This window comes from Eubalaena glacialis, chromosome 9 (genome assembly GCF_028564815.1).
Source record: "Eubalaena glacialis isolate mEubGla1 chromosome 9, mEubGla1.1.hap2.+ XY, whole genome shotgun sequence".
NCBI classification, from domain to species: Eukaryota; Metazoa; Chordata; class Mammalia; order Artiodactyla; family Balaenidae; genus Eubalaena; species Eubalaena glacialis.
In genome coordinates, this window is record NC_083724.1 from 30,756,497 (window position 1) to 30,900,675 (window position 144,179).

Consider the following 144,179-nt stretch of genomic DNA (forward strand, 5'->3'; position numbering starts at 1 on the left):
TTTGAGACTTGTGGTTTCAGCTTCCACATGTAAAGAATTTGGAAGTAATTGTACCCATCTTCACAACAAGAAAACATGCTCGGGAGAACTGAATTGAATTAGCTACAATATAGAAATTAGACAGAAAAATAGCTTGAGATTAAACTGAAACATTCAGTTACATAATATTATGGAAATAAGTGACAGATTTAAAAAATGACTTTTTATGTAGGTTTCAGGATTCGTATACTGTTTTTGAAAAAGGATATGGCATGACACCTGTGCCTTTTCAGAAAAAAAGTTTCTGGGAACTAGGAATCCATTGTAGAGTCTTGGCAAATGTTAGATACTTAAATGTTTGTTAATGCGATAGAAGAATGAAAGCCAGAGGTGCTAAGGGGATCTTATGTTGCTATGCCTTTTATCCTTTTTTTCAAATTTTTTCATGAGGAAGTTGATGATACTAGATAGATGGTAATGTCTTTTTTTTTTAAAGAGTTTTCTGGACTTAATCTTTTTTTTTTTTAACATCTTTATTGGAGTATAATTGCTTTACAATGGTGTGTTAGTTTCTGCTTTATAACAAAGTGAATCAGCTACATATAGAGGGAGGAGATATGGGGTAAATGTCTTTGACCTGGAGATGAAAGCATAAAAACACTCTATCTCATTTATTCAAAGATGAACATTTTTTTCCACATTTTATTATCCCAACTTGAGATTTGTCTTATAATCAGTACCAGCTTAAACTCATGGTTTGTCAATCAGCAATATGATGTTCATTTCATTTCCTATGCGTGTGGTCAAAGTTGGAGCTGTCATTTAAACTATTTTATATGTTGAGATATATATGTCTCAACATGTAAATAAGAGTATCTCTCTCTCTACATATATATATATAAAATGTGTGTGTGTGTGTGTGTGTGTGTATATATATATATATGCATAGATACAGGAGAGGGCGAGAGAGATTCACTGTTGTTTAAAATATCTTCAAGGGACTTCCCTGGTGGCCCAATGGTTAAGAATCTGCCTGCCAATGCAGGGGACACGGGTTCGATCCCTGATCTGGAAAGATCCCACATGCCCAGTAGCAACTAAGCCTGTGTGTCACAACTACTGAGCCTGCACTCTAGAGCCCGCGAGCCTCAACTACTGAAGCCCACGTGCCTAGAGCTGGTGCTCCGCAACAAAGAGAAGCCACCGCAATGAGAAGCCCGCGCACCGCAGCGAAGAGTAGCCCTTGCTCGCCACAACTAGAGAAAGCCTGTGTGCAGCAATGAAGACCCAACACAGCCAAAAATAAATAAAATTTAAAAATAAATAAATAAAATATCTTCAAAAACATTATAAACATTCAGCATTTAAACAAAGTAATTTGCATTTAGAAAAACAAAACTAGAGCAGCACAATAAATGATAAAAATCAGTGTGTAAAAGAATACAGAGTGTTTTTACAACAGGAATAAAATAGAAAGTTGAAGTGACATGGGTACTTTCTTTCACAGTTTAATTAACAATACTTTTGATGTATGAAATATTGGTAAATATTTTAATGGCATGTTAAATTCAATGAAATACAGAAATTAGATATAAATCCATGTTTAGAATATAATAATTTCCTCAGATGGTGATAACCTCTCTGACCTTCAGTTTGTCATCTGCTAAAAAAAACATAATAGCATTTCATTGACAGTATTTTTATAAGAGTTTGTGGGATGGTATATAGGAATATGCTTTGTAAATGTCTAGTTACTTGGCGGGTGTAATGAATTATTTCCTGTAATTAAAGCATAAGATAAGATTATCAGAATTAGAAATAAAAATTTAATGAGTATGGAAACATGACATTTTACCAGCTAGAAACCTCTTGAAATTGTCATTCAAGGAATTAATGAAAACAGTGTAGAGCTGAGGCTGTATAATAGGTAATTCAATGGAATACAGAATACAACCCATAAGGAGAACATAAAATATGTAATATATGATCAAAGAGGTATCATTAAATAATGATGGAAGTAGTATCTGTGAAAGTACTGGGATAAACTGTTTCTCCATTTTTAAAGAATAAATTTAAATTGATTTAAAATTATTTACTGAAATAAATTTAAATAAAGAATAAGTTTAAATATATCAAACCTCCACTTAAAATTTCCCAATCATTTACAATATTTTTCTTAAATTTAAAACGCAGGAACATTAGATGAAATCATCGAATATAAAATTTTGGGAAGCAGAAATGATGTTTCTTAGAGAATTAAATATATTTTCCTCTCTTTACTAACATTTCATTCTCTTGTTTCAAAGTTAGATACAAAAGTATACAAATGTAGAATTGTATGAGAATGCCACCACCACCAACAGACATTGCTGTTTTATTTCTGGTGAATATGTTTTCCAGAGTTCTTAGAATACATATATACTTATTTTAAACATAAATAATATCAAACCCTGTTTTTTTAATCCTGCTTTTTGCATGCATCACGATTTTCTGTCCATCAACACAATAAAAAATATTCATGACAATTATGGATGGCTTTACAATATTCAATCATATGAATGGAATATAATTTATGTAAACATTATGCAATTGTGAACATTTAACTTATTTCTAACTTTAGCACATTATGAAGAGTGATTCAATATACGTTCTATTGCATAATATTTGGATAATAGGAATAAAATACTACAAATTAAGTCTTGATTTACAGCCCTAATTGTTGTCATTATTTACATGTCTAACTGCATTATGTGAGGATAACTCTGATCCCACACTCAACCAGTATGAAAAAATTCAGATTTTTAATTTGAAAGTATTGTGGATAAATCGAAGATAGGTTATTCTTATTTTAATTTCCATTTTAATCATTAATAGACCTAGATGTTATATTTTATTGAACATTTCTATATTTTATTTTATGAATGGACACTTGCCATCTGAAAACTATTGTGCAATACCTAGAAAATCCCAAATTCTAACCATATATCTCTAAGATGGTATATAATAGTATATGACTCATAAGGATGTCGAGGCAAATGAATGAGTTTTTGTATATAAAGTAGTTGGGATAGAGTCTGGCATATAATAAATGTACATCAAACATTATCTATGATTACTTTTATAGTTATTTTTAATAAGAGTACTATTACTAATATTGACAGAATAATATTAATATAGAGTAACTATCATGATATAATACTAATTTAAAAATGTATAACAATATATATGATTCCATGTATTCATTAACCTGCAACTCTATGTAAATAATACATGGTTGCATGTCTTATTTTTGTTATAAGTATGTTACTTTCCTGCAGCAACTATCTATTAATTGTCTCATATATAGAAAATATTATTTTAAGAAGATAAGTATAGGAGAAGTCCCAATTTCCATGTAAATCCTGTCAGATATACCTGAGTATATTTAAGTAGCTAATGCAGAGATCCTCATGTGGGTTTGTTTCCATATGGGCTCACTAGATCATCCTTGGAGAGAACTGAAAAAAGATGACGACATTGGTAAGCATGGTTTCATAGCAAAGCCTCAGTCCTCTGCAGAGAGAGGTAATTCTGACAAAGTTGTGTACGTAATAAGATTTGACCCCTGAGAAACTCATGTACCCTGGGGGAAAAAAGGTTTGCAAGAAGAGAATGAAGGAGATATTGTCGAACAAATGATTCTGCACCTGTGCTTGTGTGTGTCATTGAGTACTAAAGGTAGCAGTCATCAGGGAGGACAGTTAATCTATCACACTAATCTATCACCCTTATAACTCAGATGTCAGTTTGGGGAAGAGAGTTCAGTCCCAGAGGGTGGCTATCTGGAGGCACCTGCATAGGCAAAGTACCTCTCTCTCTCTCTGCATAGAGAGAGTGACAAAGTACCCCTCACAGGCACCATGAGACATTTAGAATATAATTCAAAGAAAAGGCAAAGCAGGAAAGGAAATATGTATGGTGAACACACCTGAAATAAAATTTGAGGACTCCAAGGAACAATTACAACGTTAACTGCAGTGCATTTGAAGGTATTTCCCTAATGCTAGAGGCAAGAACCAGCTAGATGAATCTATTTTTGTAATCAGTAGATTTCATCACAAGCAAGCAAATTCTGGAAAATCTTTGAAAAACAAATTGAGTCTGGTGATATGAATCAAACTTCAAGTGTTAATGTGTGGATAAAGTGAGAATAAAAACGCTGTCCTCCCCACTTTAATAAGGCAAGAAACCTATAATCAGAGTCAAGAATCAGTGAAGACCAGAAATGGAGCCACAGGATAATGCATAAGAAACAAAAATGATAGATGCAGGATATCACTCATCACCTGACAATCAATGAAGAATAAATTGTCATCTGTGTCAAAAGACTGCTTTTATTGATTAACCAACCCTTGTCAGCATGTTGAATTATGGATAATGTCAGTCACTGCTGTTCTTTTGCCAGACTGCCTGCCCTCCTGGTTCCAAGGGATGTCAGAGAAAACAACTTACTTCCCTTTACACAGTGATGGACAGGGTACAGAAACTGCAAAGCCTAACAGGCATGGGTGGCACCACTGGGGCCTGGGAATAGCATGCTGTGTAATCCCATCTAGCAACATGTAGCTAAAATGAAAAAGCATTATACCTTGCACATGCTTAAGAGACATAGAAGAACATTTATTGCAATTTTAAAAGTAATGGGTTTGTTCATGTCCCTGATCTCATGGAGGCAAACCTAAGAACAAATAATTCTTTACTTATTTTTCCTCAACAAATCTAATCTTACTACACCTTTGTTGTCTTCATCATATAAAATCATATAAAATATCACTTATAATCTAAACACCAGTTTTCTCTTTTACATATTTTTTTCTGATTTTATCAGTTAGACACAATCTAACATCATTTTCCAAAGAGTTAACAAATCATTCAAACAGTTTGCCTCTGTTTTCATAATTGCATATTTACTTACTATATAACATAATGTTTTAGAAGACCTACACACATACATAAGCAAATAAAAAACACACACTCCCTAATACAGGCATATACACACATATATGCATAATTTTCTATTTCAGTTCTATTCTCTATCTGACCAGTATAGTCCAGGTTTCACATTTTGAACTATTAGAAATCTGTGTTGTATTTAACTGTTTAGCAGTATGAACCTTATCCCTCAACACCTTTTAAAAAATGTTTTGACATTTTTTTGTGTATCGTCTTAATATCATCAATTCCAAAGTTTTTTAAAAAAATTTCTCTTGGAATTACATTTTTTATGTGTTTATATCATATTTATAATTTTAATTGATGCTATATCCTTCTTAATCAAGAACAGGCTTCTTTATTCAATTTTTTTATTCTCTTCACTACTTCAAGAATATATCAATAACTATACTGTAATGTATGCATAGATATTTTATATTTTTCTTGTCATTATGAATGGGGTCTTATTTTTCTATTTCAGTCTCTTAGGGGGCACTGCAAATATATAAGAAGTTTTTAAGTTTTTCTATATTTACTTATTAAGTAATTAAATGATGTCTCACACTCTAAATGACTTTTTTCCCTGCTTATTTTCTTACATTTCCTAGGTAATCATGTTATGTGCAAAACTTGTAATTTATCTTTAGTCATAAATTCAGACTTCTAATATAAGGAGTACATTAGCTAGAACTACCAATGTCTATAATTATTTATTGAATAATGATCAACATTAAATTATAGTATGTGGAGGGGTAAAATTTTTCCTAAACTTAATGTAAGTTTCTCTAGTGCGGTGTAGACTTATTTTTACTATGTACAATTATACTTATGCAGTTATTATGAATACACACATAACATCAGGGATAGATGCTAAAATTATTTATTACTCTAAGTATTTGTTTCACTTAGTATGTATTTTATTAATGTTCTATAATAGGTATTCCTTTTTTTAAAATTAATTTAGTTTTGTCTGGGTTGGGTCTTCATTGCTGCGTGCGGGCTTTCTCTAGTTGTGGCAAGCGGGAGCTACTCTTCATTGCAGTGTGCGGGCTTCTCATTATGGTGGCTTCTCTTTGTTGTGGAGCACGGGCTCTAGGAACACGGGCTTCAGTAGTTGTGTTGCATGGGCTCAGTAGTTGTAGCTCGTGGGCTCTAGAGCGCAGGCTCAGTAGTTGTGGCGCATGGGCTTAGTTGCTCCATGGCATGTGGGATCTTCCCGGACCAGGGCTCCAACCCGTGTCCTGTGCATTGGCAGGCAGATTCTTAACCACTGTGCCACCAGGGAAGTCCCGGTATTCCTTTTAATAACTCTTATCTGTTTTAATGAATGGTGATGAATTCCTCTTCACTATAATCTCATCTTTTCAGAAAATTTTTGTGTTTCACCCTGCTCTTCTGAAACTCAAAGATTAGGTTTAAGGGATTAGTAGTCTGAGGCCATAAGAAGAGAGGGAGGATGGCGTGAAAGGAAGTACTTAAGGGTAACCCCTGTGAAGAACCTGAGCTCTGCTCTCCTACTGTGATATTTTAAATAAGTTGCTTATGTATTTACATCTCCCAGAGGGGGTGTATTTTTACTTCAGGGAGGTGGATATGCCTGAGTGTCATATTGTACACCCCTAATCATGTGTGCAATTCAAGGGCTTAGGCTTCTTCTGAGAAAAAAATTGGCCCTAGTTGTTTACATCTGTCATTGCACCTCTTTCTTCCCAGCAGTCACATATTTCTTACTAATTCTAAAGAGGGAAAAAAATGAAGATATGCTGAAACTGCAGTTTCTAAGCTCTTATTTGGCTGAAGTGTTATTTAGCATAGTGATGTTTTTTCACTTCTGTCAGTTACATTTGCATGTATAATATGAATTGCCAGCTTTATCATATTATGACCATAGATGTGAGCAGTTATCTATATACCTTTATGGGTTTAGTGAATTTTACTTCAGAGGGAGCATAGAAATGTTATAAGCTTATATAACTTAAATAACCACCTGGACAGAAGCATTTTGTCTTTGCAGTACAGTGTTTCCTTCTAATTTTTTAAAAATTTGCATACCATTTGAAGGCATCATTCCATCTTCATCACAGCCCTTGTAGTTTCTGTTTCTTTATGCAAGATCATTTCACACATCTACTTTACCTGTTTAGTCACAGAGTTCATGGGGATTTATCACATCTGTTCTAGATATTATTTTTATTTACTCCTTCATTTGTTCTGATGGAAGTCATATTGTTAAAGAATGGCACCATTGTATTCCTGTCAGTTTTTCCTTTGGTCCCTAAATATTCACTACGTATAGTTTGTGCTCTTAACTGTTTAAAGATTTATGTTCAATTGATGTTCAGTATGCTTTAGATATTTTATCAAAATGGCCTTATTTCCATTGTGTATTGGTTTTTCTTGAATTGTACTGTTACCTATTAATATTTGAAATACTGAATTGATTTTAATTATATATTTCAAAATTTTTATAGTAAAACCTTCTGAGTTATTTAGTTAAGGCTTGTTTTTATAGACTATATTTTTGTTTAGGTTTTTACTTAAAACTTAAATATCTTAACTATTTAATATGGAAATCGGTTGCTATGTCTGATGCAGTGGTTCTACAGTGTTAGTCTTTTAAGTTCCCCCAGGGATGTTTAGCAGGTACACTTCCAGTCTTGAATTCTTAAATGGAGTTTTTCTTTATTTTCTTTTATTATTTTTTCTTCCTGGTTTATCTGTCTTGTTTTCTTAGCTCTTGATACCTGTTTCACAGAGTTTATGATTTTTTTTTGTTTTGAGAATATAAAACTGTCTAAGCATTTGAATTGTAGGAGAATTTTTTTAAAATATCAAACTATGCTTTTTGCATAATGGAGGTTTGTTGCAGCATTGTTTGTAATAGCAAATTACTTTAAACAATGGATAAGGCTTTCAATAGGGCTGGCGTAAATAAGTTATGAGGACCCAATTTAGTGGACTGTTATGCATATGATGGAAGAATGAACTATGTGCTAATATAAAAAAATACTTAATATATTATTAAAGAAGAGAAGCCATGTTCACAAGAATGAACAGACTATTCCTACATATGTAATAAATTGATATTCATGTCACTTAAAAATGGGAGGATATACATAATAAATATTAATGATTATATAACAAAAAAGAAAATGGGGTTCAAATGAAACATACATTTCATTTAAATCTCCTTTATTTGGTTAGGGAGATATTATGAGCATATATATTGAAAGTAAATACCTATATTTTAAAAATACAGGTATTGTATAATATATACAATGTGTATGTCTTATATAGTATAAAATATATAATATATAATAACATATTTCTTGTATATTTTTTGGAATCTATGCATAAGCTGAATTTTTGTTTGCCTTTTTCAAATTATAACTTTAGGTTAAATATGGTCTAATATTTGATGCAAATTAAATGTATTGCATCTCTAAAGTCCACTGAACTCTGTAAATGCATGCTACTAAAAACTCTCTAGTAATAACTGGTAGCTTTTAGAATTTTATATTGATATTATCAGTCCATATGTCCAGAAACCCAACAAGTACGCAGTTGGAGGCACTGTAACCATGCACAACCACAGAGTTATGAATATAATCGTGTTGGATTGTTTTATATATGTATATATTTTAAGCATTCAGTGTTCACCTTTATTTATTTCTCTGTTCCTCACATTAATATAATCCCATTTTAAAAAATTAAAACATTGAAACATATGAAAGTAAGGCTTTGCTGCTGGGATAAGATCTTGTCCATGATTTAGTATTTAGAAGCATTCCCAATCCTCTCTAAAAATAGGAATAGCAGCTGCTATAGCAAAAAGAACAGAATAAACACAATGACTTCTAGTAAACTAGAGAACAAAGTATCGAGAACATTCAGTACCTTCACTACCTACAGAATCTGCAACACCTGTGAGCACATGCTGGCTGTGCTGAAATAGTGAAAGGAGGAAAAAAGACAGAAATAGTAATAAGTATTTGCCTGGAAGGAGAGTGGAAGCCACCACTAGGAGACAAAGGAAGCCTGTGAGACTAGGAGAGGGCTACAAAGGCTCCAATTTGTTTTTGAGATCAAAATGACTAGTGGGAACCACTAAATTTGAGGGTTATGGGGCAGCACAGCCTAAGCTGTCAGAATGTCAGGAGTAAAATAAAAATAATCTTTAAAAGAAGATCTTTCTTCCAGAATATGGAGATGAATCCAAAGGGTGAAACTGCTGAGATTAGCATTCAAATTGAGCAGGGCTGGCCCAGGGTAAAGAAACGGTTCAAATAGAGCTTACGGAACAGGGTCAGTAGAGAGCAGATGAGAGAACTCTTATTTGAAACTTGTTTACTGTGTGTGCATGTATTTATCCACATGGTATGTATACAGACCAATTAACTTCACAAGCTGAAAATATCTGTTGTTGAGGGCCGAATTGTGTCCCTCACAAATTCATGTGATGAAGTCCTAATGCCAGTACCTCAGAATGAGACTATATTTGGAGATATGGTCTTTAAAGAAGTAATTAAGTTAAAATGAGGTAATTAAGGTGGATGCTAATCATGTATCACTGGTATTCTCATAAAAGGAGGACACAAGTACAGAGTGAAAACCATATAAAGCCACAGGGAGGAAAAGATGGTCATCTGCGAGCCAAAGAGAGAGGCCTCACACCAAACCAACACTGCTGACACCTTGATCTTGAACTTCTAGCCTCCAGAATATGAGAAAAAAATTTTCCATTGTTAAATTCACCTAATTTGTGGTATTTGTTACAGAAACCCTAGCAAATACACCTGTGTAACTGGCACTGAGATTATAAACAAAAACAATAGAATGTTAAATCCTTCAAGGCCAGACATGGTAGATAACAGAGATGTTTTGAACCTTTTTATTGGAGTGTGTGTGTGTGTGTGTGTGTGTGTGTGTGTGTGTGTACACAGAGAGAGAGAAATACCAATTTCATTGATGTATGTCAATGTGATGTCAATTCATTACGATATGTTAAATATTCTATTGTGTATGTTTGCCTGTGTGCATGTATATGTGTCTTGCAAAACAATTCAGACTTGAATTATTTGGTGTCAAAAAGAAAATTGTGGTAGAATATGTCATTAAACATGTATATAGAAAGTCATGGAATAATGTACTCTAATATATTCAAGGGATTTTATATTTAGTGATTTACTGAAAAAAAAAACATTTAGAGATTAGAAAATCAGAAAAATTTAAAAATATTCAGTATTGTGATCTTTCCAAAAGTTTGGGGAAAATGCTCTTTATTCCTACTGATTATCCATTACTCCATAATTTACTTGATTTTTATCATATGTAAGTTTTAGAAATATCATACAAAGTTAAATGAAAATAAATGCTTGCAATGCAAACTAAGTAATTGAGAAAGTTTTGAGATGCTTGGTAATATGAAACTTCAAAATAAAAAACTTCAAATCATAATAATTGCTATAAAATACATATTTAATTTTTCTGATATAGGCAAATATAGTTGATTTTATTTAAGATTTTGTATTCAACACCATTGATAAATTATTTATGAATTTTCATAATTTAGTTATAGATTTCTTAGATAGTTCTAGTTATGATTGGAAAATTTAATATTGTAAAGATATCTGTTTCCTCCAAGTTGATTTATACTTTCAATGTAATTCCAATCATATGTCACAGGTTCTGTTGATATTGGCCAACTGATTCTAAACTTTGTATTAAAATGCAAAATGCCATGAAGAGCCAAGGTAACCATAAGGAAAAAAAAGCTGTAGGATTTATACCAACAGATATCAAGACATTATCCAGCAACCAACATTAGGACAGTGTGATTTTTGTGCAAGTATAGACAAATGGAGAAATGGTGTAAACTAAAGAATCCAGAAATATACCTACTATTATATTGATCCTTAATTTTTGACACAGTTGCCAATGCAATTCAATGGGAAATAAAACAACTTGTCCTGAAGTAGTGCTAATTCACTTTGGAATTCATACTGGAAAATAATGCATCTGAATATCTAACATCATATACAAAAATCAGTTCCAAGTGGATTGCATATTTACATGTGAAAACTATAGCAAAAACACATTTTTGACTAAGAGTAGGAAAAAATCTCTTCAAGATAAAAAATATTTCAAAAAGAAGAAAATATGAATAATTTGGACCATGTTAAAGTTAAGAAAATCAAAACATATCATTAAGAGGGCAAATATCCAAACTACATAGTGGGAGAAAATGTTTGAAATATATAATTGACAAAGACTCATATCAGGAATGTATCATGTTTTTAAGTCAGTGAATAAATGAGACAATATAATTGGAAAAAGGGCAAAAGACTTTATAGTCACTTCCCAAAAGAAGATATACAGATGTCAAACAGCTGAAATGATCAACATTAATAATTATAAATAAAATGTACTGTAAAATGAGATATCAGTACATTCCTGTCATAATGAATAAAATGAAAATATTTTCTGATTTTATGTCCTCCCTGTATTTCTATTATATATCCATGACTCTTGCCATGTGATTTTTGCCAGACTTCACATTAAAGTAGGAAAAGTATTGCCTAACTCTGGGCAATTGATATTTTTTTATTTAGTCTTTTTTTAATTGAAGTATAGTTGACTTACAGTGTTGTGTTAGTTTGAGATGTACAGCAAAGTAGTTACATAGTTCCTTCTGTTATACAGTAGGTCCTTGTTGTTGATCTGTTTTATACATTGAAGTGTGTATCTGTTAATCCCAGACTCCTAATTTATCCCTCCCCACCTTTCTCCTTTGGTAACCGTAAATTTGTTTTCAATATCTGTGAGTCTGTTTCTGTTTTATAAATTATTTCATTTGTATCATTTTTTTTAGATTTCACATATAAGAGATATTGTTTGACATTTTTCTTTCTCTGTCTGATTTACTTCACTTAGTATGATAATCTCTAGGTCCATCCATGTTGCTGCAAATGGCACATTATTTCATTCTTTTATTATGGCCAAGTGATAGTCCATTGTATATACACCACATATTCTTTATCCATTCATCTGTCAATGGACATTTAGGTTGCTTCCTTGTCTTGGACATAGTAAATAGTGCTGCTATGAACAATGGGGTGCATGTATCTTTTTAAATTAGAGTTTTCATCTTTTCGCGATGTATGCCCAGGAGTGGGATTGCTGGATCATATGGTAACTCTGTTTTTAGGTTTTGAAGGAACCTCCATACTGTTCTCCATAGTGGCTGCACCAATTTACATTCCCACCAATAGTGTAGGAGGGTTCCCTTTTCTCCACAACCTGTCTAGCATTTATTATTTGTAGACTTTTTAATGATGGCTATTCTGACCTGTGTGTGGTGAGACTTAGTATTGAGCATCTTTTCATGTGCCTGTTGGCAATCTGTATGTCTTTTTCAGAGAATTGTCTATTTAGGTCTTATGCCCACTTTTTGATAGGGTTGTTTGTTTTTTGATATTGAGCTGTATGAGCTGTTTGTATATTTTGAAAATTGACCCCTTGCCAGTCGCATCATTTGCAGATATTTTCTCCCATTCTGTAGTTTGTCTTTTTGTTTTGTTTATGGTTTCTTTTGTTGTGCAAAAGCTTTTAAGTTTAACTGGGTCCCATTTCTTTATTTTTGCTTTTGTTCCCATTACTCCAGGAGATGGCTCCAAAAAAATATTTCTGCAATTTACATCAAAGAGTGTTCCGCCTATGTTTTCCTCTAGGAGTTTTCTAGTATCCAGTGTTACATTTAGGTCTTTATTTGATTTGAGTTTATTTTTGTGTGTGGTGTTAGAGAATGTTCTAATTTCGTTCTTTTACATGTAGCTGTCCAGTTTTCCCAGCACCATTTATTGAAGAGACTGTCTTTTCTCCATTGTGTATTCTTGCCACCTTCGTCATAGATTAATTGACCATGAGTGTGTGGGTTTAGTTTTGGGCTTTTTGTTCTGTTCCATTGATCTATGTGTCTGTTTTTGTGCCACTACTATAGTGTTTTGATTACTGTAACTTTGTAGTATAGTCTGAGGTCAGGTAGCCTAATTCCTCCAGCTCCATTCTTCTTTCTCAAGATTGTTTTGCCTATTCGGGGCCTTTTGTGTTTCTGTGCAAGTTTTAAAATTATTTGTTCTAGTTTTATGAAAAATGCCAGTGGTAATTTGGTAGGGATTGCATTCAATCTGTAGATTGCCTTGGGTAGTATGGTCATTTTAACAATATTGATTCTTCAAATGCAAGAACATGGTATATCTTTCCATTTGTTTCTGTGGTCTTCAGTGTCTTTCATCAGCATCTTATAGTTTTTGGAGAACAGGTCTTTTGCCTCCTTAGAAATGTTTATTCCTAAGTATTTGGTGTGATGATAAATGGGATGGTTTCTTTAATTTCTCTTTCTGATATTTCATTGTTAGTGTATAGAAATGCAACAGATTTCTGTATATTAATTTTGTGTCCTGCGACTTTACTGAATTCATTGATGATCTCTAATAGTTTTCTGGTGGTGTCTTTAGGATTTTGTAGTATCATGTCATCTGCAAACAGTGACAGTTTTACTTCTTCCTTTCCAATTTGAATTCCTTTTATTTCTTTCTCTTCTCTGATTGCTGTGGCTAGGACTTCCAAAACTATATTGAATACAAGTGGTAAGAGTGGGAATCCTTGTCTTGTTCCTGATCTTAAAGGGAATACTTTCAGCTTTTTACCAATGTGTGTGATGTTAGCTGTAAGTGTGTCATGTATGGCCTTTATTGTATTGAAGTGTGTTTCCTCTGTGCCCACTTTCTGCAGAGTTTTATCATAAATGGATGTTGAATTTTATGAAAAGTTATTTCTCCATCTATTGAGATGATCATATGCTTTTTATACTTTAATTTTTTAATATGGTGTATCATATATATATATATATAGAGAGAGAGAGAGAGAGATTTATAGGTAATGAAAAATCCTTGTATCCTTGGGATAAATTCCACTTGATCATGGCATATGATCCTCTTAATATATTGTTGAACTTGGTTTGCTAGTATTTTGTTGAGGATTTTTGCATCTACATTCATCAGTGATATTGGCCTGTAATTTTCTTTCTTTGTGATATCTTTGTCTGGTTTTGGTATAAGGATAGTGGTGGCCTCATAGGATGAGATTGGAAGGGTTCCTTCCTCTGCAATTTTTTGGAATAGTTTCAGAAGGATAGGCATTAACTCTCTTTAGATTTTTGGTAGAATTCACCTGTGAAGCCATCTAGTCCTGAGCTTTTGTTAGTTGGGAGATTTTAAATTACTGATTCAATTTCAATACTGGTAGTTTGTCTGTTCATATTTTCTAATTCTTTCTCGTTTCTTCTAGGTTGTGCATCTTACTGGCATATTGTTGCTCACAGTAGTCTTTTATGGTCCTTTGTATTTCTGTTGTGTCAGTTGTAATTTCTCCTTTTTCATTTCTGATTTTATTGATTTGGGCCCTCTCCCCTTTTTCTTGATGAGTCTGGCTAAAGGTTTATCAACTTTATTTTTTCAAAAAATCAGCTTTTAGTTTCATTGATTTTTCTGTTGTTTTTTTCCATCTCTATTTTTTCTGCTCTGATCTTTATGATTTCTTTCCTTCTACCAACTTTGGATTGGGTTTGTTCTTTTTTCTCTGGTTGCTTTAGGTGTAAGGTTAGGTTGTTTATTTGAGATTTTTCTTGTTTCATGAGGTAAGCTTGTATCGCTATAAACTTCACTCTTAGAACTTCTTTTGCTGTTTCCCATAAGTTTTGGAGCTTTGTGTTTTTGTTCATTTCTAGGTACTTTTTTATTTCTTCAGTGATCCATTGGTTGTTAGTTGCATATTGTTTAGTCACATGTTTGTGTTTTTTGCAGGTTTTTTTCTTGTACTTGATTTCTAGTCTCATAACATTGTGATTGGAAAAGATGCTTGATATGATTTCAGTTTTCTTAAATTTACTAAGGCTTGTTTTGTGGTCTAGCATGTGATATGTCCTGGGGAATATTCCATGTGCGCTTGAAAAGAAGGTGTATTCTGCTGCTTTCGGATAGTATGCTCTATAAATTTAATTCCATATGATCTAATGTGTTATTTTAGACCTCTTTTTCCTTATTTAGTTTCTGTCTGGATGATCTCTCCATTGATATAAGTGTGGTGTCAAAGTCCCCTACTACTATTGTGTTGTTGTCAATTTCTCCTTTTATGTCTGTTAATATTTGCCCTATATATTGAGGTCCTCCTGTGTTGTCTGCATATATATTTACAATTGTTATACCTTCTCGGATTTATACCTGGATCATTATGTACATCTTTGTCTCTTGTAACAGTCTTTATTTTAAAGTCTATTTCATCTGATACAAATATTGCTACTGTGGCTTTCTCTTGATTTCCATTTGTGTGGAATACTTTTTTCCATCCTCTCACTTTCAGTCTGTATGTATCTCTAGATCTGAAAAGAGTCTCTTGTAGGCATCTTATATACAGGTCTTATTTATGTATCTATTCAGCTAGTCTATGTCTTTTGACTGGAGCATTTATTCCATTTACATTTAAGTTAATTATTGATATGTATCTTCTTACTGCCATTTTGTTAATTGTTTTGGATTTGTCTTTGTAGTTCTTTTTTCCCCCCTTTCTTCTTTTGTTCTCTTATGATTTTATGACTATCTTTAGTGTTATGTTTGGATTCCTTTTTCTTTTTTGTGTGTATATCTACAATAGATTTTTGGATTGTGGTTACCATGAGGTTTTTGTACAGTAGTCTATATATATGCATGATTGTTTTAAGTTGCTTATCTCTTAATTTCAAATGCATTTTAAAAACTATGCACTTATACTCTCCTCTCCTCACAATTACTGTATTTGATATCATATTTTACAGCTGCTTATTTTGTGTATTCCTTAACTGCTTATGGTGGATACAGATGATTTTACTAATTTTGTCTTTTATCCTCTCTACTAGCTTTATGTGTAGATGATTTCCTATGTTTGCTGTATGTTTGCATTTACCAGTGAATTTTTCATTCTGTAATTTTCGTATTTCTAATTGTGGCCTTTTCTTTTTTGCCTAGAGAAGTTCCTTTAACATTTGTTGTAAAGCTGGCTTGGTGGTGCTGAATTCTTTCAGCTTTTGCTTGTATGTAATGCTTTAGATTTCTCTTTCAAATCTGAATGAGTGCATTGCTGGGTATAGTATTCTTGGGTGTAGGTTTTTCCCTTTCATCACTTTAAATATATTGTGCCCCTCCCTTCCAGCCTGTAGAGTTTCTGCTAAAAAAAATCAGCTAATAGCCTTAAGGGAATTCCCTTGTATGCTATTTGTTGCTTTTAGTATTCTCTTTTTATCTTTGTCATTTTGATTGCAGTGTGTCCTGGTTTGTTCTTTGTGTTAATCCAGTATGCGAGTCTCTGCCTTTCTTGGACTTAGGTGACTGTTTCCTTTCCCAGGTTAGGGAAGTTTTCAGCTGTTATCTCTTCAAATATTTTCTCAGGCCCTTTCTTTTTCTCTCCTCCCTCTGGAATCACTATAATGTGAATATTAGTGTGTTTGATGTTGTCCTAGAGGTCTCTTAAACGGTCCTCATTTATTATCATTCTTTTTTTTCTTTTTTCTGTTCCGCAGCAGTGATTTCCACTACTGTGTTCCAGATCACTCATCTGTCCTTCTGAATCATTTAGTCTACTATTGATTCCCTCTAATGTATTTTTCATTTCAGTTATTATATGCTCCATCTCTGTTTGGTGGTTTTTTTTATTTTCTAAGTCTTTGTTAAAAACTTCTAACTTCTCACTCTGTGCATCCATTCTCCTCCCAAGTTCTTTGATCCTTTTTCAGATCATTACTCTGAACTCTTTCTCAGGTAGATTGCCTGTCTCCACTTCACTGAGTTCTTCTTCTCAGCTTTTACCTGTTTCTTCATCTGGAACATGTTTCTCTGCTACCTCATTTTGTCTACGTTTCTGTTTGTATTTTTATGTATGTGGTAGGTAGATACGTTTCTTGACCTTGGCGAAGTGGCCCTCCAAAGGAGACGTCCTATGCATCCCAACAATGTAACTCCTTCTTGTCACTCAAGCTCTATGCTCTAGTGGTTCCCCCTAAGAGGGCTGTGCAGGTCCTTCTTTTGTGGTAGGCGGACTACGTGGGTGGTCTGGTAGGCTTGGTTGACTCCTAGTCTGGTTGTTTGCCAGGGCTTGCTTTGTACACATGCTGCTTTTTAGTGGGGCCTGGTCAGGAGGTGGATGCTTGTGGAACGCTAGGTGGTCCCAGGGCAAGTGCTGGCTCACAGGTGGGCAGAGTCAGGATATTGAAGACACTAGGGCTGTTCCCACACATTGGCAGGTGAAGTCAAGTCCTGGGGTTAATGCCTGACTACAGGCATGCGGAGCTGTTTCCTGGAGTTTGGCTTCAGGGCCCAGGGATCCCAGAGCTCATTTCAGATTGTTGGCATTGGGGACCTGGTTCCTGACACAATTGGGCATTGAGTCCAGGGTGTTCTGAAGGTTGTGTTGGCCTGCTAGTGGGCAGGGCAAGGGCCCAGCTGGTCCCAGGGTAGGGTCTGACCTATGTTGGTGGACTTGTTCCACAGGCTACGGGATCATAGTTATCTTGCTTCTGGTGTCTGACCTCTGGTGGGTGAGGTTGGTCTGGAGGCTTGTGCAGGCTTCCTGGCAAGAGGAGACATTGCCTGCCCACTGGTGGGAGGAGCTGGGTCTTGGCCCTCTGGTGGGCAGGGCCATGTCTAGGGTGGGTCTAATGGTTGCTGTGGGCCTAGGAAGACTTTTGGCAACCTGTCTGCTGATGGGTGGGACTGTGTTCCCTCTCAGTTATTTGTTTGGCCTGAGGCGTCCCAACATGGGTGCCTACAGGCTGTTGGGTGGGGCCAGGTCTTGGTGGTAATGAGCCAAGATGTCAGCTGCCAGCAGCAGCAGTGTTCATGCAGCTGAATGTTCCCAAATATGTCTGAAAGCAGTATCCATGTCACCAGGGTTCGCTGCTGCCACCCTCTGCCTCTCCAGGAGACTCTGTAAGACCAGCAGTTATGTCTGGCCCATGCTCCTATCAAATGACTGCTTTTGCCCTGTGTCCTGGTGCACATGAGATTTTGTACATGCCCTTTAAGAGTGGAGTCTATTCCCCCCAGTCCTGTGAGACTACTGAAATTAAGCCCCACTGGTCTTCAAAGCCAAATGTTCTGGGGGCTTTACTTCCCTGTGCTAGACCCTCAGGCTGGGGAATCTGTTGTGGGGCTCCGAACTCTGACTTTTTTGGGGAGAACCTCTGTGATATAATTTTTCTCTAGTTTGTGGGTTGCCCACCCCCAGGGGTAATGGGATTTGATTATATTGCCAGTCTGCCCCTCCTACCCATCTTGTTGTGGTTCCTTATGTCTTTTGTTGTAGAAGATCTTTTCTGATAGGTTTCAGTCTTTTTCATTGATGGTTATTCTGCAGGCAGTTGCGATTTTGGAGTCCTCGTGAGAGGAGGTGAGCTCAGGGTCTTTCTACTCCACCATTTTGGCCACTTCAGGCAATTGATTTTTGACTTGCCCACGTGACTTGATTTTGCCAACAGAATGTGGGCAGAAGTAACGCTGTGCCAGTTCTGGGCAAGAGGCTTAAGAGGGTGCAAGGTTCCTTCTTGTTCCTTTTGTGGTCCTTTTAACTGTTACGAAAAGAACATGTCTTGGTCCAAGGACAATGAAAACATATGAAGCAAACCTCAGTCAGACCTTCAGCCTGAAGCAGAGCCTTACAGCTGATCCTGTGAGCAAGAAAAGTAGGCGTTAGTTATCATAAACCACTGAGAATATGCAGGAATATCTGTGTAACACAAGTTGGTGATGCTGGAAAGTATTGGGAACTCTCATTCTATGCTGGTGGGAGTTAAGTTCTAACAAGTTTAGAGACTATTTGCTGGTGATTGATAGGTAGGTAGGTAACTTGTTAGTATAAATTTATAGATTTAGGTATCCTATAAGTCAAAAAATCCACTTCTAGTGAGAGACCTAACAAAAATGTGCGCATATGTGTACCCAAATCCAGACTTTTAAAGGTTATTAACAGTACCTTTCTAATCAACAAAAACTTATAACAAACCAGATGTTCACCAATAGTAGATGGATAAAGAAATCATGATATATTCACTCAATGGGAAAATCTTTAGAAATAAAAATACTGCTTCACACAACGGCATGAATCTTAAACATAAAGTTAAGTTAAATAAGCCTAACACAATAGAGGCAATACTATGATACTATTTACATGAATTATAAAATCACCCAGTTTATTCTTCAGTGTTGAAGTAAAGATAGTGGTTACTTTTGAGGTAGGGGAAGTGTGTGGATTGGGGCAGGAAAGGGGCTTACGTGGAGCTCATAATCTATTTTTTCATTTGCATAGGGGTTACATGGATGTATTTACTGTGCAAAAGTTTGATGAGCTGAAAGCTTATGGGTTGTGCCTTTTTTGTATTTTTATGTTTGTAACTTTTTAATATTACTTCAGAAAAGTATAATAAAAAGAGAGAGATTTAGCCTTTGGAGTTCAAGTTAGACTGACTAGATTTTAAAAACACAGGTTTTATGACTGTCTTAAAATGGCTGAATGGTCAATTTTCAGATGATTTCCTTTAAATCAAAAGAGGTGTTTGGGGAATGCACACGTGCCTCCATGCTGTTTCTGTCACTAGCCAGAACTATACATAAGATATGGGATTGGATTAAAGAAAAGCCAGATTCAAGCTGAAAATCTTACATACAAAATTCTCAAACTTATGTGTGGTTTGAGTTGACAAATAAAGACTTAATTCAGTTCATTCTCTGCTGTCTCTCAGTTTCCATATCAAAAGTAAATCCCAGAGGTGATGGATGTGTTATTGACTCAGTGGGAAGCATCCTTTCACAGTGTATATATGTATCTAATCATCATGTTGTACTCTTTAAATATCTTACAATTTTATTTGCCCGTTGTGTCTGAATAAAGCTGAAAAACCAGGAGGATAACACATCTGGGATTTAAGAAATAAACCAATTTAGGGGAAAAAAAAAAAAAAACCCAGTAAATCCCAGAGATAGCAGTGACAACCTCTTTATAATGAGCCTGCCTCTTTTCTGTCGTGTGTGCTATTGCACATCATCTTAGACTCTGTGCTCTATTGTTACAAAGCAAATCATACCCTTATGAGTTGTAGCCATTCAGGACTTCAAGTGCTTCTGTCTACAACTCTACCTGAAATTCTACTCCAGACTTGGATCCATTGATTTGTGTAGCAGAATGGGGAACAAATCAGCCCAACATTGTTTCACTATCTCTTTTGCTCCTTGGGATAATCATTAGGCAATTTTTTCCCTCAATGAACCAAAACATGATAATATAACAGCAGTAATAGTTATGTGCTTACAGTAATTTTCCAACTACTTCTCATCCTTGCATTTTTAAACTTTCTTCCTCAATCAACCAAGAGTAATCCTTAGGACACCACATCTCAATTTCCAGGTTTTATTGCCTTCTCACTAGCAATAACAGAATACAAATACATCATACATATTATATTTAAAATTTTACTGTGTATTTTTAAAGTAGAATGTACATTTTCCTCCCAGATTTCTGGTAATTTGACTTAAAACTTAACAAAAAGGGAGAATTACTGATTCCATGGAAATCTGGTATAGTATTTTTCTTTTTTTCTCTTTTTCTTTACCTGACCCACAAAAGTTTTATCTCATTATCGATAATTCTTTATTTACTGACATAGGGGAAACTGGAACAACAAAACAATAAGCATCTGAAATCACTGGACAATCTCCCATACATTTTTACAATAAAATTATTTTAATTCTTATAGTATTCTCTTAGTAGTAATTACTTTATCCATCTTATACACATGGCAACTGAGGTTCTCAAAATGATATGGTGTATATCAAATGGTATTTATTTTGGAGAGAACTAATTGAATTCATTGTTCAGCTTCTGCATATATGATGTTTGTAAGTTAGAACAGATAGTTTAATGATTCTTATGTTCAGCTAAGTATACATTTGTATTTGTATTTGTTTTGACAATCAAACAGAATAGTATAAAAACACTAGCACACTGTAACACCTCAATAAATATTGGATACATTTCCCTCAACTTCAGAAGATTAATAATGTCCAGAAAGTGAAAAATCTTGTTAATGGCAAAACCGTATTTCAAACTCAAATCTGTCAGGCTCAAAAGCTTGTAATTTTTATTCCTTAGACAGAGGGATTTTATAGAATTATGGTAATACTGGAAAACAGCCAGATTTTCTACCAAGTGCTCTAGATGTGGTGACAAGATTTCATAAAATACTATGTTATTTCCACATGTTTTATGGCTGAGACTGTAAAAAGAAAAAAAAGTTGCCACAATTATCCAGTCAGACATAAAGTTTATATGTATTTAAACTGACTGTATATAATAAATTTGTTATTAAAATGACTAAAACTTCAACTGTTCAGTATATAAAATAGCAGTAAAGGCTAAAATAAACAATAGAAACACTGAATGCCAAATGCCACTCAAAATGTAAATGTAGTAATATATTAATATAATTAAAGATAAAATTGGTCTCTAATTTAATGCAATTTGATGACAAAAAGAAACAATAGATATATCAAGAAGAAAGATTCCCCAGTCTTGATTGTTACAGCACCAAATATGCCAGTTTTATTGTACTGAAAGTAAATCTTGACAAAATAGACAGTTTCCTGCCTATTTTCTCTTCTCCTCATTTAAAATAATTGTTAAGAATCACAAAGAGGGTGAAGATAAGGACAGCAAGCAACAATTCAAAATACTGTTAGGTTTTACTATGGAAAGAGACTCAGGATATCAGTTGAGTGAATATTTTCCAGTATGTTATCTAAAGACACCTGTGAGGTACCAGATTCATTTGGGTAAAACAAAAAATATATCCCAGGCATACTATTTTTAAAGTGTATACATATATTGTGATTATATACATCCAAACATTTGTTAATTGTACGACTCACACAACCATTAACTTTATGCACTTTCTCAAATGATGCGTGACAAAGTACAATTATCATCATGTAGAATAGTAAATATATTTTAATATTAAAACAGTAATCTAAGGTTCCACTTCCATTATGGCTGAGAGAATCTTATCAGATCAGTCCTCTGAAGGTAATAACCATAAATTCTAAAAAACAAAACATAAAACCTACTTGAAGTCACTGGAAAATGAACAAAAGCAGGCAGAAACTGGAGGAGAGTTGACAATTGAAAGGAAAAAAAACCAGCCTTGGTTGGTTTCAGGATTTTAGCCTAGTAAGTCCCTAGTTGTGCCATGTGGGACAGCTAAAATTCCAAAGAAAACCTGCAGTTTTAGTGGCTTGAAGACACAGAGGATAGAATTCAGGGAAACTAAAGCTGTTGAATATTGAGGCAGGAAATCCTAGAAAAAAGAGAGAGTACAAGAGTGAGGGAACCCAGATTCCTATGAATAAACTCTGTTTAAATATCCGCTGAAACCTGAGCCATGAATGCATGGGGCAAAATCCAAATTATCAAAAACTGAACAAAAATTTGAGCTGCCGCTCTCCACAAAGGAGATAGAGTTTGCAGTTTGCCTCTTCAGATTAACATAACAGAATCTATCATTTTTATATTACATGCAGGGATGTGTGCGTCCATATTTAGTCCTTATACCCATCAAATCCCAATAGTAAGGAATTATTCTCCACTAACAATGTGATCTCGTGTACAAATCCAATCTCTCCAGATATTTACATAGGTTCCCAGAGTAATTTGTCCACAGTTTCCCCATCCTCTAAACAGTTCTAGAATATTGGTCAACACTTGTCTTACTGCATGCAAGGAGGACATGAATCTGGAGGGGCAGGGACAGAATGCTATAGTCTGAACGTGTCTTCCCCCCACCCCCCAGATTCGTATGTTGAAACCTAATCTCCAATGTGATGATATTTGTAGGTGGGTCTTTGGGAGATGATTAGGTCATGAGGGCAGATCCCTCATGAATGGATTTAGTGCCCTTATAAAAGAGACCCCAGAAAGCTTCTGTACAGCAAAGAAAACCATCAAGAAAATGAAAAGGCAACCTATTGAATGGGAGAAAATATTTGCAAATCATATATCTGATGAGGGGTTAATATCCAAAATATATAAAGAACTCATACAACTCAATAACAGAAAAAACAATCAATTAAAAACTGAACAGAATATCTGAATAGACATTTTTCCAAAGAAGATAATACAGATGGCCAACAAATACATGACAAGATAATCTACGTTATTAATCCTCAGGGAAGTGAAAATCAAAACCACAATGAGATAACCCCTCACACCTTTTAGAATGACTATTATCAAGAAAACTAGAAATAGCAAGTGTTCGTGAGGATGTGGAGAAAAGGGAACCCTAGTGCACTGTTGGTGGGGCTGTAAATTAGTGTAGCCACTATAGAAAACGGTGTGGAGCTTCTTCAAAAAATTAAAAATAGAGCTACCATATGCTCCAGCAATTCCACTTCTGGGTGTCTATCCAAAGAAAACAAAAACACTAATTCAAAAAGATATATGCACCCCTATGTTCACTGTAGCACTATTTACAATAGTCAAGACAGGGAAAAAAACCTAAGTGTCCATGAATGGGTGAATGGATAAAGAAATTGTATATACATATATATAGCTATATATGTTATATATAGTTATATATGTAAACTAAGCTCATAGATACAGAGAACAGGTTTTTGGTTGGGAGAGACAAGAGGTGGGGTCTGTGAGAAATGGGTGAACTGTTTTTGGTGGTGTTATTTGTGTTTTTTTTTTTTTTTTTTTTTAGTTTAAATAAATTGAATACCAAAAAATTGCTCTAAATTGCAAAAGTAGCTAAAGACAGAGCTAATAGCTAAAACCAATTCTGTTTGACTCAAAAGCCTATGAAATTTATACCACAACAACTTTCAGGAAAAATAATTCTAAACATACTGTTTCATCATATGTTTACCCAAAGGAAATGATAAAAATCGTTTTTTTTTAAATTTAAAATTATATGTATGGTAAAAGAGAGTCATCATTTCCTGAAAATGTGGAGGGAATGTTTTAAATTTTTTCAATTTTAAAGTACAAGAAACGTTTTATGTCTGTACAGTTCTATTGATAAACTGGTTATATCAACCCAACATATAAGTGAGATTATCAGGGAACCTTAGCTGATCTTAGCATTTTCATTGAGGCACAGTCTACAGTTTAAAATGTTCAATAAAATGCTTTTATTACTGTGCAAGCTGTACATAAAATGTTGCATTTGAATATGAAAGGAACACTTTCTGTTTTCTAAAGAGGCTATCAACTAGATCAAGATGCATCACCATTATTGTTACCTCTTCCTGCAGTATCAATGAGGAAAACTAAATACTACTTTAAAAAATGAAAAAAATTAAATTTCCAGTTTATAAGCAGATTATAGACGAGGAAGTTTATAATCTAAGAGATGACTTGTTTAAAAATATTTTAAGAGCAACTCAATGAAAAACAGATGATGGTGCACTAAAGAAACTTCTGAGTTATATGAGATGAAGGTTGAATTTGACAGGTTCTAAAGATCATGCAGATCTTTGAGGGTTCATATATGAGGAATATGTTATCATATAGGGACTTGGGCTCTGGAGTCAGACAGACCTAACTTTAATTACTCTTCTTAATTGCTCTTTGTAACTCTGTGTATACAGTATTATATAAATTTTCTATGACTCAGGTGTCCTATTCGTCAAACGAGGATCATAAGAAATAGTGTGTATATATCATAGAACTGATGTAAAATTATATGAAACAATCCAGGTAAATATCTATTGGAGAGCTGGGCTTTTTGAAAACAAATTTTAGTTGTTGTGTGGAAGAAAAATGTGAGGATTAGAAAAGCAGTAGAATTCTTTATATTTTACATACTGAAAGTTACTAAGTCATTATTCATAGCATTGCCTCAGTTCTAATCAGTTTAAGCCTAAAGGCAATACTGGAGTTATATGAATTGATGCCATTTGGTAGAAAACATTTTTTCAAAAATGATTCACTGAATAGGCCCATGATATATCCATCAAAATTTTCAATTCTTCATTTGCCACAGTGAAGTAATTATACATTGTCAAGATTTTACTTGTTTATTTGGAAAATTGAGTAAGAGAAAACATTTAAAAAGAAAACATCATTTGTTCTTCTGTGCTAGACCCTTTACATAGTTTATTTCATTTAACCATTTTAATCTCTCAAGGTTAGCTATTCTAAGTCTCTTAGGTGAGAAACTTGATCTTATTAAAATAATTAGTAAATTAAAATAAATCACCATATTCTATAAAATTATTTTCATTTATACATCTTAATTTTGACTCCAGGAAGCTGCATTCATACATGCTTTGCTCAGTTTATACCTGTAATCAATATATAAGAGCCTTTGTTTTGAGGTAATAAATCACCATTTGATTTTTCATGACAGAAGACAAACATTTCCCAGGGTCCTGGATTTATCAACTCCTGTCCTTCCTGAAATCTTAACCAAAGTCTGACTATTCTATTTCTGTGTTCTTTGTTTTTTATTCTCTGAAACATAATCACATTGCTAGCACAGAAGAGTTATTAAAATCCACTGCTACTATGTAATTCAAATACTTCTACTTAATTTTGTGAAAACACTTAGAATTATTCCCCTTTAACTGTATTCTTATTGTTTGTTTACTTAGCTGAGGATGGACAGCTTCATGTCTTCTTTCTCTTCTATAGCATGCCATGGTGATAATGTACAGATTTCTCATAGAGACTTAATTTCTTATATACGGATACCCTAATGCAGCATAAGGAAACCTCATTGTCATTCTTCTTAGGAGGTAAAAAAAACAGAACAGAATCAGCAGGAAAACAACCATGTTCAGCAGATTGGTGCTTCTTGCATTGGGATTTTAAATTGAAGATGCTGAAATTAGGATGAATTAGGAAAAACAAAAAGTATTCTGGTTGGTTCATAGAAGTTCAGAAATATGATATTTAGTCCCATTACTTTAAGGAAATAATGTAGAGGAAAAGTAAGCCAAGTAAACAAAGAACACCACATACAGACTACAAGGTCTTACACAGTTACCATTTAAGACTTCATCTTGCCTATTGGCTTCCTGGCATTTTGCTTGGAATCACTTTGCATTTGGGTAAAATTAAAGTTTTTCTACTCTTAAGTCTTTCTAAAGAGAAAGATGGTATATCTTTCAATTTATGCTAAGGAAAAAAGAATTAAGGAAAAAAATAAAGAAAAATGATAAGGATGTACATAAATGAATGGGCAGTTATTCTTGAATAGAATTATAAATTAGTACAATTTTTCTGGAAGAAAATTTGGCAATATCTATCAAAGTGTTAAATTATCTTAGATCTTCAAACTTTACTTTTAGAAATATATTGTAGGGACTTCCCTGGTGGTGCAGTGATTAAGAATCCGCCTGCCAATGCAGGGGACATGGGTTCGAGCCCTGGTCCAGGAAGATCCCGCATGCCATGGAGCAAGTATGCCCATGTGCCACAACTACTGAGCCTGTGCTCTAGAGCCCGCGAGCCACAACTGCTGAGCCTGCATGCCACAACTACTGAAGCCTGCGTGCCTAGAGCCCGTGCTCTGCAACAAAGAGTAGCCCCCGCTCGCCACAACTAGAGAGAAAGCCCGCACGCAGCAATGAAGACCCAGTGCAGCCAAAAATAAGTAAATAAACAAAAATAAATATAATTAATTAATTAACTAAAAAAGAATGTATTTAAAAAAAAGAAATATATTGTAGCGTAATGATAAATAACAAGGGCAAATGTATATATTTATATTAATATGCTATATATTTATACATAGTAATATATATATACATATTCTTGTATAACAAAAGTAGTTATAATACATAAAATTACTGTGTGTTTACTAAACACAAGACACTGTGGGTTTTGCTTATTCTACTCATTAAATCCTGAGGGCATTGTTATTATAAGAACAACAACCACTAACACTAACACTGATGTTCCATGTAATGTGACTGCAGGGCCCGGCCTTTTAAAGAAATCACATACTGTAGTGGAAAACTAGAAGAAACATAGATTCTAAAAAATAGAAATTTAATTATATAAATAATAAATTAGACAAGTATATAATATAATACAAATAGCCATTTAAATGATATCAAGGAGACATATTCATGGCCCTGGAAAGAGTTCAAAATATACATAGTCATATATGTATTTTCCAACAAGATAGCTGTTATGAAACTATATGTGTAATTTCATTTCATGGTATGTATATGCATGGTATGTATATGCATGGTATGTGTATGTGCAGATATATGGAAATATATACATATGCATGAATTGTGTGTATATCTCAATGTATATATGTACATTCATATGCATACATACACAGACAAGTATACATATACTTGTTTCTATACATATTTGTATATGTACACATGTATGCATGTATATGTAGATGAATGTGTCTCCTGATATCTTTGTGTATGTATAATTATATATACAATAAAAGTGTGCATATGTATATTATATACACACATAGAGACATGCAAATATACACATATGTGTGCATATCTGAATGCATATCTGTGTACCCATGTGTGTATATATGTACACAAATGCATATATGTATATATGCACCTATGACTGTGCATGTGTGATATCTATAAATGAGCAGATATCTTTGTATGTATCTAATATGATTGTTATTAGAGGTATATCTATTTTTTATATATATATATTTTTTAATGCAGTATACATTTTATTACTTTGTACTAATACATTCTCATATTACAAAGGCAATATAGTGGAAGAATGTTTCTTTTGATATTTGAATAATCTGAAAGAACACAAACAGAATTATACATAAAAAAATACTCATTTTCATAACAACAACAACAAAAAAAGACAAGTTAAACAACGTGATTTCTAATAATGTCACAAACATTCATATATACATGTATGCTTACATATAGCTTACTTTAAAAACATTTGTAGGTCATTTTGTATCTGAAAGACTGAAAATTTTGCCAGATAATTTATGGATATATTTTCTAAGCTGGAGAGATAAGATGGTATTGACACTGGTATTGATGGTATTGATCAACCATCTCACTCAATCTTTTGAAAAGAGAAAAAATTTAATTTGAAATATAACCACAACAGTGCTGATTCACCAAAGTTGTACTTAAATATACATCATTTAATGCCGGCCTGTAGGCAAGGTATTGGTTTTTAAAAACTACTTTTTCTTTTGTCTGTTTTCCTAGCTAAATTTCTTACTATCATAATTTTATCTGTAAAAAATGACTATTTTTCTTCTCAATATTTTAATCTTAAAAATATCTTGTTCTATTTCATTTGCTAGGAACAAAGTAGAAATGTAAAATCAATGTCAAAATCCATAGTTTGTACTTGATTTTAATAGGATTGCTTTTAATGTTTCTTCAGTAATATAATGTATAATGTAGAGGTCTGTTGGATGATCTTATACTTTTCAGTTATGTGAAAAAATAGATATACCTGTTTGCATTAATTTGTTTGAGATAGATTATCTGTCAGTTGCAACAGCGTGAGTCAAACTAAACAGATACTCATTTTCTTTCCCTTAAATCTATCATAAAATTTACTGTTCCTTTGATTTCTGAGAAAACACACCAAGTATGTTAATCCTTTCTTCACAATTGCCAAACATGAATTTAAATTTAAAATGTGATGATTTTAACTGTTTGCAATTATTTATTATCACATCTTCTGTTATAAATTACTTTGCATCCTGCTTTTTCACCTTTAAATTATTATCCATTATCATTCCATATCATTAAAGAGACTTCACTCCTTGGCTACAAAACATGCTAATATATGCTAGTGGGATGTAATTTTTAAAGTCTCTTGTTTTCTGTTTTCATAGCTTTTTTTTTTTTGTGGTTTTGTGGAAGTCACACTGTATACCTCTAATTCAAGATGTCAAAGCTCCAAAAACACCTTCTCACTTATCAAATAACTTAAAAATAGAGGGTCAAATTTTTAACGTTTTTCCTAATATTACATAAATAGCTGGGTAGATGGATAGATACATAGAGAGATACATAGAGAGATGGATATTGGTACAGTTATAAATGTGCATAAGCATACCCCTCATATATATATATATATACACACACACACACACACACACACACACACGTATAACACACATGTATATATCTACACATGTATATGCACATATGTGTATGGATGCATGCATATATACTACATATGTGTGTATGCGTGCATGTATGTATGACATGGTTGTGTGGTAAAATAATTAAAGCAAAATCTCATGGTCATGCCAATATTTTTTAAACATCTGTGAATTCCTCTCAGATCAACCTCTTCAATCAAAATATTTATTTAGAATTTTTATTATATATACAAAGGATGAATTCATATATAGTTTTATCACATACTTATTTTTAAACATTTTTTTGGTTTTCTTTGTGTTTGAATATCAATGTATATTTAAACCTGACCTGATTTCCTGAAAATAAGTGAAATTATGGTAATTAAAGGGCCTACATTATAATGTTATTGTAAGAATTAAGTTAGTTAATATATGCAAATAATTAAGAATAGCGTTTGAGCAGAGCATTATTTAAACTCATGATTAGCCATTTCCATCATTATTATTATTCACACTTATTTTCCATTTTGTAAATAATCTATAATAGTTTATTATTTCATTCGTTTATTATTTCACTTAGGACACTGATATTTCAGTTAATATGTGAAATTGACCTGTAATTTATGTTTCTCCTAGATTGTTGGCATTTTACACACACAGGTACACTCATGTTTTATTAGCCTCAAATCATTGTTTTTGGAACATTTCTTCTTTTATGTATTTGTTGAAAAAGTGTGTATGTTTGGTGTTATCTATTTCATGAAAGTTTGGTGGAGCTTGTAAAACAGAGTGTAAGTTTTCTTTTGATAGAAGATTTGTATCTAAAAAATCAATTTATAATTATAGTATTATTCATACTTTCTATTTTTTTTTTGAGACAGTTTTGGTAAGTTGTATTTTCTAGGAATGTTTTCATTTCACCTAAATTTTCACGACTTGATAAAATTTTTACAGTTCTTGTTTTATAAGTTTAATTTCTAATGTAATTAGTTTGTAGATTTCCTTTTTATTCTCATCAGAGAATTATTTATTTGTCTGTTTTATAGGACTACTTTTTGTCTCCAAGTATTAACCTTATACTATATTTGTATCTTAGTGAATAGTCTAGTCTTTCTTAATATTTTCCTTTTATATTGTTTGGATAAGTATAATTTTAACAACTTTTAAGCTAAATGTGTATGCTTTTCAGTATTCCCTATCTTGTGATACAAGCATTTCATGGTATACTTTAAGTATTGCTTTAGATGTCTCCTATGAGTTTAAAGTTTAGTATTTTTATTATCATTCAGTTTGAAATATTATGATATATTTGGAGTTATTTTTTCAATTGTCCAATATATTTTTTATCTCCTTTTTCTTATTGGAGTATAGTTGATTTACAATGTTGTGTAAGTTTCTGTGTACAACAGAGTGAATCAGTTATACATGTACATATATTCATTCTTTTTTAGATTCTTTTCTCATATAGGTTATCACAGAACACTGAGTAGATTTCCTGTGCTATACAGTAGGTCCTTGTTGGTTGTCTATCCTATATATAGTAATGTGTGTGTGTTCATCCCAAGCTTCTGATTTATCCCTCCCTGCCACATTTCCCCTTTGATAACATGTTTGTTTTTGATATCTGTAAGTTTATTTCTGTTTTGTAAGTAAGTTCATTTGTTTCTTTTCTTTTTTAAAAAAATTAGTTTTCACATATGAGTGATATCATATGATATTTGTCTTTGACTTACTTCACTTAGTATGATATTCTCTAGGTCCATCCATATTGCTGCAAACAGCATTATTTCATTCTTTTTTATGGCTGAGTAATATTCCAATGTATATATATATATCCATTCCTCTGTCAATGAACATTTAGGTTGCTTCCATCTCTTGACTACTGTAAATAGTGTTGCAATGAAAATTGGGGTGCATATATCCTTTTGCATTATGGTTTTTGCTGGATATATGCCCAGGAATGGGGTTACTGGATCATATGGTAACTATTTTTAATTTTTTTTTAAGTAACCTCCATACTGTGCTCCATAGTGGTTGTACCAATTTACATTTCCACCAACAATGTAGGAGGGTTCCCTTTTCTTCACACCCTCTCCAGCATTTGTTTGTAGACTTTTTGATGATGACCATTCTGACTGGTGTGAGGTGACACCTTCTTGTAGTTTTGATTTGCATTTCTCTGATAATTACTGATGTTGAGCATCTTTTCATGTGCTTTTTGGCCATCTGTATGTCTTCTTTGGAGAAATGTCTATTTAGATCTTCTGCCCATTTTTTGATTGGGTTGTTTGTTTTTTTGACATAGAGCTGCATGAGCTGTTTTTATATTTTGGAGATTAATCCCTTGTTGGTCACTTCATTTGCAAATATCTTCTCCCATTCTGTGGGTAATCTTTTCCTTTTGTTTATGGTTTCCTTTGCTGTGCAGAAGCTTTTAAATTTACTTAGGTCCCATTTATTTATTTTTGTTTTTATTTTCATTACTCTAGAAGGTGGATCCAAAAGGATATCACTGAGATTTATGTCAAAGGTGTTCTACTCCTATATTTTCCTTTAGGAGTTTTGTAGTGTCCAGCCTTACATTTAGGTCTTTGATCCATTTTGAGTTTTTGTGTATGGTATTAGATTATTTTTGTTTATGGTGCTAGATCCTTTTTATCTTTTTTAAATTCCATTTTTATTTGTTTGTTTTCTCACTCTACTTGTTTCTTTATACAGATGTGGGTTATAATAAATATTCTAATCCAGTTTGTTTTTTTGTTTTTTTTAACAATAGTTACCCTTAATGTTATTTTCCAATTCTTAATGAAGTCTAAAGTAAATTGGTATCTTATTTGTCTCCTGAAAAATACAAGGGCTTTAAAACACATTGTCTCCTATTACTTCTCTCCTCACGTGACATGTCATTTTTGTGCTGTAGTTTAGTTATTTTTAATCACACAAATAAATTCTTATTATATAATTTATGATTTCACACAGACCACGTTTCAACTCTTCCTGTCATTGTCACCAGTTTCATTGTGTACCCTTCCACCTTTAGCTCAGATGTTTAGTCTGAGATTGTTTTAATTCTTCCAAAAAGTATTCTTTAAAAGTCCACTCTTTCAATAATTATCAATTTCAGATATTATAATATTGAATATCTTCTGTCTTCCATTTGCTCTATTCCTTTCTACCTAGAGTCTCATAAGATAATATGTAAAATATTCTCATCCTATCCTCCAAGTGTCTTGTAATCTTTTATATTCCTAATCATTTTGTATTTTATTATCAATTTTGTATAATATCTTTATTTCTCTCATGTCATTTACTTTGTTTTCAGCTTTATTCATCTTTCTAGTTACACACCCAATGAGTTTAATATGTATGTACTTATATATGTACATATATACATATATGTAATTAATGTTTTGCTAGTTCACTGGAGCACATAGTTTTTTGTAACTATTTCGTACATGACTGACATATTCAGGATTTGATTTACATACATATTTCAAATCATAGTTTTTAAGATGTTGTATCTGATAACTGGGGAATATTTCACACATACATTGTATATGTGGTTGCCAAACAGATTCACATGGGACATAGATTTTATTCAGCATCAGTGTTCACTTATGAATAAAAAAATGATACACACCAGGAATTGCAGTGTACACACTGCAATGAATTGCATCATCAGTTGCATCACCAGTATTGGTTTGGATCTTTGGTTGTATTCAACAGAAAGTGATGCTGAAAACATTAATATAAAAAGAAGAGATTTATTTGAAAAAATGTTGAATACTTAGTTTAGGATGGAATATCAATCAGTAAATAAGCTGAGTGAAAAATTTTTAAAAAGTTTAATTATGCTTTACCAGTAAGAGTCTAGCTAGGATGCTACAGAAGCTGCAGGACCTTGTCAGCATCTCTGGACATCACTGCTGAGTAAATTTTAGAGAGATTTTTAGAGACAAATCCTGTCACAGGAACATCTAGAAAGATTGCCTTTGAATCTGGAAACAAAGACATTTATTGCATACTTAGTATGCCCCAGACCCTCTGCTAAGTACTTTAACTGTATTATTTAATTTGTGCAAGGACTTCGAGATTGTATTATTTTCTTTTATTACATAAGGGAATTGAGGCTCATAGGATTTAAAAAAGTAATGGTCATACCTCTAACAAAAGTAAAATCCAGATTATGTACCTATATTCATCTGATTTTTTCCTCTGTGACTGCTAAATATTTCTTTTTTTCACTGTCAGTTTTTTAAAAACTGATGCCCTGTTAAGGAAGACCTTCTCAAAACAATTGATAGGACTTTGGCATAATGGACATAAGAAACAGTTAGAGACCAGATACCACTGCCTGACAATTTGAAACCCCTGGGATGCTTTTTTTTTTGTTTTTGCATCTTGAAAGCTCTGTGATCATAATCTTCTGTCTCATCCAACAACCTTGGTCTTTTATGCTACGTTAACTTTCTGATACTGTCCAGGTTTTCCATCTCACCAACATAGCGAGATAATTCAGGACTCATTCTTGTTCCGTTTAATGGGACAAGCCCAAAGAATATTTCTTGGAGTTCTGGAATGAAAAATTGATTGGATTTTTAAAAGTTGAAAAGGGAAGAGAAAACAGTTATAATTTTAAAAAGAGGAAAATAAAAAGTATTTCTAGAAACAAATAGAAATTTCTTTTGACTGGAGATTCAGAGTGTTCGAGAGGAGCTGTCACTAAAACTCTCAGAATCCCAGGAGCAAAGGGAAGAAGGAAACCAAGTAATGTGTAAAAAAAAATGTACATCTTTACAAGGAAGCTCAAAATATTGTTGAAAATAGCAAAAACTTAGAAACCATCTAAATTTCCCTTAATTGATGATTGGCTAAATCAGTGGTTTCCATCCAGTGATAATTTTGTCTCTGAAAAAACATTTGGCAATTTTTGGAAACATTTTTGATTGTCACATGTGCATTGGGGACAGCTACTGGCATTTAGTGGGGAGAGGTCAGTGATGCTACTGAGCATCCTATGGTGCACAGCACAGCCCCCACAACAAAAAATTTTCCAGCCCAGTATGCCAATAGTGCCAACAATGAGAAACCCTGAATTAAATCAATCGGAATACATGAATACTATGAATATCAAGGAACCATTTAAGAGAAGGGAGTAAACCCATGTACATACTGTCATGGAAAGATCCTCAAGCAATTATATATTTGAAAAATAAAAAACAAAACTAAATGTTTAGTATTATTCCTTCATTTAGACATTAAAAACCAAAAAAAAAGGGGCTTCCCTGGTGGCGCAGTGGTTGAGAGTCTGCCTGCCAATGCAGGGGACACGGGTTCGTGCCCTGGTCTGGGAAGATCCCACATGCCGTAGAGCGGCTAGGCCCGTGAGCCACAATTGCTGAGCCTGCGCGTCTGGAGCCTGTGCTCCGCAACAAGAGAGGCCGCGATAGTGAGAGGCCCGCGCACCGCGATGAAGAGTGGCCCCCGCTTGCCACAACTAGAGAAAGCCCTCGCACAGAGACGAAGACCCTACACAGCCATAAATAAATAAAAATTAAAAATTAAAAAAAAAAAAAAAAAAAAACCAAAAATAAGTATATATGCTTAGGTATATAATGATAACGGTAATGATATTGAACATTTACTAATTGTCTGTCACTGTCCTAAATGTTTTAAATGTATTCAGTTATTTAATCCTCACAGCAATCCTAACATATAGGTACTATTATTATCAACATTTTATATATGAAGGAGACACAAAAACGAAGGAAATTTGCTCAGTATGACACAACAATTCAGTAAAGAGTCTGGTGCATGAGTCCATACAATCTGGCTCCAGGGAGCATATATCTTCTATGCTTTACAATAATATTAATTTAAAAGACAAGAAAAAATGATTTTAAAAAGTCTACTAAATTCTGGGGAAACAAATCAGGGTGTGAAAAGCTTGGAAATAGATGCTCTTTTATTTTGCTCTCTATACTTAGATGCAGTGTTTAAATCTTTTCAAAAATATTTCTTAATTGTCTGTAAATTTTCAAAGAGTAAACAGGGATACCCAACATAGGACAAAGCAACTACACTAACTTAAAAAAAAAAAAAAAAAAAAGGGAAACTTAAGGTAATGTGTTGAAATGTTTCATAAAGCTCGATTAGGTAGCAATTGAATTTAAAAGGCCAGAAAGCTACATGTAAAAGAATGAAATTAGAACACTCCCTAACACCATACACAAAAATAAACTCAAAATGGATTAAAGACCTAAATGTAAGGCCAGACACTGTAAAACTCTTAGAGGAAAACATAGGCAGAACACTCTGTGACATAAATCACAGCAAGACCGTTTTTGACCCAACTCCTAGAGAAATGGAAATCAAAACAAAAATAAACAAATGGGACCTAATGAAACTTAAAAGCTTTCACACAGCAAAGGAAACCATAAACAAGGTGAAAAGACAACCCTCAGAATGGGAGAAAATATTTGCAAATGAAGCAACTGACAAAGGATTAATCTCCAAAATTTACAAGCAGCTCATGCAGCTCAATATCAAAAAAACAAACAACCCAATCCAAAAATGGGCAGAAGATCTAAATAGACATTTCTCCAAAGAAGATATACAGATTGCCAACACACACATGAAAGGATGCTCAACATCACTAATCATTAGAGAAATGCAAATCAAAACTACAATGAGGTATCACCTCACACCAGTCAGAATGGCCATCATCAAAAAATCTACAAACAATAAATGCTAGAGAGAGTGTGGAGAAAAGAGAACCCTCTTGCACTGTTGCTGGGAATGTAAATTGATACAGCCACTATGGAGAACAGTATGGAGGTTCCTTAAAAAACTAAAAATAGAACTACCATATGACCCAGCAATCCCACTACTGGGCATCTACCCTGAGAAAACCATAATTCAAAAAGAGTCATGTACCACAACGTTCATTGCAGCTCTATTTACAGTAGCCAGGACATGGAAGCAACCTAAGTGTCCATCAACAGATGAATGGATAAAGAAGATGTGGCACATATATACAATGGAATATTACTCAGCCATAAAAAGAAATGAAATTGAGTTATTTGTAGTGAGGTGGGTGGACCTAGAATCTGTCATACAGAGTGAAGTAAGTCAGAAAGAGAAAAACAAATACCGTATGCTAACACATATATATGGAATCTAAAAAAAAAAGTTCTGAAGAACCCAGGGGCAGGACAAGAATAAAGTCGCAGATGTAGAGAATGGACTTGAGGACATGGGGAGGGGGAAGGTTAAGCTGGGGCGAAGTGAGAGAGTGGCATGGACATATATACACTACCAAATGTAAAATAGATAGCTAGTGGAAAGCAACCGCATAGCACAGGGAGATCAGCTCGGTGCTTTGTGACCACCTAGAGGGGTGGGATAGGGAAGGTCGGAGGGAGATGCAAGAGGGAGGAGATATGGGGATATATGTATATGTATAGCTGATTCACTTTGTTATAAAGCAAAAACTAAGACACCATTGTAAAGTAATTATACTCTAATAAAGATGTTAAAATAATAATAATAATAATAAAAGGCCAGAAAGTTTCTCCACAGCCCCAGGAAGGAAGGGAGGAATGGAGGAAGGAAGGGAGAGGGGGAGAGAGAAAGAGAGGCAGACAGAAAGAAAGGGAGAGAGAGAAAGGAAGGAAGGGAGGGAAGGAGGGAGGGAGGAAGGAAGGAAGTAAAAAAGTAATATAGGAAGCAGTTTAGCTAAAATAACGATGATAACTGATAGTGCTGTAGAATAATTGTTGTTAAATAGCACAAAAGGATGTTACTTGATTCACCTGTTTTTTTTTCTTTTCCTGAGAGTTTTATATTTGACATTTCAATCTCACAAACGCATTAGAAGTAGCTTTTATAAGCTTTAATATATCATTTTCAGCCCTCGTATATCACTTTTTTTTCCTTGTGATCTCCTATCATGGAATTTTATTTTTAGCGTAGAAAGAAACTGAGTTTTCTAAGCTTATTCATGATAGCTTCAGTTTAGAATAATTTATATTCATTTTATTTCTCATTTTCATTTTTTTTATGTTGGCCACCAAACTCGTATTTACTTTATGCAGAATTTCTAAATAAATACATAAATTAATATTTAAATTAAGCCAGAATAATCTCAAATACATAGGAAGATACTTTATGATTAGAAAGTATGGAAGATGTCAACAATATGCTGACTTATTCACTAAGCAATTGGAAAGACATAAATGGATAAACAGAGTAGATCTATTATCAACCACCCAAATTCTCACATTGTGATACCATACCTAATTATCTTGAATTGGGAAACTATGGCTTGATTTTTGTCAGGTAGATATAATTCAGCAATTTTTCCAGAAGGTCAGAGGTCATCCTGCAGGTGGGAGTCTCTTCATTGCAGTTGATAGTATGCAACTTGATAAGAAACAACTTGTGATCAGCTTTTATTATGACATTGAGATAATAAAAAAATGGTACCAGATCTTTGGCACTTGCCTTCCTATTGATAATATTTTCCCTGACATTTGAGAGCATACTGAGTAGTGAGCTTTGGACAATGAAACATCTTATGACCCATGAGAAATTAAGACATCTTTTTGTGCATCTATGATTGTACCCTCAGACTTCTTGATGCATTTGTTACTGTTATTGTTGATATTGTTGCTGCTTTTTGTGAGATTTTTGATTTCATAATGCTAGTGGTCTTTTTTTTTTAATATTTTAATTTATTTTTGGCTGCTTTGGGTCTTCGTCGCTGCGTGCGGGCTTTCTCTAGTTGCGGCGAGCGGGGACTGCTCGTTGTTGTGGTGCACAGGCTTCTCATTGCGGTGGCGTCTCTTGTTGCAGAGCACAGGCTCTAGGCATGCGGGCTTCAGTAGTTGTGGCACTGGGCTAAGTAGTTGTGGCTCACGGTCTCTAGAGTGCAGGCTCAGTAGTTGTGGCACATGGGCCCAGTTGCTCCGTGGCATGTGGTACGCTCCCAGACCAGGGCTCAAACCCCGTGTCCCCTGCATTGGCAGGCAGACTCCTAACCATTGCACCACCAGGAAAGTCCCAGTGCTAGTGGTCTTATAGATAACTTGTTAAGTTATGCAGTCAAGAGTGGATTTTTGTGTTCTTTTGCTGTTCTTTATTCTTTCTATTTTCAATCATGAAATAGAATGTATTTCTTTAATAATGAAAAATATTAAAATAATATTTTAACATTATATGATTATGTAATGATAGTGAAAGAGTGCACAATTTGGATTTAAGGAAACTGAATCTGGCTCCGAGGCTTAGAGCAGTATCATTTTTTTAGTAAAGTTATTTAATTTCTCTGAGACTCAATTTCTTGATCCTCAGGGTAGAGACAATGATGCCTAAATACAAGTTTTGTTGAAAAATTAAAGGTACTATTTATTTCTGTCTAGTAAGTAAATGACATACAATAAATGTAGTTACCATTATGATGAAGATATTTCACATTAATTGACTGAAGTGTCAGATGTAAAACAGTCCTCAGAAAGTCTGAGTATCTCCCTTTCCCTATCATATATATAGAAAATGACCTCAGGCCCCTTTGGAAAAGGACCAGGGAAATATTTTATATTTATATATTGTAATCTTTAGAAAGATCTATTGCTACAAACTATTATAATAGACTCCCCTTTGTAGAGAGAGTTGAGTGCCCATATCCAATCGTATATTCTGTCCTCACAGACCAAAACTCTCAAGATCCACTCTCATACATGTTCCCCCTGGTTTTTACAATTCCTTTGGCACATAGGCTGAGGAGAGACCTGTTCTTGATAATCAACCTAGAGGCCATGAGTGTAATGAGAGCAGATCTTAAGGAGAATCAACTTTCTATGATGAGGTGTCTTCCTCAGGTGAGTTCATTGCATGGTTATCCTGGAGGTTTCTTTTCACAGGGCAGTCTGGAGGCACAGTATTCTTAGGTTCGTCTATCCAAATGTCCCCATCTGTTTCTCAGGACCCTACAGTTTTCTGAAATTGCTCTTATTTGCAGCTACGGCATCATTAAAATTAGAACTTAGTCATAATTTTGAATCTAGGCTTCCCTGTGTCTGCCAGTGTCTCTGTGAATTGCGTTCGTTGTTGGCCTCCCTGACCATATCATTATAGTTTTCAAGGTTATCAGTGGATTTAAAAGAAATAAGACTACCCCAGTCTAAAAATTACTATAATTTGCCAAGTACCATTTAATGTCATAGCCATCATACTTCTATTTCTAATGTTCCATCTACTTTATTCTAATAAACCAAAAAGGACGACTTTAGTAATTTGATATCACTGCCGTTGTCACAACTGCTGTTGATTCCTATTACCTCATACTTTCTACCAGCAGTGGGATCCTTAGTGCCATCAGACCAATTTGGAGCTCCAGAATCCCATCTTGATTTTTGTGCAACTCTCTTAATATAACCTCAAGAAACAAAGTATGAATCAGGAGGTTTGTATATTATTACTTTATTAGGGAGTATAATTCAATGAGTAGGTGTAAAGGACAAAAAAAGAAAAATGAGAAAGGCAGGAAAGCCTATGCAAGGTTACATTACAGTTGACTGCTGAGATGTCCAACTGACTAATTCCATCATGTCCTTCAAGAAACCATATAAACTCCATCACAGGGTAGTCCATTAGAGTAGGAGGGGGAAAGAATTTATCCACTGACTTCAGTCTCTAATTGATCAAATATTTCCCCATGAAGTTTTATGTCCTCCCCACTTTTGGTTGTACCAGGCTGATTTCAAACAGGGCTATATGGTGTCTTGTATCAAAGGAGAAAAAGCCCTGGGGCAGGAGTTGAGGGGCTCAGAACAGCCAGCTAAGAAGCCAGGATCGTTAAGGTTGTACCTGCAAGTATGAGAGACCAGGATTGTTTGTCATAAATGTTTCAGCCTGTAACTACAGCAGTAGAAGAGGCAAACATGGTTTCATGACTACAGAAAGAGTGCAAATCAGGAAAAAATAAAATGTGCAGATACGGGAATGAGGTACATGATTGAATATAACACAGAAATATATGATTAAGTATCCATCATCCAAATTCCCTCTAAGTCAGGTCATGATTTTTACATCATCCCTATTCCCATGTGGTAACTAGAGTCACATAGCCTCTGACAACAAAATATCAGTGATTGTTTTTTTCCACCCTGTATCTATTACCATCCCATTGAAATTAAAGCACTCAATCATTTAAACTGTAGCATTTCACATTATGACTAAAGTAATTTTCAAGGTTGCTGGTTGTCCACTCAAGCCCTGAGTGATTGATTTCTTTCCCCTTGTGTATTTTAAATAGAGGTTGCATAAGCTGAACACAAGCTAAATTCACTCAGTATTTTTAACTCCCCAAATATTTTGATTTTTCTTTCTACACTATTGCAAGGACATTTGAGGATCTCACAGTTTTTAGTGTGGGTCACCTTTGAGTGACCTTTGACCCACCTTTTAGTGTGGGTCACCTCTGTTTATGTACAAACTATTAGAATGAAGCAATCCATTATCCATAGAACTTTGAAAACTTGATGAGTGCAACTACAGTTATATTTCTCCAGCATTAATAGAGAACTCTCATATCTCACATGCACCTAGAGAACCTGCCTTATGTTTGTTTTGTTATCTTTTTCCTCCTTAGGACACACTTGGACCTGACTATTTATGGTTCTGAAGACAGTGTAGGGAAGCACAAGTGGAACTGTATTGTTTTTGCAACAAAATGACCTGAGGCAAGAAAATAGCAAAATTGTAAAGCAGGGATGAAAGTCTCAATGCACAAAAGAGAAGAGACTTCAGTGGACAGGCAAGGCTCAGTGTTGGATAGGGCATTAGGGAACTCAGGTTGTCCCGATGTCATCAGACATCCTCATTTCAATTCTCCTTACATAACTTTAGCTGACTTTTCCTTATAGCAACAGGTAAGGTTTTACATTCTTCTGAAATTACAATTTGGCAGTTCCTCTGATCAAATTTAAAGGTTTGTTCTTAGCTATTTTAGCCTTGCAGCTGAAAGAGATCAGGGAATTTAAGTATGTTTATAGAAAGCCCTTTAATTTCACCCTAGGTATTTGATCTGGTTGGTTATTTTATTTTCAATTCAGAGATACCCATACTTCCCTATGATCCTTGAATTATTCATATTCTTTATCCTAAATGATTACAACATAAATATATTTTCCTAAAGCTTTGACTTCTTTGGACATTTGATACTAGGTTATCATAGATAATCATTTAATTAGCCATTTCAGCATTATTTTACATGAACTGCCAGATTTCCATCAAAGACTTTGAATGTAACATTTACATCCTTATTCCTCCACTGAGTTTGACAATTAAATATGGATTGTCGTTCTTTCTGGAGGATTTGGTGTCTTTATGTATCGTTGGTTTTGATCTGAATCCTTGGTATGCAACAGAAAAGTGATGATGGAATCATTAAGAAAAAAAGGAGAAATGTATTTGAAAGACTATTGAATACTTAGATATAGAATGTCAGTCTTAGTCAATGAGTAAACAGAAAATAAAGATGCAATGATTATGTTTTATCAGTGAGTCTAGTTATGATGCTTCAGAAGCTGCAGGACCCTGTCAGCACCTGTGGACATCATTGTTGTTACATCATGAGTAAATTCTAGTTACCCCTTCACTTATTCCACATTCAAGGATGCAGTTAAGAGTATTTGATTGGCCATGTGTGGTTCGCATTTTTGAACTCTGGATGAGTAGTAACAGGTCTAGAAATCCTGCCCTCTTTTAGCTGCTATACTGAAAATGGACATATCTGCCTCCACTGAAGTTTGTAAGAAAATACAATGGGAAATTCTCTAACAGTAATACAAAGTTTTGCTTGCTGAGTAGAAAAACTAAAACAAAATAATAAGTGTTCATTAACATTTTTTTGCTAGGTAAATTTATAGCAAATAAAATATCAATTCTGTGTTTATGGACTATTAGGGCATATTTATAAACCAAAGCTTCAAAAATATATATCAATATGAAAAAGTGCTCTAAACAAGTATAACTTCTTCAACTCAGATATGGTATTATTTTCATTATATATTCTAAAAATAACAAGAATCTCCAAAATATATTCTAAGTGTAAAATATATACTTATGGTTGTATAATTAGTTGGCACAGTAAACCATAATTAGTGTATAATAAAATAGAAGAAGTCATAATCCCAAGAAACGTTTTATCAAGTAGACAACCTAAAAGTATACATAAAATACAAAAGCAGTATATGACTATACATGTATATCAGCTTTTAAAATTATTGTTATTGCTCTGTAAACAGCCATATTAAAAATGGAAAGCAATGCCTATTTTATATCAGACATACATTACATATTTACATATATACTTTCTTGTAATATTAAGCAAATGGTTTCCTACATAAAACTTTAGTAAGAAAAGGAATAATTTAAACTTGTAGAATACCTGGAGAGCTATAAATAATTCTGAGCGCAAAAATACCGTTTTAGAAAATATAATTATTCTTCATAAAATTAATAGTTGCTCATTAAAAGAATATCAAAAGTACACATAATTTAAAATGTCAAGCAAAATTAAAAATAACCTCACTAATCATTGATTAAAAGTTACTAGAATGCCAGAGTGTTTCTTGCCAGTAAGAGAAAGTGTACCTGCTGGAGTGGGTATGTGACAACCATGGAAAAGTGCTTCTCCGATCTCCTTCAAGAGAGCCTACTACAAGGTGCATAGTACACTAACAGTCCTTGCTTCCAGCCCTCTGGATTCACCACCACATTGGTGCACTGAGGCTATGCTTCCCTTGGGTTATTCCCAGAAAATGATTGGACCATTCTTGTAGGATGCATGACTGCTCTAACTGAAACTTGGATTTGAGGATACTCCACAGGCTTAGATGAAACATTTTTGTAACTCCATTTCAGTCTGAGAATCTTCCTGCCCAGTCATCCTTCCTTCCCCTTTCTTGTCACAGCTTCTAGACCTGCATCAGTCTAAAGGCTCTTCTTGCTATCCTTTTACCTCCCATTTGACATTCACAGGTATTTCCCCAATAAATCACTTACACATCTATTTCCATCATTGTGTCTGCTTTTTGGAGGAATCAAACTGATATGAAGTACTTTAGAGAGGATCTTTATCTTCCCAACAATCTTCATCACTCTTTCAAACAATTCCAATAAATTAACAGTAGAAATAAAAACAATATTCTCCCCATAAAAAAGAAAAAAAGTGATTCCGGTCAAGTTGCCTAGCCCTCTTGTCCAATCACACACCTTTCCTAATTCCTCATACAGTGAGATTCTGAAGTTGTAATTGCAAATAGACCATTATGTCTTTGTATTTACTTACTGCCCACTTAAGAAAAGCAGTAGAATCTCAAGAGAAGGATGACTATATACAATTTCAGTGAGAATAATCTACTGCATCGGTGAGTCAGGCTATGTTTGGTGGGAAAGTTATGAAGAATATTTTAATTTTCCTTCAGGTGGTCTCTTATCAGTAAAGAAAAGTCAGAGCACCCACTTTAAGATTCACTTTCGTTCTTTTCCACTGTTAAATGAGGTTTTTACCTAGTATGCCTAAGTTGTCCCCACCCCCACCCCCACCCATAGATAGTAGTCTAAGTGTTTGTAACTGGATCTTTCAACAATTGTTTCTGTTTACAACATACCACCAACTGGAGAGAATCCTGATATCTAAAACTCAAATACTCAAGTGGACCCCTTTCATAACGTTTCTATTTCTATCCCTTGAATCATCTGAGGGGCTACTGGTGTTGTCAGAGAGGCAGATTTAATTAGAAATTCTGGCAGCGACTTTTTGGAATTTGACTCTATATCGAGTATTCCTGTGATAAGAATGCACACCAAAACCTGAGAGCCCCTCATCCAAACCTTTGACTTTTATTGGCACAGAGGGTCAGCGGACTTCACTTAAATTCATGACAACTATCCTATCAGGTTTCATGTGAATTTTATTTCTCCTTACTTTTGATATATCTCAATTTTCCTTGAAATAACATGTCTTTTCTTTTGTAATTTTTATCTCCCATTCCCCTTCCCTCTCACCTTTTTGTTAACATACACTGAGTAATTCTCTTTCTCCTTTCTACACTAAGTATTACCCAGTGTTTACCAAAGAGATTATTTCAGCACACAGGTGACATCTGGCAATATCTTGAAATATTATTGGTTGTCACAACTTGGGGAGGGGATTTGCTGCTGGCTTCTAGTTAGTAGAGGTTCAAGATGCTGTTAAACATACTGAAATGCACAGGATAGCCCCCTTCCTTCCAAAAAGATAAATTATCTGGTACAAAATGTTAGTAGTGCTGAGGTTAAGAAACCCTGGTTTCCATATCTATGTCCAAACTACCTCGAAAAAAAAGGTTTCAATTAATTCTTTTAAAATTGGTATTAAGTGATAAGTTAATCAAAATTTAATTTAAAAGATTATTTGGTAATGTATAGATAGGCTACTATTCTAGAGCAAGGATTTTTCCTGCAAGTGTAAATTTTTCTACATCTTCACTTTTAACTCTAAGGACTTAGTTAAATTACTAATTCTCTGTGCCTCAGTTATCATTGGATTTATAATGATACCAGCCCTCAAAGTTACTATGAGAAGAATGTATAATGTGCATAAAGCATCTAGCATATCATATGATCTGTAGTGATCTGTAGTTAGTCATTGTCATGGTATGTTTTATTTCAATCATTATTATTGTTATATATGAATGTTCCTTTCAGCATACCATGTGAAAGGTATGCTAATGTGCTGAGGTTCAGAAGAAGTTTATCCTAATTGTATAGGTTGTTGGTCAATTGTGGTCATGTATTAAAAATGTCAGGGACTTCCCTGGTAGCGCAGTGGTTAAGAATCCACCTGCCAATGCAGGGGACACGGGTTCGAGCCCTGGTCCGGGAAGATCCCACATGCTGCGGAGCAACTAAGCCCGTGCGCCACAACTACTGAGCCTGCGCTCTAGAGCCCGCAAGCCACAACCACTGAGCCCGCGCGCCTAGAGCTTGTGCTCCCCAACAAGAGAAGCCACCGCAATGAGAAGCCAGCGCACTGCAACAAAGAGTAGCCCCCGCTCACTGCAACTAGAGAAAGCCGCGCACAGCAACGAAGACCCAATGCAGCCAAAAAATAAAATAAATAAATAAATTTATTTAAAAAAAAAAAAGTCAGTTTAATGTTCAGAGAATCTTATTAGACCAAGGTCTAGAACTTACTATCTGACAGATCTCTTGCTTTTTTATAGGATTTCATTAGCTTCATTTTCATAACAATTTATATTGTAAATATAAATTTTGAACATGGAGGCAGAGTGGCTTAATATCCCTTAACTGCAAAATGATGACAATAATATCTAGGTGGAATTTTTTTTCTATAATTTCTGATTAAGAGTTTCCAATACAATGGCAAACACATATATGAAAGAAAATAAATCAAGGAATATTATTTGAGATGGTGCAACTGAAGAAATTTAATAATAGAGAGTTTAAAAACTAGTTTTATAGCATTAGTTTTCAAGTTCCTAATTGGCCATTATTAAATCTTTGTAATTTCATCTACTATTATAACATTGTTCAGATATATTTGTCACTATACAGATATGATGATGCATCATAACCAAATGATAATTAACTTTTTCTAGACCTTTTAACTACAGATCTTACAGAGTTCTGCCAATATTTGTGGAGTAGTGGTGTGTGTGTGTGTGTGTGTGTGTGTGTCTGTGTGTCTGTCTTGTAGGAGGCAATTACTATTTCCTATCATTTATTTGGAAAATTATTAAGATAGAACAGAATATACCTCAAATTTTGTAGTGGACATAAGGTGTCTTGATATGCTAATAGCTATCCTATGAAACAACGAGCCACTGTCATATGTTTTGAGAAAATATTGGGATATTTGAAATTAAATGGGTTTGTTTAGTTTAGGAGTTCTCAGAATATTTATTGTATTAATGTGTGTGTGATAAATATCAAAAAGAGTTTTAGAGAATATATTTCTTGTCTCCACAAAGTTCTATCTCATCCCTTCATGTTATAAAGTATATTCAGGGTGCAATGTGCTCTGGCTGGTCTAAGTTGATCATGGCCATCTTCTCTTTCTTGTTTCAGGATCATAGAACTCAGTTAAGGAGTGTATGGCATTTCCTTCGGATAGGACTGCGTTTACCAATGGGCCTGTGATTCACCAAAATATAACAGTAAGTTTTCTGAGGTCTTTTGTGATATATTTTTTTTTCATTCTGATAGATCTCTAGGAAGAGACACTGTATTTTGTTTGTTTTTGAACATTGTTGTTCAGATATGTGAGACATTTCTTTGACTACTGGCCTGAGAATGAAGCTGAGAATTAGAGGAGGTTGAGGGGAGAGAAGTGAACCATAGTGAAGTGAACCAAAATTAATTATTTAGAATTAATTCAATCCCGAAACTTGTCTTTTCTTTGGACTTCCTAGTTATGTGTGATAATAAATTTCCCTATATTTAATTCTATTTGGTTTATGTTGACTGCTGAAAAAAAATTTTTACATTATGATGTAAAAGAGTTTTTGACGATTAAATAGTTTTGTTCAGAACACCAATTGATAGAACAAATTTTAGAAAATCTACCATGGAAAGAAAAGGATGGTTTTATCTGGCTTTAACTCCTTTATGATTAATTAGCAATTTACTTTGGCAGGTAATATAATCTATATATGCAATTCATGTTCCTATTTTATAAAATTATAATAAAACTCCCCATGTTAAAATGAAAATTGTTTAAGCATAAGTAAGATAATATGTGTATTGAACTTACCATAGTACTTGACAGATGGTAGGTACTCAGTAAATTTTGCCTATTGTTATTATTTTACCATGATTAGATATTACTTAATATAACGTAAGATAAAAATTAGGTTGATCAGGGCATGAATCAAAATTATCAAGACAGTTTTTGTGTCCTTTAAATAGTATCTTTGTTCCACTGTTTTGCTGAATGCTTAATATATGTTGTACCTCATTTAATTATTACAACAACCCATCTTACCAATAGGAAAGTGAGTTCCATTAAAATTTTTAGCTTTTCCAAGGTCAGAGATCATTGTTTATTTTTTTTCTATTATGTTAAGTTTTAAAAAGAAAGAAAAAAAGTTTGAGAAAGTTTTTCATATAGTGGATGACTAAGAAAACAGACAAATGCACTTAGTGACTCTGGATTACCTCCTAGATAAGAAAAACAAAATAATTTAAAGAACAATGTTGGGACAATTGAAGAAATTTGTGTACAGACTTTGTTAGATAAGCAGTTAGATGATGGCATCGTATCAATGTTAAATATCTTGATTTTGATAATTATATTGTGGTGGTATAATAGAGTCCTCATTCTTAGGAAATACATACTGAAGTACTAAGGAATAAGAGGGCACTATGTATCTGACATACTCAAATTGTTCAGGAAAATAAATAAATAAATAAAATAAAATTCACAACCATGTATTGGGAGGGAGACAAAGAAAGAGACAGAAAAGGGGAGAGAAAAACAGAGAGAGAGAGAGACATAGAAATAGAGGGAGAAAATGATCATGATAAAGCAAATGCGGAACATTTTAATTGATGAGTCTGAGCAAAGGATATATGAACTTGTGTACTGTTTTTCCAACTTTTCTCTAAGTCTAAAATTATATCACATAAATGATCATACACACACATACATGCACACACACATACTGATTTATTCTTGGTACCTGATTCTTATCTGTGTAATGAAGATATCAATGTCTTACTTTCTAGAGTTCTATGCAAATTGAATATAGTAATCTCTCTAAGCACATGTATAGAAATAGGAAATGTTTTACATTGTTATTTTACAATTAAACAAGGATTGAATATTTAAGTAACTTGCTGGAGAGGAGCGCATACTGCCAGAAATTAGTATGCTATATGTCAGAACACATATCTTTTGATCCCAAAACTAGTAACATTATTGTAAAATTTAATTTGAAATCAATATAACTGTAGAGAAAAATAGTGATATGACTATCTGAAAAGCTTAATTTAATTATTTTGTAACTTTCTTGCACATTTTATTTGATTTCTACCTGTTTGTGTAATTCCAAATAGAATTAGTAAATGATAACTTAGATTTCTAAATATTTTAAGCACATATTAGTTTACTGGAGTTCATTTCTAATCAATTTATTGAAGGTGCTGCTAGCATTATTTTACACTTTGCTTCAATTAATGGTTTTCATAAGAAAAAGAAACAAAAGAAAACAAAAATGAGAATCAGATAAAATTGAGCAACATAATCTAAAATTCTATGGAATATGTCATCATGATTCCAAAAGAAAAGTCTAATGAAGATAAATATTGCAGGTAGAATTGTCTATCATATATTTTGTAGGATAATTTTGTCCTAACTATAAAAATTCACTGCTGTAATTCACTAACATTCCATTAGCCTTTGAAGGAAAAATTATTTGAATCAGAGAAAAGTGATGAATATTAAATTTGTCAGTTTTGGTCCAAAAAAGAAAGAAATTAAGGAAAACTAAATCTATGATATCACATACAAGGTCAACCAAGTTGTAATTTACAGGTTTGATATAATTGAGACTTGAATATTCCTTACTTTGCAATTAGTTATTTATAAAAGTGAATTATCCATTGTATGTCTCACAATCAATATAGAATATAAATGAAATAGGTTATATCTCAGGAAATAAGGGAATATAGTTGTCCATGTCGGCATGAATGGAAAACCTGCTGCATTCATACTTGGTCTTTCACATAAGATGGCGAAAACAATCCTGCTAAAAACAAGAATTTTTGATTTATAAAATATAAAACAAAAAAGGTCTATTTAAAAACATTAGAAAGCTGCTTAAATGAGAAATAGACAAAGGTTTTGGAGAAGTGAGAACATCAAAAAACTGAGCTGAAATTGTGCAGCTGCTTTACTTGTGGGGACTTTTTTCAATTTTGGACAGAGGCAAAAAAGATGATGTCTGGAATGAAAATTTAAGCTCTTCCTGACAAATATTTACAGTTCAAGACAGTAGGGAAGGTTCATAGTGAACACAGTCTTCAAAGATTGCCAAGGGCTATGTCTCTGGAACAGAGGTGACCCCGAGGTGAATAGAACCTTTCCAAAATTGAAACCCAGACTTAAGCTAACTTTGGTCTAATTAAGGTGATTCACTGCTACTTTATCAATCTGGAACAGGAAATAATGAATCATCTCTGGGAAAAGAATATAACATCCAGATACTCCATAACATTATGTATACAATGGTACTTAATTCAAATAAATGCTAGGTATTACAAAGAGACAATACCATATGAATGAAAACTGGAAGAAAATTAAAAAGAAAAAGAGAAGACAAATAAACTTATAGGTGATCTATATATTGGAGTTAGTAGACAAGCTTCTTAAACAACCATGATGCATATATTCAAAATATGCAATAATGGAGAACATAGATAATAATATGGAAAATTTTAACAAAACTTGATTCTATAAAAAGAGATCAAGGAGAAGCACTTAAGGAATAGCAGAGTAAGGATCTCTTAAAATTGTCTCCTCCATAGAGGCAACGAGAGTACTGGTAAAAAAAAATAAAATGAGAATTGACATTTTCAGAACTCTTGAAATTAAGGTTTGCAACAATGGTAGCATTTATTTTTTAAAAATTGCTGAATCCGGGTAAGAACAGTCAGCTTTGTGGTGTTTTAACTTGTCCTATTACCACCCAGTCCTGCTGTAGCCTTAAAAATTACTTCACAACCATAGTTATTGTGAAAAAGAACAGCCTACCCACTGGAGGGGCAGGCGGTATATGTTCACAACAATCCCCCCCATAACTGTTACTATTGACTTGTGGGGCAGATCTCTGGAAATGCTCCATTCACAGGGATTGTCTTTATTTGATCTGACTCAGCTTTATGCAAGCAACCTGTTTGCAGAAAACAATCAATGATTATTGTTTAATGTTGGATCTGCCTGAGTCAGTAATAACAGTAGAGGCTTACTAAAACACTTAAAAGGAAAAGCTGTGGCATAAAATGCCCATAGCAAGCTCTGTAAAGCTCCCATATATTCCTGAGAATGTAGAACAAAGCACACATTTGCTAGACTCTGTGTATGCTCAGGAAAAGTGTGATTTTTAACCCAATTAAAAATGGACAAAAGATTTGAAAACACAAATAAACATTAAAAGATGCAAAGCATCCACACTTCATTAGGGAATTGCAAATTTAAAAAACAAGGAGATAACTACACACCCATTAGAGTGTCTGAAACCCATAACGCTGATAGCATCAAATGCTGGGGAAGATTAAAGCAACAAGAATTCTAATTCATTGCTAGTGGGAAGGAAAAATGGTACAGTGATTCTGGAAGGCAGTTTAGCAGTTTCTTACAAAACTAAACTTACTCTTACCATACACCAACTGTGCTCACTGTTTACCCAAATGAATTGAAAACATATACACAAACACCTGCACACGAAGGTTTATAGCAGTTTAATTCTCAAAAATTAGAAGCAACCAAGACATCCTTTGGTAGGTGAATGGATAAACAAATTGTGGTACATCCATACAATGGAGTATTATTGAAAGATAAAAGAAATAAGATATCAAGCCATGAAAATACATGGAGGAAGCTTAAGTGCATATTGCTATGTGAAAGAAGCTGGTCTGAAAAGGCCACACACTGTATTCTAGGTATACTACACTCCATAAAAGGCAAATTATAGAGCTCATTAAGAGCAGTGGTTGCTATGGGTTGTCTGGGAATAGGTGGAGCACAGGGGATTTTAGGGCGGTGAAACTCTTCTATATGATATTATAATGGTAGGTACATATGTATTAACCATGTTTTTTAGTTTCTCTATCTGATATTTTGACATCAGGGGACTGCCTTGACCAGAGAGGAGCTGCTCTTCCCAGGGTTAGTGGATTCCTAGGGATAGCAAGGGACTGTCTTGGGAACCTTCTTCATTTATGTAAAATAATCAATCCAGAGCCCGTACCCTCACCTGCCTTCTTGCTTATATGGGCACTTAGATTTGTGACACTAATTCCTTCTGCTAATATTCCCAAGGTCAGGCATCCAAAAATATAGACAGTAGCAAGTTTGGAGAGGATATGTGGATTTTAAACAATTATACATTGCTGATGGGATTATAAAATGGTGCAACCACTTTGGAAAAGAGTTTGGCAGTTCTTCAAAATGTTAAAAATAGAGTTACCATACTACCTAGTAATCACACTCCTAGCTATACAGCCAGGAATATTGAAAATATATGCCTATTAAAAAACTTGTACATGAATATTTATAACAGCATTGTTTATAATAGCCAAAAATGGAAATATACCAAATGTCCATGGACTGATAAATGAATAAACATAATATGGTATATCTAAACAGTAAAATATTATTCAGTATAGAAATGAATTGCTGGTATATGTTACAACATGAATTAACCTTTAAAGATTATGTACAATGAATTGTACATTTTAAAAGAGTACATTTATGGTATGTTACTTATAGCTCAAAAAAAGCTGTTATTTAAAAAAAAGAGGATCAAGTAAAATTTCTAGAACTGAAAAGTTTAATGACTAAAGTTAGATTTACAAGAAATTTATTAAAAGTTTTCCCCTTGAGATCAGGAATTAGATGATATCTGCAATTTCCTCCCACCTTTTTCTTTCAAAATTATAATGAGTTCTTTAAATTAGGCAGAAGAAATAAAAAGCATAAGGATTATAAAGAAATACACCTGTCACTATTGTCACAAAACATGATTGTTTGCATAGGAATCTAAAATAATCTACAGTTAAATGATTAAAATAAGTGCAGATTTCGTAAGGCAAAGCAGGGGAGGAATATAGGGGATTCAAAAATAGGAAAGAGAATGGAGAGGAATAAGAAAAATAAAGTAAGTTCATTAACTGTTATGTAAAATCAAGGAATAAATATAACATTTTAAGCTAACAGATTAACCAGTAAATGCTTAAGCAAATTTAAAAGACTAGCAAGCAACAAACTATTTGCTAAATTTAATGATGCACAAAAGAAACAAGAAGGAGGGAGAGAGGACCAGACGTAAAAAGGCAACTTTATTAATCATAATAGGGAGCCTAGGCATACTGTCAAAAATTAATATGTGGAGATCTAAAAATATATTTATTATGTTTATATAAGTAACCATGAGAACAAAGATAAAAGTGGTCCTAAATTTAGAAGTACAAAGAGTAAAGAAGAGACCACAAAGTTCAGCTGTTTAATTTACATACATTATTTTAAGTTTGCTTTTTATACACATGTATGTATAGAAAATAGAAAAATAATATGGCAGAATTTAGAAAAACTTACAAGTCATGTCGTGATATAAGTTCGTTTAACACATCAAACAAAACAAAATAATTTTCGCATTAACTTACAAAGTAAAATTTAACTGTATGCTGAATATGGGACACATCTGAAACAAAATAATGTGCATAAAAGTATGAGAAAGGATATATTAGGTGAATGTGAATTAAAAGGAAAGAGGAGGTATTATATTGATATTATGGAAGGTAGAATTGGACCCACAATAAGCATTTTTAAAAGTTCAAAAAGGACATTTTATATTAATGAGGTCTCTAATTAATCATGAAGTTATACTTATTAACAAATATAAAGCAAATACCAGCAGTGAATTGACAAGGAAGAAACTACAAGACATAAAAACTACAGAAGATACACTCTGAAAACATTCATCACTGAAAGATACTCAGGTTCCTTGAGACACTAGTTGATTCTAGGTCTGGGAACAGAAATGGTCAAGTCTGGGATATATTCTCAGATGAGCAAACAAATTTTCAAAAACGAATAGAGTTGGTTCAAATGGATGCAGCAGTCCCTTAATGAAGCCCTCACCCTCGTTGAAGAACATTTGGAAAAATGAGAGATTAAAAATAGAAATAGTTCTAATGGATCAACACATAAATACTGAGTTAAAATTAGTGACTCCATATGATACTTAAAAAAAACAAGAAAAATGGTATGTCACTATTTAAGGTGCTTATTAAAAGAACTCCTTAATTTGAAAAAATAAGTAAAATAAAAACCATTAAGCATTTATCCAGCCTTTCCAGTAGAAAATCTTTTGCAGTGTAACTGGATTCTTATGTCAAAGAAGCATCAAACCTCCTGTTGTGCTTTTATGTGTAATGATATGTATAATGATTCCACACCCTTGGGGTATTTGGATCAAAGAGCATATAGTTATGAATTCTAGCTTAATTGTAAACTTGGAAAAACTCATTTAACAATTCACTCCCACAATCAGAGACTTCCCAGTTTTAACACTTTTCCTTTGTTCTGCAATTTTGTGTCAACTACTGTCCTTTCTTTAAGGGGAAAAAATTACAAAACACTGGGGTGTCATAGACACCCAAGAGCTAACACTTTAGCCAGTTAACTGGCTTATTATTAACTGGCTTATTATTCTTCTATCTTATTGCTAAAGATAAAATGTTAGCAGGAAAATTCAACAATAAACATTTAAAGTATAACTAAATTTGGGAAGTTGAGAAATACTCTATCAGGATGTAAATGACAAAAGAAAATGCACTGGTACTTCTACTCTGAAATTATTTTATTTTCACTAATATGAAAACAGTAATCAAGACTGTATTAATTTAAAAGTATTATGAATTCTCTTTTCACTCATGTCAATCATTGATATTTTCCCAAATCACTGTTCACCTTAACTATTAGAAAAATAGCTCTATTTTAAAAAATTTTTATTGAAATATAGCTGATTTAAAACTGATTCAGTTATACATATGTATATGTATATATTCTTTTTTTTACATTCTTTTCCATTATAGGTTATTTCAAGATATTGAGTGTAGTTCCCTTTGGGATTAAAATATACACTCTACTATATATAAAATAGATAACCGACAAGGACCTACTGAATAGCTCTATTTTTAAAAGCAGTACACAATGGCTTGCAATCCTTCCCAGGTAAAATCTGACTGAAATGGGCTTAAGATAAAGAAGGTATATTAGAATAATGTTCCCCACATGCTTCACTGTAATCATCAACTAGGAGAATCAATTTAATGGAAAGGAAAACATTTAGACAAATTTAAAAAGTAGTGAATATCAATCTAGTAAAAATAAGAAAGGCAAATCAATAGTGACAAAAGTTAAGTCAATCACCAGGCTTCCAATAGCTAATTTAGGACCAAGTCAGTGTGCAGAGGAGTTTAATGAACCTTAAAGTAAGTCAGCATAGAATTGAGTAAAACTTGGAAAAGCAATGTTGCAATTAGCACACATGCTGGGGACATCAGTGGAGATTTCTAAGTGCTATGTGAAAAAGTTGTCAAGAGAAGATTTAAAACTGGATCTGAATGCATGGGAACTGAGATAAACCTCAACTTTCAAAATAATTCTGGCCCACCATCAGTTGACACATAACCTCCTCAGGCAAAAACTTGAATTCTGGTTGAAAACTTCAACCAGAATTACCATAAAATAAAATTCTTCCTTAAAAAAAAAAACAGAAAATCAGTCATTTGCCTTCAAACTGAGTTTTCTCCCATTAGGCCTCATAATATGACTGATGGTCAGTTGCCAAACTGAACTTGTAAAGGGAAATGAAAGTTGATGATGTCAGGTATAAAACCACTATTTGGATAATATTCACATGTGAGTCTTTAGTGACAGTCTTCACCCTTGGCAAAACTGATTTAAGCAGGTTTTTTGTTCCATCTGGTGACACAAGTTCCAACTATCTTCTTTAGACTTCACCACCCCAACCGCTGCTTCTCTCATCCTGAACATTTCATATACTTCTGAGTATACCATATTGTTTGATTAGTTAGGGCTCCCTTCATTATAGGGGATTAAAAACAAGCTTGAACTAGCTTAGGCCAAAAAGGAGATAAGACCATATTGAAGGATGGTCAGGGTTGAAGTAAGGAGTCTGGGATAATTGGATATAATTGTTTTAATCCTGTTGGGACTGGTCTGTTTCCTGTAGTGTCGCCTTCTTTCTACAAGTCCACTTCCTTCTTGCATCTGTTTTGTTTTTTTCAACTGTGAGGCTAGAAATTTGGGGTTCCAGTGGGTATTTCTGGGCTCCCACATTCTCAACCTCATCTCCAGGGTGAAAGAGCTGTAAGGGAGGAAAACTTTCCTTTCTTCTCTTCTAGATTCTTTGCCTGGCCTAATTATTAAATTGACACAATACAGATTAACAACAGAAAATAAAAACTTTCATTGTGTACATATGGGAATGCCAAAGTTGTGATGCTCTCTGGCAGTCAGGAAATTGAAGCTTATATGTCATCCTGAGCTAAGGAGAAGGGAGTAGGGGTCTGCGACTTTAAAGGGGAAGAAAATAATTCACAGGAATATGGGAAGAGCAAATGTTTGGTAAACAAATGTTTGCCATGCTCTGCAGATAAGTCTTTCTGATGTAAAAAAAAAAAAGTCATCTTTTGTAATAACTCTCCTCCTGATACAGGCTCCCTATCTAAAATCTTTTAGGCAGTTGAGGGGGAGGCAAAAAGCTCTTCTTGAGTCTGTTGGGCCCTGATTGTCAGTTCCATATAAGCCATATGCCAAAGTGGCACATTTTGGGGCGGCCTGTCCTGAATCCCATCAGAATCTCTCTTCTCATCGTTCCAACAAAATATCCCAGAGAAGAACTTTGATTTGAACTACCTTTGTGTGAAGGAATGACTCAGAGACAAAAGAATTTAGAAAAGAGAACTCTGTTTACCAGAAATGCAAGGGTGTCAGACTTAGAAGGACTGAATAATTAAATAGAAAATGCAAAAGGCATTTAAAGGGAAAAACACAATATTACCAGTTAGTCTATTCAGATTTGAAAAAAATTTTTTTCTCATGATTATCATATTTATAAAGGTATCAGCTTTGAAAAAGTCAATGATAAAATCATTTTCCTTAGAGAATCAATAATTTGTAGGAAAATCTAGGGAATTAGTTTGGGGACAAAAGCAAAAACCCTGTTATTTTTGGTTTATCTCAGGGTGCAAAATGCTCACCACTCACTTCCACCAAAGGACTTGCTATTCACACTTGGCTAATGTTGGCAGGGAAATGTGTTAGTTTTGTTCCCATAGTTCCTACTTAACAAGTGGTTATCCCTAAAACATGTCCATTCCATAAGTTTGTTTTGTGATTTTATAAGTCAATATCATTAATTTTATGCTTTATTTGACCAATTCATTTGCATAGATGTAACAAGAGGTGTTAATTCACAGATATCTCCTTACTTTGATTAACATAACTAGAGCCAAACGTTAAATAACAAGAGGTGTTAATTCACAGAAATCTCCTTACTTTGATTAACATAACTAGAGCCATACATTAAATAACAAAAATTCAACTGAGCAAATTTTAGAGATAAAATTGGCTTTATTAAACAATTTATGAATCGGGCAAAATCCCATGTAACAATAGAAAGGAACTCAGCTCTGTCAAGCTACAGAAAAGGAAAGTTTTCAAAGGCAGAGAAGGAGAGGAAGAAAAGGAAATTATTAGCAAGGAATGCATTGTTTTAGGCAAGGTCACCTTCCTAAGGGGAATGAAAAGGGTCTATCAGCAGATTTCCTCCATGCTGACCAGGAAATTCCAGGTTGGATGGTTAAAGGTCATATTCCTGTGGGGGTGGGTGTTGAAATTGCAATTAGGTTAAGTATTAACTCTTGGTCTTCTGACCTGGGGTTTAGCACGGAGTGACTCCTTTTTGGGCCTGCTGTCTCCTTTTTTAACACATATATTGTTATGGCTTAGAAGTTATTGCCTGTACAGAGGAGGCCTCACAGTTTCCCTAAGCTTATAACTCCATTGTAACTTCAGAAATATTTTCTTTTTGTTGTTATTAGTTCATTTACTGAGGTCAGGAACAAAGAACCATTCCATGTACCTCAGCTGGGCTATACCATAGTATCTGTAATCTTAACAAACTAAGGAACTCTAGAATAACTTATAGATAGATTTCTATCTCATCATATGCTATCCTTTTGCGGTGCTAGACCAGTCATATTGTGAATTAATTTGGGGAGGGGCTTTATGTTTTTCAATAGTTTGTCAGCATTTGGACTCATCCTTACTTCTTGACTTATTTTTTGTTTCCCGGGACATTCTTCTTTTCCTTTTTTTTCTTTTTCTTTTTTTTAACATCTTTATTGGAATATAATTGCTTTACAATGTTGTGTTAGTTTCTGCTTTATAACAAAGTGAATCCGATATATACATATATCCCCATATCTCTTCCCTCTTGTGTCTCCCTCCCACCCTCCCTATCCCAGCCCTCTAGGTGGTCACAAAGCACCAACCGAGCTGATCTCCCTGTGCTATGCGGCTGCTTCCCACTAGCTATCTATTTTACATTTGGTAGTGTATATATGTCCATGCCACTTTCTCACTTTGTCCCAGTTTACCCTTCCCCCTCCCTGTGTCCTCAAGTCCATTCTCTAGTAAGTCTGCGTCTTTATTCCCATCCTGCCCCTAGGTTCTTCATAACCTTTTTTTTTTAAATTCCATATATATGTGTTAGCATACGGTATTTGTTTTTCTCTTTCTGACTTACTTCACTCTGTATGACAGACTCTAGGTCCATCCACCTCACTACAAATAACTCAATTTTGTTGCTTTTTATGGCTGAGTAATATTCCATTGTATATATGCGCCACATCTTCTTTATCCATTCATCTGTCGATGGACACTTAGGTTGCTTCCATGTCCTGGCTATTGTAAATAGAGCTGCAATGAACATTGTGGTACATGACTCTTTTTGAATTATGGTTTTCTCAGCATATACGCCCAGTAGTGGGATTGCTGGGTTCTTATTTTTCTTTGAGTAAGGAGACATAAAAGTAATGCACTCATAAACCTTCATATTTCTCGGAAGGCTATGAAGCTCTGGACAAACCAAAAAGTTTTTTTTCCCCATTTCCACATAGATTGAGATCCATTTTATAATTATTATACAAATCAATGAAAATTTCTTGAATGTTCTCATTCCTCTCCACACCATATGAAAACTTTTTAAAAAATTTATTTAAATCTTATTATACATTATTCCTCTTTGGGTGGTAAATCTATTTATCTTTACTAAATATACTTATGGTGTGCACAAATGTTTATAATTAATCTTCACAGTTTCCAGAGAGAGAGAGTCAGAGACAGACAGAAAGCAGAGCATGAATTTATGAGTGAGAAAGCTGGCCCTAGATATGGGAGATACACAATTATATGTTTGAACTTGCTTTCTTTTTTCAGGCTAAGCTTGCTTCTATTTTTCTGCCTGTTTTTCTCTCCTAATCATTCCAATGACCTCCCTCTTTTTTAAAAGGCCTTGACTTCCTCACTTGTGGATTCAATCTGTGTTGGAATCACATATACAATCTCTGTCCTGGCCATCTCATTCTCTTTGAAATTGAGATGTTACCTTTTTACCAATATGAAAAATAATTATTTACCTTTATAATAATGTATAAGAATAAGAGTTGGAAAAAACTTACAATACCAGAGGGGAAAAGCTTCAAAATTGTGATATTTTAACTCTCTCTAAAACAATACACTGTTAAAGATGAGAATGTGAATAAACAGTGATCGTGTAAACAGTTTTCATAATTACATATGGTTGGTTCTCAGCCTGCATTGAGAGCTTCTATTGTATTCACAATGGATTATTGTCAATAAATCTGAACTTTATTCTATGAGCTAAAATAAGGTTAAATGTATTAAATATAAATGTAAAAGCTCTTGTCCTAAAAATCATTTTAGACCAATATCACATTTGAAAGTGAATTGCTGAAACGCTCTTATTTTCATTCTAGTTTATTCAGTTTTACTAATAGTTCTAAGATTAAATTTACTTATTAATATTCTCTCATTAAGAATCCAAAACCTAACACTTTCCAAACTTCCTAGATTACAGATGTACAGAGACTCTTCTTATAATTTTCTAGAATGATTAATCAAGTGTTTAGTTTCTGTTTTCTAAATAATGAAAATATGGATATGTATATATGCATGTATGTGTGTTTGTATACACACACATACTGTATGTATAGTTATAGCACAAATTTCATTCTTAAAATGTGAATATATTTTCTTAAGTTTTATGTGTTTCTTAATTAGCCTTCATAAAGTGTTTACATTTTGTTTTACACCTTATGTACTCACTATTTTAAGGAAATGAACTTGAATATATTTACCAAGTCCATTGTTTTCTTTTTTTAATTTATTCTTTACTGAACTATAGTTGAATTACAATGTTGTGTTAATTACTGTTGTACAGCAAAGTGACTCAGTTATACACATATATACATTCTTTTTCACATTCTTTTCCATTATGGTTTGTCACAGGATATTGAGTATAGTTCCCTGTGCTATACAGTAGGACCTTGTTGTTTATCCATTCTGTATATACCAATTTGCATCTGCTAATCCCACACTCCCAGTCCATGCCTCCCCCAGCTCCTCCCTCTTAGCAACCACCAGTCTCTTCGCTCTGTCCCTGATTCTATTTCTATTTCCTAGATAGGTTCATTTGTGTCATATTTTAGATTCTACATTTAAGTGATAGCATATGATATTTGACTTTCTCTTTCTGACTTACTTCACTTAGTATGATAATCTCTAGTTGTATCCACGTTGCTGCAAATGGCATTATTTCATTCCTTTTTATGACTGAGTAGTATTCCATTGTATATATGTACCACATCTTCTTTATCCATTCATCTGTTGATGGACATTTAGGTTGTTTCCGTGTCTTGGCTATTGTGAATAGTGCTGCCATAAACACAGGGGTGCATGTATCTTTTTGAATTATAGTTTTGTCTGGATATATGCCCAAGAGTAGGATTGCTGGATCATATGATAATTGTATTTTTAGTTTTCTGAGGACCCTCCATACTGTTTTCCACAGTGGCTGCACCAATTTGTATTCCCACCAACAGTGTAGGAGGGTTCCCTTTTCTCCACACCCTCTCCAGCATTGGTTATTTGTAGACTTTTTAATGATGGCCATTCTGCAAGTCCATTGTTTTCTAATTCATTAATGACTTTGTTATAAATTAGTCTCATATTTCCTGTGGGTTTATTTGCTTTATTTTCAAGCATCTTGAGTAGGACTTTATTTTTATTTACTCCCATAATAAATTAAAGGAAGTATATCTTCCATTGGTGAAATGTTTCCTGAATTCCATAAGTTTTAATATTATGCATTCTCATTGCCATTTATTTCTGAATACTTGAGAGTTCAACTTTAACTATCATTTCTTCCTTGATAATGACTGAGATTGTTTCACAGTTTCCTAGAATTTTAATCTGGGCAGGGAGAGATCTATCCCATTTGTTCTTAAGTTCTAGATTTAACAAATTTCATCAGAAAATAATTAACCTAATTTTAAATACTTGTGGAGACAGTAAGTTGAAACTTAACCTACACTCTGTATGCATTGTGTATAAAAACATTTTACATGTGGGATCTACAGTAGTCAAAGTCATAGATACAGAGAGTAGCATGGATGTTGCCAAGGGCTAGGGCCATGGGGAAATGGGGGAATGTTGGTCTAAGGATACAAAGTTTTAGTTATACAAGATGAATAAGTTCTGGAGATCTAATGTAGTATGCTGTAGGGGAGGAAAAATAATTTCCCGTCTATCCTTCTAGGTTCTTGGCTAAGACACCCCTGTAACGAAAGAGAGAGTAACAGGAGAAAAACATTTAATTTAATTTCATACATATGGGAATCCCAAAGATACCAAGCTCTCTGACCATCAGAGTGTTAAGATTTATATGCCATCCTGAGCCAAGGAGAAGGGGGGAGGGGTCTGGAACTTCAAAGGGGATTAAGACAATTCACAGGAAGATGGGAAGAGCATATGTTTGGTAAACATATGTCTGCCTATTTGTTGTGCTATGTGGTTAAGTCTTTCTGATGCAAAAATAAAGTTATCTTTAGTAATATCTCTCTTCCTGGTACAGGTGCCTTATCTAAATTCTTTTAGGCAGTTAAGGGGTAGGTAAAAAGCTCTTCTTGAGTCTGTTGGGCCTTGATTGTCTTCAATTTGAAATAATCCATAATTCACATGCCAAAATGACACATTCTGAGACACCCTGCCCTGAACCCCATCAACATATATGCATAGTACATTATATACATATTATATAGTATATATGGTACATTGTATTTATATAGTATATATAGTACATAGTATAATATAATGTAATATATATGCATAATGCATATATATATATACACATATGCAGTATGTATGGTGACTATAGTTAACAATACTGTACTGTATACTTGAAATTCAAAATTTGCTAAGATGATAGATCTTAAGCATTCTCATGACAAAAAAAGGAAGAAACGAAAATGGTAACTATGCAAGGTAATAGATATATTTATTAGCTTAATTGTGGTAATTATTTCACAATGTTTACATGTATCAAAACATCAAGCTGTATATTTTAAATATATGTATATAAATTTTATTTGTCAGTTATGCCTCAATGAAGCTGGCAAAACAGAAATCATCCTCTGTTAAGGTAATTTTAGTATATATAATTTAATATATAATCCATATATATGTGCTCATAAAGTATATATATGTACATATATATCATGTTATATTCAGCTTTCTTCATTTGTACATCTAAAGGTCATCATCGCTTGTGCATCTAATAGACTTATCAGATTTACAAGTGTACAAAACAAAATTATAAATCACACTCTCCATTTCTTCAAGACTACTTCTTTCTCCAGTTTTTCTTTTTTTTTTTTTAAAAACATCTTTATTGAAGTATAATTGCTTTACAATGGTGTGTTAGTTTCTGCTTTATAACAAACTGAATCAGTTATACATATACATATGTTCCCATATCTCTTGCCTCTTGCATCTCCCTCCCTCCCACCCTCCCCATCCCACCCCTCTAGGTGGTCACAAAGCACCGAGCTGATCTCCCTGTGCTATGCGGCTGCTTCCCACTAGCTATCTATCGTACATCTGGTAGTGTATATATGTCCATGCCACTCTCTCACCCTGTCACATCTCACCCTTCCCCCTCCGCATATCCTCAAGTCCATTCTCTAGTAGGTCTGTGTCTATATTCCCGTCTTGCTACTAGGTTCTTCATGGCCTTTTTTTTTTTTTTTTCCCTTAGATTCCATATATATGTGTTAGCATACTGTATTTGTTTTTCTCTTTCTGACTTACTTCACTCTGTATGACAGACTCTAACTCCATCCACCTCATTACAAATACCTCCATTTCATTTCTTTTTATGGCTGAGTAATATTCCATTGTATATATGTGCCACATCTTCTTTATCCATTCATCCGATGATGGACACTTAGGTTGCTTCCATGTCCTGGCTATTGTAAATAGAGCTGCAATGAACATTTTGGTACATGACTCTTTTTGAACTATGGTTTTCTCAGGGTATATGCCCAGTAGTGGGATTGCTGGGTCGTATGGTAGTTCTATTTGTAGTTTTTTAAGGAACCTCCATACTGTTCTCCATAGTGGCTGTATCAATTTACATTCCCACCAACAGTGCAAGAGTTTTCCCTTTTCTCCACACCCTGTCCAGCATTTATTGTTTGTAGATTTTTTGATGATGGCCAATCTGACCGGTGTGAGATGATATCTCGTAGTTTTGATTTGCATTTCTCTAATGATTAATGATGTTGAGCATTCTTTCATGTGTCTGTTGGCAATCTGTATATCTTCTTTGGAGAAATGTCTATTTAGGTCTTCTGCCCATTTTTGGATTGAGTTGTTCGTTTTTTTGTTATTGAGCTGCATGAGCTGCTTGTAAATCTTGGAGATTAATCCTTTGTCAGTTGCTTCGTTTGCAAATATTTTCTCCCATTCTGAGGCTTGTCTTTTGGTCTTGTTTATGGTTTCCTTTGCTGTGCAAAAGCTTTTAAGTTTCATTAGGTCCCATTTGTTTATTTTTGTTTTTATTTCCATTTCTCTAGGAGCTGGGTCAAAAAGGATCTTGCTGTGATTTATGTCATAGAGTGTTCTGCCTATGTTTTCCTCTAAGAGTTTGATAGTGTCTGGCCTTACACTTAGGTCTTTAATCCATTTTGAGTTTATTTTTGTGTATGGTGTCAGGGAGTGTTCTAATTTCATACTTTTACACGTACCTGTCCAATTTTCCCAGCACCACTTATTGAAGAGGCTGTCTTTTCTCCACTGTATATGCTTGCCTCCTTTATCAAAGATAAGGTGACCATATGTGCGTGGGTTTATCTCTGGGCTTTCTATCCCGTTCCATTGATCTATATTTCTGTTTTTGTGCCAGTACCAAACTGTCTTGATTACTGTAGCTTTGTAATATAGTCTGAAGTCAGGGAGCCTGATTCCTCCAGCTCCATTTTTCTTTCTCAAGATTGCTTTGGCTATTCGGGGTCTTTTGTGTTTCCATACAAATTGTGAATCTCCAGTGTTTCTTGTATACATGAATGCTAAGACTTTTCACCTAGTTTGTCAGGCCAAATCACCTAGTAGTTAATTTATTCATTTGTTTCTTCCACTGTTACCCTATTTAATTCATTAACAAGTCTTATTGATTCTATCTCAAATATAAATATATACTGAGTCTATTTCTCTCCATATCTCCTGTTACCTCCCTGGTTAAAACTATACTAATATTCACTAAGCTTATAACTGTAGCTTTCTAAGTGGTTCCCCTCCCATTAATTCTCAGCATAGCAAACAGAGTAGCCTTAAAAAAAAAAAATTAGCAGCCCTACATCTTCCACCCTCTGCCAGTTACCATCCTCATTCCATACGCTTAAATTTATCCGATGGCTTTTCATTGTTCCTTGAATAATATCCAAACATGTTGTTGTGTTCTATATAATATAGCTAATATCTGTCTCTTAAAACTTCACTCTTCACTGTCCTCCTTAATGCTATGCTACAGCCACTCTGTCTGTCTGTTTGTTCTGTACAAAGCATGGCTTATTTCTACCATTGGGCTTTTACACATTTTTTCCCTGTGTCCGGAATTCTTCCCCACACAACCTCGAAATTTTGTGTACCTAGCTGTATCTCATTATGGTTTGATAAAACAGTCCATCCTCAGAGAGGGCTTCCCTGACCACTCTTTTTAGGTGAATTTCCCAGTCACTCTCTGAATGTATAATCCCCAATTAATTGATGCCTTTTATGTTGACTTTCTAAGCTACCTTACTAGAACGTAATACCATGAAGAAGAGGAACATTGTAGTCCTTGTTCACTACTCTATCCTCAGTACTTTGTGTGAAACATAAGGTAAAACAATAACTATTTGTTGAATGACTGCTATCTCTTCACACCAAACGATACCCTTCACTTCTCAGAAAACTATGTCCCTGCTCACAAGAAGAGAGCTTGATCCCTTGATCCTTTCAACAGAAAATGCCCTCAATAGTTAGTCTACTAGCTTTAGGAATGCCCTAGGTTTCTGCTGGATGATCATCAATGTTTGCCATTTCCCAGGCTTGTAAGCATAATTAAGTGAGGAATGAAATACTCTAACCCAATTCAAAGCAATAACCTAAGATCTCAATTGTGGTCTTTAAAACACTATTCTTACTGATAGATGGTTTTTGGTTTGATTGATCCTACATGAAATGATATAATTTTCTAAAGTGATATATTTTTCTTCCTTTTAGATAAAAACCCTCTCCCATACTTCTAATCAATAGGTCCCTTGTATTGTGCTTTAGGGCATTTAGTTTCTCTTCTATTCATTTAGTGGAATGGAAAGTATTACAACAATTTTTAACATCTGACTTCTTAGGGACTCGGGAAGACTTCAATTAATTCGTTCAATTTAGTGATCTATTTTTGCTGCTGGAGAGTGGCTCTGAGGGCTAAGAATGAGAACAGGCAATTCCTTAGTTCCACTTAATTATAACATTCATTTCTCACATTTTCCTTTATAACAGCATAGTGTTAGATTTTGCTTTTGGATCCAATCAAAGTTTATTATCTCCATCTTGCTGTAATAAAGTTATTGTACGTTTCTGTATTATATGCTTCCTTGATATTTCCTTTTCTAGTTCTTGTTTTGTAAAAATTTTTGAAAAGTATTTTTTGCCATTTTTTTTCTTCTCCAGTGATTTTGAAATTACATATTCTCATTTCAATTCTGATCCCTCAAAAAATTGTGTGAGATAATAAATGAATTTTTTTAAGGTACTAAGTAATGGGATAATTTTTTGGGGGGTAACATGTTACCTATATATAAAAACACAGATGCGCTGTCTTTGATACTGTGCATCAATTTGTACCAAAAATAAAAATCATCCCAGTGAAAAAGAAAAATACTACCCCTCTGAACATAAATATACTACCTAGAATTTTTGCTGATATAATCAGAGATTTTTTTGGTCCAAATTATTATTCTTACATATTAATGTATTTTCTTTCAGTTTTTTGAAGTAACATCTGAATGCTTTTATAGCCATGTTAAGGATTATTATTGAGAAAATTTTGTTATTTTTTATCATCTCTACTTGTTTTATGATATTCCTTTTATTTTGATTATTTTCTTGATTTGAAGCATTGCCTTGGAGCCATTAATTATTTGATCAAAATCTCTTCTCTTTAAACTCTGTGGTTGTTAATCCATTGCCTTACCATATTTTAAATATCCTGCCCCCTTCCCCAGTGGTGATAATTTTAGGATTTATCTGGTATACTTAAATATCTAAAATTTCATCAGAATATGTCTTTGTTGTAGTTTCTCATTTTTTAATTATTCAATTAATTATTTTCATAGGAAGTTTTGAAATTTACTTTAGATCAAGAAAATTGTATCCTATCATTTCAATTTGGTAGATATTAAAACATTCCCAATAGGAGTGCAGTGTGCCCTATTCATAGAGTAGGCCCATATTACATCTCACAGGAATCCAGGCCCAAATTGACACCTTCTCCCTTCTTGGGCATCATGGTTTACTGGTTCAATTCTTGCACCACAGCTTCTGGAACCAGACCATTGTCCCTCTCTACTTTCAAAAGGATGTCCTGGGCTGCTACGTGGTGCAAGAGGAGGCATCTTCTTACTCTGGCTAATGTCTGCCTGAAAGATCTGATTGTTACCTTGGAGAAATTGTGTTCTGAAAGATGTGATGGAATACAAAGTCTTCTGGAGCTTTGGAGTTTCCCTCAGGGAGTAACCAATTAATTCCTTGGTGTGATGCCTTGACAAGGATTCGTGTCGGTGTTCCATTAGACTGGTATGATGCTGCCAAGTTTGTTATGAGATGGCTCTGAAGGCATGTAAATAGTGGCAGTGAGCTTCCAACTCTTTTCTAGCCCTGCAACTCTCACCTCAGCAAACTTCACAACCTAAAGGAAAGCTCTTCATGGCAATCAAGGATCTTCTAGCAGTAGGAAAACAAAAGAATACTGAGAATTCACATGATGTTGCTCTCTTGTTTACTTTGAAAGCACTTTGGAATCTTGAAGATGAATCTCTAGCTGCCTGCAAACAATTTATTGAAAACTGAGGACTGGCACTCTTCATTCAAGGCTTGGAGAACAACATAGCTGAAGTCAGAGAACTCTCTTCCAAGCTAGTGACTGAAGATGTAGTGAAGCATATCAGCAGTTTGCTTCACAGCAAAGAAGTGGAAGTCAGTTGTTTTGCTGCAGGCCTCGTATACCATCTGATATCTGATTAACAGCCTTGAATATTCCATGATCTTCATAGGAGAGCTCTTTTCCAGGATCTGCATGGAAACATCCAGAAATGGCCAAGTTCAAGGTGTAATATGACAGCATTTGTGACCTACAGATACTTCTTGGTACTGATGCTGAAAACTCAGCCTCTGTGCACCAGTGCCAAATTGAATCTCAGAGACAGATTTTTGTGTGAAATAGATAAGAATAGTTTTATTGCTTTGCCGGGCAAATGGAGACACAGTGGGCTCATGCCCTAGAAACTGTGTCCCAAACAGGGGGAATTTGGTGAGGAGGTTTATAGCAATGGTTCAAGGGCAGTGTTGCTGATAAGAATCAGGGTGTGTGTAGAGCCTGCGTTCCTTTAATCTGGCCACAGGTGGTCTCCTGATGAGCTTCTATGGTTCTCAAGGCTATCAAACTGTGACCTTCTCTCTGGAATGAAGAATGCTTCATCAAGTAGTAACATCTCCCATTTGTTGGGGGTTTTAGTTCTGCAGAAGAGCTCAAAGATATTTTTATGTGTCCTCCTTGAGTCAGAACCAGGACCCCGCCCCAAGGCTGCGCTATTGTTTCTTGACTGCTCCTCCCTTGTCTCTGTATCCCCTCCCTTCCCTGATTAGCAACTGTTTGAACCTACCCTTTGGAACTCAGGGAAGGTCATGGAGGCTGAAGACTATTCCCAAGAAATGGGGAATACAGAAAGGCTTCCATGCCCAGGAGCCGCACAGGGTCCTGCTCAGTTTCAGTACTACTCTGGTCACTGTGGGCTATGTATCATGTCTGCTGTAAAAACCCCAGCAAATACTGCAGCTATTGTGTGGCATCTAGGAGCACAGTGAGGCAAACCCCCAAGCACAGGGGATCACAGCCTTCATTCTAGATGACTTTAGAATTTATTTCAACAATTTTCAGAAAAACCCCTCTGTGTTAAATGATCTTATTAACCTAAGGGACTCCACAGATACATAACATATGTAATGCATATAGAGACAGCTTCAATAAAATATATAACGTATAAATATTACACACAGATATGTGTATGTGGTATATATATATATAATATTTTTTACTTTATAATTTTGGTTGTAAATGGTGGTACATTTATTTTAAAAATGATTTTATTAGTTATTTGTTGTTGCTTAACAAATTACCCCACAACTTAGAACTTAAAAGCAAAAACATATAGTATCCCACATAGTTTCTGAGGGGTGAGAAACCTGATATGGCATAACTGAGTCAAGTCAGATGATTCTTTCTCAGGATCTCTCAGGAGGTGACCTTTACCTTGTTCAAGAGGGAGTCAATAATTTCAGCCCACAGTCAAGGTCGTGCACACCAGGATACGGTATCATTGGGAGCCATCTTGGAGGCTGGTTACTACAATTTCACACTTTAAACTCAAACTCAAAGTACAGTAAATTCCTCCTAATTACTGTTTACTAAAAATATTTAATGAATATATTTGGTTTGTCACCAGAAGAAAAAAGAAAACTATAGGCAATGAAGTCTATTAGAAAGTGCCTGGGTGGCAACCTGGGTTCCGCTGCTTCTTCTTCCATTAGTAATTAACTGTGAAACTTTGAAAAAATTGTGTTTGCAACACAGATTCCTCATCCATTTATTTATTCAACAAATATAAACTAAGCACTTATGCATTACTCCAGATGTTAGGATACATTAGTATAAATATTCCTGCTCTTATGGAGATTACCTTCTAGTTGACTTCCAAATCAATATGTAGCTGTAAAAATCAGGTTAGAGATCTGTTTTTATAAAGACAAGTGAAAGTCTATAGAAAAAGTTCCAAAGGCCTGGGTTTAAAGCCAGGAAGTAGGACACAGATAATTTCCAAATTGCAAAGTATAGAGCTAAAGGCAATCACAAAATCAAAATGTTTGGACTTCATTTAAATGGAACAGCATTAGGGAAGAAGCTGAACATAGGGCAACCAACCAGAGCAAAGGGGTTCAGGATTTGAAAATAATAGAGCTTGAAGCAACTCCCCGAGTCTTTACTGAGTAGTCATATGTAATTTTTATTGGGGAATTTAAATTAAGCTCTGTGTGGAAAGGGAGCCGTTAAAGAAGCAATTCTAGCTTGGTCCACGTACTAAGACTATGCTCCTGTTAATTGTACAGCAATATATTTCCAAGGATTCATGGCAGGAGACACTAAGATAATGCTGTGTAATCACAGCATTAGAAAATGTATCTTCCCCCTAGAAAATGTATCTTCTCACTGAGGCCAACACTTTTCCATATAATTTTTCTGAACTGATTAACTAGGGGGGTTCACTAGGAATGAATCTTACTGGACCTCATATAAAGATGGCAATATTATGAAAGTTGAAGCAAATAAGGCAGGAATACTCCCCCAGGGTACAGGGATTTCTAGCATATTTCATGAATTTCTTTCATAGAGTGTTTTGTTACTGAACCAAACTTAGGTCTGCTTGTCCAGTGGCAGTAAAGCCGGTCCACTGACACCGGGTTGTGATGAAGGAAAGAGCAGTGTTTACTGTAAGGGGCCAGGTAAAGAGGTCAGGTCAGCTAATGCTCAAAAAACACAAACTTCCCAGTGGTTTTCAGGAAAGCATTTTTAAAGGCAAGGTGAGAGAGGGGAGTTGCAGGGTATGTAATCAGCTGGTGCACAATTCTCTAATTGTTTGATGGTGAATGTCATAGGGTTAACATTATCAATCCTCAGGTTCAAATAGGCCTGGGGGCTATGTGCTCATGGTCATCAAGTCGTTAACTTCTTCCATTTGGTGGGGGTTTTAGCATCTGTAAAACAACTCAGGAAATGTGTATCAGATACTGTTGTCTAAGTACTGCAGAGAGGAACTAAAGATTCTGTGACCAGCATATGGCTGATTTACTGTTCAGATTGTTACCAGTTCTCCTGGCCTGACTGCTGCTTTTGTCACTATGTGTTCACATCCTTTCAATCATTAATTCTTTTTTTTAAATTTTTTATTGTTAATAACGTATTTTACTTAGCTTAATATACATAAAGGATGTTATCTTTTCAACATATATTCAGAAAAGCTATTAATGAGATTTTCTTTTTTTAAACATCTTTATTGGAGTATAATTGCTTTACAATGGTGTGTTAGTTTCTGCTTTATAACAAAGTGAATCAGTTATACATATACATATGTTCCCATATCTCTTCCCTCTTGCATCTCCCTCCCTCCCACCCTCCCTATCCCACCCCTCTAGGTGGTCACAAAGCACCGAGCTGATCTCCCTGTGCTGTGCGGCTGCTTCCCACTAGCTATCTATTTTACATTTGGTAGTGCATATATGTCCATGCCACTCTCTCACCCTGTCACATCTTACCCCTCCCCCTCTCCCTATCCTCAAGTCCATTCTCTAGTAGGTCTGTGTCTTTATTCCCATCTTGCCACTAGGTTCTTCATGACCTTTTTTTCCCCTTAGATTCCATATATATGTGTTAGCATACTGTATTTGTTTTTCTCTTTCTGACTTACTTCACTCTGTATGACAGACTCTAACTCCATCCACCTCACTACAAATACCTCCATTTCATTTCTTTTTATGGCTGAGTAATATTCCATTGTATATATGTGCCACATCTTCTTTATCCATTCATCCGATGATGGACACTTAGGTTGCTTCCATGTCCTGGCTATTGTAAATAGAGCTGCAATGGACATTTTGGTACATGACTCTTTTTGAATTATGGTTTTCTCAGGGTATATGCCCAGTAGTGGGATTGCTGGGTCGTATGGTAGTTCTATTTGTAGTTTTTTAAGGAACCTCCATACTGTTCTCCATAGTGGCTGTATCAATTTACATTCCCACCAACAGTGCAAGAGTGTTCCCTTTTCTCCACACCCTCTCCAGCATTTATTGTTTCTAGATTTTTTGAAGATGGCCATTCTGACTGGTGTGAGATGATATCTCATTGTAGTTTTGATTTGCATTTCTCTAATGATTAATGATGTTGAGCATTCTTTCATGTGTCTGTTGGCTCTCTGTATATCTTCTTTGGAGAAATGTCTATTTAGCTCTTCTGCCCTTTTGGATTGGGTTGTTTGTTTTTTTATTATTGAGCTGCATGAGCTGCTTGTAAATCTTGGAGATTAATCCTTTGTCAGTTGCTTCATTTGCAAATATTTTCTCCCATTCTGAGGGTTGTCTTTTGGTCTTGTTTATGGTTTCCTTTGCTGTGCAAAAGCTTTTAAGTTTCATTAGGTCCCATTTGTTTATATGTGTTTTTATTTCCATTTCTCTAGGAGCTGGGTCAAAAAGGATCTTGCTGTGATTTATGTCATAGAGTGTTCTGCCTATGTTTTCCTCTAAGAGTTTGATAGTGTCTGGCCTTACACTTAGGTCTTTAATCCATTTTGAGTTTATTTTTGTGTATGGTGTCAGGGAGTGTTCTAATTTCATACTTTTACATGTACCTGTCCAATTTTCCCAGTACCACTTATTGAAGAGGCTGTCTTTTCTCCACTGTATATGCTTGCCTCCTTTATCAAAGATAAGGTGACCATATGTGCGTGTGTTTATCTCTGGGCTTTCTATCCTGTTCCATTGATCTATATTTCTGTTTTTGTGCCAGTACCAAACTGTCTTGATTACTGTAGCTTTGTAATATAGTCTGAAGTCAGGGAGCCTGATTCCTCCAGCTCCATTTTTCTTTCTCCAGATTGTATTGGCTATTCGGGGTCTTTTGTGTTTCCATACAAATTGTGAAATTTTTTGTTCTAGTTCTGTGAAAAATGCCAGCGGTAGTTTGATAGGGATTGCATTGAATCTGTAGATTGCTTTGGGTAGTAGAGTCATTTTCACAATGTTGATTCTTCCAATCCAAGAACATGGTATATCTCTCCATCTATTTGTATCATCTTTTATTTCTTTCATCAGCGTCTTATAACTTTCTGCATACAGGTCTTTTGTCTCCTTAGGTAGGTTTATTCCTAGATATTTTATTCTTTTTGTTGCAGTGGTAAATGGGAGTGTTTTCTTAATTTCTCTTTCAGATTTTTCATCATTCGTGTATAGGAATGCAAGAGATTTCTGTGCATTAATTTTGTATCCTGCTACTTTACCAAATTCATTGATTAGCTCTAGTAGTTTTCTGGTAGCATCTTTAGGATTCTCTATGTATAGTATCATGTCATCTGCAAACAGTGACAGCTTTACTTCTTCTTTTCCGATTTGGATTCCTTTTATTTCTTTTTCTTCTCTGATTGCTGTGGCTAACACTTCCAAAACTATGTTGAATAATAGTGGTGAGAGTGGGCAACCTTGTCTTGTTCCTGATCTTAGTGGAAATGCTTTCAGATTTTCACCATTGAGGACAATGTTGGCTGTGGGTTTGTCATATATGGCCTTTATTATGTTGAGGAAAGTTCCCTCTATGCCTACTTTCTGCAGGACTTTTATCATAAATGGGTGTTGAATTTTGTCAAAAGCTTTCTCTGCATCTATTGAGATGATCATATGGTTTTTCTCCTTCAATTTGTTAATATGATGTATCACGTTGATTGATTTGCGTATATTGAAGAATCCTTGCATTCCTGGAATAAACCCCACTTGATCCTGGTGTATGATCCTTTTAATGTGCTGTTGGATTCTGTTTGCTAGTATTTTGTTGAGGATTTTTGCATCTATGTTCATCAGTGATATTGGCCTGTAGTTTTCTTTCTTTGTGACATCTTTGTCTGGTTTTGGTATCAGGGTGATGGTGGCCTCGTAGAATGAGTTGGGGAGTGTTCCTCCCTCTGCAATATTTTGGAAGAGTTTGAGAAGGATAGGTGTTAGCTCTTCTCTAAATGTTTGATAGAATTCGCCTGTGAAGCCATCTGGTCCTGGGCTTTTGTGTGTTGGAAGATTTTTAATCACAGTTTCAATTTCAGTGCTTGTGATTGGTCTGTTCATATTTTCTATTTCTTCCTGGTTCAGTCTCGGCAGGTTGTGCATTTCTAAGAATCTGTCCATTTCTTCCAGGTTGTCCATTTTATTAGCATAGAGTTGCTTGTAGTAATCTCTTATGATCGTTTGTATTTCTGCAGTGTCAGTGGTTACTTCTCCTTTTTCATTTCTAATTCTATTAATTTGAGTCTTCTCCCTTTTTCTCTTGATGAGTCTGGCTAATGGTTTATCAATTTTGTTTATCTTCTCAAAGAACCAGCTTTTAGTTTCATTGATTTTTGCTATTGTTTCCTTCATTTCTTTTTCATTTATTTCTGATCTGATCTTTATGATTTCTTTCCTTCTGCTAGCTTTGGGGTTTTTTTGTTCTTCTTTCTCTAATTGCTTCATGTGCAAGGTTAGGTTGTTTATTCGAGATGTTTCCTGTTTCTTGATGTAGGCTTGTATTGCTATAAACTTCCCTCTTAGAACTGCTTTTGCTGCATCCCATAGGTTTTGGATCGTCGTGTCTCCATTGTCATTTGTTTCTAGGTATTTTTTGATTTCCCCTTTGATTTCTTCAGTGATCACTTCGTTATTAAGTAGTGTATTGTGTAGCCTCCATGTGTTTGTATTTTTTACAGATCTTTTCCTGTAATTGATATCTAGTCTCATAGCGTTGTGGTCGGAAAAGATACTTGATACGATTTCAATTTTTTTAAATTTACCAAGGCTTGATTTGTGACCCAAGATATGATCTATCCTGGAGAATGTTCCATGAGCACTTGAGAAAAATGTGTATTCTGTTGTTTTTGGGTGGAATGTCCTATAAATATCAATTAAGTCCATCTTGTTTAATGTATCATTTAAAGCTTGTGTTTCCTTATTTATTTTCATTTTGGATGATCTGTCCATTGGTGAAAGTGGGGTGTTAAAGTCCCCTACTATGATTGTGTTACTGTCGATTTCCCCTTTTATGGCTGTTAGTATTTGCCTTATGTATTGAGGTGCTCCTATGTTGGGTGCATAAATATTTACAATTGTTATACCTTCCTCTTGGATCAATCCCTTGATCATTATATAGTGTCCGTCTTTGTCTCTTGTAATAGTCTTTATTTTAAAGTCTATTTTGTCTGATATGAGAATTGCTACTCCAGCTTTCTTTTGATTTCCATTTGCATGGAATATCTTTTTCCATCCCCTCACTTTCAGTCTGTATGTGTCTCTAGGTCTGAAGTGGGTCTCTTGTAGACAGCATATATATGGGTCTTGTTTTTGTATCCATTCAGCCAGTCTGTGTCTTTTGGTGGGAGCATTTAATCCATTTACATTTAAGGTAATTATCGATATGTATGTTCCTATTCCCATTTTCTTAAATGTTTTGGGTTTGCTATTGTAGGTGTTATCCTTCTCTTGTGTTTCTTGCCTAGAGAAGTTCCTTTAGCATTTGTTGTAAAGCTGGTTTGGTGGTGCTGAACTCTCTCAGCTTTTGCTTGTCTGTAAAGGTTTTAATTTCTCCATCAAATCTGAATGAGATCCTTGCTGGGTAGAGTAATCATGGTTGTAGGTTTTTCTCCTTCATCACTTTAAGTATATCCTGCCACTCCCTTCTGGCTTGCAGAGTTTCTGCTGAAAGATCAGCTGTTAACCTTATGGGGATGCCCTTGTGTGTTATCTGTTGTTTTTCCCTTGCTGCTTTTAATATGTTTTCTTTATATTTAATTTTTGATAGTTTGATTAATATGTGTCTTGGTGTGTTTCTCCTTGGATTTATCCTGTATGGGACTCTCTGTGCTTCCAGGACTTGATTAACTATTTCCTTTCCCATATTAGGGAAGTTTTCAACTATAATCTCTTCAAATATTTTCTCAGTCCCTTTCTTTTTCTCTTCTTCTTCTGGGACCCCTATAATTCGAATGTTGGTGCGTTTAATGTTGTCCCAGAGGTCTCTGAGACTGTCCTCAGTTCTTTTCATTCTTTTTTCTTTATTCTGGTCTGCAGTAGTTATTTCCACCATTTTATCTTCCAGGTCACTTATCCGTTCTTCTGCCTCAGTTATTCTGCTATTGATCCCATCTAGAGTATTTTTAATTTCATTTATTGTGCTTTTCATCGTTGCTTGGTTCCTCTTTAGTTCTTCTACGTCCTTGTTAAATGTTTCTTGCATTTTGTCTATTCTATTTCCAAGACTTTGGATCATCCTTACTATCATTATTCTGAATTCTTTTTCAGGTAGAAAAAGAATTTCCTCTTCATTTGTTAGGTCTGGTGTGTTTTGACCCTGCTCCTTCACCTGCTGTGTGTTTTTCTGTCTTCTCATTTTGCTTATCTTATTGTGTTTGGGGTCTCCTTTTCACAGGCTGCAGGTTCGTAGTTCCCGTTGTTTTTGGTATCTGTCCCCAGTGGCTAAGGTTGGTTCAGTGGGTTGTGTAGGTTTCCTGGTGGAGGGAACTAGTGCCTGTGTTCTGGTGGATGAGGCTGGATGTTGTCTTTCTGGTGGGCTCGTCCACGTCTGGTGGTGTGTTTTGGGGTGTCTGTGGCCTTATTATGATTTTAGGCAGCCTCTCTGTTAATGGATGGGGCTGTGTTCCTGTCTTGCTAGTTGTTTGGCATAGGGTATCCAGCACTGTAGCTTGCTGGTCGTTGAGTGAAGCTGGGTCTTGATGTTGAGATGGAGATCTCTGAGAGATTTCGCCGTTTGGTATTACGTGGAGCTGGGAGGTCTCTTGTGGACCAGTGTCCTGAAGTTGGCTCTCCCACCTCAGAGGCACAGCCCTGATGCCTGGCTGGAGCCCCAAGAGCCTTTCATCCACATGGCTCAGAATAAAAGGGAGGAAAAATGGAAAGAAAGAAAAAAAGAGGGTAAAATAAAATAAAATAAAGCAATTATAATAAAAAATAAGAAAAAAAATTATTAAGAGTAAATTTATTAAGAAAAAAATTTTTTTTAATTTTTAAAAATAGATTTATTAATTTTTTATACTAAAAATAAGAAAAAATTATTTAGAAAAAACTTATTAAGAAAAAAAATTTTTTAATTTTTTAAAATAAAAAATATGAAAAAACTTATTAAAATTTTTTTTTAATTTTTTAAAAATAGAAAATAAGGAAAAAATTATTAAGAAAACATTTATTAGGGAAAAAAAATTTTTTTAAGCCAAAAAAAAAAAGAAAAAAAAAAACAAAAAAACAAAAAACGGACGGACCTAACCCTAGGACTAATGGTGAGAGCAAAGCTATACAGACAAAATCTCACCCAGAAGCATACACATATACACTCACAAAAAAAGGAAAAGGGGAAAAGTTAATATATCCTGCTCCCAAAGTCCACCTCCTAAATTTGGGATGATTCGTTGTCTATTCAGGTATTCAACAGATGCAGGCACATCAAGTTGTTTGTGGAGCTTTAATCCGCTGCTTCTGAGGCTGCTGGGAGAGATTTCCCTTTCTCTTCTTTGTTCGTACAGCTCCCGGGGTTCAGCTTTGGATTTGGACCCGCCTCTGCATGTAGGTCGCCTGAGGGCTTCTGTTCCCCGCCCAGACAGAACGGGGTTAAAGGAACAGCTGATTCGGGGGCTCTGGCTCAGTCAGGCCGGGGGGAGGGAGCGGTACGGAGGAGGCGGGGCGAGCCTGCGGCGGCAGAAGCCGGCGTGACGTTGCAGCAGCCTGAGGCGCGCCGTGCGCTCTCCCGGGAAAGTTGTCCCCGGATTACGGGACCCTGGCCGTGGCGGGCTGCACAGGCTCCCGGGAGGGGCGGTGTGGAGAATGACCTGTGCTCGCCCACAGGCTGTTTGGTGGCGGCAGCAGCAGCCTTAGCATCTCATGCCCGTCTCTGGGGTCCGCGCTGATAGCCGCGGCTCGTGCCCGTCTCTGGAGTTCGTTTAAGTGGCGCTCTGAATCCCCTCTCCTTGTACGCCGGGAAACAAAGAGGCAAGAAAAAGTCTCTTGCCTCTTCGGCAGCTGCAGACTTTCTCTCGGGCACCCTCCCGGCTAGTTGTGGTACGCTAGACCCTTCAGGCTGTGTTCACGCAGCCAACCCCAGTCCTCTCCCTGCGATCCGACCGAAGCCCGAGCCTCAGCTCCCAGCCCCCGCCCGCCCCGGCGGCTGAGCAGACAAGCCTCTCGGGCTGGTGAGTGCTGCTCGGCGCCGAGCCTCTGTGCGGGAATCTCTCCGTTTTTCCCTCTGCGTCCCTGTTGCTGTGGGATCCGCGCTGATAGCCGCGGCTCGCGCCCGTCTCTGGAGCTCGTTTAGGCGGCGCTCTGAATCCCCTCTCCTTGCGCGCCGCGAAACAAAGAGGCAAGAAAAAATCTCTTGCCTCTTTGGCAGCTGCAGTCTTTTTCCCAGACTCCCTCCCGGCTAGCACTGAAGCCCGAGCCCCAGCTCCCAGGCCCCGCCCGCCCCGGCGGCTGAGCAGACAAGCCTCTCGGGCTGGTGAGTGCTGGTCGGCACCGCTCCTCTGTGCGGGAATCTCCGCTTTGCCCTCCGCACCAATGTGGCTGCACTCTCCTCCGTGGCTCCGAAGCTTCCCCCCTCTGCTACCCGCAGTCTCTGCCCACGAAGGGGCTTCCTAGTGTGTGGAAACCTTTCCTCCTTCACAGCTCCCTCCCACTGGTGCAGGTCCCGTCCCTATTCTTTTGTCTCTGTTATTTCTTTTTTCTTTTGCCCTACCCAAGTACGTGGGGATTTTCTTGCCTTTTGGGAGGTCTGACGTCTTCTGCCAGCGTTCAGTGGGTGTTCTGTAGGAGCAGTTCCACGTGTAGATGTATTTCTCATGTATCTGTGGGGAGGAAGGTGATCTCCGCGTCTTACTCTTCCGCCATCTTGCCCCTCCCTCCTGAGTTCATTTTTGGATAAGGTCTGTGTATGCTTTCATGCAACTCTTACAGTCTCATGTGATTCATAATATTTGAGATCAAACTGTGCATCATATGTCTTGATTGAATTTCGTCATGTCTTCTCTGGCATACTGCTCCTTCTCTTACTACTTCACTATTCTCAGTAGTGACTCACTCCAACACTACTGACCCTCATGCATAGCTTCACATATATTCAGATCTCTCCCATCATAAAAATCCTTTCCTAATCTCACAAAACTCCATGGAAACCTCACAGTATTTTCCCCATTTCTCATCTAATTTTTCTCAAAGAATATCCTACAGTGCACTTACCATATTGTTTCTCACGTCCTATTAACCACTCAACCCACTTTTACCTGCTTTCAACACGGATTACTCAAATTAAATCTACTATGCAGATAAATCCAGTCACCAGAGTACCTTTCCAATCTATTAATAGATACCTGGTCACATTATTTGTGAATTTAAAATTGTAAAGTTTAAATACATGAAATCCATGCTCATTTGAGTGATTTAAAATACTTTCATGATATCACTTCTTCTCAAATCTATTTCAAAATTCTGTCATGACTGTTTTTCTTTATTCTGTTTTTTTGTTGCTTATAACACTTCATAAATCTGATAAACCTCCTGTTTATTCCACAGTAGTTCCCACTTCCATGACTTGTTCTAACTGACCTCTCTGCCACAAAATTATTTTCTATTGTGAACTTTCTTCTCAATCTTTAAGATCAAGAAATGTCTTCTTGAGGTGTGTTCTGCCAATTTTAGGTAGTATTAGGTAGCCTTCTTTTATAATTCTGTTCTATTATCTGCCATTGTGATAATGCCATTGGCACTCCTATATTTACATTGCATTGTGTATTTCTTTGGCTATCTTCTCCTTGAGGCTATTTCAAATTAAGGCCTGTAGTTGATCTACGTCATATGTCAGACCCTTTCTGTAAAGGGACAGGTAGTAAATATTTTAGGTATTGGGGGCCACATTATCTCTGTCACAACTATCAAACTTTGCCACTGTAGCACAAAACAGCCATAAACAGTGCATAAATGAATGACTGTTTTCCAATAAAATGTTATTTATGGACACTGGAATTTGGATTTCATATATTTTAAAACTATTATGAAATACTATACTTCTTTTGATTTTTTTCAGTCATTTAAAAACATAATCAATTTTGATTCTCAGGCCATAAAAAAACAGGTAATAAATTGGGTTAGGCCAGGGTCTCTAGTTTCTTTTATGCATCCTGGCATTTTGCACAAGCCTGGATAATTTGACGTGCTTACAAATATCTATTTAAAGAATGAAGAAATGAGATTTTATACTTCTTTTGATTCTTAGGGTCTGCCTAAGATCAAACAAACAAACAAAATATTTAAATGGTTGAATCAGAGATAAAGTAATTTTCTTTTGAATTGTAGTTCTGCCTTTTAATCACTTTAAAAGCTATAAATTATTTAGCATAACCTCTCTCCTCAAAAGCATTGGAATGAATAAAGGACAGCATCACATGATTATCTTCATAGACTCAGAAAAAACATTTGACAAGATCAGTACCTTTTCATCATAAAAACACTTAAGAAACTAAGACTTGAAGGGAACTTCCTCAACCTGATAAGCATATCTACATTTTAAAAAATGCAGCTAACATTATATTTACATCAAAACTAAGATCACAGCAAAATAAGGATAACCAGTTTCATCACTTCTTTTTGACATTGTGCTGGAGTTTCTAGCCTTGGCAATTAGACAAGAAAATGAAATAAAAGACATCCATATTAAAAAGGAGGCCACTGCATTATTTCTAATTTCTGCTTCCTTCTGATCAGAGCCTTCTAATAGCACATCAGGTGGTTCTAGGAACACCATACAATAGACCAATCATAGGGAACCCCACAGCAAATCTGCCTCCTTGGTTGGCTTCATACTCTTTGATATTGTCTTTGCTAGCAGCTGCTGTATTTGGCCCTTTTAGGGCTTTGACCCAGATAACATAGATGTGGGCAAAGTCAAGAACACACTTGATGCATTTGGTGGTTTATACTTCATGAGACTGAGAAGGATCTAATGAGCCCCCAAACTATTGTACTGTTTAGGAAAGGTGCATGACACTCCTATGGTTAATGGTTTGCAATAAACCTGAAGGAAATTAACAATTTTACACCTAGTGTACAAAGGCCGTAATGCATCAGAGCTGATTCTCTCCTCTCTATTGTATTCTAAAAGTTTTGTATTAAAAGTACATGTGTGTATATATATATATATATATATATTTTTTTTTTTTTTTTCCTAGTGATAGTTCTGTAAGGTTTGTCAGTAGGGTCTTTATCGTTTTTACCATTATGTAAAGAACTTATCATCTGTTTGGTAATCCTACATGTTGACTGAGATCTTCTTGATCTTTATATAAGACGTCCATATGTGGAATCATAGATATCTACTTGATACTTCACATCATATATGTTAATTTTAAACTCTGCATTTATCTCATAATTTCTTAATAAACAATGAATAAAAATATTTTATAATTTCATATTTGTCTATTCTGTGTAGTCAGTCCTTCACAAGTGAACCAGGGGGTTACAAATAAGCAGAAAATTAAAGTATTTCATATAATAGTCTGTTATTATGTAGATTCAAAAGAAAGATGCTTTCTGAATTATTTTCCTTTAAAAATTCTTTGTGGATGGAGGGAGCATGTGTGGAGAGCTAGCTAGCTTTTTCCAAAGGCCATTTATTAAGAAGGTTGAACTCTTTGCCAGAATAGGTGTCTACATGACTCAGCTCCAATTTGGAGGACTTCTCCCAGATCACAGGCATCTGCAAGGTAGTATCCTTCATTCCCAAAGGGTGTCTAGGATTACAGGAACAGAATGCAAGGAAATACTCCAGTTCTCTGACTGCTCAGAGCTCAACATTGGAGTTGTTTCCTTTATATACAGAAGGGACAAGTGAGCTTTGGCAGAAAGGACCATCATGTGAGGATGTGGAACAATTAGAACTCTCATACATTGTGGGAATGTCAAGTGGTAGAACAATTTGGAAAAAAGAGTTTGAAAATTTCTTATAAACAACAGAAATCTACTCTATGACTCATCCATGCCAGTCCTACATATTTACCAAAGAGAAACAAAAACATAAAACATTGTACAAGAATATTCATAGAAATTTTATTTATAGTAACTAAACACTGTAAAAACCCCAAAGGCCATTTTTAGGAGAATGGTTAAAAAAATTTAAACTACTGATGCATGTCAGAACCCGATTGAATCTCATAAATATGTTCCGTGAAAGAATCCAGATACAAAATATTATACACTTTATGATTTCACTTATATAATGTTCAGAAACAAGCAAAACTCATCTATGATGATAGAGACTAGAATAATGATTGCCTACAGTTAAGTGTAGGTGGTGAATAAGCCCTATATCTTCATTGGAGTGGAGGTTATACAAGGATAAACATATATCAAAACTTACTGAATCCTATACTAAGCATCTTTGTATTGTATTCTTTGTCATTTTTATCTAAAAAATTATAAAATTAAGTAGGTGAAATAAATGTAACTATATCACAAACAAGAATAAATGTAACAGTACAAATTACTCCAATCAAAATATGAATAATTATCTACTGGAGAAACATCTAGCTATATTTTGCTTGTAAAAGTAGAGCTGAAACAAAAGTTAACAGAAAAGTTGAAAGAAAATTGGATGCAAACAACATGTAACAGGTAAACAAAATAAAGCTAGTATAGTCACTTTTATGTTAGAAATGATAGACTGTAAGACCATAGTTATTTCTAAATTCAAAAAGGCCATTTTTTAAAAATGAAAGTTCCATCTACAGTACTGATGTGTGAGATTCTTAGGTGGACCTGTTCCTGCTGGCAGCACACCTACTGTGCCCTGGTGACCAGGTGCTTGCCTGCTGCTGCTGTTGAAAAATAGCAACTTCTCCAACATGTCTATCTTCAAAACTCGTGGTAGTTCTTCTCGTTGGAAGAATTTATTCTGGGACTTACAGTCTAGAGAATCTGGGAAAATATTTCTTAGTTTTCATCCTGACAACAACAATCTATTTACCTAATGGTAAGCTTCAAAAAATATGAAGGGAAAAAAACAGGCAGTTCTTTCCAAAGAAATATTGACAAATTCAATATTGATAAGAAGATTTTAACACACTTGACTCTGCAATTGGCAGAAAATGTAAGAAAAATGTAGAAAAAATAACAGTAAACACTAGTGCTAGTTCTATTATTTTTAGAATCAGAACCAGACACAACAAAGTTCTGAGCTCTCAAACATGGCTGTGATGCACTATTTCATTTAATCTGAATAATAAACTCATGAAAATCACCATGATGTACTACAAAACCAAACTTTTCTCCATTAACCAATTGAGCAGTCAGCAAGTTGTGTTGTTTTTTTTCTTTAGAGAGGGCATTTTTCAAAAATACTCATTAAATTTGTATTTAAAATTAAAATAACTGTGCTATTTTGCAGGTGAGTTTGAAAGAGGAACTTATATAAGTCTCCTAATTACATTTTGGAGCTTGTTCTAACATCCATATTATTGTTACTGTAATAAATAAAGCTTGGTTCAAGAAAATTAGCTTCTTTCAGTATACATCATTAAACCTAAAGCCTGACTATATTTTCCCATTACAGTTTTTTAAAAAGGCAATTTCTAAAAGCAGACAATCCAATGGAAGTAGGCCCAGACCGTACACTCTGTATCTATTCATAGATTAATTCTCTTAAATATGATTTATGCTATTTTGATATTTGAAGCAAAAATTATACTTGACTACATATGCCTATTCTTTAATTTATCTAATATATCCCAGTAAAAATATCTCCTTCAGTCAAATTACATGGGATATATCTATCAGATAGAGAGAGAGAGAGAGAGAGAGATGTAAGACAAAACTTGAGGAAAGTTTAGGCATGAGCTCAGAAATGTAAAACCTTGAATCAGCTCCCTCTTGGAAATGAATTACTGTTCATGTCTTTATGGCACACTGTCAGTAGTATAGCCACTGACAAAGTAAATTATTTTTGCAATTTTCTGTTTTCATTGATAGATGTATGACATTAGATAAATGAGAAAGCATTACTATAAGCAGGATAAGCATAGGTCAAAGAGTAAAGGCGTATACAATTTACACAATGAATTATTATCAGAACATTGACAATTTGATTAAGAATTCATATATGAGTATGAGTCACTTATAAAATGATTTATATTAATAAAGATCAAAATATTTATCAGATATTTAGAGTATAATATATAACAATATATCTACTTCTACCTTATTCTCTCAAGCAAGCCCTTGCTCCTATCTATCTTGATTTTAGCTACTCTGAATGCCCAGCCAGATGTTTACATTATATATTAGCTTGTGAGGTCATCAGGCTCTTCCTTGTCCCCAGGCAACTTAGTAATTCAAGAGTTCTTGTACTATGTATGGTATCAATATTCAAAGGGAATTTCTTTGTAATTCCTTGCAACCTTCCATGTTCTTACCAGTCCCTAAGATCAATAGTTTTTGTTCATGTCTCCTTGTATTAACTAAAATTAGTGATTTAAAAGCTGGTGCTTACACTTTCCTTGAACCCTCTTCCAGAATGTGTTTCCAAATCTAGCTTTCTCCGATTAAGCATTCTCCTTGAACCTCTAATTTGAGTCTTGAACCTTGACCAACTGATAGAGGTGAATCCATACTTGGAGCTTTGGGCTGTCTTTACCAATTTTATCTCCTTTACTATTTCTTAAATCATTCTAGGAAATTTTGATTTTTTAATAAAAAGTAAATATTTTATAAATAAACAAATACACACACATATATACGCTACTGAAGGAGGAGGGAAAAAAAAGAGGGAAAAGAAGAAGCCTGCATACTTTCAAATTCAAAACATTAGAAATGAGAAACCTTAATTTTGGAAGATAATACATTTATTTTTGGACTGAGATTAAGAAAAAGCAACATCACTTAAATAATATTACTGATCTGTTTTCCTAAATTTAGTTTCATTTAGATCCTGCTTCATTTACAATTCATCCTTATCTTGACCCTCTAAATAATCCAGCCCAAGAAATTATTCTCTTGATAGGAAGACTTTTGTTTATAAAGTAATGCTTCCCGATCATTCGGAAATATATTCCAAATTACTTAGTATTAAATGAGCTTTTTTTTCTCTTAAATTAGAGCTTTGTTTTAACTGTATTATTCCTCCTACTCACAGAAGAAATAGTATATACTATTTAACAGATCCTAAGGAGTTGTTGTATAAACTTAGACTAAATATATTTGAGTTAGATGGGAAATTAGAAACAAAGACATTTATTCGGACTTCAGAAGCATGCCTTTTCTGTGTCAGGATCAAACCCTTTTCCCTACATTTCCTCACAGATATGTATCTCATCTATTTCTGAGATGGGATAAGTAGTTGACAAGGAGAAAAAAATGAAAAGTGTTTAAAAATCGTGAGAAAAATCCACAGCACCCCTAACAGTGTAGAAATGTCTATTTTTGGAATGGGTATGTGCTTATCTTCTGTTACTATAGAATGGACATTTCTTCTCTCCAAACCTTCACAGAAATTAAACAAATGACTTTTGCTTTGATGATAAGTAAAGGATTGTAAACATAAGAAATTAAATTTGACAAGGACTCTTTTTATTGAGGGGAATTTGGGGCTTTGCTGGCATACTAGACTTTGGAATTCCTTTATGCTTTGAAGACTCTGTTGACCTCACTCCTCAAGGCAGGCAGGAGAGGACATGATAATTAAAGGAAGAATTATGGTTCAAAAATTGTATGTTCCTTGTGCTTTACTCTTGAGAATGTATGAATGATAGCCAAACCACTGGAAAGTGGGAAGAAAACACTTTATTTCAAAGACCACCTTAATTTTCTGGGCTATTACTCATAAGAATTACCATTTAGTCTATTTTTAAACACATAATGTTTGTCTTATGAGATATTTAAGGAGAAAACTTGAATACTATCCACAGAGTAAAATATTAGCCATAATGAACAGGAGAGTTCATTCCTGATGTTTCTTTATTTTTAGTTATTCTAGAAACTCATAGATTATAATCCCATGCCTTAACAGAAAGCAGTGCTCGCAAGAGTACTGCCCAGTTGATGGCCTGGTTACATTTGAAAATCACATTCAATTTTCTCTAGTATACTATAATTTAAGAGAATTAAAATCCCACCTCAGTGAAAATAAATTCCCTAAATTCTTTAAGAAAACAGAGAAGTAGACATAATAAATTTCAGAAACACAGTCACAAAAACTTAAGAAACATTTGATTCAAAAAATAAAAGCCACATCACATGTAAAATTTATTATGAATCCTTCATGCTAATCATCGTAATTATATACTAACAGTACTTGAAAATATGTGAGGAGTTCCAGGAAGCTGGAAAGATAACTACAACCATTTCCTTATTATTACTTTGGCTTGTTTGTTTGTTTGTTTTTCTTTTAAACCATGTCCTTCTTTTATATGGTTCTTATTCTCATTTCTTTTAGTACATATGCAATCCCATTTTTCTATGCATGCACACATACATTATTCAGGGTCCCAGAAAACCCAAAGGGCACAATCTAAGGATAATTCAGAGAAGAGCTAATAAAAGGATTATTTTCAAAGGTGTGACCGTGCAGACACCACGTTAGGTAGTATTGTACCCAAAAGCTAGTAACACCGGATTTCTTTAAGACCCCTAGTCCTGAAGAGATGAAGCTAGGGATATTAGTTATTTGGCAAGTTAAGACAAGATGCAGGGACTTCCCTGGTGGAGCAGTGGTTAAAAATCCACCTGCCAATGCAGGGGACACGGGTTCGAGCCCTGATCCGGGAAAATCCCACATGCCACGGAGAAGTTAAGGCTGTACGCCACAACTACGGAGCCTGCACTCTAGAGCCTGTGAGCCACAAATACTGAAGCCCGTGTGCCACAACTACTGAAGTCCGCGTGCCTAGAGCCCGTGCTCCGCAACAAGAGAAGCCACCGCAATGAGAAGCCTGAGCACCTCAGCGAAGAGTAGCCCCCGCTCGCCGCAACTAGAGAAAGCCCGCGTGCAGCAACAAAGACCCAACGCAGTCAAAAAAAAAAGACAAGATGCACTATTACACTGCAAAAACAAAAATGGTTTCAAGGAGAGGATCATCTGACAAGAGCTAAAACCTTTCTTCAAGAGGGATACTAACAGACTGAAGCAGACCTACAAGGATGGAGCTGGAGTAATCAGTGTTCTGAATTAACTCTCCTATCTCCCTCCTCTCTCCTGTCAGGACTTCTTTTTGCCAAACCCATCATGAAACCTAGGAATGAGGAATCCTGTTGTAGCCCATACATTTCAGCCTTTCAGGATACAGAGAGGGGAATAGAGACACAGAGAGTGTATCTTCAAGGGCAGATAAGAGACATCCAGTGTATGTAGGCGTGTTTGTGTCAGCTGGTATATTTCTTCCTGGAATCTTTCCACTTTTTAACCAAGCAGAACAAATATTTTAAAACTGTGTAGAAGGAGAAGAAGAAAAAACAATTTGGGTTTAGTCGTGAATTATGGGCCAAGCACTGTATCAAGCCCTTTACAAATGAAATAAATAATATGATTCATATTTCACTTAAGGAAAATAGGACAGAGAAAGTAAATAGCTTGCTCTGGATCATAAAGCTAGTTAGGAGTAGAAATTCAATTCCAATCCATATCTAATTTTAAAGTACTTGCTTTTAAACACTATATGATAAAGCTCTGTTCCTTGAAGCATCCCTTGTGAATCTATCCTCTAATTTCCTGAGTCTAAGACAATCTCTTCCTGCTTCGGGCAAACATTGTCTTTATTTTTATGTGCATCTTATGGCACTTATTTGGGTCACTTTTATATAAATTAAATGATGTACCTTCCTCTTATTCCTGGTACATAGTGGAGTCCTGGAGGGCAAAGCTCCAGACATGACCTCACAAGCAAGACTGAACATGGTGTGCTTGTGTACCAGCTTTTGAAGAATTGCAAGGGTAGATAATAAGGGGCAGATAATGAGTGGTTAATTAACTTTCCCAAGCTCATATTGTTATCACATGACAGGACAGCATTACAAGACAGCTAATCTGGTCGAGAAACTACACTTCACCATATACCATCCTATCTCCTAGTACAGAATACAGACAAGGCCAATAAGCAGAGGATGAGAGTGTTGGAAAAGTCAAGCTACTTAATATTTATAGTAGATTTCACTGTTTGATGCTGAATAGCTTCAGAAACACACCACTTATCCTGTAAAAATAAGGGTGAGTTCATAAGTTTGTGCTTTGAGAGGTCATGGATTTACTTGGTCCACTGGAATTGTCTTAGTTCAAGCTGCTATAACAAAATACCATGAACGGGTGGCTTACAAACAACAAAAATTTATTTATCACAATTTCTGTAGGCTGGAAGTCTGAGATCAGGATGCCAGCATGGTTGGTTTCTGGTAAGAGCCAGAGCCCTCTACCAGGTTGCAGACTGAAAGATTCTCATTGTGTCTTCACTTTGTGGAGAGAGAGCAGGCCAACTCTTTGAACTCTTCTTGTAAGGGCATTAGTACCATTTATGAGGGCACCACCTTTATGACCTAATTACATTCCAAAGGTCTCACCTCCAAATACCATCACATTGGAGGTTAGATTTCAACATATGGATTTGGGGGGGGGACATAAACATTTAGTCCATGACAGGAAACAAGTGTTGGTCACTTGCAACAGAGAAGACAAATGGATAAATCCTAAAATAACTGCATTTGCATAAACAGTATTTTAGCTTGAACACAAAAAATTTCTCTTAAGAAGAAATGACTTTCTGTCTTGAAAAAGTAAGTGCATGTTCTCATTAGCAGTCCATTTTAGGGACCAGTCCTGATGGAAATGTTCCTCAGTTGAGTCTGCTCCATTGAGGTAGATGGAACAGGAAACAAAGTTCTGCTATGGCTCTGAAATAGATTATGGATTATTCAATACAGGGGCTCATTCCTTTTTTCTTTTAATTTTTATTTTATATTGGAGAATAGGTGATTAACAATGTTGTGTTAGCTTCAGGTGTACAACAAAGTGATTCAGTTATATATATACTTGTATCTATTCTTTTTCAAATTATTTTCCCATTTAGGTTATTGCAGAATTTTGAGCAGAGTTTCCTGTGCTGTACAGTAGGTCCTTGTTGGTTATATATTGTAAATACAGCAGTGTGTACATGTCAATTCCAAACTCCCAATCTATCCCTCCCCCCACCCTTCCCCCCTAGTAGCCATAAATTCTTTCTCTAAGTCTGAGTCTGTTTCTGTTTTGTAAATAAGTTCATTTGTATCATTTTTTAGATTATACATATGTGATATCATATGATATTTGTTTTTCTCTGTCTAACTTTGTATGATAATTTCCAGGTCCATCCCTGTTGCTGCAAAGGGAATTATTTCATTCTTTTTAATGGCTGAGTATTATTCCATTGTATATATGTGTCACATCTTCTTTATCCATTCATCTGTCGATTGACATTTAGGTTGCTTCCATGTCTTGGCTATTGTGAACAGCGCTGCAGTGAATATTGGGGTGCATGTATCCTTTCGAACCATGTTTTTCTCCAGATATATGCCCAGGAGTGGGATTGCTGGATCATATGGTAGCTCTATTTTTACTTTTTTCAGGAACCTCCATACTGTTCTCCATAGTGACTGTATCAATTTACATTTCCAAAAACAGTGTAGGAGGGTTCCCTTTTCTCCACACCCTCTCCAGGATTTACTGTTTGTAGGTTTTTTGATGATGGCCATTCTGACTGGTGTGAGGTGATATCTTATTGTAGTTTTGATTTGCATTTCTCTAATAATAAGTGATGTTGAGCATCTTTTCGTGTGCCTCTCGGCCATCTGTATGTCTTCTTTGAAGAAATGTCTAGTTAGAACTTCTGCCCATTTTTTGATTGGGTTGTTTGTTGTTTTGATATTGAGCCACATGAGCTGTTTGTAAATTTTGGAGACTAATCACTTGTCAGTCACATCGTTTGCAAATGTTTTCTCCCATTCTGTGGGTTGTCTTTTTGTTTTGTTTATGGTTGCCTTTGCTGTGCAAAAGCTTTTGAATTTAATCAGGTCCCATTTGTTTATTTTTGTGTTTATTTCCATTTCTCTAGGAAATGGATCGAAAAACATATTGCTGCAATTTATGTCAAAGGGTGTTCTGCCAATGTTTTCCTCTAAAAGTTTTACAGTATCTGGTCTTAAATTTAGATCTTTAATCCATTTTGAGTTTATTTTTGTCTGTGGTGTTAAAGAATGTTCTAATTTCATTTTTTTACATGTAGCTGTCCAGTTTTCCCAACACCATTTATTTATTTTTTTGTCTTTTTTAACATCTTTATTAGAGTATAATTGCTTTACAATGGTGTGTCAGTTTCTGCTTTATAACAAAGTGAATCAGTTATACATATACATATGTCCCCATATCTCTTCCCTCTTGCATCTCCCTCCCTCCCACCCTCCCTATCCCACCACTCTACGTGGTCACAAAGCACCAAGCTGATCTCCCTGTGCTATGCAGCTGATTCCCACTAGCTATCTATTTTATGTTTGGTAGTGTATATATGTCCATACCACTCTCTCACTTTGTCCCAGCTTACTCTTCCCCCTCCCCATATCCTCAAGTCCATTCTCTAGTAGGTATGCATCTTTACTCCCGTCTTCTTGCCCCTAGGTTCTTCTGACCATTTTCTTTTTTTTTTTTTTTTTAGATTCCATATATATATGTTAGCATACAGTATTTGTTTTTCTCTTTCTGACTTACTTCACTCTGTATGACACACTCTAGGTTCATCCACCTCACTACAAATAATTCATTTTTGTTTCTTTTTATGGCTGAGTAATATTCCATTGCATATATGTGCCACATGTTCTTTATCCATTCATCTGTTGATGGACACTTAGGTTGCTTCCATGTCCTGGCTATTGTAAATAGAGCTGCAGTGAACATTTTGGTACATGACTCTTTTTGAATTATGGTTTTTTCAGGGTATATGCCCAGTAGTGGGATTGCTGGGTCTCATGGTAGTTCTATTTTTAGTTTTTTAAAGAACCTCCATAGTGTTCTGCATAGTGGCTGTATCAATTTACATTCCCACCAACAGTGCAAGAGGGTTCCCTTTTCTCCACACCCTCTCTAGCATTTATTGTTTGTAGATTTTTTGATGATGGCCATTCTGACTGGTGTGAGATGATATCTCATTGTAGTTTTTATTTGCATTTCTCTAATGATTAATGATGTTGAGCATTCTTTCATGTGTTTATTGGCAATCTGTATATCTTCTTTGGAGAAATGTCTATTTAGGTCGTCTGCCCATTTTTGGATTCGGTTGTTGGTTTTTTTGATATTGAGCTGCATGAGTTGCTTGTATGTTTTTGAGATTTATTCTTTGTCAGTTGCTTCATTTGCAAACGTTTTCTCCCATTCTGAGGGTTGTCTTTTCGTCTTGTTTATGGTTTCCTTTGCTGTGCAATAGCTTTTAAGTTTCATTAGGTCCCATTTGTTTATTTGTGTTTTTATTTCCATTTCTCTAGGAGGTGGGTCAAAAAGGATCTTGCTGTGATTTATGTCATAGAGTGTTCTGCCTATGTTTTCCTCTAAGAGTTTGATAGTGTCTGGCCTTACATTTAGGTCTTTAATCCATTTTGAGTTTATTTTTGTGTATGGTGTTAGGGAGTGTTCTAATTTCATTCTTTTACATGTAGCTGTCCAGTTTTCCCAGCACCACTTATTGAAGAGGCTGTCTTTTCTCCACTGTATATTCTTGCCTCCTTTATCAAAGATAAGGTGACCATATGTGCGTGGGTTTATCTCTGGGCTTTCTATCCTGTTCCATTGATCTATATTTCTGTTTTTGTGCCAGTACCATACTGTCTTGATTACTGTAGCTTTGTAGTATATATGACAAACCCACAGCCAACATTGTCCTCAGTGGTGAAAAACTGAAACCATTTCCACTAAGATCAGGAACAAGACAAGGTTGCCCACTCTCACCACTATTATTCAACATAGTTTTGGAAGTGTTAGCCATAGCAATCAGAGAAGAAAAAGAAATAAAAGGAATCCAAATCAGAAAAGAAGAAGTAAAGCTGTCACTGTTTGCCAATGACATGATACTATACATAGAGAATCCTAAAGATGCTACCAGAAAACTAGTAGAGCTAATCAATGAATTTGGTGAAGTAGCAGGATACAAAATTAATGCACAGAAATCTCTTGCATTCCTATACACGAATGATGAAAAATCTGAAAGTGAAATTAAGAAAACACTCCCATTTACCATTGCAACAAAAAGAATAAAATATCTAGGAATAAACCTACCTAAGGAGACAAAAGACCTGTATGCAGAAAATTACAAGATACTGATGAAAGAAATTAAAGATGATACAAATAGATGGAGAGATATACAATGTTCTTGGATTGGAAGAATCAACATTGTGAAAATGACTCTACTACCCAAAGCAATCTACAGATTCAATGCAATCCCTATCAAACTACTGCTGGCATTTTTCACAGAACTAGAACAAAAAATTTCACAATATGTATGGAAACACAAAAGACCCCGAATAGCCAAAGCAATCTTGAGAAAGAAAAACGGAGCCTGAGGAATCAGGCTCCCTGACTTCAGACCAACACCATTTGTTGAAGAGACTGTCCTTCATTGTATAGTCTTGGCTTCTTTGTTGTAGATTAATTGACTGTAAGTGTGTGGGTTTATTTCTGGACTTTCTATCCTGTTCCAATGATCTATGTGTCTATTTTTGTGTCACTACCATACTGTTTTAATGACTGTAGCTTTATAGTATAGCCTGAAGTCATGGAACCTGATTCCTCCAGCTCCGTTTTTCTTTCTCAAGATTGCTTTGGCTATTTGGGGTCTTTTGTGTCTCCATACAAATTTTAAAATTATTTGTTCTAATTCTGTGAAAATGCCATTGGTAATTTGATAGGGATTGCATTTAATCTGTAGTTTGCCTCAGGTAATATAGTCATTTTGACATTGATTCTTCCAATATAAGAACATGGTATATCTTTCCATCTGTTTGTGTCATCTTCAATTTCTTTCATCATTATCTTATAGTTTTTGGGGTACAGTTCTTTTGTCTCCTTAGGTAGGTTTATTCCTTGGTATTTTATTCTCTTTGATGTGATGTTAAATGGCATTTTTTCTTTAATTTCTCTTTCTGATTTTTTCCTTGTTAGTGTATAGAAGTGCGACAGATTTCCATGTATTAATTTTGTGTCCTAGAACTTTACTGAATTAATTGATGAGCTCTAGTCGTTTTCTGGCAGCATCTTTAGGATTTTCTATGTATAGTGTCATGTCATCTGCAAATAGTGACAGTTTTACTTCTTTTCCAATTTGGATTCCTTTTATTTCTTTTTCTTCTCTGATTACCATGGCTAGGACTTCCAAAACTGTGTTGACTAAAACTGGCAAGAGTGGACATCCTTGTCTTGTTCCTGATCTTAGAGGAAAGGCTTTCAGCTTTTCACCATTGAGTATGATGTTAGCTGTAGGTTTGTCAAGTATGGTCTTTACTATGTTTAGGTAGGTTCCCTCTTTGCCCATTTTCTGTAGAGTTTTTATCATAAATAGGTGTTGAATTTTGTCAAAAGGTTTTTCTGCATCTATTGAGAAGTTCATATGGTTTTTTTTTCTTCAGTTTGTTGATGTGTGGTGTATCACACTGATTGATTTGCAGATGTGGAAAAATCCTTGCATCCCTGGGATAAATCCTACTTGATCATGGTGTATGACCCTTTTAATGTATTGTTGGATTCAGATTGCTAGTATTTTGTTGAGGATTTTTGTGTCTATGTTTGTCAGTAATATTGGCCTGTAAATTTCGTTTTTATAGTATCTTTGTCTGGTTTTGGTATCAGGGTGATGGTGGCCTCATAAAATGAGTTTGGGAGTGTTCCTTCTTCTGCAATTTTTGGAATCGTTTGAGAAAGATAGGTGTTAACTGTTCTCTAAGTGTTGGGTAGAATTCACCTGTGGAGCAATCTGGTCCTGGACTTTTGTTTGTTGGGGTTGTTTTTTTTTTTTTTTTTTTTAAGAGCTCCTGACTTATTTATTTATTTATTTTATTTTTTGGGCTGTGTTGGGTCTTCGTTTCTATGTGAGGGCTTTCTCTAATTGTGGCAAGCGGGGGCCACTCTTCATCACGATGCACGGGCCTTTCACCGTCGCAGCCTCTGTTGTTGCGGGGCACAGGCTCCAGACACGCAGGCTCAGTAGTTGTGGCTCACGGTCCCAGGCGCTCCGTGGCATGTGGGATCCCCCCAGACCATGGCCCGAACCCGCGTCCCCTGCATTGGCAGGCAGACCCCCAACCACTGCGCCACCAGGGAAGCATGTTGGGGGTTTTTTAATCACAATTTCAGTGCTTGTGGTTTGTCCTTTCATATTTTCTATTTATTCCTGCTTCAGTATTGGGAGATTGCACCTTTCTAAGAATTTCTCCATTTCTTCCAGTTTGTCCATTTTATTGGCATATAGTTGCTTTTAGTAGTCTCTTATGCTCCTTTGTATTTCTGTGGTGTCAGTTGTAACTTCTCCTTTTCATTTTAAATTTTATTGATTTGAACCCTCTCCCTTTATTTCTTGGTGAGTGTGGCTAAAGGTTTATCGATTTTGTTTATCTTTTCAAAGAACACAGCTTTTAGTTTCATTGATCTTTTCTATTGTTTTCTTCATCTGTATTTCATTTATTTCTGTTCTGATCTTTATGATTTCTTTCCACCTACTAACTTTGGGTTTTGTTTGTTCTTATTTCTCTAGTTGCTTTAGTTGTAAGTTTAAGTTGTTTATTTGTGATTTTTCCTGTTTCCTGAGGTAAGATTGTATTGCTATAAACTTCCCTCTTAGAACTGCTTTTGCCACATCCCATAGGTTTTGGATCATCATGCTTTTATTTTTATTTGTCTGTAGGTAGTTTTTATTATGTCCTCTTTGATTTCTTCAGTGATCCACTGGTTGTTTAGTAGTATGTTGCTTAGCCTCCAGGTGTTTTTGTTTTTTACAGTTTTTTTTTTTTCTTATAGTTGATTTCTAATTTCATAGCATTGTGGTCAGAAAAGATGCTTGATAAAATTTCCATTTTCTTAATTTTACCGAGCCTTGCTTTGTGGCCTAGCATGTGATCAATCCAGGAGAATGTTCCATGTGCACTTGAGAAGAATGTGTATTCTGCTGCTTCTGGATGGAATGCTCTATAAATATCGTAGGTCCATCTCATCTAATGTGTCATTTAAGGCCAGTGTTACCTTATTGATTTTCTGTCTGGATGATCTGTCCATTGATGAAAGTGGGGTGTCAAAGTTCCCCACTGTTTTTTTGTTACTGTCAATTTCTCCCTTTATGGCTATTAGTTTTTGCCTTATTTATTGAGGTACTCCTGTGTTGGGTGCATATATATTTACAATTGTTATATCTTCTTCTTGGATTGATCCCTTGATCATTATGTAGTGTCCTTCTTTGTCTCTTATAACAGTCTTTATTTTAAAGTCTATTTTGTCTGATATGAGAATTGCTACTCCAGCTTTCTTTTGATTTCCATTTTCATGGAATACCTTTTTCCATCCCCTCACTTTCAGTGTATGTGTCCCTTGATCTGAATTGTTTCTTGTAGACAGCGTATATATGAGTCTTTTTTTTGTATTCATTCAGCCAGTCTATGTCTTTTGGTTGGCGAATTTAATCAGTTTATGTTTAAGGTGATTATCAATATGTATGTTCTAACTGCCATTTTGTTGATTGTTTTGGATTTGTTTTTGTAGGTCTTTTTTCTTCCCTTCCTCTTTTGTTCTCTTGTGACTAAATTTACTGTTGTGTTTGGATTCCTTTTTCTTTTTTGAGTGTGCATCTATTGTAGATTTTTGGTTTGCAGTTACCATTACCATGAGGTTTGGATATAGCAACATATATATGAACAACATTGTTTTTTTTTGTAACATCTTTCTTGGAGTATAATTGTTTTACAATGATGTGTTAGTTTCTGCTTTATAACAAAGTTAAACAACATTGTTTTGAGTTGCTGGTCTTCTTATTTCAAATGCATTTCCAATATCCTGCATTTGTGCTCTTGTCTTCTCACAGTTGCTGGTTTTGATATCACATTTGTGTGCAGATGATTTCCTAACTTTACTGTATGTTTGCATTTAACAGTGAGCTTTTCCATTCATAATTTTCTTGTTTAAGTTGTGACCTTTTCTTTTCTGCTTAGAGGAGTTCCTTTAGCATTTGTTGCGAAGCTGGTCTGGTGGTCTTGAATTCTTTTAGCTTTTGTTTGTCTGTAAATCTTTTGACTTCTCCATCGAATCTATTATAAATGAGAGCCTTGCTGGGTAGAGTATTCTGGGTTGCAGGTGCTTCCCTTTCATCACTTTAAATATATCGTGCCACTCCCTTCTGGCCTGCAGAGTTTCTGCTGAGGAATCAGCTGATAACCTTACAGGAATTTCCTTGTGTATTATTTGTTGCTTTTCCCTTGTTGCATTTAGTGTTTTTTGTCTTTCATTTTTGTCAGTTTGATTACTATATATCTTGGCATGTACCTCCTTGGGTTTATCCTGCCTGAGACTCTCTGTGCTTCCTGGACTTGATTCCTTCTAGTATATTTTTCATTTCAGTTATTGTATTGTTCATCTCTGTTTGTTTCTTCTTTAGTTTTTCTAGGTCTTCGTTAAACATTTCTTGCATCTTCTAGATTTGTGCCTCCATTCTTTTTCTGAGATCTTAGATCATCTTCACTGTCATAACTCTGAATTCTTTTTCTGGTAGATTGACTATCTCCACTTCACTTAGTTGTTCTTTTGGAGTTTTATCTTGTTCCTTAATCTGTGATGTATTCCTCTGCTGTCTCATTTTGTCTAACTTCCTGTGATTGTGGTTTCTATTCTGCAGGCTTCAGGATTGTACTTCTTCTTGCTTCTGCTGTCTGTCTTCTGGTGGATGAGGCAGTCTAAGAGGCTTGTGCAGGCTTCCTGATGGGAGGGAGTGGTTCTTGCCCACTGGTGGATGGAACTGGGTCTTGTCCCTCTGGTGGGCAAGGCCGTATCAGGGGGCATGTTTAGTGGGCAGCTGTGTGGTCAGGAAGACTTTAAGAACCCTGTGTGCTGATGGATGGGGCTGTGTTCCTGTCCTGTTGTTTGTTCAGCCTGAGGAATCCCAGCACTGGAGCCTACAGGCTGTTGGGTGGGGCTAGGTCTTGAGGAGAAAATAGCAGCCTCCAGGAGGTCTTACACCAATGAGTATTCCCCAGAACTGCCATTTCCAGTGTCTTTGTCCACCTGCTTCCTCAGGAGACCATCCAATACTAGCAGGTAAGTCTGGCCCAGTCTCTTATGAGGTCACTGCTTTTTTTCCCTGCGTCCTGGTGCACACAAGACCGTGTGTGTGCCCTCCAAGAATGGAGTTGCTGTTTCCCCTAGTCCTGTGGAATTCCTGCAACAAAACCTGGTGGCCTTCAAGCCAGATTCTCTGGGGTCTCCTTCTCCCATTGCCAGACCCCCAGGCTGGGAAGATTGACCTGGGGCTCAGGACTTTCATTTCTCTGTCAGAACTCCTGTGGTATAATTGTTTTCCAGTTTGTGGGTCACCCATCCGGTGGGTTTGGTATTTGATTTTATCATGATTGCACCCCTTCTACCACCTTGTTGTGGCTTCTTCTTTTTCTTTGGATGTAGGATATCTTTTTTGATAGGTTCCAGTATTTTTTTGTCGATGGCTGTTTTGCAGTTAACTGTGATTTTGGTGTTTTCGTAAGAAGAGGTGAGCTCACATCCTTCTGCTCTGCCGTCTTGAGCTAATCTCCCTCATTCCTTTTTCTTAAATTCCCATCCCTTCAGCCAAAAATATTTATTAAGTGTCATGTGCCATGCACTGAACTACATGACGGCAACAAGTTAAATATTTCAGGAACTGAATGTCATTTGTTATGGGTGGAACATAGAGCCTACATATGTAATCAGAGGAGTGCATCTGAACAGGTAGAAAATGGAAAGATGATTATGAATTTTGAAAGTCCTACCATCGTGTTGAAACTTTATTCTGTAGACAATGGGAAATTGTATTATTACATTTTTAAGTCTTAAGTTAATATGGTCAGATTTTCATTTTAGAAATGTCACCTCAGCTGCAGTGAATTGAAATGGGTGATATTTGCCATAGGAAGATCAATTTTGGAAGTTTATAAAATAATGCAAGTATGAAGTAAAAATGCTGCATGAGCCAAAAAGGATGTGCAGGATTGAAACGTTGTAGTGAGGCTGGGTGATATTAGAATATGAAGCAGTGACATTTAGAAAAATTATTCATGTCTTTCTTCAGCTTTTTCAGGTAGAATTTACTCTATTGCTCTATTAATTAGAATATTTTTGTTTGACTCCTTGTGTTATCAAAAATATTACCTCTGACCACTAAATGATGCAGAGATTCCTAGCTATATATTCTTTAGTCTGTATGCTGAGAAAACGTTAGTAAAAACATAGTCTCATGTTCTATTTGACATTATTTGGCATACTCTGTTCAGACACAGTTCCAGAACCCAAGAGACTATCCAAGCCCCACTGGAGAGAAATTTAATCCCTGTATTCTGTGTTCTGAAGACACCTCATGCATATACTCTTAGTATAGTTCTTATCATATTGTACTATTATTCATGTTTCTGTTTTCCTCTGCTGAAGCATAGCTTTTCTAATATTAAGATTCAGTAGGGCATATCTTTATCTTAATCTGGACTTTGAAATCACATAATCATAGTCTGAATATTTGCTCACAGATTAACTTCCCTGTGTCTCAGTTCAGTTCTAAATGAGGATAACAATGTCTTCCACTATGTTGTGGGTGAAGTTAAATAATGTATGTCAAGGTCTAAGCAAACTACCTAATACCATGTAATTAATTATTAGGTTAGAATAATTGCTATTGCCTTTTTTTTTGCACACTGTATTGAAACATATAATGAATATTTTGACAAGTGAATAGTAATAGCTAAACTGTTAACAGCAAATGCCACACACAAATCTAAGCACTTTAAATGAATCGACTCATTTAATTCCTACAGCAAACCTAGATGTTACATCTATTATTATGGCAGTTTTGCAGATGACTAAGCTGAGACCAACAATGATCATATAACTTGCCCAAGGTTTACATAGCCTGTTAGTGGCAGAGCAAGGGTTAGAAACATGCTATTTATTGACTCTCCAGATGGAGGAATGAATGAATCCCCTTCCTTCTTTTCCCCATGGCTCCTAAAATTAAAAAAAAAAAAAAAAATCCTTACTATCAAAAAACAAAACAAAAAGAAAATCATATCATTTATGCACAAATGAGGTAAAAAATGAGCTTATTTCACTCAATGAAGCATTCTTTCACCAAGCTCTATGCCTGCCACGTGGTAACTCTAATGAACTATTGGATGAATGAGTGCCTCTTTATAATTCATACATACAGCGAATTCTTTTTTAATTGTTTTGAATGATAATTATCATAAACAACAGCAGCAACAACAACAAAATCAAACCATCTGTCAAAGGCTGAGATTAAGTGTTACAAACTGACACTAGCATGAGGGTTGGGAAGAGAATGAAAATGTAGTACAAGAAATACATCTATCCTGCCCCTGTGGGTATTTGTCTTATTTCCAGATCTGCCACTTAGATCTAGATACAGTAAAATATTTATATTCCAGAATGTCCAGGCCAAGCACTCAGCATCACTACCTTCCTTTGGAAGAACAAATGGTGAAATATTTATCAGAATTTGTATATAACTGTGAATTTTTAGCAATAGGAAAGAAATTAATTATTGGTTTAACATAAAACCTCAATTTTCCTTACATATACTTGTATTTTTCCAAGAGTGGCAGTTGCTTTGGGAATATTCTATTATTTTTGAGCCAAGAAAACAAAGAATGATGAGTTTTATCTATTCTTCTCTCCACTTTATGAATCCAATTAAAATTACTAACAGAATCTATGTCTGAGCACACATTCAAACTGTGTGAGCATTAGGAACTGGCAGGACCCAAATTTCCAACCTGTTAGAAATCAGTATTCAGGGCAGGAACATTCTAAGCCTCTGTAAGAGATACAGACAGAAAATAATGTTTAGTTTATGACACTTAGACATAAAAGAGATTGCATCATGCACTGATTATGTTGCTGTTTCCAGGATCCAGTGTTTTTCTGCTAGTGTTTTTATTCTGAAAGGTTAAAACAATATTAATACATTTTACTTTAGACTCCAGAACCTCTGTTTATCTGGAATCTAGGTAAACAGCTCAATCTTTATTGTCAATAAATATTCATTGTCCAATTTTCTCAAACTAAAATTTGAGGACGTAGTTTTTTTTTTTTTTCCAATTTATTTATTGACAGTTTCCTTCTTTAATGAACAGAGTGAAAAAGGTATTTTCCATTCATGCTTTGCTCCTATCATTCACTACATGGAACATACAAGAAGTAGAATTCTAATTCATAATCAATCTTATCTGGACAGCTTTTTAGTCTAACTGATGCTCTGCAGGCTGAATTGTAAATACTACTGATCTCTGACTTGAAATAAAACTGAGCAACATTAAGTGACCAAGCATTTTCAAAGTTTCAAAGAACTTGGCCTAGTTTAAAAGCTGTTTTCACTTTGACTTACTATCAAATTAACAAACACATTTGTCAATGATATATGCAAAATATGGCTACAAGAAAGTGATCATAGCTACTCATTTTCTCTCTCTTTCCTGGTGGAGGTAAGCTACAAATTTGATGATCATTGCAGCCCTTGCAATGTTGGCATTGCAGCCTTTACAGGTCAGAGATGATGAGAGGTGTGGTCTTGCCACCTTTCACATTAGACTATGAAAGATGCTGTGTCGGTCTTCAAATCTAACTACTGCCATCTAAGGCCACTTCCTGCAGCATCAAAGGCTATTTCTGTTTTCTATTTCTTTCCCTACCATTGGACCTAGAGTAAACCTGGACACAGCCAACACTGTGCCAGTGGTCTACATCTTGTCCACTTCATATATGGATTTACTATATAACCAACTGTACGTAAGGGATTCTGTGATCAGGACACCCAGTCTGTTTTCCTTAAGGAAATATTTAAAGCAAAGTGTGATTTCACAATGAGGTATAGAGGAAAGTGTATGGGATACAAATCAGAAGACAGCTCTGCTCCTTGCTAACCACATATTTTGGACAAGTTAATTACCCTGTCAGAGCTGCAGGTTTTTCTACAATGGGAATAAGCATAAAGCCTATTCTGTGTTTTGGGATTCTGGGAAAGATATATGTCATCACTAGCATAAGTGAAACACTTTATAAATTCCAAAATCTTTTATTTATGCTAGGTTTGTTACTATTGTTTTAGTGAAAGTAAATAGCTTAGTCCCTGGTGGCGCGGCGGTTAAGAATCCATCTGCCAATGCAGGGGACACGGGTTCAATCCCTGGCCCAGGAAGATCCTACATGCTGCAGAGCAACTAAGCCCGTGTGCCGTAACTACTGAGGCTGCGCTCTAGAGCCTGCGAGCCACAACTACTGAAGCCCACGCGCCTAGAGTCCATGCTCTGCAGCAAGAGAAGCCACCGCAATGAGAAGCCTGTGCACCGCAGCGAAGAGTAGCCCCCACTCATTGCAACTAGAGAAAGCCTGCACACAGCAACAAAGACCCAACACAGCCATAAATAAATAAATATTTTTAAAAAGACATAAGTATCATTTCTTTCTCTAAGATTACAAAGGAAATTTAACAAGATTCCCAGATTGAGCAGACATTGCCAGATATATCCATCTTAACCCATCCCCACCTTTTTAAATTAAGAGGCTTGATTTTTTTTAGAGCAATTCGAAGTTTACAGAAATCTTGAGCAGAAAGTACAGAAGTTACCATGTATTCTCTCTCCTCCCTTCCAAAATTCCCTTTAGTATTAACATCTTGCATTGGTGTGGTATGTTTGTTATAACTGATGAATTAGTATTGATACATTAGTATTAACTAAAGTCTATAGTTTACATTTGGTTTCATTCATTTTTGTTGTACATTTCTTTGGGTTTTGCCAAATGTATAATTTAATGTATCTACCATTACAATATTATACAGAATAATTTAATTGCCCTAAAAATCTGTACCCCACATATTTGTTCATCCTCTGCCCAAATCCATAACAACTACTAATTCTTTTACTGTGTCTATAACTCTTTCTCTTCTTTTGTATTTAAGGTACTTCCATGTACCTTTGAGGCTTGTTAGCTCATTTCTTTTAATCATTGAGTAATATTCAGTTGCATGGATGTACCACATTTCATTTATCCATTCACCTATTGAAAGATATCTAGGTTGCTTCCAAAATTTGGCCAACTATGAATAAAGCAATAGCAATCATGTTTGAGCTTTTATGTAAACATAAGTTTTCAACTTATTCGAGTAAATACCTAGGAGTACAATTACTTGATTGTATAGTAAGACTATGTTTAGCTTTATTAGGAACTGCCAAACTGTCTTTTAAATAAAGTGGCTATATCATTTCAGATTCATACCAGCAATAAATGAAAGTAGCTATTACCTCACAACCTTGCCAGCACTGGTGTTGTCAGTGTTTTAGATTTTGGCCATTCTAGTACGTGTGGAGTGGTATCTTATTGTTATTTTAATTTATAATTCTTTAATGACATATGATATTGAACATTTCATATGCTTATTTGGCAGGTGTTTATCTGATTTGATGATGTGTCTGTTCAGAGCTTTGTCCACTTTTTAATGAGGTTTTTTCTTTTCCTTATTGTTGAATTTTAGAAGTTATTTTCATTTTTTGGAAATGAGTCCTTTATCAGATATGTGATAAAGATGTTTTAGATAAAGACATTTTATTAGATAAAAATAGACATTTTTCCCAGGCTGTGTCTTGTTTCTTCACTCTCTTTCCAGTGTCTTTCACAGCACAGAAGGTTTTTTCCCAGTTTTATTGAGAAGTAATTGACATGAATCACTGTGTTAGTTTAAGGAGTAAAGCATGATGGTTTGATTTACATGTATTGTGAAATGATTGCCACAGTAGGTTTAGTTAACATCCAGCTTCTCATACAGGTACAATAAAAAGCAAAGAAAGAATAAAAGGAAAAAAAATTCTCCCTGTGTTGAGAAATCTTAGGATTCCCTCTCTTAACAACTTTCCTGTATATCAGACAGTAGTGTTAGCTGTAGTCATCGTGTTGTACATAAGCTCCCTAGCACTTATTTATCTTATAACTGTAAGTTTGCACCCTTTGACCACCTTCCTCTAATTACTCCTACCCCTACTCTCCACCTCTAGCAACCACAAATCTAATCTCTTTTTCTATGGATATTTGGCTTTTTATTTTTATTTTTCAGATTCCACATATAAGTGACGTCATATAGTATTTGTCTTTCTCTGACTTACTTAACTTAGCATAATGTCTTCAAGATCCATCCATGTTGTCACAAATAGCGAGGTTTCCTCCTTTTTATAGCTGAGTAATACTCCATGTATATTTTTATACCACAGCTTCTTTATCCATTCATCCATCAGTGCACACTTAGATTGTTTCCCTGTCTTGACTATTGTAAATAATACTGCTATGAACATGAGGGTGCAGATATCTTTTCAAATCAGTGTTTTCATTTCCCTTGGACATATTCTGAGAAGTGAAATTGCTGGATTATATTGTAGTTCTATTTATTTTTTTGAGGATCCTCCATACTGTTTTCCATAGTGGCTGTACAATTTACAATCTGACCAACAATGCAAAAGGGTTCCCATTTCTCTGCGTCCACATTAGGATTTGTTATCTATTGTCTTTTTGATGACAGCCATTCTAACAGGCATAAGGTTATATCTCTTTGTGGTTTTAATTTGCATTTCTTTAATGACTAGTGATGTTGAGCATCTTTTCATGTATCTGTTGGCCTTTTGTATATATTCTTTGAAGAAATGTCTGTTCAGGTTCTTTGTCCACTTTTAAATCTTTTTTTTTTTTTTTTGCTATTGAATTGTATGAATTCTTTATGTATTTTGGATATTAACCCCTTATCAGATATATGGTTTGCAAATACTTTGTCTCATTCCATGACTAGTCTCTTCACTTTGTTGATGGTTTCCTTTGCTGTGCAGAAGCTTTTTAGTTTGATATAGCCCCACTTGTTTATTTTTTTGCTTGTGCTTTAGGTGTCGTATCTTAAAAATTATTACCAAGGCCTAGGTCAGGAAGCTTTATTCCTGTGTTTTCTTCTAGGATTTTCATGTTTTCAGGTCTTACATTTAAATGTTTAATCCATTTTGAGTTAATATATTGTGGGTGGTGTAAGATATGGATACAGTTTCATTCTTTGGATGTGAATATCCAGTTATCCCAGCACTATTATTGAAGAGACTGTCTTTTCTCCATTGAGTATTCTTGGCTTTCTTGTGAAATATTAGTTGACCGTATGTGCTTGGGTTTATTTCTGGCCCTTGATTTTGTTCCATTGGCCTACTCATTTGTTTTTATGCCAGTCCCATACTGATGACTATACATTTATAGTATAGCTTGAAATCAGGAAGTGTGATGCCCCCTGCTTTGTTCTTCTTTTTTATGATTTCTTAGGCTATTCAGGGTCTTTTGTGGTTCCATATTAATTTTAGGAATAATTTTTATACTTCTGTAAAAAATGCAGTTGGAATCTTTATAAGGATTGTACTGAATCTATAGATAGTTTTTGGTAATATTAACATTTTAACAATATTGATTTTTCCAATCCATGAACAAGGGGTACCTTTCCATTTATTTATCTCTTCTTTGATTTCTTTTACCAATGTCTTGTAGTTTTTAGAGTAGAGATCTTTCACCTTCTTAGTTAGGCTTATTCCTAAGTATTTTATTGGTTTTGATCCTACTGTAAATAGGATTGATTTCTTTATTTCTTTTTCAGAAAATTGTTAGTGTACAGAAACGCTACAGGTTTTTGTTTGTTAATCTTGTATCCTGCAACTTTACTGAATCCATTGATTAGATCTAACAGTTTTCTTGTAGAGTCTTTTGGATTTTCTATGTATAAAATCACATCATCTTCAAATAGAGACAATTTTACTTTTCTTTTTTTTATTGAAGTATAATTGCTTTACAATGTCATGTTAGTTTCTGCTGTACAATGAAGTGAATCAGCTATATGTATACTACCTCCCCTCCCTCTTGGACCTCTCTCCCACCCCCCTCCCCCATCCCACCCATCTAGGTCATCACAAAGCACCGAGCTGAGCTTCCTGTGCTTTATAGCTTGTTCCCACTAGCTATCTACTTTACACATGGTAGTGTATATATGTCCATCCTAATCTCCCAATTCATCCCACCCTCCCCTTCCCCTCTTTTGTTTCTCTTTCTTGCCTAATTGCTCTAGCTAGCACTTCTAGTACTTTGTTGAATAGGATTGATAAGAGTGGACACCCTTGTCTATTTCCTTACCTAAGAGAGAAAGCTTTCAACCTTTCACCATTAAGTGTGATGTTAGCTGTAGGCTTGTCATATATGGCCTATAGTATGTTAATATATGTTCCTTCTGTGCCTGATTTGTAAAGAGTTATTTTTGATCATGAATGGATGTTGGCAAATGCTTTTTCTACAGCTATTGAGATGATTATATGACTCTATTCTTTCATTCTATTAATGTGATGTGTCTCATTGATTGGTATATTTTGAACCATCCTTGCCTCCAAGAGGTAAATATCATTTGATCATGGTGAATGAGCCTTTTCATATGCTGCTGAACTGTGTTTTCTAGTACTTTGTTAAGAAATTTTGCATCTGTATTCATCAGAGATATTGGCCTGTAGTTTTCTTTTCTTAATGGTGTCTTTTTCTGGTTTTGGTATCAGGATAATACTGGCCTCATAAAATGAGTTTGGGAGTGTACCTTCCTCTTTGACTTTTTTAGAAGTGTTTCAGAAGGACTGGTGTTAATTCTTTTTTAAATGCTTGGCAGAATTCACCAGTGGAGCCATCTGGTCCTGGGCTTATCTTTTTTGGGAGATTTTTGATTACTGATTCAGTCTCCTTACTAATAATTGGTCTATTTAGATTTCCTGTTTCTTCCTGATTCAGTCTTGCTAAGTTGTATGCTTCTAAGGATTTTTCCATTTCTTCTAGGTTGTCCAGTTTATTGACATACAGTTGTTCATAGCAGCTGCTTATGATCCTTTGAAGTTCTGCATTATCAGTTATAATGTTTCTTTTTCTTACCACATTTATTGTAGTCTTTGTGTATCATTTAACTATTTAAGATGTGTAAGGCTGTACTATTATTTTTACTAGATTTCTTTTTCATATTTCACTATGTCAATACTGAATCTTTTGTGTGTGTGTTCCTAACCCCATTAACCCCATGAGCTTCATGGCTTTTATTGAATGATGTTATATAGCATGGTAATTTTTAGGAACAAATATGTTGCATAGATTATAAAAGACCTATAAGGAGGTTTACGTTAAAGGATGGTGTCAAGGTGGGGATAGCTATTGCACAAATGATTTTGCAATTAAAATCATGGTTTTACATTTTTATAAGGATACATAGACTCAGATGCTTCAACCTACATGATTATAGGTAAACAATGCAGCAGCTTTGTGTAAATATAAATTATTTTATTCTTTGAATATCTAGTAATATTATATAGAGGTAAATAAAGAATGCATTAATGTCTCCATGAGTAAGTATCAGTATGAAGATGAATTCCACTGGACATCATTTTCAACTTGAAGATTTTACCTCCCGGATGAGAAAAAACTGTGTGCATATATTGATAGCCTTTTACTTGATCCCATTATAAAGTAATTCATGATGGATATAAGACAAAGTTGTAAAGTTGGCAAATTTTTTCCAGTGTTCCATTCTTTAGATTCTTAGCATGTTACTCAGCTGTAAACCATTCACATTGTGCCTCCTTGGAAATTTCCTTATGATATAAACTCTTTTTACTCAATTACCTTTCTGCTGACCAGTGAGATAAATTTAAGTTTCTCATGCCATTTTTTCCCCATTTTTGGTCTCTGTAATTTACTAAATTGTAACACAATTACCCTTCCTTTTTTTGTCACCTGATTCTCTCTCACTCTCACTGTTGAAACATGTGGAAAAGAATATCGGGCACCTCTTATAAAAATTCACTTGATTTGTACACCATTTTGCAAGGTGTGTACATAATTTAATATTATAAATTTCTTAGAGTAAAAGTTAATTTTTCATAGATAGCATTAAAGGAAAGTTTGAATTATATATTACAGTACTCAAAACACTTAAAATATGCATAAGACAGTGAAGTACCTGGCTCAGGCATTATGATTTACCCATCAAATAGATGAGGAAATGGAGGTTCAAATAAAGCTAATAGCTTCATGAAGGTCACTCAGATAGTAAATATCAAAGATAGGATTTTAAAGGTACTGTCTTCAGATATGTCAGTTGAGTTGCTACTGAGACACATGTAAATAATAAAATGGTCCATAATATTCCTTTATAATAGAATTTCCCAATCAGAAGTTTATTGGATTTTGCAAAAATAAACAAATGGGACCTAATGAAACTTAAAAGCTTTTGCACAGCAAAGGAAACCATAAACGAGACAAGAAGACAGCACTCAGAATGGGAGAAAATATTTGCAAACGAAGCCACTGACAAAGGATTAATCTCCAAAATATACAAGCAGCTCATGCAGCTCAATATCAAAAAAACCAACCCAATCCAAAAATGGGCAGAAGACCTAAATAGACATTTCTCCAAAGAAGATATACAGATTGCCAACAAACACATGAAAGGATGCTCAACCTCACTAATCATTAGAGAAATACAAATCAAAACTACAATGAGGTATCACCTCACACTGGTCAGAATGGCCATCATCAAAAAATTTACAAACAATAAATGCTGAAGAGGGTGTGGAGAAAAGGGAACCCTTTTACACTGTTGGTGGGAATGTAAATTGATACAGCCACTATGGAGGACAGTATGGAGGTTTCTTAAAAAACTAAAAATAGAACTACCATATGACCCAGCAATCCTACTAGTGGGCATATACCCTGAGAAAACCATAATACAAAAAGAGTCATGTACCACAATGTTCATTGCAGCACTATTTACAATAGCCAGGACATGGAAGCAACCTAAGTGTCCATCAACATATGAATGGATAAAGAAGATGTGGCACATATATACAATGGAATATTACTCAGCCATAAAAAGAAATGAAACTGAGTTATTTGTAGTGAGGTGGATAGACTTAGAGTCTGTCATACAGAGTGAAGTAAGTCTGAAAGAGAAAAACAAATATCATATGCTAACACACATATATGGAATGTTAAAAAAAAAAAAAAAGGTTCTGATGAACCTAGGGGCAGGACAGGAATAAAGATGCAGACATAGAGAATGGACTTGAGGACATGGGGAGGGGGAAGGGTAAGCTAAGACGAAGTGAGAGAGTGGCATTGACATATATACACTACCAAATGTCAAATAGATAGCTTGTGGGAAGCAGCTGCATAGCACAGGGAGATCAGCTCGGTACTTTGTGACCACCTAGAGGGCTGGGATAGGGATGGTGGGAGGGAGATGCAAGAGGGAGGGGATATGGAGATATATGTATACATAGAGCTGATTCACTTTGTTATACAGCAGATACTAACACAACAATGTAAAGCAATTATACTCCAATAAAGATGTTAAAAATAAATAAAAACTCAGTTTCAGCTTACTATAGATACAGATGGTTACATATAGGAACATTTATAGGTATGAGTATATGCACAGGTTATTATACACACACATATCTTTGCTCTGTCAGCTTAGCATTCCTTCAAGCAATGAAATACCAGTAGCAAGGAGCACACTTAGGCCCAATATCTTGGCTTCTAAACCTTTCTCTAGTAAGAGGAACCAGGGTTTACTGGAGAAATGGCTGCTTCTAGGGCTGTGGCAGGATTACCCAGTGTCTTGTAGTGCTAGACGGTGAGAAGGTGCTTAAACAAAAACACACACGCAGTGATGTTGGAATATCAAAGAGATAGAGGAGCCCCAGCCCAGGTTCTCTCCCTGAAGACTCCGAGTGCCTCTTTGTAGTTTCTGTGACTCCTCAGCTTGCTTGTCAGCTGCCCTACCAACCTATCTGCCTTCTCTCCCTCACCCTCCAGGTTCAGGGCTGCCAAGGTGTTTCTCCACGTCATGCTCCGTGCATTCTTCATGGGTGTTATCTTTCTTGTAGTCCTGTCATCATTACACTGTGGAAATGTCTTCATATTTCTGACAGAGGAGACTCATTTCCCTTTCTTTCAGCACCGATGCTGATGGTCCTACATCCATTTATTCTTTTCCCCGTGTGATTCTTAGAGGCAGTGTTGCTGATGCACAGACCCTCTCACTGTCTGCCCTCCCTGTATGTGGGAGAGCCGTTAGACACTTATTTGTCTCCCTGCCTGCCTACCGTGGCTTTCATTTCATGAGGAGCTTAAAGTTAGTTGGGATTTGCTCATCAGAAAAGTAAAATACTGATTAAAATGCAGATTTTAGGATACACAGAGAGATTTTCTGTTCAAGTAGGAAAAAAACTATGCATACAATATTCAGGAAAAGGTAGTCTAAAGAAATGAATTGTAACTCACTCCTTATCTACTTTCATTATATCCAAGAATTCAATAATGAAGATGGATACCATGTCACAAAACATAATTTATGTTATTTTACTCTATAATATCTAGAATTTCATCTGTTTTGTATTATAGTCTAAGCTTCACTCATACCATTTGGTAAAACTAATGTTACATCTGTAAGGTAGTTTAAGATATGAATAGTGGATACTATAGTGGCTGAAAGAAAGTTTATGTATTCAGAATGAATGCGTATGTGGGATACAGTTAAAGCTCCAATCTTCAAGACCTTAGGTAAGAAAGATACTTGTTTCTGCTGAAGTTATAATTTGCACAAATTTGAGAAGATAATAAATAACATGTAAAAAGCTAAAAAAAAATTATTTGATTTTGGAAAATTATTTTAATTATAAAATATAGGAAAAAGGACCATGAGAGAAGGAAACAAACCATATTATATCATCTAGAAAAATAATTTGTTAGGAGATAGTTAAATCTTCCTCTGCAGTTTAGTAACTGTCTAACGAATATTTATTCATATTTGAACTCCAGTCTTAGCTCGTCACACAGCAAGCACAATTTTTAAATGCCAGAAAATTTGTATAATAGGCAGGTGCCCAGACTCAGTTGGATTTGCAAGAATAATTCCAGAATGCTAGAGAAATTATACAGTGGTTTGTCCAAGAACTTTCTGCTAGTAATAAATTTTGTGTTAAATACAACAGGGTAGCTTGTAGCCAGAGGAGACCTGATACTTAGAGAAAAACTGTATGTCATTCAGAGAACCCACCCTGCCACCCTTCATGATTGTGTGTGTGTGTGTGTGTGTGTGTGTGTGTGTATTATTAAGGGTTCAAATTATAATCCCCACAAGAGAAGGGACCAGTAACTTTGTAAGTAACAAAAAAAGTATCCTTCGATGAGAATCTGGCACCTTTCACAGTTGACTACAATAGCCTTGATGCAGGTGTTAGAAAGAATGCATAAAGAGGCCAGGAGAAATAGCTACATGAATACAGTGCAAATAATATTTTCCATTTTCTATGCACACAATAGAAAGTACTTTATGATATTAAATATTCCATCTGAACTCTTCTACTAGCAGATGTTTTCTTATACTGAAAGCATCCAATAGAGAAGAACTTTAATAATTGATACTTCTACTACTAGTATGTTATTGCTGCTATTATCCCTATTAAAACTAATACTATTTTTAAGAAAAAAAATAATTTTAGTATAAACTTTACACAAAAATTTTAATTCAGAAACATCATCTTCAGTGTGCCTACATATGCACCCAAGCATTTTAGAGTCGTAAGCATTAAGTTCTTGTTTTTAATTCTCTTTTACCTTTTATTCATAGATCTTTAGAAAATTGTTTTCACACCATCTTCATGATTCCAAGTCTCAGTATCCACAGCATATTTCATTTATTAACATTTTAATTTTCCAAGTTGTGGTTCTTATGTTTACGTAAAAACTTAATATGTACAAAGTAACTTTTTTCCTTAGGTTGAATTATTTTTTATGTTAAATTCTTAGGGAAAACATAATTGAATCAGTAGGTATGAGTATGTGTATATCTTCTAACATTTCCATTTGTCTTTCCAAAAATGTTATTCAGAATAACAGAGACACAAGTAGTTTATAACTGTTTGTTCATTCAATATCTTACCACATTTGCTGCTAAGTTTTCCAGTATTTATTGATTTTTTGTAACATCTTTATTAGAGTATAATTATTTTACAATGGTGTGATAGTTTCTGGTGTGTAAAAAAATGAATCAGCTATACGTATACATATACACCCATATCCCCTTCCTCCTGGTCTCCCTCCTGCCCACCCTATCCCACCCCTCTATGTGGTCACAAAGCACCGAGCTGATCTCCCTGTGCTATGCTGCTGCTTCCCACTAGCTATCTAGTTTACGTTTGGTAGTGTATATATGTCCATGCCACTCTCTGACTTTGTCCCAGCTTACCCTTCCCCCTCCCCATGTCCTCAAGTCCATTCTCTACGTCTTCGTCTTTATTCCTGTCCTGCCCCTATGTTCTTCAGACCCTTTTTTTTTTTTAGCCATTTTTTTGTGTTAGCATACAATATTTGTTTTTCTCTTTCTGACTTACTTCACTCTGTATGACAGACTCTAGGTCCATCCACCTCACTACAAATAACTCAATTTCATTTCTTTTTATGGCTGAGTAATATTCCATTGTATATATGTGCAACATCTTCTTTATCCATTCATCTGTCGATGGACACTTAGGTTGCTTCCACGTCCTGGCTATTGTAAATAGAGCTGCAGTGAACTTTGTGGTACATGACTCTTTTTGTATTATGGTTTTCTCAGTGTATATGCCCCGTAGTGGGATTTCTGGGTTGTACGGTAGATCTATTTTTAGTTTTTTAAGGGACCTCCATACTGTTCCATATTGGCTGTATCATCAATTTACATTCCCACCAACAGTGCAAGAGGGTTCCCTTTTGTCCACACCCTCTCCAGCATTTATTGTTTGTAGATTTTTTGATGATGGCCATTCTGACCGGTGTGAGGAGATACCTCATTGTAGTTTTGATTTGCATTTCTCTAATTATTAGTGATGTTGGGCATCCTTTCATGTGTTTGTTGGCAATCTGTATATCTTCTTTGGAGAAATGTCTATTTATGTCTTCTGCCTATTTTTGGACTGGGTTTTTTTTAATTGGTATTGAGCTGCATGAGCTGCTTGTATATTTGGGAGATTAATCCTTTGTCAGTGGCTTCGTTTGCAAGTATTATCTCCCATTCTGAGGGTTGTCTTTTCATCTTATTTAAGGTTTCCTTTGTTGTGCAAAAGCTTTTAAGTTTCATTAGGTCCCATTTGTTTATTTTTGTTTTTATTTCCATTTCTCTAGGAGGTGGGTCAAAAAGGATCTTCCTGTGATTTATGTCATAGAGTGTTCTGCCTATATTTTCCTCTAAGAGTTTTATAGTGTCTGGCCTTACATTTAGGTCTGTAATCCATTTTGAGTTTACTTTTGTGTATGGTGTTAGGGAGCATACTAATTCCATTCTTTTACATGTAGCTGTCCAGTTTTCCCAGCACCACTTATTGAAGTGGCTGTCTTTTCTCTATTGTATACTCTTGCCTCCTTTATCAAAGATAAGGTGACCATATGTGCGGGGGTTTAATCTCCAGGCTTTCTATCCTATTCTAATGATCTATATTTCTGTTTTTGTGCCAGTGCCACACTGTCTTGATTACTGTAGTTGTGTAATATAGTCAAGTCAGGGAGCCTGATTCCTCCAGCTCCGTTTTTCTTTCTCAATATTGCTTTAGCTATTCGGGGTCTTTTTTGTTTCTTTATTGTGAAATTTTTAGTTCTAGTTCTCTGAAAAATGTCATTGGTAGTTTGATAACGATTGAGCTGAATCTGTAGATTGCTTTGGGTAGTATAATCATTTTCACAATGTTGATTCTTCCAATCCAAGAACATGGTATATCTCTCCATCTGTTTGTATTATCTTTAATTTCTTTCATCAGTGTCTTATACTTTTATGCATAAAGATGTTTTGTCTCCCTAGGTAGGTTTTTTTCCTAGGTATTTTATTCTTTTTGTTGCAGTGGTAAATGAGAGTGTTTCCTTAATTTCTCTTTCAGATTTTTCATCATTATTGTATAGGAATGCAGGAGATTTCTGTGTGTTAACTTTGTATCCTGCTACTCTACCAAATTCATTGATTAGCTCTAGTAGGTTTCTGGTAATATCTTTAGGATTCCCTATGTATAGTATCATGTCATCTGCAAACAGTGACAATTTTAGTTCTTCTTTTCCTATTTGGATTCCTTTTATTTCTTTTTCTTCTCTGACTGCTGTGCCTACAACTTCCAAAACTATGTTCAGTAATAGTGGTGGGAGTGGGCAACTTTGTCTTGTTCCTGATCTTAGTGGAAATGGTTTCACTTTTTCACCGTTGAGAGCGATGTTGGCTCTGGGTTTGTCATATATGGTCTTTATTATGTTGCGGTAGGTTCCCTCTACGCCTACTTTCTGGAGGGTTTTTATCATAAATGGGTGTTGAATTTTGTGAAAAGCTTTTTCTGCATCTATTGAGATTTCCATATGACTTTTCTCCTTCAATTTTTAATATGGTATATCACATTGATCGATTTGCTTATACTGAATAATCTTTGCATTCCTGGGATAAACCCCACTTGATCATGGTGTATGATCCTTTTAATAAGTTGTTGGATTCTGTTTGCTAGTATTATGTTGAGGATTTTTGCATCTATGTTCATCAGAGTTATTAGCCTGTACTTTTCTTTCTTCATGACAGCTTTGTCTGGTTTTGGTATCGGGGTGATGGTGGCCTCGCAGAATGCGTTTGGGAGTGTTCCTCCCTCTGCTATATTTGGGAAGAGTTTCAGAAGGACAAGTGTTAGCTCTTCTCTAAATGTTTGATAGACTTCATCTTTGAAGCCATCTGGTCCTGGGCTTTTGTTTGTTGGAAGATTTTTAATCACAGTTTCAATTTCAGTGCTTGTTATTGGTCTGTTCATCTTTTCTATTTCTTCCTGGTTCAGTCTCAGAAGGTTGTGCATTTCTAAGAATTTGTCCATTTCTTCCAGGTTGTCCATTTTATTGGCGTATAGTTGCTTGTAGTAATCTCTCATGATCCTTTGTATTTCTGCAGTGTCAGTTGTTACTTCCCCTTTTTCATTTCTAATTCTGTTGATTTGAGTCTTCTCCCTTTTTTTCTTGATGAGTCTGGCTAATGGTTTATCAATTTTGTTTATCTTCTGAAAGAACCAGCTTTCAGTTTTATTGATCTTTGCTATTTTTTCCTTCACTTCTTTTTCATTTATTTCTGATCTGATCTTTATGATTTCTTTCCTTCTGCTAACTTTGGGTGTTTTTTTGTTCTTCTTTCTCTAATTGCTTTTGGTGTAAAGTTAGGTTGTTTATTTGAGATGTTTCCTGTTTCTTAAGGTAGGATTTTATTGCTATAAACTTCCCTCTTCGAACTGCTTTTGCTGCATCCCATAGGTTTTGGGTGGTCGTGTTTTCATTGTCATTTGTTTCTAGGTAATTTTTGATTTCCTCTTTGATTTCTTCAGTGATCTCTTGGTTATTAAGTAGTATATTGTTTAGCCTCCATGTATTTGTATTTTTTACAGGTTTTTTCCTGTAATTGATATCTAGTCTCATAGCTTTGTGGTCGGAAAAGATACTTGATGCGATTTCAATTTTCTTAAATTTACCGAGGCTTGATTTGTGACCCAGGATATGATCTGTCCTGGAGAATGTTCCATGAGCACTTGAGAAGAATGTGTATTCTGTTGTTTTTGGGTGGAATGTCCTATAAATATCAATTAAGTTCATCTTGTTTAATGTATCATTTAAAGCTTGTGTTTCCTGATTTATTTTTATTTTGGATGATCTGTCCATTGGTGAAAGTGGGGTGTTAAAGTCCCCTACTATGATTGTGTTCCTGTCGATTTCCCCTTTTATGGCTGTTAGTATTTGCTTTATATATTGAGGTGCTCCTATGTTGGGTGCATAAATATTTACAATTGTTACATCTTCTTGTATTGATCCCTGGATCATTATGTAGTGTCCTTCTTTGTCTCTTGTAATAGTCTTTGTTTTAAAGTCTATTTTGTCTGATATGAGAATTGCTACTCCAGCTTTCTTTTGATTTCCATTTGCATGGGATATCTTTTTCCATCCCCTCACTTTCAGTCTGTATGTGCCTCTAGGTCTGAAGTGGTCTCTTGTAGACAGCATGTATATGCATCTTGATTTTGTATCCATTCAGCCAGTCTGTGTCTTTTGGTTGGAGCATTTAATCCATTTACATTTAAGGTAATTATCAATATGTATGTTCCTATTACCTTTTTCTTAATTGTTTTGGGTTTGTTATTATAGGTCTTTTCCTTCTCTTGTGTTTCCTCCCTAGAGAAGTTCCTTTAGCATTTGTTGTAGAGCTGGTTTGGTGGTGCTGAATTCTCTTAGCTTTTGCTTGTCTGTAAAGGTTTTAATTTGTCCATCAAATCTGAGTGAGATCCTTGCTGGGTAGACTAATCTTGGTTGTAGGTTTTTCTCCTTCATCACTTTAAATATGTCCTCCCACTCCCTTCTGGCTTGCAGAGTTTCTGCTGAAAGGTCAGCTGTTAACCTTATGGGGATTCCCTGTGTGTTATTTGTTGTTTTCCCTTGCTGCTTTTAATATTTTTCCTTTCTGTTTAATTTTTGATAGGTTGATTAATATGTGTCTTGGCGTGTTTCTCCTTGGATTTATCCTGTATGGGACTCTCTGTGCTTCCTGGACTTGATTAACTATTTCCTTTCCCATATTAGGGAAGTTTTCAACTATAATCTCTTCAAATATTTTCTCAGTCCCTTTCTTTTTCTCTTCTTCTTCTGGGACCCCTATAATTCGAATGTTGTTACGTTTAATGTTGTCCCAGAGGTCTCTGAGACTGTCCTCAATTCTTTTCATTCTTTTTTCTTTATTCTGCTCTGCAGTAGTTATGTCCACTATTTTATCTTCCAGGTCACTTATCCGTTCTTCTGCCTCAGTTATTCTGCTGTTGATCCCTTTAATTTCATTTATTGTGTTGTTCATCCCTGTTTGTTGCTCTTTAGTTCTTCTAGGTCCTTGTTAAACATTTCTTGTATTTTCTCCATTCTATTTCCAAAATTTGGATCCTCTTTACTATTATTATTCTGAATTCTTTTTCAGGTAGACTGCCTATTTCCTCTTCATTTGTTAGGTCTGGTGGGGTTTTGTCTTGCTCCTTCATCTGCTCTGTGTTTCTCTGTCTTCTCATTTTGCTTACCTTACTGTGTTTGGGGTCTCCTTTTCACAGGCTGCAGGTTCGTAGTTCCCGTTGTTTTTGGTGTCTGTCGCCAGTGGCTAAGTTTGGTTCAGTGGGTTGTGTAGGCTTCCTGGTGGAGGGGACTAGTGCCTCTGTTTTGGTGGATGAGGCTGGATCTTGTCTTTCTGGTGGGCAGGTCTACGTCTGGTGGTGTGTTTTGGGGTGTCTGTGAACTTATTATGATTTTAGGCAGCCTCTCTGCTAATGGATGGGGTTGTCTTCCTGTCTTGCTAGTTGTTTGGCATAGGGTGTCGAGCACTGAAGCTTGCTGGTCGTTGAGTGGAGCTGAGTTTTGGCGTTGAGATGGAGATCTCTGGGAGATTTTTGCCATTTGATATTACCTGCAGCTTGGTTGTCTCTTGTGGACCAGTGTCCTGAACTTTGCTCTTCCTCCTCAGAGGCACAGTCCTGACGCCTGGCTGGAGCACCAAGAGCGTGTCATGCACATGGCTCAGAATAAAAGGGGGGAAAAAAAGAAAGAAAGAAAGAAGATAACATAAAATAAAATAAAGTAAGGTAAAGTAAAATAAAGTTACTAAAGTAAAAATTAAAAATAATTATTAAAAACAATTTTTTTAAGTAATAAAAAAAAAAAGAAAGAATGAAGGGAGCAACCAAACCAAAAAACAAATCCACCAATGATAGCAAGTGCTAAAAACTATACAAAAAAAAAGGACAGACAGAACCCTAGGACAAATGGTAAAAGCAAATCTATACAGACAAAATCACACACAGAAGCATACACATACACACTCCCAAAAAGAGAAAAAGGGAAAAAAATATATATATTGTTGCTCCCAAATTCCGTCTCCTCAATTTGGGATGATTCGTTGTCTATTCAGGTATTCCAGAGATGCAGTGTACATCAAGTTGATTGTCCAGGTTTAATCTGCTGCTCCTGAGGCTGCTGGGAGAAATTTCCCTTTCTCTCCTTTGTTCGCACAGCTCCCGTTCAGCTTTGGATTTGGCCCCGCCTCTGCGTGTAGGTTGCCTGAGGGCGTCTGTTCTTCACTCAGACAGGACGGGGTTAAAGGAGCAGCTGATTCGGGGGCTCTGGCTCACTCAGACCGGGGGGAGGGAGGGGTACGGATGTGGGGCGAGCCTGCGGCAGCAGAGGCCAGCATGAGGTTGCACCAGCCTGAGGCCCGCTGTGCATTCTTCCGGGGAAGTTGTCCCTGGATCACGGGACCCTGGCAGTGGCGGGTTGCACAGGCTCCCGGGAGGGGAAGTGTGGATAGTGACCTGTGCTCGCACACAGGCTTCTTGGTGGTGGCAGCAGCAGCCTTAGCGTTTCATGCCCGTCTCTGGGGTCCGCGCTGATAGCCGTGGCTCGCACCAGTCTCTGGAGCTCCTTTAAGGGGTGCTGTTAATCCCCTCTCCTCGCGCACCAGGAAACAAAGGGGCAAGAAAAAGTCTCTTGCCTCTTCGGCAGCTCCAGACTTTTTCCCGGACTCCCTCCCGGCTAGCTGTGGTGCACTAACCCCTTCAGGATGTGTTCACGCCGCCAACCTCAGTCCTCTTCCTGCGATCCGAGGGAAGCCTGAGCCTCAGCTCCCAGCCCCCACCCTTCCCGGCGGGGGAGCAGACAAGCTTCTCAGGCTGGTGAGTGCTGGTCGGCACCGCTCCTCTGTGCGGGAACCTCTCCACTCTGCCCTCCGCACCCCTGGTGCTGCGCTCTCCTCCGTGGCTCCGAAGCTTCCCCCCTCCGCCCCCCGCAGTCTCCGCCCGCGAAGGGGCTTCCTAGTGTGTGGAAACCTTTCCTCCTTCACGGCTCCCTCCCACTGGTGCAGGTCCCGTCCCTATTCTTTTGTCTCTGTTTTTTCTTTTTTCTCTTGCCCTACCCAGGTACGTGGGGAGTTTCTTGCCTTTTGGGAGGTCTGAGGTCTTCTGCCAGCGTTCAGTGGGTGTTCTCTAGGAGCTGTTCCACATGTAGATGTATTTCTGATGTATTTGTGGGGAGGAAGGTGATCTACACGTCTTACTCTTCCTCCATCTTGAAGTCGTCTCCCCTACCTAATTTCTTCTGTAATCTTTTTGTTCCATGACTCAAATTTTCATCCTTCCATTGTCAGTTAATTAATTAGAATCTGATCTATCACAACTGTCAATAGCTTTTCCTCATCCTATCCATTCTCCACAGTTATTGTTCATGTTTATCATTCTTCTTGAAACCTTTAGTGACTTCACTTGAAGGATATCAATTTCTCAGTGGGACTCAGAGAATACTCCAATTTCCTCTTCTAGTTTAACTTTTTAAGATCCTCTTAGTCAGGTTGTACTCTTCACCAGTCTTTAAATATATCATCCTTCATTTTCTTTCAAAATTTCAATTTTATTATATAGTTTACTTTCCACTAAAACACATTTGTCAGATTTTCTAATTAATAGTATGTCACTAGTTCATCCCTTTGTAATTGCTTTTACTCTACCTGTTTTGACCTATTCTTCATCTCTTATTCTGAAATCATTCTTCCATATGATGACACTTCTTTGTAACACTCCTGACACCAATATTCTCTCCCTCCTTAGAACTTCTGTAATTACTTGTGCTGAAAACATGTGTCTATATCTCTTTCTGTCTAGAATGGAAATATCTTGAGAACAGGAATACAGCCATTATTGTTTCTACTCTGTCTTCTAAAATAATATATGTTCATTTAACTATGACCTCTCTATGGTATGGATAAATTAATGTTTTAGTAAAATGTGTAGAATTTACTTACTGTGGAGATTCAGTTCTTCTCATCTTAAGTTAAAAAGTAACCTCAGATGTGGAAATTGTTTACTGTGATTTTCTGTGATCTAACTAATGTGTGTATTAATTCTCTCAGTACCCAGAGCAGAACACATCTATTAAGTGGTGTATTTACTGAATAGTTTCTGCTTTTAAATGGAGGTTTTGAATTTATAAACTATTTATTTCATTATCATTCTAGGGTAGTCAAGTAAATATGTATTTGTTTGTTTTGTTCAATTTTTGTAAAAACAGTTTAGTCTTACCATAGCAAAAAGTAAAAGACAAAATTAAATTGGATTGAAAGATGGAAGCAGCAGGACTCAAGCATCTGGCTTGCTTTTTTTAGGGTCTAGATCTTGAGGGTTCAGTGAATTAACTCATTAGCGAAAAGTCCTTGTTCATAATGGCTTGCCATGGCTCCTATTCCCATGTGCATGCTTTGGAGCCATGTAGCTGAGAATAGGATGTTTTGCCACTTGTAGAACAAAATCTTCTTGGATAAAGGCCAAGAGAAATCCATGCTGGGATTCACACCCTATGCCAACCACAGTGGAAGGGTAAATCCTTATGATCAGAGTTACCTCTCAATGCCAAAAGTGTAATAAGAGGCTGTGAAGCAGTGAAGATCAGTCTACATGGTGGGCCTAGTAGGAATGAAAATCTAGCTCTTAAAAGAGTGACTCTGACATTCCAGCTTCGATCTAGTAGAATCTAACTCTGCACCACTGTATGTGGCAGAAGAAACGTTATTTTAATCTTCATTAGTCATTTTATTAATTGTAAGTCTGTAATGAATTATGCAGTCCTCATTGGTGTAGTTATATTTTTCTTGAGGAGTTTGACTGCAAACTTCAGCAAAGGTGCTGACCTTCAGTTCGCAAAAAATTATTAGTTTCATCATGAGTAATACTGAAAATGTCAGATGTGAATTAAAAGCAGTATCTATAACACAAAGAACTGATACAACTTAGTAAACTAAATATTCTTTAAAAAGTAAATTTTTAAAAGTGCTTTGTTTTGTTTAAATTGTATTACAAGAGCTTTCTTGGCATATGACAGCATTGAATCTATTAGAATGGATAGAGGAATTCACTAGAAGCTTTTCACTACACATTCCATTATTAAAGCATTTACTATAAATACTGTGGCTTTGTGATTCTGTGTGCCTATAATATTGCCTTGTAAATGAAGATCTTATTATTTAAATGCATTTTAAAATTCTGATGAATAGGTACTTAGAGTAATGGAATTGTATCCCAAGTTATTGGGATACTAAAGATACTAAAAGAAAATTATTGAAGGTATTGACTACCCTATATGGTGTTTAATAGATTGTATTTCCACCAGAAAAATAAATTCATTTGCCTTGTATTCTTGGGAAACCACTACTTTCTGGCCCTATAGGACTCACAATTGACCCAAAGGTATATTTCTAGGACTTATTCTTCTAAGAGCACTTTAAATGAGTCTGAGATAGAGAAGACACTCAAAAAACATGTTAAATTATTGTATGGTTTAAATTATAATATATATTGCAATTCTGTTTTGAATGTGGCAAATATTTACATTAATCAACTTATAAACTTTTAAACATTGTTTCTGTATTCAAAAAGGAAGTTTAAAATTTGATTAAATATTCCTCAGGTAAAAAGAATCAGAACAGGATCTATTTTAGGACAACTTTCAGAACCAACAGAATTTCAGCAAGATTGTTAAGTACACTTATTTTTAGAGGTTTAGGGATTGCTGATCAGTAGAATTGCAGTTACCTTTCTCCTAGACTCTCACAGTCATCTTCAACAGAAGTAGCACAGTTTTAATATAACTGAGCTTTCCAGAAAAGGCAACTACAAAATAATAAGTCTATTGCACTATTTTTGTTGATGTTGTTCAGATCTTTTTAAACAGTTGTCCACCATTGTAGAAAATTATATTATTGATGGCAATGTTACTTGTGTATTAGTGTACCTGTGCACTAGTTACTTGGCATTAGAACTGCCAATTTAATGCAACACACCAGTATCAGCCTGCATTTCTAATTGTTGGATTCCAAGTGAGTCGGCTTACATAGGAGCATCTGACTGCTTCGTTGTGATAATGCATTTGTGTATTAAAACAAATTATTTTATTATAACTTTATTTTCTTCTATTTCTCTTCTGCATTACAGTTAAGTAATGTATCAGATCAGTCAATTGTATTCATTTGTTTATGAGGCAAGTAAGCCATATTGTCTGTGAATTTAACTTCAAGTAGTAAATTTTTTTTTAAAAAGAGAGTTGTGTCTGAGAAGGCTGAAAATCACTGGCCTAGGAGATTCAAAGAAGGTCATATTAGTCAATTTTATTTTTCAAACTATTGTACATTCCCCCAGGGATCTAATTTACCATACACATTGAATTTGCTGCGAGAAGTTAAACATGATTCATATTACAATAGATATAATGAATATTGAATGAATAACAAATGAAAGTAGTGCTCAAGGTTGCAGAAGGATGAATTTTGCTCCTGGAAATAAGAATCAGTGAATATAAGACAGTTATTAAGTGCATCAAAATTTTAAAGCTCCGAGAAAGCAAAATGATAACTAAGAAAATAAGAGTGAATTACAGGGGAAAATGATATATGAAGTTGTGAAAATGTGTTGAGTTAGAATGCCAAAGATACATCGTGTGTGTGTGTTTGTGTGCCTGTGTGTGTCTGTGTGTGGGTTTGCCTGAACTTAGGAAAATTAGATTGGTGAGTCATTCTTTATATCTATAACAGCGGGAAAAACAATGATCCTACCATGAAGAAAAAGAATTAGAAGTAACTTCTGTAACTCCATTACATCATTCATGTAAGGACTATGAATTCACAACTAGTGTGAGTAATATCATGATTTTGTTTTTTCAATAAGAGCTCCAGAAAACAGAGCTTGCTCTCAGTTTCTGGTAGTGAAAGTAAATTTTCTTTTCCATCTTGTTTTTTTTCATTGGAAAAGAACAAGAAGTGATGATGTTCTAGGGTGTAACTTTGGTTTTGGCTAGAGGAAAAAAAAAAAAACAGTAAAATACTAATAATATGTCAGTGATGCAGAATAAGGTTCCGAGACTAAAGCTGTGATATGGAAGTTATGCTGACTTCCAGATAAAGGAAAGAGTTCCGATTCCAGCTAAGCGTTGATTCTGGAAGAGAGTACTTCATGACTAATGGCCTTTCATGTATCAAAATACTGAAGTGTAAGCTATTAGTAGGACAGATAGCAGAAAGCTCAGAAGGCCTACATGATTAAAATTCTTGTAGTGTATCCAAGGACATGAATGATGAGAATGCATATTTCAAAGAGTGAAATTGTCTATAAGTTTTATTTTCCTTGTATAATCTGCTGATAATAAATGACATGATGTGACACAGTTTATTTTATTAAACTATTTTGTTGTGTTATGACTGAACATGGGAGTGGGAAAACTCAAATGTATACATGCGCACACATTTATTCAATCTACTGATCTGCAATGTGGAAGCACATACTGAGGGAAAATGTCTGCATCCAGAGAAATCCAAACAGCAATAATACCTATCATTTGTTAGTATCTACAGTGTACAGTGGGCTTCACACACTATATCTCACATGATTCTGAAAAGTTGGAATTCAGACACTCCTCTATTTTAATCTGACGCCTATGGTCTTTTTTCTTTTGTGCAAAGGGCATATCTGCACAAGAATTCCAGAGTTGTCAAATCTTATATCTTAAGCAACTGGAATGATCTAATTAAAGGATCAAACTGCAAGATAAATTTGTCAGAATATGCACTTACGATACTTTGCTTTAAAATACTCCCAGTGAGAAACATATGTTCTTAGCTTGGCTCATATATGGAATTTCATAAAAATGTAATGAAAGAACAGAAGAACAAATGAAGAATCCATAAAAAGAACAACATTTAGTTGCATAATATACTTATTGCTATATCATCTATATACTTTGAATATTTAAAGAAGCATACATGTGAGTACTTGGTATACATATTATTATATATCCAAACACACAATCAACAATTTTTAAAAATTCTTCAAATAACTATATTTAAAAAATACTTGCCTAATGTATAAAAATATAATATCACTATTGTATATCTGAAGTTAATATATTAATTATAACTCAAAGAAAAAATACTCAGCAGTGGTACAGTATGTCAGAGGTCTTAAATCCCTTCTAATTTTTTCAAACCTCCCATGAAACCAATTTCATAGCCTAGTAACTTTATTTTCATACATTATAATCACAATCTGCCTCAAACCACATATGGAATTAAAAACAGAACAAAACCAGCAAGCAAACAAAAAACCTGCTTTCGTACATTATTTATAGATGGGGGAGAGAAAATGGCAAGAATGTCTTTGTTGGCATCCCCTCACACAACCCTTTATACTCAACTCATGTTAGCAATTGACCCTACAATGAAATTAATAAGGTATTTCTTTATGGTTCCCATAATTTGCATTCCTTCATTTTTCATTCTGTATCATCAGGTCCAACATTTTTTCCTGAATTTTTACGTGCATTATAGACAGGTTGTCCTAGTTAACACTACTTCTGTCTGCAAATTCAGAATGGTATTGTTGCTGTTGTCCAGAAATTACAATATATGGTCATAACTCTTAATTTGGTTTAAACCAGGATTTCTGAAAACTTTACCTAGGTCATCATGACATGGAAATCCAGGATCAGAAGTGCCAAGTATTGGGAAAGAAAGTATTTATTAGAGTACACATGACCATATTGACTTTTTTATGAAAATTACAAAATAGGGACCATCATAATCACTAAAAGGCCAGTTTCTGTATATGTTCCTAATAATTTATTTTTATTCCAATGATTATTAGCTAACTTATTCTCAGCTAATAATCTCCTGGTATGTTCTCCCAGTGAAATTATAGTTTATTGAGTTGAATTGAATTGAATTATCGACATATCCTATACATTTTCTGACTTTGATTTTGGGGGCCAATTTTTTTCTCTACTTAAAGAGCCTCCTTTTACCACCACCACCTTTCCAACATTTCTAGGTTTAGAGAATTAGCTTTTTCTCTCCCCTACAAAGCAATAGAACATTAAATGTATACTAGTTGAGTTACTGGAGCTTAAAGCTCTGTAAGATTGAGATACACTCCATTGCCCATTCCATTCCTCATAAGACCAATTATCTAGAAAAATAAAATGCCTAACAAAGGTTATGGGCATATGATTAGCTCATGTTGCATGTGATCTTTCCTCTTGTTCATTGGTTGATGACTCAAGAATTTGTATGCTTCTATGTATACATGTCAGATATCATCCCTAAATATGAGACTCTCAACTTTTTTTCCTAGCTCTTGGGACATCTTGAATACAAAGAGCTATAGTGGAATGACATCAAATTGTTAATCAGAGGCTATAAAAGTAAAGGGAAAGGAAATTAAATTTAAATAAATTCAAACCTAGAGAGGAAAAAAAGATCTAGAGTATGAAATTTTCTAGTTGGAATACAAAGCCATATGACATATAAAAATATTAAAATGAACCCTGCAAGGTTGGCTTGGTTTCTCATTAATTACCAGGACATATTTCACTTAGCACTGCCCATGTTGCAAATGCCACATAGGCATATCTCTTCACAGTGATATTGCTTATGAATTGAAGACAGTATGACTCCTTCTCCATCTCTATATCTCTGTTTTCCTCCTATCTACCACATGCTACTTCCATACCTAAACCTACTCAGAAATTTTGAAAATTTCCCTTTCAGAAAGGAAAAATAAGTGGTGGCTTTAGTTTAGTCATGATTACTTTGTTGGAAATCTTTCCATTTAGAAACCAGAAAATTGTTCATGATTTTTGAGTTTAAAAGCTGAACAGCACTTTAATAACTTGTGGAAAGGACATTAGAGGGCACTGTAGCTCAACTTTCCATCCAATTAAAAGTCCTGGGTGGAATGGACAGGAAAAAGTGAAGTTCTTGCTTCTCTTTGATACTCTTGTAATGCTTCCTCTTCTAAAGCACTCAAAGAAGAGAAAAGTAGTCTTCAAGAGACCCTCTCAACTGTAGAAAAAATGTATACTTTCTGCCTAAGGGTCAACAGCATGAAGACTTTTTCCTGCTTCTTGGATTTTGCTCTAACCTCGCTTCTGCTCCTCCACACATATCTGTATTAATAGATCTTCAAGCAAGTCATAGGCCAAGTTATACAATCTTAAAAAGTGTCCTTCAGTTTTGACTTCTGTCCCTGGACTTCACATTTCTGCAGGGAGCGGTGGGGGTTGTTTATTAATGAGATATGTTTGGCCCATGAGCTTGTAATCTCTTAGTATCAAAAGGAATTTATTTAATCGTTCCCCTCAATTGATGGAATGTGTAAATGTTAAGCTTGGGTTAAATGATGCTATTAGCAGATGGCACTGACACAGACATGTTTTACAACCTCTAACAAAGCCCTTAAGCCCATGAGTGATCTATAGCAAATCAGTAAATAATGTTTACATGATGTCTTTGAATAGGTCAAAGACATGAAGATGAGCCATAACCTAGTTAGCACCCAGAGATGATTCTCAGTAAAGCTAATACTGTCTGTGACCAGATAGTCACAGACAAATAACAGAATTTTCTTCTGCCCACTTCTCAAGTGCTGACACTTTTCTCTTAAATGTGAAAGGTCATTAGGTTGCATTTTAGGAGTTGAAAAGGAGACATTCAGTCAAAGGAAATGATAGCCTAATGTAAGATGCGTCATGCATATATTACTTCTTTGGCTGCCTTCTGCCGGTCCATACCTCACTGATTCCATTTGTACATTATACATGGTACTAACCCTTGATGGATTAAATCTAAAAGGATGATCCTGAACATAACCTACCTGAAAGAGCACATTTCCTTCCACAGAGATGTTAGATATAATTTTCATTTTCAAAGGCATTTCTTAAGATTATCATATTGGGTTTTCAAAATTCATTTTAGTCAAGTTATATTTTAAAAATTAATTACCAAATAGAAAAAAATATGTTTTCAGACATTGATTTAATGAGATGTTTTTATTCCATGTAAATAAAAATATTATATATATGGAATAAAGATTTAATATAGTATGTACATTTGCTAAATTTAATAATAAAACTAGTATGACTAAAAACAGATATTAGGGCTTCCCTGGAGGCACAGTGGTTAAGAATCCGCCTGCCAATGCAGGGGACACGGGTTCGAACCCTGGTCCAGGAAGATCCCACATACCGCGGAGCAACTAAGCCCGTGCGCCGCGACTACTGAGGCACAACTACTGAGTCTGCACTCTAGAGCCCGCGAGCCACAACTACTGAAGCCTGCGTGCCTACGGCCCGTGCTCCGCAACAAGAGAAACCACCACAATGAGAAGCCCGTGCACCGCAACGAAGAGTAGTCCCCGCTCGCCTCATCTAGAGAAAGCCCGCGCACAGCAATGGAGACCCAACACAGCCAAAAATAATAAATAAATAAAATAAAATTTAAAAAGCACACATATTAACTTTATGCTTACCCAAAGATATTCTTTTCCCTAAAGAAATGAAATAGAGTAGATGACATAATGAAGCTGACCTTTATTATGTTGTTCACAGAGTTCTTTTGTTTAATGTAAAGTTCCACATAAAATCAATGCTTTACCTTACAACATATACTCCAGGCTAATTGCTATATAATAGTGTGACACCTATTTAAAACACTTGTTATTTATGCACTGTGTATTTGTCTTCAGAGTAAATCTTTTTAGACTAGTTCAACATTATTAAACCACTTAATCTATTTGAGACTGATTAAAACAAAACTCTTGGAGAAGCATCTAAGATATAATGCTTCATATAGTCAAAAATATTTTTGTAATATTCAAATGTAAATCAGAGATTGGGTAATAAAAGGAGAAATGAAAATTCATCTTTTCTCCATCTTTAATATGAACTATAGTCTGGTAGTTTTTATTAACATTATTATTTTGATTAGCTCCACAGTATGTAATGTGAGTAGTATGATGTAATAGAAAGAACATAGGTTCAAGAGTCAAATAGTTCTGAGTTCATCAAATATTAGCTTTTTGATAAATACCTGCTTTAATGCTCAAAGGCTCAGTATCATTGTTTGTAAAAACATAAACTAGAATTCTGGTGAATATTAAATAGATGCTGAATGTAGAAGATTTCACAGTGTCGTGTTTCAGCAATGATTTAAATAATGTAGCTTTATTCTATATCCTTATAATTATCTGGCTACTTAAAACATAACTTTTTACCACACAATTCCATTAAAATAGTTTCCTAGTCTGTTCACTTTCAAAAATATAACATTTTCAAATACATTTCCACATCGTTTATTCTTTTTCTCACTTGCATAAAGTTAGAAAAATTAGACATATAAATTTAAAACTCATCACTGTTACATTTAAGCATATATCATTCTAGGTTTTTTTTCTGTTTTTCACCATTGAGAATGATGTTTGCTCTGGGTTTGTTGTATATGGCCTTTATTATGTTGAGGTAGGTTCCCTCTATGCCCACTTTCTGGAGAGTTTTTATCATAAATTGGTGTTGAATTTTGTCAAAAGCTTTTTCTGCATCTGTTGAGATGATCATATGGTTTTTCTTCTTCAATTTGTTAATATGGTGTATCACATTGATTGATTTGCATATATTGAAGAATCCTTGCATCCCTGGGATAAATCCCACTTGATCATGGTGTATGATCCTTTTAATGTGTTGTTGGATTCCGTTTGCTAGTATTTTGTTGAGGATTTTTGCATCTATATTCATCAGTGATATTGGTCTGTAATTTTCTTTTTTTGTAGTGTCTTTGTCTGGTTTTGGTATCAGGGTGATGGTGGCCTCATAGAATGAGTTTGGGAATGTTCCTCCCTCTGCAGTTGTTTGGAAGAGTTTGAGAAGGATGGGTGTTAGCTCTTCTCTAAATGTTTGATAGAATTCACCTGTGAAGACATCTGGTCCTGGACTTTTGTTTGTTGGAAGATTTTTAATCACAGTTTCGATTTCATTACTTGTGATTTGTCTGTTCATATTTTTTATTTCTTCGTGGTTCAGTTTTGGAAGGTTATACCTTTCTAAGAATTTGCTCATTTCTTCCAGGTTGTCCATTTTATTGGCATAGAGTTGCTTGTAGTAGTCTCTTAGGATGCTTTGTATTTCTGCAGTGTCTGTTGTAACTTCTTTTTCATTTCTAATTTTATTGATTTGAGTCCTCTCCCTCTTTTTCTTGATGATTCTGGCTAACAGTTTATCAATTTTGTTTATCTTCTCAAAGAACCAGCTTTTAGTTTTATTGATCTTTGCTATTGTTTTCTTTGTTTCTATTTCATTTATTTCCGCTCTGATCTTTATGATTTCTTTCCTTCTGCTAACTTCGGGTTTTGTTTGTTCTTCTTTCTCTAGTTCCTTTAGGTGTAAGGTTAGGTTGTTTATTTGATTAATCTCCAAAATATATAAACAGCTCATGCAGCTCAATATTAAAAAGACAAACAACCCAATCCAAAAATGGGCAGAACACCTAAATAGACATTTTTCCAAAGAAGACATACAGATGGCCAAGAAGCACATGAAAAGCTGCTCAACATCACTAATTATTAGAGAAACGCAAATCAAAACTACAGTGAGGTATCACCTCACACCAGTTAGAATGGGCATCATCAGAAAATCTACAGACAACAAATGCTGGAGAGGGTGTGGAGAAAAGGGAACCCTCTTGTACTGTTGGTGGGAATGTAAATTGATTCAGCCACTATGGAGAACAGTATGGAGGTTCGTTAAAAAGCTAAAAATAGAATTACCATATGACCCAGCAATCCCACTACTGGGCATATACCCAGAGAAAACCATAATTCAAAAAGACAGATGCACCCCAATATTCATTGCAGCACTATTTACAGTAGCCAGGACATGGAAGCAAGCTAAATGCCCATCGACAGATGAATGGATACAGAAGATGTGGTACATATATACAATGGAATATTACTCAGCCATAAAAAGGAACGAAATTGAGTCATTTGTAGAGACATGGATGGATCTAGAGACTGTCATACAGAGTGAAGTAAGTCAGGAAGAGAAAAACAGATATCGTATATTAACGGATATATGTGGAACCTAGAAAAATGGTACAGATGAACCGGTTTACAGGGCAGAAATTGAGACACAGATGCACAGTACAAACGTATGGACACCAAGGAGGGAAAGTGGTGGGGGAGGTGGTGGTGGTGTGGTGAATTGGGAGATTGGGATTGACATATATACACTATTATGTATAAAATGGATAACTAATAAGAACCTGCTGTATAAAAAAATAAAATAAAATTCAAAGGACAAGATGCACTAGACAAGGAGATGTTTTTATTCAGAGTTTTTCAGTAGGGAGAATGTTCATTAATGAGGACTATCTCAAAGAAAAGGAAGGGAGCCTAAGGTTTTGTAATGGCAGGTAAATAAGGAAATTTGAGTAAGAGTGGAGGTGGTCTTATGTAAGTCATTAGGAAAGAGTAGGAGTGGAACCTACCGAAGTTATATTGAGGGTAGGGAGGTTTTTGCAGTTAGCACTTTTCCAGAACACAAAACAGTGGAGAGGTGTCTTAACTATCATTCTTTTCCTGAAGTATAGGACTTGAATAAAATTAAACATTGTTAAGCCTCATCAACATAGGCATAAAAAGAAAGAACTTGTAAATTCATGGAAATGAGAAAGGCTGATATGGATAATTTTGGTCAAAATAGCTGATCTTCTTAATTCAGCACCAAGATTACAGGAAATCAATGAAATATTTGCTCAGATATTAACTGTGTATTAGTAACTCAACTCACAACTACAATGCATTAACACAACTGTGGCCAGAATGCATCAGCTAAAGGGTTCAACTGCAGTCCCATTATTATTTAAACTTCAAGTCTATGGTATTAATAATTTCTTCAGGAGGATAGCAGGATTTAGCTCCCATTTCAGAATTTCCATCCCTATCTAGTATTTCAAGGGAATTATAGAGAAGGGAGTGAGTATGCTAGTTCACATAAAATTAACTGAATCTGTACAGTGGTTTGCAACCCAATATCACCTGACTCTGCATACCACCGTGCTTTGTCCACAGACCACTGCCCAGACCACTCCCAGTTATCCCCACAGTCCTAAAACTACCATAACTCTTTCATAGTATTGCTACCAGTATGACACCACTTGTCACATACACAGAATTTTCCCTCAGTTTTTTTCCACAGATCTGAATATACTGAGGCACTTAACAAGACCTTACTGAAAGCTCAGGGAAAGTAGAAAAGCACTAACACTGGAGGGTAGCTTCAAACTGTTGAACTAAGACTAATTCCTTTCTACTGAAGGCCACCCCACTGAATTGCTGATTCCATTGGTGTTGTTAAATAGTTTGAATATGTTTCCCAGTGGTAGGTCTGGTTCTCTTTCTTGCTTTCTGCTCAAACTCCTCAAGGAAATTTGCTTATAAAAGAATGTCATAAGGGATGTTTCTTTTATGAAAACAATTGTCAGAATTAAATAGATAATTCAGTCAAATCAGGTGTGGCATATTTAAAGCTGTTACTGGTCAATTACTCTGATATAATCCATATGGAATCCGTATGGCTCAACTTTCTATTTTCACCTTCCCCATTTCAGGGTTATACGAACCTGTATCAATTTGGATATATGAAGGTAGTGAAGTATCGCAACTTCAAAATCAGTGACTAAACATAATATTTATGTCTCACTTAAATCACATGTCCTTTGAGGTCACCTCAGAATTCTGTTGTACATCCTCCTCATTGTGAGACCCATGCTGATGGAATTGTCATCAACCAGAACAATGTTAATCTCCAGAGGGAGAGAGAATGAAAAATCTCCTAAAATTTTCACCCAGAAAAGACACATGTCTATTTTGTTTACATTGAATTGACCAAAACAAATCACAAGGCACCACTAATCTGAGGGGTCTGTCAGAGCAAAACTTGCACTGGACAGAACAGGCCAGGATGACTTTATTCAAGGCTATTGCACAGGGGAGAGGGGCCAGAGCTCAGTGCGAGCTCAACTCTGCTGAAACAAAGGACTTGAGAATTTTTAAGAGCTGGAGTTGGGGGATCTTGAGCCATGTGTGTTTGCTCATTGGCTTTACCACAAAGAAAAGTAAACTTGCTCTTTTCTTCGTGACAGGAGATTGTTTTACAACTTGCAGCAAGGCACCTACCAAGGTTAGGCTCCTATTCTTCCACAGAAACTGGGAGATAGGGGTGTTGTCTTCCTTGATGACTACATTTCAAAGGTATTATTCTCAGGTCTTTGATAAAGACATTCCTGAGTTGTAAAACTGCAAGAAGCTTTTAAAAATTTACATCTCAAAGGAGCAGAGAGAGAATTTACAAATTTCCTACGGTAAATGCTCCCTAAGAAAAGGGAGGTCGGGGACATAGAGGCAGGAAGGAGCCTGTCTAAAGTTTAGTCAAGCTGAGGGGAATGTCTCGGTCAGGTCAGAGAACTGCATTTCTCCTGTGGCTCTGAGAGCTGAATTGGAACTTCTGGTGGACAATGTCAGTGGCTACCGCCAACACAAAACCTTTTCACTGTTAGTGATTCTCCTTCTGTGAGCTTATATTGAGCCTCTTTTAAGTTCCCATCCCTGTCATTGCTAGTGGAGGACTTTTTTGGCTTCAATGGGAAAAAAACTACTGAAAGGTAGGGTACTGTATCCACATGGCTCTCTAGTCAATCTGCCTACTTACTGGCAGAAAGCTAGAGAGCCTTTCCTCCATTGGTTGCACTGAGTGTAGAAGCCTTGATAAATTTGACCTGGAGTCACTTGGCTCTCTGTCACCGATACTCAGCTGAAAGCCAGCCACCACAAGTTTTTCTTCTTATTGAAGAAATGATTCACAGACTCTAATTTAATGCCTCAGGAGAACAGACCCACCCCTGGAAACAACATCCAAACACCTCCGCCATCATGACAAAGAGAATCCCTGGAATCATTTATGCCAGATCCTGTGCAAATGTCACAACCTCTTCCTGGACAGTTTTAATCCAATTCCACTTTACCACCTTTAATTGCCCCCTACTTAATATTAAAAACAGACTCTAATTTTCATTCTTAACCCCATAAATCCCAGCAAGTAGAAGGCATTCATAGGCTAGTCACGGTGCTAAAAGTTAACAGAACTTGTCCGCTCTGTCTACACTTATGCAAATCTGACTCTGAAACTGACTCTGAACTGGTAAGAGATCTGTCATTCAGCCAGCTATAGACCAAATTGTGTCCTCCTGCAACTAACCCCCGATGTGATGGTATTTGAAGATGGGGCGTTTGGGAGGTAACTAGATTTAGATGAGCTCATGAAAGTGGGGTCCTCATAATGGGATTAATGCCCTAATAAGAAGAGACACCAGAGGGCTCTCGCTCTCTCTCTCCCCCCGCTACCCCTTTCTTTCTGCCATGTGAGAACATAGCAAGAAGGCTGCCATCTACAATCCAGGAAGAGAGTCCTTACCGGATACTAATCTGTTGGCAACTTGATCTCAGACATCTGCCTTCCAACTCTCTGCCTAATTAAGCAAATTGTGGCATATCCACCACAACATAGACTGCCATCAATCTGATGAATGAGGAACGCTCCCTTTTTTTTGGGTCTCTTATCCCAACTCCCAGAAGAGCTGGAGTCTAAAATTTACCTTAACTATCCTTTCCCTGAGGATACATCAGCCCACCCTGCCCTGCCTTTATTGTGCCAAATGTGATGTAACCAGAACACTATTCTTAGAATTATTCTGAGTCATTATGCTGACAATGTCCTTATCTGATGGTAATCAAAATTTTTGGTCTCTAATGCCCTTCTTATCTTTATCTTCTGCCTGGCAGGTAGAGATTAGCTTCTTATGCAACCATAGGGCCAACATGGTGCCATGAGTTCAGGTCCTTCATTATGAAATTTAATTGCTTATCCAGGCATCATATTACTACCATCCTTCAGGTCACATGTAAGGCCCTGAGTGGGGGGATCCAATAAACAAGAAGCACTAGAGAATAGCAAAGATAGCTCTCAGGACCATCAAAAAAAAAAAAAAAAAAAGAAAGAAAAAGAAAACCACTGTTGTGCTTAAGGTTAGAAAAAATGTCAGATGAGTTTTGTTTTTTTTGTTTTTTGTTTTGTTTTTTTTTTGTGATCACGCAAAGGAGAGAGAACAGAGCAGGCTACAGTTACTTTCCCCTGATCAGATTTCCAATCTCTAGGCAATAGAAGGTTTGCATATTTGCATATTTTCTTTGAGCATTTCACTTTAATATCTTCATTTCCTTGAGAAAAAACTAGTATATTATGCAAGTGCTTCGAAATTTATGCAAATTTGCCCTGAAATTTTAATTCTGTTTCTTAGGAATTAAAGAAAAAGGAGGTGGCATTTCCTCCTTCTCCTCAATCTACCCAAGATTTTCACGGAGTAATAGAAGAAATCTCTTTCATTAAAAAAAATTATTCGGACAAGCCATCCTTAACTTCTTCAGGTAGCAGATCTGGAGAGTTTTAGAAATCACTTCACATCAGACAACATTCACATTGAATCAACCAAGACTTTTCTACTGTTTACATCTGAATTTTAATCAAACTGTATTTTGAGTGATTAAGCTCTATTTACATGAGGGGAAAAATCTTTTTAGAGGGAAATTGTCTCTCTCTCTTAATATTTAAAATGTACCTACCTTCACCCTAACAAATAATCTCTGGGAACTTATTTTAGAGGAATTCTAAAACTGGAAATACTGAAAGGTAACACTGGAATATTGATTTATTATTGTGCACTAAACACTGTTCCATTCACTTAACACTTACTAACTCACTTCAACTAATCCATACTTCTCAGGTGTTTTTACACAACCCATGCTTTTAACCACCACACCTTTCTATTCCTCAAGTGTAAAATTAGAGTGCATGTTTAAGAGTTCAAAGACAACACAACAACATTACTTGGAAATGATGCTATCATATTATTAACTGAAACAATAAGCTTGAAAATGGAAAATCCAATCTTCCTTTGCACATTCATAACAAAAAAGGTGATAGTTTTCCCACTCACTTTTAGAAATAAAGCTAATAAGAAAGAGGGCAGGCTACACAGCAATGTAGGGAGAAAGATACATGGAATTTATAACTCAGAATCTAAGGTCTCAAGTTCTAAGAATATCTTTCCTTTCTGAGATAAACTTTGACACCCCTTGAATGGTTAATTTTGTGTGTCAACTTAAGTGGGCCACAGAGTGCCCAGATATTTGGTTAAACATTATCCTGAATATGTTTGTGAAGGTTTTTATGGAGGATTTGAATCTGTAGATTGAATAAAGCAGATTGTCTTCCTCACTGTGGGTGGGCTCATCCAATCTACTGAAGGCTTGAGTAGAAAAAAAGTCAGAGTGAAGCAAGAATTTGCTTTTTCTGCCTGTCTTCCTTTTGAGACATTTGTCTTTTTTGTCTTTGGATTCAGATTCACATTGGAACTTACATCATAGGCTCCTCAACTTTTCAGGCCTTTGGATGTGGACTGAAACAAAACCACTGGCTCTCCTGAGTCTCCAAAAGATCTTGGGACTTCTCAGCCTTTATAACCAGTTTGTAATAATAAATCTCTATCACTATCCTTTATCTGACAACTGTATCACAGTTGCTTTGTGACCTCAGGAGCTCACCATTGTAATCTGAAATTGGCCCCAGTTCTTGGAGAGCCAAGAGACCTTTAAGAAAGAGGCAGGCCACTCTACTTTGGTAAGTGGCAGGTGTAATAAGTAAGGGCCCTTACTTACAAGACTTGTCTTGGGTGGCTGCAAGACGACTAGATCTCTGCACTGGCTCACGAGAATTTTAAAAGTTTCTATAAGTTTATATAAATCACTACATTACTATCTCAAGCCTGTATTCTTGGGGCAACTTCAAGGAGCAGGGGAGGCAAGCAGAATGCACATTCTGAGGGGGTGAGAGGGCTCTAATAGCCTGGGTGCAGTTCACCAGTCAAACCAGTGGTCCCGTCTTCTAGATGACCTCCCCCAACAGCCATCCTCACCCTCATCTCCAGACAGGTAGATTTCATAAAAGACAAATGTATTGAGTTAAGCCACTGAAATTTTGGAATTATTTGCAGTTGCATTTTACCTAGGCTATCTTGACTAACTACAGTATGTGCATTATTCTGTTCTATATCTTGCTCCAGGAATTAAGTTTTCCTTGCGCATCTGGTAACTTTTCTTACAGATTTATATGCAGTCCATTCATGCTTTTAAAGTAGAGTGCAAACTTTTATATCAAATACAAAAAAAAAAGAAGCTTCTTATGCCTTTCGCTTCTCAGAATGTACCTATGGCTTCCATTTCAATGTAAATAATATCTTTGCATATGGAAGAAATGCTGTTTCTAATCTGTGGGTGACAAATGGATACTGAAAATAATTACTGATGCAGGCCCTCTAGGGGTGGCAATAGGATACACAACAAATACTAAAAACAACAACAGACAGACGGAAAATAGAGGCTGAGACCAACAAGTGGGGACCTCGCCCAAGTATAACTTAAATATATGTTGAATAAATGGGAAAGACTGGTTCAACCAAGAGAAACAATTAGAACTATGAAAATTTACTCAACTTTGAGTCTCTGATCTGTTAATAGCATGTCCCCTGCCTCCTGATTTTTAGCATACAAGTCAGATGGTAGCATCTGACCCTCATTTGTGTTACTTTGTATTTCTGATACTAAAGAGTATTAAAAATGTAATTCTCATCCAACTGTTTTCCATGTATTTGGGAAACAAAGTTCTTCCTAAAAATCTGAAACTTGGCCTCTGCTAATTTTTTCCATTTAACAGAGGCAAAATTTTGTATTCCTTCCACTCACAACAAAATTATTTCCTCAACTGGGCAAGTAAACAACATATTCCAAGGCAGAGGAAAACTTAAGACTCTATCAAACTTTACGAATTTTTTAAAACGTGAGATAATAAATTCTCAGAGTCAAACACATTCCTAATAATTACTAAATTCAATTATCCTGTCCAGTAAACTACTTATTAAATGATAATGTCTTTCAAATGTTACAATTTTGTGATAACTCTTAGGCTGACATTCTGTTCTTTAGGAAATTAGTTTAAATATTTTTTCACATAGATGAAGGGTATGGAGAGAAAGTGATGTAGTGTCTAAAATAGGAATCACAGAGTGGATCATTTACTCTTCAATTCTCAACATTCTTGCATTTTAAGTCTTCTCACAAGTGTGCAAAAGAGACTTGTGAGTTCCCTTGATGTAGAAACAATTATTTCATCAGAACAAGCTCTGTTTGGACTAACTTTAGGTTACTGATATATTACTAAACCCTTAAAAAGTAATAAATCTTAGCTTAGTGAAGTGATACATTGTTTTTCAGACTGAACATACAGAAGCATGTGTATTCAAAGCAAGAGACAGTTCTTTTGAACCTTGGTTGTGAGGGCAATAGAGAGGTACTAGCTTGAGAGGATATGAGTTTATGGTAAGATACTCATTGTATAGGAGAATATTCTGCATGTTTAAATGCTAAGGAGGAAGATTCAAGACCAGGTTCTGACACATATTTGATGCTCAGTATTCAATAAAGAGATTATTGAACTAATGAATAAATAGTAGAGACAAATGATATAAAAACATGGAATTGATAATATGAAAATCTCGAGAAGGGAGCATGAAGGTGAAGCAGAATAGGTGGGAGATTGTCCTTAGATACTAAGAGGGCAACCTCCTCTCTTTTAACAAGAGAGATAAGGAGTCTCCTTGATCAATATTATGATAATTAGTTTTTGTAGAAACACTTTGTAAATGAGGTCACCCTGCTAGAACTGATATTGAGGTTGGTAATATGTGGGGTAATATGTGCTGAGAGATACTACAAAGAAAAAAACAGACCATGGAGATATGAGAAGAGAAGTTTGAAGATTTAAAATGTGTCTTATGTGTGTGTAAGAAATGGTTGAGTAAGCTGAGTTAGGGAAGCATGGAAACATTGTGGGAAAATTAGTGTGAACTTAGAGTGTGTAAGCAATTGTAATGTTTAGTGTTATCAGTGATCCTAATCTACCTATTTGTGTGCCTTTTTTATTAAACTTTTATTTTACTGAATGAAAGATTCTTTAAATTCTATAGTGCTTTACAATTTTCAGAAATTTCACACACATGATTTTATATAATTCCATAATAACCCTTTTTTTAATCCCCTATTCCTATATTGCCCCTCCCCCTTTTCTCTCCCCATGGGTAACCACTAGTTTGTTCTCTATATCTGTGAGTCTTCTTTTTTTTTTATTCACTAGTTTGTTGTATTTTTTAGATTCCACATATGTGATATCATACAGTGTTTGTCTTTATCTGTCTGACTTATTTCACTTAGCATAATGCCTTCCAAGTCCAGCCATGTTGCTGCAAATGGCAAAATTTCATACTTTTTTATGGCTGAGTAGTATTCCATTGTATGTATATGTGTGTGTGTGTGTGTGTGTGTATAAAACATCTTTATCCATTCGTCTGTTGATGGACACTTAGATTGCTTTCATACCATGGCAATCGTAAATAATGCTGCTATGAACATTGGGGTGCATGTACCTTTTCAAATTAGTGTTTCTGGTTTTTTTTCACGAATATATCCAGGAGTGGAATTGCTGGGTCATATGGTAGTTCTATTTTTAGTTTTTTGAGAAATCTCCGTATTGTTTTCCACAGTGGCTGCACCAATTTACATTCCCATCAACATTGTAGGAGGGTTCTCTCTTCTCCACATCTTCGACAACATTTGTTATTTGTGTTCTTTTTGATGATGGCTATTCTGACAGGTGTGAGGTGATATCTCATAGTGGTTTTGATTTGAATTTCCCTGATGATTATCAGTGCTGAGTGTCTTTTCATGTGCCTGTTGGCCATCTGCACTTCTGCTTTCTAAAAATGTCTATTCAGTTCTTCTGCCCATTTTTTAATCGGGTTGTTTGGTTTTTTGATGTTGAGTTGTATGGGCTGTTTATATATGTTGAATTTTAACCCCTTATCAGTCATATAATTTACAAGTATCTTCTCCCATTCAGTAGGTTGGCTTTTCATTTTGTCTATTGTTTCATTTGCTTTATAAGGGCTTTTAAGTTTAGTTAGGTCCCATTTGTTTATTTTTGCTTTTGTCTCCTTTGCTTTAGGAGATGGATCCAAAAAAATATTGGTGCAATTTATGTCAAAAAGTGTTCTGTGTTTTCCTCTAGGAGTTTTATAGTATCCAGTCTTACATTTAAGTCTTTAACCCATTTTGAGTTTATTTTTGTATATGGTGTTAAAGAATGTTCTAATTTCATTCTTTTATAAGTATCTGTCTAGTTTTCCCAGCACCACTTATTGAAGAGACTGTCTTTTCTCCATTGTATATCCTTGCCTCCTTTGTCATAGACTAATTGACCATAAGTGTGTGGGTTTATTTCTGTTGTGTGTCTATTTTTGTGCCAGTACCATACTATTTTGATTACAACAGCTTTGTAGTATAGTCTGAAGTCAGGGAGCCTGATTCCTCCAGCTCCATTTTTCTTTCTCAAGATTGTTGTGGCTATTTTGGGATCTTTTGTGTTTCCATGTAAAATTTGAAATTATTTGTTCTAGTTCTGTGAAAAATGCCCTTGGTAATTTGATGGGGATTTTTTGAATCTGTAGATTGCCTTGGGTAGTATGGCCATTTTAACAATATTAATTCTTCCAATCCAAGAACTGGTATATCTTTCCATCTGTTTGTGTCCTCTTCAGTTTCTTTTATCAGTGTCATAGTTTTCTGAGAACAAGACTTTTGCCTTCTTAGGAGGGTTTACTCCTATGTATTTTATTCTTTTTGATGTGATGGTAAATGGGACAAATGGTATTGTTTCCTTAATTTCTCTTCTGATAACTTGTTGTTAGTGTATAGAAATGCAACAGATTTCTGTATATAATTTTGTATCCTGCAGCTTTACCAGATTCATTGATGAGCTCTAGTAGTTTTCTGGCAGTGTCTTTAGGATTTCCTATGTATAGTAAGTGTCATGTCATCTGCAAACAATGACAGTTCTACTTCTTCCTTTCCAATTTAGATTCCTTTTGCTTCTTTTTCTTCTCTGGTATCTGTGGCAAGGACTTCCAAAACTAAGTTGAATAAAAGTGGCAAGAATGGACATCCCTGTCTTCCATCCTTGAAATACTGTGGGAGAATTAGTGTGGGCTTAGAGTGTGTAAGCAATTGTAATGTTTAGTGTCATCAGTGATCGTAACCTACATATTTGTGTTCCTTTTTTTTTTTTTCCCCAGCACTCAGCTGCCATGGTTCAGGCAGGCATGGAAAAGGTGGGCTTGGAATATATAAAGGATGGGATTCTCTGCATCCTTAAAATAAAGCCAAGGCTTAGCTAAATAAAGAGGTATAGGGAGCATCCAATGAAAAATTTCAAATTTAAAAGGGACTTTATTCATCTTGGAAATCTGGAAGAGACATGTAAAGTTTTAGGAGAGTGCAGTATTTGGGAACTGTCAGGTAAAAGGAAGTCCAGGCAATCCATGGAGAAGAGAGGAAAGACAAATCTGGTAGAAGGAATTAGACTGAGGAAAACAAGAAGTGAAGAAGTATGGTACAGGCTGTCCTTTTGAGAAGGTCCAGTATTCAGGCTTCATAGCTTGAGGGGGAGGCCTTCTAGACATGGTGTTAGGAAGATATTTCTTTTTTCCTAATGGTCTGCAGGTTGGATATTGGAAGAAGAATGAAATTAATATTATTTCATATTATGTCCATGGTCCAGGGGCAAAGGGTGGTAGGTGGCAATGGTGGCCTCTCATGCTTCAATGCATCTCAGAACTTTGGGACCATTCTGTATCTAAAACTTCTAAGATGACTACCTGTTTTACTCCAGTATTCTGATTGGTGCTGCCTTAACTCTTGTTATAGATTCAAATTAAAGGAAGCAAAAAAATATTTTCTCCCTAAAAAAAGAGAATCACATGTTCTATTTTCCATCACCCAATGTTTGGTCCTATATATTGCACCTCTATACATTCCAATCAAGTACACAGCAGTGATTATATTTTTTTAGAAAAAGAAGAATGAAAGTACTTGTCATTAAGCCTTATAGACTTCCCCAAATAGTTTACTGAAAGAAATTACTAAGATATGGTTCATGATTGATACATATTTTCCCCCAGGTATGGACATATTAATTTCTGAGAAAGGTGTGGTTTCATTTTATTACCAAGGAAATGGTCAGCAACACCAAGATTTCTTTATCTGAGGCTGGTTTTTCCCTCCATCATTATAAAAAGAAATTCTTAAATGAATTTCTTCAGAATATTTTATTTGGTATTTCTCAATTTTGTCTGGGGATATTTGTTCTTTTGTTCACTTTAGACAATTTAAAAGAAAAAAAAACCAGAACATTTCCAACTGCCAGATATAGCCATTTTGATATATTTAGTTTGTAGTTTATTTTATTATACTATGGGTTTTTAAAATTAATTAATTAATTAATTTTTGGCTGTGTTGGGTCTCCACTGCTGCACGCAGGCTTTCTCTAGTTGGGCAAGTGGGGGCTACTCTTTGTTGCGGTGCCCGGTCTTCTCATTGTGGTGGCTCCTCTTGCTGTGGAGCACAGGCTCTAGGTGTGTGGGCTTCAGGAGTTGTGGCACACGGGCTCTAGAGCGCAAGCTTAGTAGTTGTGGTGCACGGGCTTAGTTGCTGCGCAGCATGTGGGATCTTCCTAGACCAGGGCTCAAACCCATGTCTTCTGCGTTGGCAGGCGGATTCTTAACCACTGCACCAGCAGTGAAGCTCTATACTATGTTTTTTTCCCAAAAAGCCTAAAATAAAAATAAATTGGAGGAATATAAAGTATTACTTTATAGCCTGCATTTACACTTAACAAAAAATTATAAACATGTTTCATATACATGAATGTTTTCTACTTGTACTTCTTAATGACTAATTTTTATTTTATACATGAAAGTAATTTATTTACTAAATTTCATATTGCAGTATGTTTATATAGTTGTAAAATTTATGATATAAACTACATAGCCGAACATTCTCATACATAAACATTTTTCATGTACATGATTATACCATAAGGACCAAACCAAAGAAATTCAACATATCCATGGGCATGCACAAGTTAAGGTTTTTGATTCATATTCCACATTGACTTCTGGATTTAAGTTAGCAATTTAAAATGAGGGTGTTCATTTATACCCATCATCTGAAAAACTGATTTTTAACCATTCATTTTCATCTTTGTTAATGTTAGGATAAAGTTGTATTTATAATTTCTAATGTTAGATTTTTTGTGAGGTTGAGCAATTTCATGTTCATGTTTAATTTATTTTCAATATTACTTTACACTCTTGCTGTTTTCTTATTGGTTAGCAAAAATATTTTTGCATGTTGAAAATATTAACTGTTTCTCCTGTGCTGGGCATTATTTTACAATTTATTGCTTGCAAGTTATTTTTATTTATGGTGTTCTTGATTCAGACCTTTTAAAAGTATTTTTTACCAAAGTAGTTCATAAAAGTGGTAACAAATCAAGTGATTCTAAAAAGCTAATGATTTAAACTGTTTGCTCCATTTCTGCCTACATAATCTGCTCTCCCTGAAGAATCACCAGTCACCTTTTTATGCATTTTGATTGATTGTTACCAGTCTGACTCTATGTAAACTAATTATTTCTCTATTTCTTTATTCATCAACCTTAAATAATAACTATTCTTGTCTCATTATGCTGGGTCACAGTTTAGGTCACTTATATTTTCCTGTTTCTTCCTTCTTCCTCTGATGGTTATATTATTATAACCATCAAAACTGATGGTTATATTATTATTTTTGTTTCCTCTGTTGATTGGTGACTTTTGTTCATTTTAATAATAAGCTCTCGATCTCTACTTATTTTTCCATCAATTTCATTCAGTATCTCGTTTCTTCTACAAGTAAAATGAGAATATTAGCAATCCCAAGCTTTCCTCCATTTTTCACTCTCCTTTTATCTCCTACTTTCTGGCAGCTACAATCTGATTTTACTTACCAAGGTTTTTGACCTAAGTCTGTGTTCTTTTATCTTGTATTTTACAGTCACAATAATGTCTTCTATGCTTCCATGAAAACCAATAAGCAGTGGCTATATTATTATACTTAAACATAGGAGTAATAACTATACTGCCCAGCCAAGCATTGTGATAGGATAATAGTTCCTTCTCTCCAGATATTCTACAAGTAGAAGGCTTCTAACATCAAGGTTATGATTTTAATTACTTAAAACCATGCTGGTATTTAGTTTGCCTATATTTGAGTGTAACTTTTTATACAGATTCCTGAGTTTCCTAATGTCTTTTTATTCCCCCTAGTTGAAGGAAGAATTAGATGCTTTTTAAATATCTCATGTATTCTGTCTCTTCATTCAAAGCATCTACTCTGTGGGATCAGTTCATTCTCAGCGACCTCTCTGAAATAGCCTTCTATCCTTTGCTGCAATCCAAACCAATTGCTTTTTAGGCCAACTACACTGCTTCTGTTATGAGATTTCCCTTTACTCTTTTCCTTATCCATGCCCACTCTTTCCTGGAGATGTATCTTTCTCATTAAAAAAAAAAAATCTCTCTTAATTCTCTCACTTATTTTTAAATTTACCCTCATTATTGCCACATGGTATAATAATTGCAAATGCATACTATGAAAGAAGGCTTCACTGCTTGCCAGCTCTATGATCTTGGATAATTTGTTCAAGTTCTTTGATATTTCACATTTGTAAAATGGAGGTTTCTAACAGTACATATTTTATAGGGTTGTTATGAGGATAAAGTATTAGTATTTATAATGCACCTGTGACATTGTATGGCACCCAGTAATAATTTTCTTATCAGTGTTTGTTAGAAAGATTTTTTAAAATAAAATTTTATTATTTTATTTAATTAAATAGAACACCTGGAATATTTTTTAAGTGATAATGATAACAAGCTGCTCTTTATTTTTTTCAACTCTTGTGGAAATATCTCCATTGAGTCATCAGGAAATATGATGCAGATGCAGCTATTGCTTGAAAATAAATGTATAGCACCTCATTTTAAGTATATTCCTCTAATTCATGTTGAGCTTCTTTTAAATCGAAAATGCTTGTGAAATTTTAGCAAATATCATTTGGTATCTATGAAGATCATTGTTTTTATTATAATTATTACTCACAGTAATAACAAACTAATTTTAAAGTTTCTTTATTTTATATGATCACGTATTGTTCTATTAGCGTGATACTTACTATATTTCTGCAACATTTGATTAATTTTTAATTTATATAATTAGTTAAACTTGCTTAAAAAATCTACTTTTGTTAGATTTTCATTTTAGTGACGATGCTATATTTATAAAAACAATTGGGAAGTGCATTAAATATCTATTGCTGCATAACAAATTACCCCCAAAACATCTTAAATCAGCAAACATTTTTTATTTCACACAATTTCTGAAGGTCAAAAATCCAGGAGTGGCTTAGCTGATTCGTTTTGACTGAGTCTCTCACAAGGTTGCATTTAAGTTTCAGCCACGGCTGCATTTTTCTCAAGACTCCATTTGAGCCGGAGGATGGGCTTTCAACTCAGTTTAATGATTGTTGACACTCTTAGTTTCTCTCTGCAGTTGGTCATAGGATTTAGTTTGTCACCACATGGTTTTCTCTCTAGAGTTGCTCACAAAATCGTGGCTGCTTCCCACTGAGAGAGAGAAAAGAATCCAAAATGATGCTAAAGTCCTTTATTACCTAGTATCAGATGTGACTGACCGTCGCTTCTATCATATGCTATTACTAATCACACAGACAAACCCTGGTAAATGTGGAAGGAAGCTACAAAAGGATGGCAGTACCAGCCTATGGAGATTGTTGAGGGTCATCTTGGAGGCCAGCTACCATAGGAACTAATTTAACCCTTCTTTCCGTCTAACCTTCCTTCCATCTTTCTTAGTCCTTTGTTTAAATTTAATTTACACATCTTTTAGTTAACACGTTTTTTAATTTTTATTTTTATTTGACAACTTTTTTTTTCACACTCATTGCTCTGGAACATAATAAGCCATTTAAATTTGTATACCTGGTAACATATTAGCTTATATCTCCTAAATATTTTTATTTTTGCTAATTCTATTAAACTTATTCTTGCAGTTCATCATATACATCAATTACATACATCTCTCTTCCAGATCCCTCTTCCAGATATTATCTTCCTTCTTAGAATTTATATCACTCTATCCCTCTGAGGGATCTTTTCTAGTTTGTACTATATACATCATTGATTCATTGTTCTGCAGTGCCTCTTCTACTATTTATTACATCCCATGTGAATTTTAGTTCTTTTATTGTAGTTTTCTAATTTAATTTCATTTTTATTGTTTTTATTGTACTCATCTCACTTTACACAACATTCTGTCATCTATTCAGTTCAATCTATTTCATTCTTGTAATTCCCTATCTTTACTCTAAATAGGACCCAAGTATTTCCTCTCTTACTTAAGACACCATTTCCTTTCTAAAAAAAAAAAAAAAAAAAAAAAAATCCAGATTGTGTAGGACCTTAATTTTTGAGTTATTGATTCTCTTATTCTGAGTCTTCAGTGTGATGTTTCTTCCTGTTGTTCTTGAGTTATCCTGACTGTCCTGACTTAGGCTGCAACTCCATATTCTTTCTGCTGTATGAAATGAGGGCATTTCTGTCCACAGGTGTATAGGTTTCTCCTGGTTCAATTCACTTTTCACTGAGTGTAATAATGGATACCCCTCTTTAATTTCAAGTCAGAGGTCAGCAAAAAATGTTTGCCACATGTAGTTTCTAACAGTCATTTATTTAGTGCAGCTCTGCTGTAAAAAGCTAAAGGACTTCTCACCCATTCTGAAATGAGGCACCAGTTATAACCAAGAAAAACTATAATTCCAATGGCATATTGTTAACATAAATCTTCTTTTGCCTATTCCCAATAGTTTGTTCTTTTTTGTACTACTGCCAGCTTCTCCTCACTTAATACACACACACAAACATCCTTAGTTTATGATTTCTGTACATTGTCATTAATGAAGATACTCATCCAGAAAAGTGGGGAGATAAATATGCAGCCATAAAAGGGAAAGATGGATAGATGGATGGATGGATGGATGCTTAATGAGATAAACTT

At 35.3% G+C, this 144,179-nt stretch overlaps 1 pseudogene; it reads left to right on the top strand.

Moving 5' to 3' along the window:
• The first annotated feature begins 17,848 nt into the window (after positions 1–17,848).
• LOC133097298 (protein zyg-11 homolog A-like) lies at positions 17,849–79,714 on the top strand (annotated as a pseudogene).
• The last annotated feature ends 64,465 nt before the right edge of the window (positions 79,715–144,179 follow it).